We start from the raw sequence: 119,352 nt of genomic DNA, 5'->3' as shown, positions 1-119,352 counted from the left end.
TTATTTTTTTCCCCCCCCTACCCAAGTTAAGTTTGTGTTCTGGCCTACTTATTATTATAGAGAGCTTCAGCTCACATGAAGAGTTGTAACCAATGTGTTGATCAGGTAAATTTGTTTTGCTCTTACTTTGATAAGAGTTAGTGTCTTTCTGTTGGGCCCTACCAGACGTGTAGGGTTATCTTGGTAGACCAAGCTCTGAGCAACCCTCAACACATAATGTAGCTGGGCACAAAATTTGGCTGGTCTCATTTTATCGTTTCATGGCCAGATAGCATTTCAAGTTCATTTATGGAATAAAGTTTATATGCAGTTTCACACCCTGTTTGAGGTGGGAATGTCTGCTTTACCTATTTTTTTTTTTTAATTTTCTATATTGTCTTTATTTCTTGCTGTAGTTGATTATTATTATTATTATTTTTTCTTTGCACTGCTGGCTTGGAACAAACCGTGGTGTGCACCTGCAGTCTGTGGCCAGGGGAGGGCGCCACTGTATGCTCTCCTGGCCCAATCGTTCATGTGCTGGTTTCTAAGATCTGCAATAATTTACTGCATCAGGTTCATGTTTTTACCTGAACATAAATAAAGTAACTGTTTGACTCATCTTTGTTAGTTTTATTTATCCATCCATCCATTGCTTTCCCACATCGCTCAGATGAATCCCCATACACCACGCTGATCATTTAGATACAAGTGAAGCTGATTCTTAGTCAGTGGAAGTTAATTTTTCAGGACAAGTCTTGACACACAGGTTTAGGCGAGTTGCCATAGAGATGGAGACACGAGTAATTATATTTGACTCACCTGGAATGTCGCTCTGAAGATCACAGCAGGGTTTACCGACACTATTGTCCTCTTTAATCATTACCCACTGCTGTGCGACCAAACTTTTAAAACCAAGAGAAGGCTTAACAGTGGATTTCATATTACACATTATTAACATCAAAGTGTGTGACGGTGTTGAAATAGCAATTTCTGATCAGTGATTATAAACCCGTTTACCCTGAGCGGTGACATGTTCAGTAAAAACTTCTGAAGACCTCTAGCTTTTCTCTCACTCAGAATGATTCTGTTTCTTTTTATTGTAAACACCTGTTTGCAGACATTTCCAATCTGTTATCATGTCAATGGTCTACATACTGTTTGCTTCCCGTCAGCACAAGCAGCCACAGGCTCTGTGGCACTTAATGTTCCAGCAGATGAGTTTGCTGTCTGCTGCAGTACCTGAGTTCAGTGAGCGGACTGGAGCGATGTGAGGTGACAGATTTACTGCACCGCAGCAGGATTCATCATGGAGATTGGAAAAGTTAAGGGCAGAGAGTGTAAAGGCTGGCATTTCATTAACAACCACAGGGTTTTGATCATACCGAGCACGCCGTGACGACAACATCACCCCTCTGTGAGACATGCAGCTACTTCATTTAAATACACTGAGGCTGTGAATCTAAGAGAAGGAGGACAAGGTCAAGGATAGAAGCTTCTTCATATTGAATGCAGTGTTAAGTAGCTTGACAGCAAGCCCAACTCAAGGTCCACTTACACTTTTTTTCTCGAGCTTTCAACTGTATAACATGGGCTTCATCAGCATGTGTTGACCTGTGAGCTCAGTGGCTGTTACAATTGAATTTATAGCACTGCTAGGACTTATTTAAAGTAGGTTTGTTTTGTCAGTCTTCACTTTCTTTGATAAATAATTAAACTACACATATTAATTAAAAGGTGTACTATACAGGATTTTCCTAAAAAATAATGCAAAGACTCAAAAAAAAACTAATCCTTCTCAATCATCACTTATGACCCTATGGAAGTGTGTGGCGGTGTATTTATCTACGGAGACTCTGCCCTCTGCCTGTATTTTCTGATTTTGCTGTGTTTAGGACAAATCTCAGCGTCAACCTTTGGACAAGTGGGTGTGTAGCCCCCAATAACAACGTGCAGGGTGTGAGGTTGGGACTTGTAGCGTAGCGACCAGGGTACATCACTCTCTCCATCTCTCTGTGTCATGGATGTATAAAGAGCTGCAGGTCTGTGTGTCTGCTTGACCGAGGGCGGGGATGAGCTACACACATGCAGAGCAGAGAGGCCACCGTGGACAGGATGAAGCTCTGCGTTACATGGTTGTGCAAAGGTGTGGGGGTGTTTATTTATGTAACAGCCTTGTTCTCACCAGCACCACTCACTCTCCTCATTCACTCTCTAGCTTGCTCGACCACCACTGCTCTCTCTCTCTCCCTCTCTCTAGTTGAGTTGGGGAGGAGGGGCCAACTTTGAAAGTTGTGTGTTTTTAAAAACACCAACTGACAAATCTTGCATAGTATACCTTTAAGGTGTATTCCAGCATTTCAGAATTGTATTTACATATAGTTGGGCTCCCGTCAGAAGTGTATTGAAATAAGAAGGAAGAGGAAAGAGGCTGAGAGTACCTTAAGAGCATGTTTTGTTCGACCCTCGCTCCTTGCGTTTTTAACACTGTCATAAATTTACCAGTTCCAAGCTCAAACTGAGATGACTCAGGTGTCAAGTCAGTTTTATTTATATAGCGACAAATCACAACAGAAGTTATCTCAGGGCACTTTTCACATAGAGCAGGTCTAGACTGTACTCTTTAATTTACAGAGAGCCAACAATTCCCCCATGAGAAAGCACTTGGCAACAGCAGCGAGGAAAAACTCCCCTTTAACGGGAAGAAACCTCGAACAGAACCAGGCTCTAGGTGGGCGGCCATCTGCCTCGACTGGTTGGGTTGAGAGAGACAGAAGGAGGGAGGGAGAGAGAGACAGAGAAGCATAATAACAATAACAATGATAATAATAATCGCGATATGTCTAATGATAATAATAGCAGGTGTGGGTGTCAAGCAGGACCACAGCAGCCATGGTCCATGGAAGCCCGAAATCCATAACCAGGCAATGATCCATTGAAACCTACAGGACAAGAAAGCACAAAAACTCTGGGGAAAAAGCCAAGTTAGTAACATGCATTCATGGTACATGAATACAGATGGAGAGGAGGAGGAGAGATGAGCTCAGTGCATTATGGGAAGTCCCTGGCAGTCTAGACCTATAGCAACATAACTAGGTCCAACTGGACCAAGGCAAGCTTGGCCGGCCCTAACTATAAGTTTCATCAAAAAGGAAAGTTTTAAGCCTATTCTTAAACGTAGAGAGGGTGTCTGCCCCCCGGACCCAAACTGGAAGATGGTTCCACAGGAGAGGAGCCTGATAGTAAAGCAAGCCTGCATTCTGACAGCGCAGTGTTCTAGTGGGATAATAAGGTACTATGAGCTCTTTAAGATACGATGGTGCCTGACCATTAAGGGCTTGTAGGTGAGGAGAAGGATTTTAAATTCTATTCTGGATTTTACAGGGAGCCAGTGCAGAGAAGCTAAAATGGGAGAAATGGAATCTCTTTTTTCTAGTTTTAGTCAGTACACATGCAGCTGCATTTTGGACCAGCTGGAGAGTCTTTAGAGACTTGTTAGGGCAGCCTGATAATAAGGAACTGCAATAGTTCAGCCTAGAAGAAACAAATGCATAGACTAGTTTTTCTGCATCTTCTTGAGACAGGATGTCATGTGACTTATTTTTTCAGACTTGACAAAGCTCCTCTAGAACCACAGAAAGCATAATACAACTCTTGTAAACTGACTTTGGCGTGTAAAAATCAGTGGTTTGGACTAGCCCCCCAAACCAAACCAATCTGTAATTGGTTAATCGGTTAAACAGAAAACTCTGCGAGCACCCTCTGCAGGATTTTCAACAGAGGGCATCAGATTAGGGACTTTGTGTTCTTAAGGGAAAATCCACCCCAAAACAGAATTCATGATAATGTTTTGCATATTGCAGTATAAGACTACAGAATAAGTAGCAAAGACATGTTGTAGTTGTATGTCGCCCTAAACATTAAAAACAAAGGTATTTTCCAACTAACAGCCCAAAACATGTCTGTTGTCTTTTGTGGATTCATGTTCATAAAAATGTTCATAAAAACTTCCTTACTTACTTTGGGATTTAGGAGACCTGACTGCTCTTATTTTGACTCAGATCACTCTCCACCTTGGTTGGATGATCTCTAACCTTTGTGACAGCACCATCCATCTGCTTTTTGGAACTGTTTTAAGAATAATTTTGTTCGAGCCTGTAAACCACCTTCAGCGTCCAAGCTGACCTTGGCCGGTCGGACTCTGTCAGCGAGATGCTTCTGGTGTCTGAAAGCATCATCTCCCTTATGGTAACACTGCCTGTTATCACTGGAAAGCAGCTATTCTTAACGCCAAGCTGATGAGGATTTTCTCCAACACAACCCCATCTCTTCCTCTTCCTCCTCCTCCTCCTGTCTTCCCTGACTGCAGCTTCCTCCTTCCTTTCCCTTCCTTCCTTGGAAGCCCGGCTCCAAGGAGAGGTTATGGATGATGAGACTCTAAATGAGGAGGGTGCACAGCTCCTTTGTTACTCTGCACAGTGTGTGTGTGAGAGAGAGAGACGTTTCGGAGAGGGAGTGTGTATGAAGGGGGTGGAGTGTGTGTGAGTGTCGTCAGCTATCATCGTCATAGTGACAGCAAAGAGCCCTCCCTTTCTCTGTTCTCCTCCCACATCCCTACCTTCTCTCCCTCAGCCTCCAGAGCATCAGCCAGTCGCCTCTCAGTCATTCTGCCTGCGCACAGCTGAGGCTCAACATCCTAACAGCCTGCCTCCTCCTCCTCCTCTCTCTCTCTCTCTCTCTCTTTCTTACACACACACACTCACACGCACACAGTCGATCACACACCTCTCAGTTGCTGCTGAGCCCAGCCAGCACCAACAGCAGCTGTGTGAGCTCTGAGGAAAGACAAGAAAGAAAGAATAGAAACCAGAGTGAATCAGGATGAGTGTGTGCAGTGTTGTACAAAGCTTCACATCCCCGCTGCTTCTCCTCCTCCTGCTCCTGAGCAGCAGCAGCGTCGGGGCCGTCCCTTCCCCGTTCCAGCTGGCCCCGGACACCCCGGCTCCGGCCGAGCCCACCCCGACCCAGGCCACACCTCGTCCGGACCCCTGCGAAGGCCGACCCTGCCTCAACGGCGGGCTCTGCCTGGCCCTCCCCTCCGCTGGCAGGCCAGAGGACACCTGGGAGTACACCTGCACGTGCAGCCAGGGCTTCACCGGACGCAACTGCGAGGTGAGAGCACTGTTTCTTTCATCCTCACCAACCTGTATGAACACTGGATCAATAATGAGCAGTCTGTGTGTGTGTGATGTTATTCCTCAGCTTTTGCTTGAGAGGATTGCACCCTCCAAACACAGAAACAGATACTGCATGGAGTATGGGCTTAAAAGTAGCCGATGTTCCAAAACAAGTCTGTTAATAGCTGTATTATATATATGTGGGAGTTCGTGTGTTTGTGTGTTAATTTTGTTCTTTGGGTTCATCAGACAGAACTGCATCATGTAGAGAACACAGGCTTCTGTTATCTGAGTTTATTTATAAAGCAGAGAATAATGAGTTGAGTTTTCTTTTATTTTGATAGGAATCATAGGAAGCTTGGCGTCACCGGAATCCATTATCATTTTTTAATTTGTATGAAATACTGCTGCTGCTCCCCATCATGCTAGAACAATGTTTCTGCTCAAAGCACCCACCTTGGATAATGTGTGTAATAAACAGGCACTGTGTGTGTGTGTGTGTGTGTGTGTGTGTGTGTGTATTGTGATTTGCATGTGTGCTGTAGATGACGGTTCTCGCTCTTTGCTGTTCAGGGATGTCTTTTTTTAATGGGAGCATGTGCTGTCACAGAGACACGGAGACAAGTGCTGCGTTGCTGTGGCAACAGGAGGGAAGAGTGGCGGTGCTGAGATGCGAGCGAAAACTGTCGGTGTGTGTGTGCGTGTGTGTCAGTGTGAGTTCCTGGGTATTTTGGACCCTTTTTTTTACCCAACGACTCCCAAATTTAGTTTCATGTGTGTAACCTGGAAATAGTGCAAAGCTGCATTGGATTCTGTAAAATGTTAAATGTATTCCTGTGCTGTGCTCTGATTTGTATGCACACTGAGAGAAAAACTCAAGTACGGGAGAATGTATTAACATCTGGGATACTGACGATCAGGCCAAAGGACCTGCAGTCTCCACACTGCATTTATTAACTAGAACATCTGGACAGTCATGAATAACATAAGTACTGTTCTGCTGAAGGATCAACAACATCAATGTCTCATATTCTCAAAGTTATTTATGTCCATCTGGGTGCAGCTAATGCTTTAGCAATGCTACCTGTCTGTGAATTTAAAAGATAACATGATCGAAGTATTAGTTTTTCCTCTAATATTATGCATCCAATTTCTAAATCATCACCTATGCAATGATACAAAAGAATCTCAGCTCTTAAGGTCCACTTACTAGCTTTTTCTGAGCTCTCAGCTACTTCTCACGGCCTTCTTTGTATCTAGATTTGGTTCACCAATAATGTTTTCATGTGATGGAAGTTTTCAAGCAGATTTCTTTATACTGTACTGAAAAAAGGACAACGAGGGTCAAGTCTGATAGAGCTAATCCACCTACACACATTGTCACATTCTTTTAAATGTCCCTGTCCCTGATGTTGACCTACACTGTAACTACTCCCCTTCTCCTTCCAACTGAATTGTTTTTAAGCTTCTTTATAGTCAAGGACACTGAAAGTCTGTGAAACAGCCCTCTTTTATTTTAATTTAGCAGTTTATTGATCTCTGTGTAAACCTGCTCTTTTTCTGGACTGCATGAGATTCGTCTGAGCTTATTATTAATGGACTGTGGCTGAGCTTCAGTAGCGGTAAGCCAGGCCTCTGAGTCATGCTGGGGTGAAAGAGAGCATCCGCCAGCAGTGGAGAGGATAAATGAGTCTGCTGCAGCATCACGGAGGGAAGCGACAAGGTGACTGGGTGAACTTTAGCAGAATCGCCAACAGGTGGCAGCCATATCTCTGCCCCCCCCTTAGTGTTTACACATGCATATGCATGCAGTACATGTTTCCTTATCTGTGTGTGTGCTTGTGTGAGTGTATGTGAGGCTGGAAGGTGCAGACAGGTGAGCCTGCTGGTAGTCTGCCATCAGGGCTGAAACTATTTAATGAAGCATTTTAGCCAAGGAGCTGATCACCGTCTCCTTGACTGTCCTGGTTTCATCTCTCAGAATAGAAAGCAGCAGGGGAAGCTGCAGTTTGTTACCTCTGCAGCCTGCTTCACTGCGCTCTGCTCCACAGAAACCACAGAGGACAGTGTTGTCACACAGCCTGAGCTGAGGATGGACAACACATTCATAGGTGGAAATTTTCCAGTTATCTTTTTTATGTTCCATCACTTCTTGAGCATGTGAAATCCTGGAACAACAGCATCCACTCAAGCTTTATTCCTCTTATGCGCCAGAGCTCAGGTCCGGCACGGCCCCCGAGCCGAGCCAGAGAGGAATTATTGATTTTTTTTGCCTCGCTCCCCTCTCGCTGGTTGTTTCTTCTCCATGGAAACTGGAGCAGTAGTCAATTGAGATTTGGTAAATGACCTGATTGGATGAGCACAGTGCTGGTTTGCATCCCCTGTCCTCTGCATGCGTCACAACACAGATGGTCCAGCGAGGGAGAAAGAGAGGAGATCGAAGAAAGAGATAGGGGAGGAGGAGAAAAAGGATGGAGTGCTCTGATCATCCATGGATGTCTTCTTATAGAGAGTAAAGTCCTGGTTTTGTGCAGCTTAGTGAAGAAATGCTGTTGTAAATTAATTCTCTCTCCTTCACTGTTCTTTTATCTTGAATTCTGTGACAGATATGAAGTGCTGCTTGCCATAATCATCCCCCCTGTTCATACTGGCCATTAGAGGATCCCTTCATAATACACTTACAATGTAAGTGATGGGGGCCAAAATCCACAAGCCTCTTTCTGAGCAAAAATGTATTTAAAAGTTTATCTGAATCTAATATGAAGCTTCAGTCGCCCAAATTAGTCAAATCAAGTAGATATCTTCCAGCATTACAGTTTTTTTGAATAGTAGGATTAAAACTCAGTAATGCCTGTTGATTTCAGAGGATATTTCACAACTTTGTTTTTTTTAATAATCCAGCTAAATTGCTAATCCTGGCTGCGTTTTATACTGTAGGACTCAAAGCAGCCAAATGCAAACCGCAGCACCAGGCAGCAGGGGAAAACCAATCCACTCCACTCCACTTGTTAAACTCGGCAAGTTTTAATATCGGCCTGCACCTTTTCTGGGTCACAGCCTGTAAGCTGTCCTGTTGGAATTCTCTGCCGCTGGCCTTTCTGTAAGTTATTAGTTCCTCAGCTTCTAGCTTATTCATTATTGAAAGGCCTGTTGTGTGCCCTGATGGATTTGGTAACTTGCTCTACAACACAATAGGGCTGTGGCAGCGCAAAACAGCCATCCGTCACGAAACAAGTCTGGGGAGCTGTTGCTGGGTTACTCAGCCATTCTGCAATATGAAAGCAGTGGATCATGCCAGAATTTGCAGACTTCGCCTAAATTTTTTATTCTGCTTTTATTTGGAGAGGGGACATGGGACTGGAGGTGGTTAAAGAGGTGATATCTCTGAGGTGGAGCAGCAGTCATTTTCGATAGTTCTGCCACATTATAATAAGCTCGCACGAAGCATGTGAGAGCTGTGACGGACCTTTTTGATCCTTATGATGAAGGTTTTTAGATCTCAGCTGAGAGAGTTCACCCTCCTTCTTCTCTCAATGCCTCCAGGGCTGCTTTCTCACTCACAAGTTCCCCAGTTTCACTGTTTGATAAGCATCACTTTAAGTCTTCTTCATCAGGTTTCTTACTGTGATTTTTTCATTTTTCCCCTTTCTGACTCTGAGCAAGAACATATTAAAGGAATAGTTTTGGAAATACACATATTCATACTCTCTTGCCGAGACTTAGATCAGGATTGATACCACATGTATGTTTGTACAGTAAATGTGTAGTTGAAACCAGTAGCCACTTAGCTTAGCTTAGCATAAAGACTGGGAACAGGGGTAAACAGCTAGCCTGGCTCTTACCTTGTGAGGCAGCTGGATTCGTGGGATCACGACATCACAAGAACACGTGAGAATCCATCTTGTCAGGCTTTAAGTTATGCGCTTGTGTCAGAACCATCAGTGTTTCAGACCAATCAGCATTTTAGGAGGATTCTCACGTGATCTCACGAATCCAGCTGCCTCGCAAGGTAAGACGGTTATGGACAGATGGTTCATCCAATCACCTGTGAAGTATTTTTGTTTTCAGTGCCTGCCCTTTTCTAAACAGTTTCCAACTATGACTTCTATGATGGTTCTGTGTAACAAACCATCTGGCATGTCAGGCACTTCTAAACCTCTCTAATTAGCACATTATATCTCATTTGTTTGTGTAGCTAAGCTGACAGCCTGTTGGTTGTAGCTTCATATTTACCGTACATGCAGTGGTGGTTGAGCCTCTCATCTAACACTCGCCAGGAAAGTGAATAACTGTATTTCCCAAAATGCCAAACTATTTCTTTATATGTGTTGCCATATTTGTGATATGTATCTGTGCCAACCATAGACTGTATATAAAGATGGACGTAACAAGGTGTGACATCACCTGTTGGTTTGCATTGAAGCTGGTTTGAAGGCAGAGTTACAGCTTATGGTCGGCACCAGGGATTTTTAGGAGCCAGTATCTAGCGGCCGTTGGTGGCATTGCACTTTACTTTTGAACTGGTTTCGGCCTCAAACTGTGATAGTTGCCGCTTGGTGTCACCATCTGCAGGATTATTGTGTACGTGAGAAGACAGATGTTGACTCTGAAATCCAATTTAATTTCAAGCAAGTTGAAAAAACTATTAGTGGATGAAGAGATCTGCGTCTGTTGCGGTTTCATATGTTTTATAAATTTGGCTAAAGTAACAGTATGTTGACATAAGATGCACCACTCCAGCAGTCTCAAGGAAAGCTGCACTTCAATCTAACACTTGAAATAACTTGACTTGCATCAGAAACAAGTTAAATGATCTCACACTTGGCAGATTTGTATATTCACAAGACTCAGCAGCAGACTGAAGATGTTAATTAGATATTAAGATGAGAATGCAGCGTGAGACTCGCTATACACACCCGACAGCCTTTCACTTGCAATCCAGCCAGTTTGAATAAGTGTCGAGTAGAAACTGACATTTGTTTGGTAATGACAGAAAATGTATTTTCTTTTCCTGTTAGGCTGAATGTGACAACCTTCCCACGCACAAGTTGTTGCATTCCTGACAGGACTCAGTGAAAGCAAACAAAGCCGAGTCCTGAAGCTGTTTCATCGTTATTGCGAGAAAGAGTTTGTGTGTGTGTGTGTGTGTGTGTGTGTGTGTGTGTGTGTGTGGTGGTCAGCTCTTGTCTCCCAGGGCCATTCACTCTGCTGCTACAGATACAGCCTGAGCTGCATCCAATTAAGCAGAGTTCAAAGCTCATCACCAGCCTTTGGTCTCTTTGATATCCCTGGCTTGTTAGTCAGAGGAGAGATAGAAGCTATGAGGAATGTGCTTCTATTAAAAATTATATATATATATATATATATATATATATATATATATATATATATATATATATATGGAGTCTGGCCCTCTTTATATTGCTCTATTTGCTGAAGCACTTCAGTTGAAGGCAGCGGTCAGTTGTGTCGTTTGTTCAGAAGATCATCCATATGTCCTGGGCTGGTGCTCCCCAAAAGCCAATTTCAGCTCTTTAGGTTGCTAGTAGTTATCAGGGAGGGCTGCAAGCAATGCTTACTCTCATTACTGATTAATTTATTGATCGTTTTTCTGATTCATAATTTTATATGTCAGAAAACTGTGATCGCAGAGCCCACGTTGACGTCTTCGTATGTCTTGTTTTGTCTGACCAACAGTGCAACACTCAAAGATATTCAAATTCAAAAAGATATAAAACAGAGAAAAGCAGCAAACCCTCACATTTGACACACGGGAACCAGAGAAAGTTTGAGATTTTTGTTTGACTAATGGCTCGAATTTAAAGTTTCTTGCAGATTAACATTCTGTCGAAGGACTAATTGATTAATCGATTAATTGTTTCATCTTTAAAAAGAAGACGGCATTGCTGTTAAAATGACACTTCTGTGCATTACATAATTTATAGTATGCTTTGTTGAAATGCTGATTATTGTAGCAGGGATTGATTGTGAATGAAGGTAAAACGTACCTTTGTTAATTGTAATGTGTACAAGAAAAACACAAACACTGTAAATAAGGCTTCTGGTTGACCAGAGATCATTAATAACCTTCTTCTAATTTGCCATTTCACTGTGTCATCACAGATAGTTTTGACCAGTTTCAGCATGTACAGCAGAAAATCATTATCTTTATAGAGTTGATTATAAAAAACACAAGTCATCTGATCTTTGTTGTAACTGTCAAACCCTCTGCAGGATTCCCATAATTCCTCTGAGAGATGACCAGTTCAAGGCCAGTTTTACGAGGATTAAGCATGGTCTTAAAAATCGCTTATTCAACAAACTGTGAATCAGATTTTGCAATCAAGAAAAGAGTCAAGAGATAAGAGTAAATTGAGTACAACACTAGACGACGAACCACATTGTGTCAAGATATCACATTGTGTCTGACACCACAGATTCTACCTCAGAAAGGATCTGTAATTAATTTTTAAGAGTTATTCTCTTTTTTTGTGTTCTTACTTTGTTTTTAATGCTTCCTTTTCTCGGTCTCATTCTTCTGTTTCTGAATATAAATGCATTTCAGACTGTACAGACTTTTTGTATGAGTGTGGAGATGAAGGGAAGGATGTGGGGGCATTAAAATCAAAACTGTTCATCTGCTCTGGAGCATGAATGTGCTCAGCAAATTTCATGGAAAATCTGCCTTTTAGATTAAAAAAGATATCTTGTGAGCAAAACTGAGATTTTAGCCTGAGGGTGGAGCAAGAAAAAGCTCATGAAGTGTCAAAAGTAGAAAGACGTCAAACTTTTTACAAAAATTTTAAAGTGAATTGTTGCAGTTTTTACCGTAAACTTGTAAAATAGAGGGTAACCTGTAGCAAACCAAGCATAATTTGCAAATAGAAACATGCATTCTCATGTAATCAATTACAGATGGTGTGATGAAAGCAGCTGATGTTACTTTGGTAACAGGCTGCTTATAACCCTGATGATACCTGTGATATCGCCGCTACCCATCAGCCAAAAAAAAAAAAAAAGAGACAGCTTTGAGCTATTATCACTGAGCTATCACTGCTACTCATGTTGAAGTCCTTAGATGTTACGATGCGGATTGTGCTGCCTTTGAACAGGAGGGCTCATGGCCAATCACTTTGGTCATTTCCATATCACACATCACCTGGCCTTTTGATCTGTGGGGAGTGCATGAGGAGGTGGCGGCATGATGGTTTAGTGAGGCCTTATACATATGGATGATAGAGGAGATGGTGTGCAGTGGACACCACTCAGCACCAGTACTTAACGCTCTAAATATCGATTTCTACAGGCAGTTATGGGTCATTTATTGGATTTATTTTCATTTGATTTATTTGTGCTAGCGGCGTGGCTTCAGGGGTGGCCAACTGGTTGGTCCACCACTTTGGTCCAGACTGAAATATCTCAACAAATATCGGGATGCATCTCAATTCCCTTAATTGCATCCAGTTTTCCCTCACTTGCCTCTTTATCTTCCTTGCATCTTAGTTCCTCCCACTAAAGATGCAAAGAGAGGCGCAAGGGAAAGATGCAGGAGAGAGGAAACGAGGAAATATGTTTTTAGAGAAATGAGACGTCCTTTCCTCTGAAGCGTCACGTGAAGCAACGTCTGTTTGACAAACACCTGCACATGAATAAAAACCAGCATTCTGTATTTATACTGTGTACTGTGTTCTGCTCAGAGCCACATGAACCATTTCTACTGGCAGAATGAATGCGTTTATGTTATTTATTAATTATTTGTGTCTCTATTTATTGATATTCTGATTGTGAATTCATTATTTAATAACCTGGAATATGACCAAGGTGTCTTTTCAACACTGGAAATGATCTATTGAGCTAAATGTTTCAGGGAAAATGGAAATTATGTAACTCATATCAAACCCGACACTCAGGAATTTTTCAGCATCACATGGGACTGAATGGAAATGACGATAAATGATGTAAGATATAAATGTGTTTAAAATGTGTTTCTTGCTGACAGACAGACTCTCCCTGACTTTAATTTGATCCATAATAAAAGTTCATGGGGGAAATAACAGATCATGAAAAGAAAAATCTTTCTAATAAATGAAGAAAGTTGTTTATAGTTCTTTTGTTGATCAGACCGTCAACTGACACAGATTTACTATTTTTAAATAGATGATGAATCAGAAAACACGTAAATATAAGACTTGAGAGTGATACACTTGAGTTTAATCTGTTATCTGTCTCCACTCCAGTATGAAACTGCAGTGATATTGTGATGTATCAGATCAGTCCGATCAATAACTGCTTTCCAATAAGAGGGCGTGTTGGTAAAAGACTTCCACAAAGTCTGCTCTTATGTATCCTCGCTTATGGCTCCTTAGAGATCTCTCCTTGCTCCTCAGAGCAGAAATAAGCGCTTTGGGACGGCCTTCGTGATGGAGGACCAGAACAACTTCTGGGTCAAGCGAGGATTGAGGTGCGAGCAAAGATCAAATAAGGGAATTGAGATGTAACCCGTGGATAGATTGATGTGAAAAATTTGTACAGACAATCACGGTCCCCAGACAATTCCTTGTATGTAGTATGTTAACTTCTTAGCTGACGGTGAAAGTGATGAACATTATACAGGCTTCACATCAGCATGGCTGTGTTCAGAATCTCATACTAACGGACTGTACAAAGTATGACATCAAATTGAGTATATTGCGTGTTCCAACTGCATAGTATGTGAATTTTGTGTATGCCCAAATGTATATTAGATTAGCAAGAACTTCTGAGTACGCAGCATGAGCTTACCGGACATACTGGACCGTCCCAAAATGAATTGCATCTCTTCAGACTATGCAATGGTGGAGATTTGGAGCCAGATTAAAAGCTATTAATATGTCACTTTATTCAGTTTTAATATTTTTTCAGATGAGAAAGTAACCATGTAGATTCTGAATATGTGGTCAGATTATCCAAATAACACCTGTTTGGAAATTTGCTGCAACGTTTTCAGAGATGTGAGGAACTGCTGGCCAGATGAGACCGGCTGGTCATCTCAGCCGCTAGCAGCTCGACTCCTGAGATAATCTGCCGGTCAACATGTCGTCATAATGTGGAGAAAATGATCTGATGAACTGATCTGTGATCAGCTCTTGTCTCTCATGTCTCTGTAGTATTCCACGTTGAGTGGAAGAGGTTTTTAATTTGTGATAAACAATTTTCATTCAACGGTAGCTTTGACCGGTAATGTTGTGATTGATGTGGTTCAGTCACTTGACTGTCTTGCTTGAGTATACTTCAGTGTGAACAGTAGTAGGCAGTATGTTAGTATGTGATTTCAAACACAGCCCGTGTTAGTGTGGCCTTATTTTTTTTACCACCCGCATTCTGCAAAGACCCGCCTTACTCTGCTAACTTAGTACTTTTGTGTACTGTACATTTCACTTCAGAGTTTCTTTTCTAGCAAATTCCATTTACAGTTTCACAGTAACATGACAGTGACCGGATGCAAAGGTCACTTTATTCCTTTTGGTAAGACATCAGTAAGGCTGCTATGTTGTGTTTTAACCACACACTGACTGACAATTTACCGATATTACAACCCAGAAAAAAGAAAAATGGGGATAATACTGCATTTTAGGGGGGCCACAGGGGGGTCCACGCTAGTTGCTACAGGGGTACTGGTCCCTGCCTAGAACCGCTACAACACAAGCAAACTGGTTGCAGAAAAGTTCAGGATTCTTTTTCAACTTTACTCTTTTTTACCTTTCTACCTCCCAGCAACAATATAAAAAAGAGAAAATCTGTCTGACTACAGTCATGTTTGATTGATTGATTGATTTAATTTATGAATTAAACAGACACATAAAAAACAAAAATCCACAGGATGGCATGTTAAAGTGAAAACACTTGTTTCCAACATGGTCCCAAGATGTTAAAAGACAAAAACATAAAGAAACTCAAGACATTCAACATAAAAATTAAACAATACAATCCTGGAATCCAAAAACACATCATAACAATTTAAGAAATTAAAAAAAAAACCTCCCATGTCACAAAACAAGAACAGGTAAAGCAATAGTGTCTTTGCAGATTTCATTATAAATCTGTTACCCTGTTCCATACAAAAGTCCTAACCTGACTTGTATAAGCTCTCATATTTAAATACTGGATGTGTAGTGGAGGGCTGTTTCATCCCTGCTTCTTTGATTTTTTATTTTCTTTTTAATTCCTGTTTCTTTGAATACAGTCTAATCAGTCGCTGCTGTTGAGCATTTCTCAAGCACTCCTGACGGCTCACATATCTCCAGCCCATATTTCTTTTCTCATCGCCGCCACTCATCATGAACAGAGGCTCTTATCTCCGTGTCATTGGCTCTTTTATTTTCCTTGAGTCTGCTGGTGAAACTTCCCTCCTCTGTCCTGGATAGAAAAGAAGTCATTACATTTCTCCCTGTGGTTTGGTTTAGGTGTTTTTTTATTGCTTTTTGTCTGCCCTCATTGCTATTTATATCTTTAATGGAACTGAATGGAAGTGAGTTGTGTCACCATTCACAGCATAAAGTAAAAAAGGGCAGAGCAGCTCTTACTCAGCAGTAATTCACCTCTGTAATAACCCTCTGCTCTGACACCATCATTGCACTGTCGCTTTTAATGATTAGTCTTGGTGTTGTTGTTGCCGGCATAATGAGCGTACAGTATGTGGCAGGAAGGAGGTGTGTGTGTGTTTAGTAAATTATGATGGGTGTTTTGTGTGTATATGTGTCTAAACGCTATATAACTGTGTGTATGAGTACACGCTGGCACTGTTATGTGTGTGTGTTCATATGCTGCAGATACACATGTACATGTCGGGGCTGCCTTCAGCATTTTCGATGCCTTTTGTGATATTTTGCTGTGGGGCCCCCTTTCCTAATTAACCTCCTCTGATAACTCACACATCTCTGATTTGTTCTGCGATTTAAATAGGTCTCGTTGTGCTCATTAACAGCTTTTACCCCCAGTAAGATGTCACCTTCCCACATGACTAGCTACTGGCTGCCTAGCTACATTACTGAAAAACTGCAACAACAAAAAATGGCCACAAACAGTTAATGCGACATTAGATTGAATACACCTGTCATGACAAACATTAACTTCTCCCAGTAACTACCTGTGTTACTTGAAAGATGTAATCACTTGGGAAATATAAACACATTACATATTAATTACATTACTTTATTACTCATCATCATACTTTAGTTACTCAGCCATCAGCTCCATCTTCTCTTCTCCCTCCACCTGCAAACTAAACCAGCTGATTCCTGCATGTAGCCTAACCAGCAGGTAACGTTAGCAAGTCAGGTATGAAGACACAATCTGTAAATTAGAGTCACATTCCTCCTCTTTGGGTGGTGGTAGTTGTAGTTTCAGATGAAATAATGTGTGATGTTTGTGAAGACAGATTTTTTATAGATCCATGTACTGTTGCCAAGCTTCTTAAAACTATACATACTAACAAAGCGACGGGGCCGGATGGCATGTCTGCATTTCTTTTAAAGACATTCGCTGAGAAACTTACACCGGCCTGGTGGCGACTCTTTCAGCTCTCCATATATACACACACATTCCAGTTCCCAAAAAAGTCTTGTCCCAGGAAAATAATGATTATAGGTCAGTGGCTTTAACTTCCAATGTCATGAAATCCTTAGTAAGGATCACGACAGGTGAACTACGCAGGGAGGTGGAGCCATTCCTAGATCAGTACCAATTTGCTTACAGAAGAAATCGCAGCAAAAATGAAGTCATTTCTACAATAATGCATCTTGTTTTGTAGCACTTGGAGAGTCCTGTTGCATATGCCAGACTGCTTTTTATTGACTTTAGTTCTGCTTTTAACACTATTCATCCACACATTTTGCTTAGTTCAGTTGAAGGTGAAGTGAAAATTAATTCAACACTCTCCGATACAGCAGGAACCAACACGGGGTCTCCTCAAGGACGCATCAGTTCACCCTTTTGTTTTACTCCGTATATGAATGATTGTGTCAGCTCCCAACCTAATCACTTTGTTGTTGTGAAATTTTTAGATGACACTGTTATTCTCAGCTTACTCACAAGCAACTCTAACATTAGCAGCTATAAGGCTGAAGTGGACAGGTTTGTGAACTGGTGTGCTGAGCATAATTAACACATCAATGCACGGAGAACTGAATAAATTTTATTAGATCCTAGATTGATTAGAGATCACGGCTCTGTTGCCATACGCAGTCATGACAACATCAAACAGGTCACTAGGTCATGTCGCACGTGTCTGTGCGAGAATTCATCAGCGCCTTCATTTCCTTCTAGACTCAGAGGTTATGGTGTCAGCAGGAATATTATACTAATCTTCTATAGAGCTATCATAGAGTCCATTTTAAATGATGGTTTTACCTGCTGGTTTGGAAACCTAACGGTGAAGTTTAAGGCCCAAGTTTTTGGTCTGGTTGAGACAGCAGGGAACACCCACACCCCTCACTCCTCAAGATATTTTTGAGCAGTCGACTACCATCAGAATTTTATCTGACCCCTCTCATGTGTTGGTGCTAATGAACTCTGGAAGGAGGTACAGGGTCGCCTTTTGTAAGCACAATTGTTATAAATATTCAATTGTCCCTTTATCGGTTAAACTTACTAACGCACATTTCATGGAGGACAGAGGGGCTCTCAGATAACTGCTGCTCTCCATCGTTTCTTGTGCTTGTTTATAAGCATTTAAAGTGAGATGTGTCTGTAATTTATTTACTAAAGTGTTAATCTCTATGTCTGCATATGAATGCAGAATCTGTAGGCAAGGGACAAGATTTTGGTATCGGAAGTGTTCTGGTTTCCATTTGTAATCCGAGTAGTATTGACCAATCACGTTTGAGCAGAAGATGGAGCCTGACATGTAGGCGATGATTTCTACAGGAACATGCTTTGATTGCAAGCAGGTTAACAGTCCGTGTGGGGAACGAAAGAGGTGGAACACATTGGCTGAAATGTCGTCTTGACCTAAAACACCTACAAAAAGTATCGTTGTTTATGTATTGTGTGGAGAAACGTTCAACTTGTGTAATGAAAGAAACAAATTGGTTTCAAAGTCAGATTACACAATTGCCTTTGAAAAAATGACAGGAGTTGGCGATTCTCCCGGGGCCACATGTAACTCTTGTAAAGCGCTTCGAATACAATCACAGCAATGAAGAAGCCAAAACCAAAACTGATCTCGTTTGAGACAAGGCAGCAAATAAAAATATCACACAAAAACGCTGTGCACCATCAATGTCTTCACAAGACAGCAAAAGATGGGAAAGTACTGTGACACAGAACACATGTCCAGGACCAAGAAAAGCCTTGTTCACCTGGAATCTGACTGACAGATGTAGACGTCGTCTCTCAACTCCAAATCCATTCTCGTGGCTCAAGTTGCTAATCAGACTCTAAACAATGACCGGTGCATGGAAGAGGAAGTCTTGGATCAGATATCTGAAACATTGGCCGTTGCCCCCAGAGGCTAAATCGTTGTCAAATTGTTAAGGTGTGTATACTGCAAATGGAAATAGTATAACTTACTAAAAATAACTGAACAAGTTTAATAGATTTTAACAAAAATGTTGTGCTCACTAGTGTTTATGTTGCCTTCAAATGGACCTTGTGAGCTTGTGGTTATGACATGGGAAGTCGTGTACACGATATGCTTGGCTTCATCGTGTACACCGCTGCTAGGCCAAAAGACTCCTTGTTCTTTTGTCAGTCTTTGCTTCTTTATATACATATACTATACTATTATACTACACACACACACACACACATATATATATATATATATATATATAAGCTACAACTAGACTATATATATATATATATAAGCTACAACTAGCTTGAAACTCTAGTTGTATGGGGCAAGGAAAACGATGAGGCCGTTGGGAATGTCAACATTTTTCTCAGACATATAAAATAACTAAGAAAAACTCTATACGACTAAAATTACAATATATTAACTTAACATCTACTGAAAAATTAACTTCCATGGCCTCTCCTGTTTCTGAAAACATCAACAACACGTCGCAGCTCGTGGACTCGGTGCTCAAATTTCAATGACTCTGTAAGTGTAGCCTGAAACTGGAGCATGCGCAGTTGTGTGCGCCCACCCCTGCTCTGCACCTGTGCCAGCCAGACAGGTGTGAAGGTTTGTCAAAGCTGCTGCAGCGTGAAGTGAGGTGGAAGAAAGAGGATACTCTTCTTGATCACTGAGGTAAACTAATTTTTATGTTCAACTTTCGCGTTGCTCATTTAGTTGATGCTGAATTAATTTTGCTTTGTTTTGCCCTGTTAACTGAAGTTAATGTAATTTAGCTAACACGTTTTAAACATAGCCTCAAGGAAACTAATTTAACCAGTCAGTTCCGTCTGGGAACGTTTTCTCTCTTTCTCTGCTCTTTAATCAAACCCGCCACTTTCGTCTGGCCATTTTGGTTTGCATTAACTTACTGCCATGAGACGAACAAGCTAATGAGCTAACGCTAATTAGCAATCGTTAGCGATGCGGCTAATGAACAAGGTCGTTTTCCCCAATTGAATAATAATGCCAGTTACCACGTTGAAACTTACTAGAGAAGTAAATTATTATTCTGTGATTATTCCACTGACAGGCACAGTAGGCATGCTATCCTCAGTAATGTGGAATAATAATGCTAACGGCGCTAATGCTAATGTTGCTAATGATAAGATGGACTTTTGTTAATTAACGGTCAGCATAACTTATTTGAATTAACTAAACAAGCCCAACTTGTTGATGTCTGGTTGAAGTGTCTCTGCAGCCGGTGTGTTAACTCAGCCAACATCTTCTGTGCAAGAATTTCCCTTGGAAATTATAGACTGCCATCCAACAGTTTAGTTTTAGTGTTTGCCTTCTCAACCAACAGATTTCAACTAAATATTTGTGTTTTGTTTTATTCATAACGAAAGTTACTTTAAAAAGCAGAAAGCAAAATGAAAATAGATTCAATAAGATATTTAAATGGATTCAGATTCAATTAGGTCCTGAGTACATCTATTGATCCAGAATTCTTTACTAATCTTTTAATTAGGTAAGATTGCACCTGTGTCTTGTGCATACTGTATGTTTAATTTTAACAAGGTGAGAGACCTGCTGAAAAAAAACATTTTTAATTGTCAACTCCACAACCAGCAAATGAAAATGGATATTTAAAAATCAGACAACCAAAAATTAAGTGACAGACATAATGAATAAAAACAATTACAAGAATGATAAGACATCAGATAGTAGAGATGATCTGAGCCAATCCTAAACATTTAAATCTTAACAGTAAAGCTAGTTTGATTTTTGGGGTAAGTGTTGAATATAAACTAAACTCCATAGTATTTATATGAGTTAGCATGAGTGTTATGTATGTCGTTTAAAGTTTTAGCTACAGATGTAGAGAATAACATATCATCACTGATAATTATGTTGATTATTAATAACAATTGGAAAGCAACAAAGGCAGACTGAGGAATATATGGATGGGACATCAGAAGACTTTTACATTTTAGTGTTAAAATCTGAATGGTTGTGCATATAAATATAATGATATATTGTGCTATTTGTTGCAGATTTGCCTGGATGTTGTGATGCCATGCAGTGGAAATGTAAGTTCTGCATATTTTATTCTGCAAAGAGGGCACAACTTTTCAAGCATTATCGTCTAACATACTCCCACATTGTGCCTGTACCATGCCTTCATTCAGACTGTCTGTGAACTTTTAAATCTTTTAATGCCTTGAAAGTGCATTTGTCTAAAAAACGCACACAGCTAAATATTGGTGAATCAAGTAGACTGGAACAAACTCACATATCTTAGCAGTGCCACCTTTTGATATTTGTGAGCCATGCACAGAAGATTATTTTTAACATTTGTTTAAACTCTTGAAGGCTAACCAGAAAGTTCAATGTCCCTTCCAAGACTGCTCTTTTGAGACTAATGTCTACTCAACTTTTAACACACATAAAAGTAAGATGCATCACATTGACCATTTTAAACAAGGGATTGTTTCAGACGATCAGACAAAGTCTATGTACAAGATATAACATGTCAATCATTGAGCTTGAAATGTGCTTGTAGGTGGATTTTGTTACTTTTGGCTGTAGCTTCATATTTCGCAGATCTATCAATCTTCTCATCTAATCGTCAGAATTAGCAGGTTTTCCACAATGTCAAACTATTCCTGTAAGTCTGTGGGTTGCATTATGTTGAAAGGTGTTTCTCACACTGTGTTCACCTCTATTTACCTACACAGGAGAACACATGCCAGTGACTGGTCTAATTTTGTATAGTAATAACCTTTTATTGTTTGTGTTTAGATTTGGCAGAGTTCAGCCGAATTTCTGCTAAAAATCTGAGGCAAGAATTGTACACAGCTCTTCATAGCCACACAACACGCTTCATTCAAATCTTTAAGTCCAAAGGCGGGTCACAGGGAAAAACTGCCCGAAATCTTGCAACACATCAACTTAAAGGTATGTTTCTCCACATATAACTTGAAATGTATGTCTTTACAAGATTGTCTTAGAATGTTTCCATTTTTGTGTACTTTACATTATATAAAGTCTTCAATCCAAAATGCATGCATCTTGTTTTCTGTCCGTTCATCTCTGTCTCTACCTCTTAGACATCTGATGTAACGGCAGTACGTACAGCAGTGCTCTGTGGTCTTCCAGTCCTCCTTGGTGATGACCCTGAAGAATTTTTCAAGACGTGCTTTGTAAGTATCTTGATACTGATACTGCTTTGGTATCATAATACTACAATACACAATTTTGTATTCTGTTTTTGGAGTTCAAGAATAGGACATCTGTGTGTATGACAGGATTAGTGGTGATAAACCTGTTTTACAATAGTTACCTTCTTTTGAAGTCTTGAAATTTCTTTTTTTCCCACATATGGTCTTATTTTTTCAGTTTGGACATTATTCTTATCAGTTATGGTAACATTTTACTCCCCATCCTCATTTCATAGATCTAGGGACACAACAAATGTGTGAGAACAAAATCTAGTACACAAGCATCTAAACCCCCTATGTTAACGCAGCTATATAAACCAAATTACCCAGAAGTAAAAAGATGTAAGCATATAATTTAAAACTGAGTGCACAGCTACAGTAAGTAGAGTATGTTAAACTTTCACCATGACGAAGCTGTGAATGTGGGTCATGATTTTAACACACACCCTCTGCTTGTTTTAACTGGGTGAAATTGGACTTATTTCAAACCTGTCTGGTTGTCAGACCACTTGGTTTACTTGCCCGACTGGGCTCCACTTTGGTAATGTTGCCACATCCTCAAATATTAAGGGAAGATTTTTAGAAAATTGTTATCATAATGATGGCCTAGACTATGAAAAGAATAATCAGGTTTTAAAAAATGTAATAACTGCTTTAAGGTCGCTGCAAGGACAGTTTTCACAGCAAGGAAAATCACAGAAAATGTCAGAAGAAAAAAACAACATCTGCACAGAAGTTGTCGCACAGGCATAGTTATTAGGTGTGATAGTAGGGACATGTTCCCTCTTGGAGTGGTTAGCCATGGTTTACTTCAGGTACAGACAACTCATTGTGTTTTGGAGGGACACCGCATTACTCGTTAGGAGGCAGGTTCTGCAGAAGGTAGAGAGGACTGAGAGGCAACCACAGGAGAAGCTACAGGACACAGGGTTGCCTCCTGGTTGATGGGTAGCAGGGATGTAAGCATCCTATTGCATATAATCCTGATTGTTTTCCCTTTTTCTTTTCCTCAGATTTGTGATGTTGATACCAACTTCAGCCAAGTTACAGGTTCTGTGCTCACGGTGATCCCTGAAGATACACCACCCCGGAGTCCAATAGTCCCTGCACTTCAATTCTGTAAGAGCAATCATTCTGGAGGGGCAGATTGTGGTTGAAGAAGTTCCAGAGGGGTGTACTACGAAGCAAGTTCAACATACCCAGGCTTTCTTTGTGTGAGCTGGATCAACAAACCCTAAACTCGCGATCAGAGATAAGTGGTATCACAACGGTGGATATGAACTTTCTGTTGTTAACCCAGGCTTTCTGCTTCAGGCTCTGTGCACGTCCCCATGAAAGGGGGCATTTGGCGCGTCATTTGACTCTTTTCCCGCACAAAATGGATTGATCGCGTGCCGCCTGCTTCAGTCAGGAGGAACAGATCATTATAACGGAGAGCCATGAAGAATATAAATACATTATCACAGGAAATAGCAACGCTGTTGCTGCAAATAAGGTGAGAGAGGAATGCTGGCAGAAAATTGCTGATGTAAATTCGTTAATTAAAAAAACGAATGTATTAATTACGTAATTAGTTTATATACATATTTTACCACTCAATGCACTCTCCGTGCCTCCCTCATCCAAAGCTCTTAAACTTTAAACTTGATGCTGCTGATTCAAACATTATACTCAAGAAGTGCATTCAGGTCTGACACTGTCCCATAATGAAGGATAAGTGGAAATCACTTTAGATTCTGGCCAAATCAAAGTGAAATTAATATTATAGATTGAATATTACCTGTGATAAATACCAATAGATTAATCTTTTTTTGTTCAAAGTAAGTTTTTTTTCATTAGTTTTTTGTTTTTTGTTTCTTTTTACAATTTGAAATACAGTTTGATATATTGTAACAAAATCCCATCCCACAAGTAACCCTAACCTCTTGCACCATTACAAATTTACAACATGACATATCAAATCAATGGCAAGTATGGTAAAAGACTAATCAGTTTTCTAATCAGCATTCTAATAGCTGGAGTAGCAGCAGTATTAAACGGACTTTGCAGGAAATCAGGTGGTTAGTGAAAGGGCAGCGCTTTTTATTGCCGATTTAAGCCGAAACTCAGAACATAACTTGCTCCAGACCAGGTTAAGTTTGCAGTATAAGTTACCATGGTGATGTAGCCAGGTTAAAAGAGAGCCACCTTCGTGACATTGAAAACCCTGGCTTTATGCTCAACCTCGCTAACCCACTAATCTCGCTTCGTAGTGCACCCCTCAGATCTGGCGCACACAGTCTGTGTGTGTGTGTACACTCTGAATTTGGACCAATGAAAAACACCTTTGATTTTATTCAGCGGTAGTTCCTTTGGGTGCTGGGATGCATGTCTCTCTGACCAAAATTGCAGACACTGAAATACCAGCTGTTGTCTTAGATAGGTTGGCTTATTTCATACATTTTACAGTGTGATAGAAAGCAGTTTTCAGAAGAAAACAGCTCCTGTGTTGAGGTATCTTATTGCAAACACACTGAATATAATGATTTCAGTTTGTAGATGAGTTTCAGTTCAAGATGAATAAGTGACAAGTATTTAGTGTCTCTAGAGCCTCCACTATACCTCTAACTCTCTATATCTCAACTAATACCTTAAATTAATAAGGTATTGCCGTTGGACAGTAGGTGCCAATACTTGGAGCCATTTGACACTGATGTCACTTACTGTCCACTTGGCATAACGGCTGGCCTGCTGTAAGGTATGAGAAATGTGGACAGTCAGTGACAGTGACCTAGCATTCATAATAACACTATATACACTGTTACTTTTTGTAATAACACATTTATACTATGATAATATGAGTTAGCATTGATATTGTTTTGATTTAATAAGTACTTGACATTTTTTCACAATCACTTTTTAATGTGGCAGTAATAATAGTTAAAAAGTGTGCAGTTAGTAATACACAACAAAAGTATTCACAATTAAACCTTTTATTTTGCACAACATTAACAATATAAAAATATTAATACCATGAATAATATTTACAATATCGCACAATGAATAATAACAGTATGAGACTATGAATACTATGAATAATATTTACAATATTACACTATGAATAATGAATAATATTGACTAAATGAAAACATTAATATTTACAATATTACACTATGAATAATGATATGAACTATATGAATAATATTAATTATATTTACATTATGACACTTAAAAATATCAACAATATTAACAACAAGAACTTGCAGAGCACGAATATTTACCCAAACAGGGCAGAAATTGTTTTGGGTTTTATTTATTTATTTATATATATTTTTTAATTAAACCTCAGCCTCTTGCGGGCAACTGTCTGTCTGACCTTCTCTGAAACCTTTTTAAGCTTTTCATCTTTCTTGTAAGATGAAAAGCAACATTAGAGCTTCTAATGTTGACTCTCCCTGCAGCCATGTTGAGGAGTATCCTACGAGTCATTTGTGACAAGGTGTATGGCCTTCAAGTGCTTGCTCAGAGCATTACACCTCTTCAAACACAAAGGGCAGGAATGCATTCTGGCTTGAAAGGAGAATTTTACAGTTTACATTTTAAAAATAACTGAAACTTTTTTTAAAGAAATACATCAAAGTAATTCTGTCGTAAGGCACATTAGCGTCAGAGATCCCATCTCTCGACCATGCCGATCTAGGGAAAATCTAGTTTTAGGGCCCTCTACCCAGTTTTTAAGATCCCAGAAGGAAAGGGTTTTGTTTGTCCAATTGGAGTACCTGGACCCCCATGTTAGGGTATTTGAAGTTGACGCCAGGTCCCTTACAGTATGTAAGAGAAGGCTGAAGAGAATTCATATTTGATAACAGTGTATCAATAACACTGTTTGGTAGCGTGAAATCCTTGTGTAGTCCATCGTAATCAATGTGGGCAAAACAGTAGCTGCTTTGGCACCACAATTATGTGGTCTTGACTACCTGTCCTCTTATTTCTCACCCAGTTCTTTCTCTCTCTCTCTGAACCACAAGGCAATACATACTAACCAAACTTCTCAAACTACCGGCAGTTAACATCATGGCTCGTTCAGAAACGTCAAGTGTCTGATAACTTGTTCACTTCTAAGCCTTACGTTAAATTACTTTGATACATCACCAAATACTACATGGAATCAACTGCACAGTAATAACGACCAATTTCCTCCAAAAATAAGTGGGCTGATACCGTAGTTCAGCAGTGATTATGACTATGACATGTATGACTGGTTTAATTTAATTTATATAAATATTTTAAGTAATTTTCACCTACAGCCTCATAAGTGAAACAAACTGCTGAGCTTATTGAGGAGCGTTTTTAGCCTACCTGTCAGTTTCGGCCCAGATCACAGGCGTGTGGTAAAAAACAGTAATAAAACACAAAAAATATCACACCAACCCACGCAAGGCGTTTACACATTAAGAGAGACAGAGAGAGAGACAACTACTAAAATGAAAGCAATATTTGAGTCTAGCGGTGGAGCTCATATTAACTTTTTACTACTGGGAGTTTGCAAGCCGAATATGCTTCCTCCGAGTGGAGCAATAAAGAAAAACTGTTCTCATGAACCGCTTGTAGTGGACCGTTCCTTCTGCCGCTGCTGCTTCTTCTACTTGTTCTCTGCCTCCTCCTCCCCCTCCCCTTTCTCAAATTGACCCATCTGTGTGTGTGTGTCGATCCTAGAGACCGCTGGTCAGGCGCTCTGTCCACTTAGAAACAGAGCCACAAAGTCTGTCCACAAAGTTATTTAAATCTGGGTCATTTATTTACAGGAAGTCATTCATATAATGAGATTCAAGAGTGAATTTACTTTTGTTCAGTAATCTTACTTAGAATTTGTCCTGTAGTTTACTCTTAATCAATGGGTTAAATGATTTTTTAATGCATTACTGACTTAGCTTAAATTTGGTTTTCAAGTTTGCTTGGTAAAAGTCGGTTTCCCTCCTTTTTTTTGAAGTAAACTGAACATGTTAGGATTTACAGTGTATGCTTGAGATGTTTTGCCCTAGACTGCAGTATTTTTTATAGAGTGAATGGTTTTTGTACTAATTTGCTGATAATTTTTTATCTTAGGCCACTGCCTGCATATGTGTTCTTATTTATTGTGTTTTTGCTTAATTGTTTTATTGTAATGTTGTTGCAGCAATTCCCTTTGTCCAAGATGAATTTCTCCTGAGGGAGACAATAAAAGTGACCTTGACCTTGGCTAACCATGTCCCCTCACCTTCAGCCCCTGCACCAAGCTAGGATTTACCAGACCAGCCTGACCACTGAACGCACTGAACTGATATCAACCCTCAAACTACCAGATAGAAAACAAGCCCACCCCAAAATTGTCAAAGTAACAGAACATTACTGGGATTAATAACCATAATATAGTTACTTAATTTCAAATTGTAATCACGTACGCTACTCGTTACTGGAAAAAAAGCAACTGGCAACCATTTCCACAGTTTCTATGATGACTTACAATAACATTCGTGGGAGGAATAGTCGCACACTGATAGATAAGAGGGAAAAAAACTAAACTAAATAACTCCTGAAACAGAAATAAACATATCATCAGGCTAAATAATGAAGTGAAATGAAATGGCAGTTCCATCTAATTACTGGCTACCCCCTTTGATTTCTAACCTCTCCTCCTCTGCAAAACCACAGAAGATTAAAAAAAAAGAAAATCTGTAAAACGATGAATACATTTTTCTGAGCGCCACAAACATATTCTGACAAGTCTTGAATCTGAGTCATTATATCCACTAGGACTCTCAAAGTGCCGTATCATTAAATTGTTTTCATGCCATTCAAGTGTGCAGGGAGCCAGCGGGAAGCCTGTCAGCTCAACCAGAGTAGCTTAATGTGCAGACTGTGGGCTTTAAACATAGAAAAACTTTTTTGGCTTATGCAACAGGTGGGCAACTTTTATTGAGATGAGTGGATGACCTTTTGGAACACAGTATCCGGTTTTCTGGATCTGCCTTCTTAGACCTGAACATGGATGTCTTATCAGAATAACACACAAATAAGCTATGAGTAAAAACTTTTGGGTGGGGTCCTAGGTCGCCGCAGCAAGCTCTGAACTGGACAAGAGTTTTTTAGTGTGCAGAGGAGGGAGTGACAGCAGAGTTAGTGTGTGTATCATCCTCTGCTTTGTTGCCCTCGTTGTACCGAAAGATATTCATTAACAGATGCAGAATTGCCTCTTGCTGTCTCCTTCTCAGACACAGACAAGTTAAGTTGATCTGACAATATGTTATTTAATGAAGCCAACTGGGAGAAAAGCCAGCACTCTGTGGCGTGTGTGTACTGGTGTGTGTCGTGAACATCTTCTCTTAGCTCTAGACAATAAATGCCAGTTTAATCCCAAAAATCCCTCCAGGACCGGTAGAGCACCTCCGACAGAGAGAGGAGCGAGGCGCAGTCACCAGCCTCTGCGTCAGACACACAGATTAGCTCGTATTAACAGCTGGGCCTGTCTGCCAGTTGATAGGAGAGACGCTGTGGAAAATTTGGCTGTCTGTTGGGGATTGTGCTGCAAATTTATTCATCAGAAAGTAAACACAGACACTACAATTTAAAGAAAGTTCACAGAAAATTAGGATTTGTTGAAAGCAGTTTAAGTGGGAGGAGGGAATAGTACGGAAGCCTTGAGAGGCAAGTGAGGAAAAAAAAATTCTATTGATCCATTTTTTTAAAGTCTGATCTAAATAGTTTTCTTTTGTGTGTTTATGAATTAAGAACAGATGAAAAAAAAAAGGTTTTGCCAGGATAATTTTTCTAAGTTCCTTATTTTTTTTTCGGACAAGTAATTTTTGAAATGTATTTATTTATTTGTTAGGATTTTAAGTGTTTGTTGTTGTAATACTCATTTCAGCCACAGGGAGCTGAAGTGCACCACTAGCCCACTAAACTGACTAAAAGCATGTTTTCCTCCAGGTGAGTTTTAATTTCTCCATGCACTCTAAACACTAGGTACATATATTGTGTGTTAGCAAGTTATGTAACATTACTGTCATGTGTCATGTGGCTAGAAATGTATTTTCATTGGTGCTAATCTGATCTGGATATCAATAGAATCAAACCCTTTCAGATATCCAATCTGCTTCCTTGAAGAGGTTGCATAATCTACTCGGGTTACCCTGATTGGCCCATCAGTCCGTGGTCAGTAGTTGTAAAGGATATCAGCTAGTTTGTGCACAATTACATGACAATTACACAGTTAGCTACAATTAAGTTAATTTTAGTGGTTCAAAAACATTTCACAGCAACTGTGATAATTTATTCATCACCTGCTAGCACAGATTAGCTATTGTTAATCTCCCATAGCAACAGGTCACACTGGTCCCGTGAATTTGTTAACATTTGATAGCTTCATGTATTATGATACTAACTTGAAGTCTCTTTCAATGAACAGAAGGCAACGCCCCTCAACATACTGAGAGTTGGCTGTGCTCAAAGAGGGAGCACTAATGCATTTATCACAAATCAAATGATACATCTAACACTGAAAAAAATGACACTCCTGATGTTTAACCCTCTATTATACTAAGTCTGTAAGGACTGTATATTTGAATATTATTTACAATGAAACAGTCTTAAAAAAAAAAAAAGCACATTTTCAGTGTCTCAGTCTGAAAGCATCCAATAGCATCTTTATTGGTAGCATAAGACAACCTTCCTCTGGGTGAATCAGTTGTTAGAAAGCCTCATTTACAAAAGTATAGACCTGCTGGCAAACAGTTGTGGCAAAAGCCTCTGGTGTTGCAGAAAACTCCTTTTTTCACATGCAAATTACTTTTGTTGCAAAGTTCTGGCATACGGCATTCTGGCAAACAGCTGTAGCAACGTGTGGCACCTGTGGTTTTTGCTGCCAGTTTGTAAAATCACATCTGTTTGTGGCATTTTTTTTTTTTACATTTCCCTGGCAAACACTAGTTGCAACATTCAGGTTAACAAAAAACATAAATACATTCTAATGTCAAATATCTTCATATGACTAATTATTTGACCATGAAAATTAGGTTTAGCAACAGACATTTCAGATAAAAATGAACTCTTGTATAGTGAAAACATCCCTGTGTTAAGTCATGGGATGTTCGGATTGTGACGCACCAACAACCTACAGTGTTTTCAAAATCAAAGGCACTCTTGCTCAGGATTAAGTGAAGAGGCCTGAAAGATGGATCAAGTAATGGATTGTGGTTTATGCTAAAATGATTGGTAAAGTGGTATTATAAAGCATACTTGATTGATATTTTACTTGACATGGGTGCCATTAATTCTGGAGCAGTGGATAGGTAATGTATTTAGTATATCTCAATCATCTCTAAAATCAATTGATGATGCATGGTAGCCAGAGACCTTGTGGCAGGGTGGTGCATGCGTAAAAGCTTAACTGAGAGGAAACCTTTTCTATTTTATAAATGTCTTTGTAAAAAAAATACTTAGATACTGATGATAGGGGTCTTTTAAGTGCGCAGCTTACTGCCTGGCTGGCATTACCAATATGGAACTGACTTGTCATTAAACAGACTTTGGTTTAATTATTTAATATGTTGTCTACCACAGATTACATGCAGTGAAATTAATCAGGCTGTGTAGTTGTCTGATTATGTCCTCCAAAACTATAGGTACAACTCTGACTACTGAAAAGCTGGAAACTTGTCATGTCCTCATCTGATCAGGTTCAGGTAGTTGGCCAACAGTGGAACCCTCAGGTGTGCTTAGACCTTTGAGTTGTGTACACTATATTTTTCCTATAGATTTTATTAAGAGAAAGTATGATTCATTCACATGAAATGACTCTACTCCAATCAGCAATAATCTTATATTTTATATCATAGCAAACAAATGGAACAGTCTAAAAATAAAAAACGAAAGGGAAGGGGAACGAAGGGGAAAATCCACCACTGAAAGTGAGCATAATTATAATATACTGAGTGAGTGAGATAAAACTGTCTTTTTAATGTGCTGCATGTTTTACAATCATTACTGTGTTTTGCATAAAAGTATTCATGAGGTTAGGCTAACAACATGTTCTTATTTTCTCTCTGAGCACTTTCATCTGCCAACAAAATCAAGTTCAGCTCCCTGCTCCAATATGCTTGAATAGCTTGGGTCATACTTTATAACACCTTACCTACGCACAGCTGATCAGGTTTGAATATCTACCCAACAGTGAGTAGGTCTCATTCTGGCCTCTGTGAAACAAGACAGCATCATTCAGAGTCATAGTTGCTGTTACTGAAGCATGTCCATTAAATAAACAAAGCTTATTAACCTTACATGGCCTCCTCCCTCACTGACGTGGCTTACACCTCTAGGATGAAATTGTTGGACCCACGAGACAAATTTTGGACTTTCCCCTGGAATATTAAACAAACAAAAATAAAATGACTGCTTTCAAGGGTGATTTAGATTGGTCTAAGTCATTGGTTCTCAATGTGGGGTCCGAGGACCCCCAGAGATCCTTGAGGGGGTTCCAGCGGGGAGTAGTTCAATTTTACTAATATTCTATTCATTAGAAGTTAACACAATGTGAAAGAATGACTATTCTGATCAGAGGGTTCACTCGCCACAGTTATCTTCCCACCTACATTATAGACAGTTTCTCTGCTAAATCATATCTAACAACTCTCCTCTCATAGGGGTCCCAGGTACAAAAATCTTATCAAATGGGGGTCCACAGCTTCTTACTTATCAATTTGAAAAGGTTTGAGAACCAATTGTCTAAGTACCAATAGTTCAACTATCAACTGAAGGACTGACTAAAAATAAGCATCACATTATAATTGAAATATTCAATAAACAGCATCAAATTCTATATCATAAATATGAATAATAACATTAATTTAAAATGCCAAAATCAAAATGTATCCAAAGTGCTTAATCTGTTGTGTATAGCTATCATTAAATGTACAAAATTATCCTGTTCCAAGTGTCCAAATGTCCACTCAAAAGGTTTTGATTTTTTTAAAAATCTTTTTGGTAAAACATCCCACTCATAGCGGTGAAGTGTCTCTACAGTAAACTAACGTTAGCTATGCATTCGACTTAACCTAGGTTGTAGCTTTTGGTTAGCCATTTCATTCGCTAGCTAGCAGGCTAACAGCTAATGTCAGTAAAGCTAATGCTAACAGAAAATTAGCGCTGATTAAAATACATTTCTAGCTAAAAGAAAGACATGACAGTAATGTTGCATAACTTGTCAACACACAATATGTGTACCCTGTGTTTAGAGTGCATGGAGAAATTAAAACTCATATGGGATAGCGGTGCTCATCAGCCTCTTGTGGCTGAAATGAGTATCACAACAACAAACACAAAAAATAATCCTGACAAAATAAAAAAATTCACCTGCCAAAACTTTTTTTCACCTGTTTCCACAGATGAAAAAAAATTAAGTAACTTAGAAAGTTCATCTTGGCAAAACCTTATTTTCACCTGTTCTTAAGTCATAAACACAGGAGAGAAAAACAATTTAGATTAGAATAGATCACCAGATTATTTTTCTCACTTTCATCTAAGGTTTCTGTAGAGTAAACAGGAACAAAGACACAGAATGTTAAGTTTATCTGATAATAAAACAGAATTATTAGCGTATATTGGTATTTGCTCATTACATTTAATGAAGCTACACCACACATTGTATTTTATTTTATTTTTTATAATGTACTGTAAGCTGCTTTGGAAATTTGGTTTCAATTACATAAATATATTTTACATAAATCCACTTAAGTGTCTCCAAAAGTCCATTTAAAGTCTGTTGAAATTATAGTGAAAACTGTATGTATAAGGATTTTGTGCTGGCATTGAAGTGAACAAGAAACTGGTCTTTACACAATATCTGTAGCATTATGTCACATGTTTTGTAATAATACAAGTTACATAACTGCAACACTAAAACAGAAGGCTGCGCAGATGCTCCATGTTGTAAAAGGAGACATTTTTTCTTTCAAGGAATTATTTGAACCCAACTGGTCTTTTAGCTTCTGCATAAAAGGGTTTTTTATCAGAGCAGTAAGCCTATATGATGGGATTTTAAACAATATATTCGCTGTTGGGTAACTGGTAAGCAGTGATGTGTTAGACTTGAGTTACAGCTGCGGGGGACAGGCAAGCTCTCTGCCGGGAGGAATTGATCCTGTCTGGAGCTTCAACTCCTGCTGATTCATCCGCCTCTCGCAGCTCTGCTATGATCACATCAAACCTCATTGATCAGCAGTCCATCACTGTTTATCAGCAGGGTTTTGACACATTTATGAGGTTGCACTTCTGTTCACAACATCTCACAAAATTGAGACTTTTCAAAAGTAATTTGTACCATTCAGTACCACTTTAGTGTTTTTGACAATATTGAACTCAATTTAGCGGACTGAACAATCAACATATTGAACCAGGCATAGAGATGCTGCATCTTAAATGGCTTTTAACAACACTGAGTCTCTGTCGTGGAGTAAAATAAGAAAATAAGTGTTTGGAGAGAGAAGGCAGGGATAAAGCTTTAATATACACCAAGATATTCAAGAAAAGCAAAAATGTTCATCTTTTATATGTGTTATATGAATAGCTGATTATTTTAAGGTAAAACCACGACTCCACTGTTCTCATCAAAAAAAAATAGTGTATCCTGGTGGCTGAATGGTTAAGACATGCCACAAAACCAGAACATCCATGGCTACAATATGGCTGGGGATGTTTGTTGCATGTTACACTCCCTCTCTCTCTCCTCGTTTCCTGTCTACCCCTGTATGGCCTTTAGTCTGCTATCAATGAAGGCAAAAATCACAAAACATATCCTTGCCTTTGCCAACTTATGTCCTGCTGGTTTACTGGTAGTTTGAGATTTGGGAGCATTTTTGGCAGCTTGGAAAGATTGCACAACACTCCAGATTTGTTATTTTAGTCATAAAAATGTTTAGAAAGTTGTAATATGCATCTGGGTCTGTATTACAATACATATAGTGATAAAAAATCATGAGACAATAAAACGTTCTCACCCATCTGTCTGAAATCCTTAGTTCATCCCTCTGACCCACATCGTTGTCCAAAAAATTATTAAAAACACACTTTCCCACTGGATGACATGTTCCTTCATGACCATGAGCTCATGCACTCTATAGTTTATTTCATTCAATCCCACACACACACCGTCCTGCTGCTGTAAATACTCCATAGCATTACAAATGTGTTTTAATCTGCCACTACTAATAGTCCTCAACAAATTTACAATTTACTGCTGTTTAAGTAACATTTGGTTGAATCATCTCTGTCCAGCTGTTTTAGGAAATTATTTCACTTTAAGAAAAAATAAAGCATGTATTTGTTTTTAAAGATTTACATCTTAAGAAGAGACGAATGGGCTTCCACAGACAGGATAGTATTGAGAGATGGACAAACACACTGTTGGTTTTGGTCTTGTCATGGGATTTGTTGAAAATGAACATTATTAACATTTATTTCTATGGTCTATTTCAGTTCTAGTTAACCACACAAAACTGTGTTCAGGGGAAAAAAAATCCCCTGAATCATATTTGGTATTGTCAGTTCAGATCATGCTTCCTGTCGTCTTTCTCCCTGCCTCTCTCCTTGTTGGAGCATGTTCTGTAGGCGGTTTTGCAAATCACAGTCAGATGCTCAAACAGGATGAAAAGCTGCATCTTCGCTGTTGTGGCTTCTAAAAAACATGTTTTCCTTCCTCTTCGGGGACAAAGCCGGTGGGTGGAGAGCGATGATACATGTCCAGTGTCACCTCCTACTATGAGGCCCAGTTTTAATTTTCATGCCCCCATTCCTCCTCTAAGATCTCCATGGCAACAGAATAATGTAATGACAAGCAGAGCCAAAAGATCAACAGGTGGAAAGTACATAACACCGAGCAGAAAATGTCAGCTACTTCCTGTGCTCGCTATTGATTACTTTTTTTTTAAATTCAGAAAGGAAACATGACAAATCACGTGTCCCACATTAAACAGACAGAGCTGTCGGCAGGAGGCATGACATGTTTTCAAAATTGCTCTTTTGTACAATCCGTTTTTTTTTTTTATATAGAATTATTCCTGTGCACAATAGCCATCCCGCTGTTACCTCACTTCCTGAGAAGCAGGTCCAATGAATGGTGATAATTTACATCAGATTTTTGGTGACAATGGGAACAGGATGTTCTACTTGCAGCGTTACAGTGACTACTTGCCTGTGGCAGCAGGACCAGCTCTAGACTTATTTTTAGCCTGATGTGAAGCAAAAGGGATTTTTGTGATTCTAACATCCGCCTCATACCTATTAAAAACAATAAGATGTGACTTGGAAATCATCTGCTCAGTATTTGAAAAGCATTCAAAACACCTCATGTCTTTGATTTAACACCAGCAACTGTTTTGCCTTCATGCCAGCGCGCTTTTAATCATGTCAGCAGTAGGTGTCACCATTTTTTTCATACGGTGGATATCTTGTTTTGCAAGGAGCCTTCTGCGTATGTAGGTCAGAGAGAACAGCGAGCTCGTAGATCGCCGCACAGAAGGACATCCGTCTCTACCAGCTGTGGCCTGAGAGAGAGACACACAATTAATGTTGCAGTATGGTGTTTTGCTCCTGATGAAAACCATTTATTTATACTTTAATTCCCCTCTCTCTGGATACACCAACTATCTACATCTAAACCTGTTACCTTAAATTTACCGTAACGTATAATAACTAACAGTCATGCTCCTCAGGAAGCCAGATCACAGTGGGGTAGTAACTTTTTATGCAGAAAGTAATGATGAAACAGCATGTCATACAGAGAGACAGCTTAAAAGCCAGGAGGAGGGCGTCCATCCAAATCATTAAGTCTTCTGTGTCGCACAGCGGAGCCTGCATCTGATTTAATGCTTTGGAGAAGGCAGCAGTGAGAAAATACAGAAAAACAGCCGTCGGGCCCTGTGGTGTTATTGCTATAACATCATTGTAACATGACATATGTGTGATATATACTGCACATAAATACATACACACATCCAGTGTTGCACCGTAACTGTCTGAGACTCTGATTTTGGATTTTGGAGCTGTCAGTAAGTCGGATCACTTTTACTTTAATGAAGAGACACACTGCTCATTTTTCATGCTGCGGAAACACTACCGCTGGTGATATGCCATCACTCATGACTCTGATTAATGCACACACACACACACACACACAATCATTCATGGATGGTAATTTATGGTGTACTGATCTTCTCTCCTTACTCTAATGTTAAACCTAAAGCTATCATTCCTCAACAAGAGTTACCATTCCTCATGAGATAATGTAGCGTGTCACTCAAAAGTCTGCAAAAGTTACAGGGCTCAAACATTACAGGGTGTGACTATGCAGGATCCTTTTTTGGAAGTATTGAGTTTGGTGTTTGTGCTGCAGCGTTGCAAACAAATGTGCGTTAACTATGACTGGAGGTGTCTGTTGCTGTCTGTGCCTGGTGGAGGGTCTTGAGTGAGGAGAAGAAACATGATGAGAAAACCATACACATGTCCCACATCCATACCACACATACGTGGCCACTTGTATGAAATGAATGAACTGTTGTAGACCGGATGACATATTAAGAGTTAATGTTATGTTATGAGTGTCACTGTGTTCACAGATGTTAAAGAAAGATAGTTTAAGTGAGATTTCCAGGGTGTCATTAACATGTTTTCAGTTGAGATGCTGTGAAGCCCCTTAGTCATGTTAGCTCTGTTGGAGATCTGTGTGAGATAGTGTGTGTGTGTGTGTGTGTGTGTGTGTGTGTGTGTGTGTGAGATAGCTAGAGGGAGCTGAGGGAACATATTTTGTCTTTCCTCCTCTCGATTAGACTAAAGTTTACACTAAGCAAGTTTTTTGCCGTTACAGTCCTCAGTAGCCTGTGTTTGCTAATAATTTGTAAGCAAAGCTAGGTGACATCTTCTTCCTCAGGGATGCTACAGTTCTTTACTGTCCTGTACTAACAGGAAATGAACACAAAGAAAAAGCTATATGTTTCGCCAATGGTTTATTACTTAATTTTAGTTTCCTAGAAGTCCTCAGGCTGTCGCCACCATCCACAATTTGTTTTGATATTTTGCAGCTGTAAGAGCAGTGCCTCCATTTTCTATGTGCCGTGTATTGTTGGGCAATAATGTACATTAATAGCACAAATCAAGTATTTTTAGCATTTTGAGTATATTTAAAGATCCCCTTCAGACATGTTTTAAGACATATAAATATACTCTGCTTTAAATCATAATTTGTGTGTTTGATGATGATAATTTGTCCACTGAAGGCTTCAAGTGTCTACATCACACTTGTGGAAGTTGCGTACGGGACCAGGATTGGCTTCCAAACTAGTTGTGATGTCACAAATCATGCTCATAGGTCCACCCCTTAAAATCTGATTTTCAGTGAGCACAGAGAAACTTTCCACTTTCAGCAAATGAGTATGAAAACATCCTTCCAGTGTCAAACTCTGCACGTACATCATTCTGCACAGTGAAACTCGAACATCCAACTGCAGGAACAAGAAGAAAAACATTTTTGAGTGAAGGGAGACTTGTCACTTTTCCAGTGTGAACACTCTACATACTCAAAACATGTTATGATTAGCATGTAGTATGAAACTGGGACACAGCTATGAACAAAAAATGAAGCCAACCACTTCACATTGTTCATTTTATTTAAATGTGTCATTTTGCCATTGCAGACTTAGTCATTTGAACCTCCGGTTCTCAGATTTAGTAGCTGCACATGAAGACAACGCTACATACTTTTCCCCGACAGATGCCCATGACAAAATGTGTCCAAGGCTAGAGGCTTTTAGATCACTGATCCAAACCAAAATATAATTTTATGATTCAGTTAGCTCACTCATATGTTTAAATGATGAACTACAGCGTATTTACTTATAAATAAGCAAGCAGACAGACTTGCTGTCATTGTAATGTGAAAAAGCTGCGTATGGGAGATGTAGTACCAAACAAAAGACACTCTATCTCTTTTTCTGTCAAAGTATCTACTGCAAGAGCAGCTTCTGATGGATTGAGAGAGAGCCTGAGAGGTCCTCATCCATTTTAGTCCCTGTCTGATAGAATAAGAAGACAGACAAGTGTGTCCCAGCCCTGGAGAAGAAGACGCCCGAGTCCCCTGCAGCCCTGGCTTGACTTGGATAGGTATAAATAGAGCCTTGCAGCACCTCCTCTCTTAAATCATTCTCCACTCACTTAGTATTCTCCTTACTCCTCTCCTCCTCCTCCTCCTACTCTTGATCTCATTTTCTTGCATCAATCCCTCTATCGCTCTATCTATTTCAGCATTTGGAAGAGTAGAGAGGTAATTGTCTTTTGAGGGATGATGTCGGGCAATCATGGCAGGTTATTTAATGTCATGTGTTTGATGACAGCATTGGGACTCTGGCGGAGCGAAGTAAGCGTCCTCCTGCTGTGTGCTGGCTTGTGAGTGACAGATCCTGTGCAAAAAAAAAACACCCAAAGCTTTTCTAAAATATTAGGAACAAACCAAGATTGATTAAAAAAAGATCTAAAATATTTTATTTGGATGACAATTATGAGTACGACGGGCAGTTTCACCTCATTAGCATGTTCCTTCCACTGCTCCTCCATTTACATCTATTTATGCATCAAGGCGAGATTGAAATTTATCAGGGAGCTCGACCATGTTTGTGTAGGCTTCATGGGTCCAAATTGTTAAAGAGGAGTTGCTCTTTGAAGCCACTGGGCCAGGAAGTGATGGGGAAGTTTGCTAGAGAGAGGGAGGGATGACAGACGCTTTGATGTGCAGAAATAGATAACATTAAAGGCTCGCTGACAAAAACACACTTTCTGGCCACAACACAGGCATCGTCCTGTGTTACTGGATGGTACAACAACTTGGATGAATATAAAGCAGATGGTTGCAGATTGAGGACGAAAATGTAGGCCTACTGTTTTTGGGTTTTTTTTGAGGATTATCTGTGTTTTCATACATTTCTGGGAGCCACATTTTTAAAGAACAGTTATTAATATTTTCTAGATTATTTTTTATATTTTAAAAAGATGATTATGAACATATTGTGTCGTTGTGGTCAGAGAGATGGCACCTCATCAATGCCATGGATGTATAAAGAGAACTGGATACAGTGTTGGAGGCGGGGCCCCGTTCATTCTTATGAAAGTTGCTCAGTGGCGCATGAAGCCAAAAAAAATCGACTTCCCAGTATGAAAGTACCCGGATCTTCGGCATTGTGCGGCCCATAGAGCATGCACACTAGTGACTTTCGCTGGCTGAGTTGGCTACTTCCGGTTTAGCCCTCCGGCTAACTTGAATGGGAATAAAACAACTCAATCATGCGACTCTTCTAGACTTTATAAATGTGATCGGACCAAACAGATTTAATTCTGATAGAGAGACAAGTCATTTCGCGGGGGTTGTGATGCTCAAAAAAATTTATCCGCTGATTTAAAGACGTCTCTTTCACAATGTAAGTCTATGGGAAAAAGTCTTTTTGGGCCAGTGTGCATCAGGTGACGTTTTAATTACACGGTTTGGCCGCTATGTCAAATTGGCTTCAAAGCCTGGCGCTCTTCCTGTATCCAGTTCTCTTTATACATCCATGCTTTAAGCTGGTTCACATGGCTCAGTCTGATAATGTGGACAGCAGCAGCCTGAATATGAAAAAACTTGCCAGAAAATCCAGTCACAGGACGTAAATTCCTCTGAAAGCAGTTAAAGTGTGCTTTAAGTACCCTTGAGCAAGGCTGTTTAGCAGTGCCAGCAGGAAGCCCCGAGCAGTAACTGAATGAGAGTAATCCATCTTTTTCCTGCTGTACTCCCGCAGGCTTTGCTGTAATTTGTTTTTATGAGGCTGCATGAAGGGCTGCACAAACTGTATGGTCTGTATGACTTTCGTTTGTTGGTCATATTGAATTTTGTGCAAGTAGAGCATTTGTACCACCTTTGTATATCTGGTAAATAGCTCTATCTTCATATGAGGCTGAATGGTTAATACAAAGAATGACTGGTGTTTAAAGCCACTATAATCAATGTTTTTACAATAACAATGGATCACATGACTTGTATTAAAAGGTGTGGCTGGTGGTGAGAAATCACAAGGAATTATTATTTCACTCTTCAGTTCTCATCAGAGCGTTTGATTGTCTTTCAGTTCATTGTTTTGGTTTTCTGGCCTCAACTTTACTGATTCGATTCAGATTCACCGCTCTCATCAGTACTGTTTCCAGTAAACTGCGGACTATTTTCAGCAAAGCTACTCTAAACAACCACTGTATGCTACCTAACCAGCACAAGATGGTAGACATACAAAGTTAGCGACTAGCGTACTGGAGCATTTGGTAACTATAGAGATCAGCAGATATTTCCCTCAGGAGTTGATAGAGAACAAACCAGAGCTTAAAACAAGAGTGAATATTGAACCTGCATTCAACAGGTGGCCAGAAACATAAATGAATACTAATGTCACTCTGCATCTGCTTGATGTTTAAATTAGCAATTACTAATTTGCTAATTTATGCTAATGCTAATTTACACAATAATGTAATGCAGGTTTAAAGCTGCATTGATTAATTTTTGGACACTTTAAAACACTCTTTTTGAAAACACATCTTTGACATATTATCACCTTTTAGGGTGTTATGATGAACATCTTAGCAAACAACTGCCTTATTACATTCAGCTGACAGAAAAATGTGTATTTGGAGTCATAAAAACCAAAATGTTTTATAGAGCTGAGAGACAGTGGGTGATATTTCTTTGTGGGTTCATCACTAACAGCGACGTTTCTCATGCTACAAACATAATTTGATCTATTGTCAAAATGAAAATATTCGTGCAGCTTTAACTTCTACATGCATTCCTCTATATATAACTCAGTTGTTTGTGATGTCAGTGAGATCACCACCTCTTCTTGCTTTAGCCGTGTCTGAGACTTGTCAATCACCTCACAGATAGCAGAGCTGACAGCTGACACTCTTCATTCCAGTTTAACTTCATACCCAAAATGGCTCGTAGGATTAAAAAGAAAAAAAAAAAAAAGTTGTTGAGGACCGCAGCCTCTTGAGAAGAAACTAACTCTCCACTCCTATTGAAGAGGAGGAAAACACAGTGTTTACTTAAGCAGATCAATGCAGTGGAGTAATTGTATTGGCTGTTCATGGTGTTGAAACTGAAGTGCTGGATTTTCACAGGAACTGCTGCGGTTGCTCCTGCTGGGAAACGGGGCCAAGATATTTCAGTATACTTGCTTCACTGGCTGTTCCCAAACTCTACAAGCAAACATCTGGGCATGTGATGCATGAACATCGCTTCTCTTTTCATTGTCTCTTTTTATTCTTTGTCACTGATTTAGAGACAGCATGAGCTCATTGGTGTTTTCGTTGCTGTTTGCTGTGACAATACATTCTGTGTTGACAAAACAACTTTTTCTATTTCTATTTCCATTCCCAGTTTCCCAGCGGGGATCATTAAAGTTTCTACTGATCTCATTTTTAAGCATATAAAAGGGTCACTAGAAAAATCTATTTCTGTTTTGTGCTCTTAGTAAAGCATTTAAAGTTTTTTTTATTCCAATATTTATTTATTAAAATATTGCAGTTGTCTTGAAGTAGGTGGAACGTTTTTATCTGAACAGCCTTGTTGTCTCCTCGGCTCTTTTATCACTCGACAGCTGTCACTCCCTTCTCGGTGGATGATTTGATTCATGTCTTCTGTCTTCTTCGCACCAAACAGACAAAAGCCTGAGGACTGTTTTTACACTGATGTGTGTCTTCAGCTAAAGCACGAGCCCTAAAATGGGTCGTTGGCCTGTTTCTGTTGGGTCTCCATATGACAAGAGCGTTAATGTATTTTAATGAGCTTGAGTCCCAAGACAACAACACAATTATTCACTTTCACTCGTAGGCTTAAAAGATTAAAATGTTGTTTTGTTTTCATGATATTGGAGGACGACGATGTCTGAGCTCTTCTTATTTGTCCAATAATAATAATTTAGGTTCAACGACTGTGACAGAAAAAGGCTTAGAGGACACTGCGTTTCATAAAGGAACATGAAAGTGACAACAAAGGTGCAAGGAAAGAAATGCACTTTTAGTTATTAGCTAGTTTCCTACCATGAGTAGATCCAAGCAAGCACCTGCTCCTTCATTCAGGACCGTGATAGAAATGGGAGAAAGTGTCAGACTGAGTATCTAAAATGGTGTCTTTAAGCTGCGTCTGTGCTGACAGCAGAAGTGATGAGGCTGGATCATGAGGGGTTTTACGCTGGGTGGTTTTCTGACTGACGGGTGTAATAAATCATAACAACAACAATGTCTGTCTGGAATACTGACGGGATATCGCTTAAATGCTTAACCTCCAGCTCAAAACACTGCATTACCCCGTCTTTGGATATCACTGAGATGATAATGTTGACAGGGTGGCAGGTGATTACCTTTTTACTTGAAAATGTTATTAAAAAAAAAAAAAAAGCTAAATCTCACCTGTCTACTTTCTTTATCCACTTTTAATGTTCAGGGATGAAGGGCAGAGATTATTACAGCATGTGTTGAGCAAAAGTACATCTTTGGCAGGTTGCCAGTGCTTCCTGAACAGCATCATTAACTCCTACAGGATATTTAGAGGTTTCAGTCCACTTGACCTGTCTGTCTTTGGACTGTTGGAATAAAAGACTACAACATCCAGAGGAGAAACCCAGCATGTTCACTGAGCCACCGAGGCCACTATATAATCTGTACCATGCTAACACTACCAACAGCATCGTCCACTGTTCAGATTATATGCTCACATTAAGTTTTGTGAAACGTTCCTCCACAATGAACTGCATTACACATACAGCATGTGTCCCTGTGTCCCTTTATATGATAGTAGCACAAACTGAAGATACTTTCTCAAATGCACATTAATAAATTTTGGCCATTTCAGCACAGAAAAACATCAAAACATGCAGAAAAACAAACAGCTACCACTTATCCTGAGAGTTGTTTTGGTTAATGAGTTGTCCTTCTTGTTGCCTGACAAGTGTAAGTCCAACATTCATTCTTTTTTTTTTTTTTTTTTAGCTCTACTTTGTTCTCCGCCAGCTCCTGATAATAATCTCTGGATCTTAAGCTCACTAGACCTTTTTCACCAGCTAACTCTAGTTGCTAATTTTGTCTGTCTGCTGTTTGGTGCTGAGCAGGTAGCATATAGTCAGTTTATCAGAGGTTGTTTGCTGTTGCAACACCATTTAAAACATATGGTTTGTATGCTGGTATTTCAGATTACCAAAAACCTAGAAAATATACTGCATGTTACCGAGTCCAATGTTCCCATTTTCTTTCTGAATAGATGCTCAGTAAATCCAATTTTTTGCCTCATAAGAATTTTTGTGTTTTATCTATTTACAAGGCATATTAGCCCTTTTCTATTTAACTCACTTCATGCATGGAGCATTCATTTGCATTTTAAGACACTTTGCTTGCTTCATGAAATTTCAGGAAGCTCCTGGAGACACATCCTCTGAGTTTTTGTGAAAAGAGGCTTTGTAGTGCAGGTACAAAATGCACAGTAGCTGTGACTCATCAAGTCTTTCAATTTTATTTGACACTTAGGCAGTTACTCAGCTGGTTTTCCATAAGTCTATTGTATTGTAAGAAGGAGCAGAGATTAGACTCGCTGGCAAAAATGTTGATCCTCTTGTGAACAAAACTGCCACTTTTCTGCCAAGGATGGAAATGTTTGACACAGTCTTGCATCATGATGTGAACATTATATAAAACACTTGAAACTCAGCTTGTTCTTGTGACAAGCTTGTATTCACTTCACAGTATGATGCATTTTAACTAGGGGTGGGAATCTTTGAAAATCTCTGAGTGATGACGTAGAAGCTTCACAATATCCTTCATGTTTGTCTCACAAACTGTAATTATTTAGTCATTAAATCAATGCTTGCAGCCGCTGCCTGTTTTGAAGATGAACTACATGATAACTCTAGCGTGTGCTAGATGGTAGATGGTCTGGCTGCTGCACTGCCCTCACAGCCGAGTTCCACCTTTTTTGTTCTGTCAACATCACGTTATTAACTAACATTCAGACATTTTTGACATTTGTGAATCAATGCAGAATCGTCCGCATCACGATGCGTCTAAGAATCATTTTTTCCTCCCACCCCTAATTTGAACTCTCCACTTATTATGTAAGGAGTACATATTGCAGTTTATTGTCATATTTTGTCATATGGACAGGTTATAAAGGTCTAAATACAGTTCTATGACGGAGGAAATCTCTCACTTTGACCAGCAGTTTTCATAAAGCTCTATTAAACTATCTTTGGTTTATATCTGGAAATGCTCTTAGATCTTCATCGTCTTCCGCCTGGACCACTTCTCTGCTTTGTTGATTCCTTAATCGTCGGTTTATTTGTTTCTTCATGCTTCATTCGGTCGTCTTCGCCTGCTCGACTCCAATTCCATGGTCACTCCTCACCTAAAACAGGGATGCAGCTCAAAAAGCCTGCATGCACTGCACACACACACATTCCTGGGGCTGTATGAAAGCTGACGTTTCCAACATAGTGCATTTTTAACTTGATTAATACAGTTAATTATGTACCAGCAGCGATTTTTCATGCTTTTCTGAAAGTATTTACTTCATTTCTAGATTTTTGTGGCTCTTCCTTATACAACCAGATCACATCCCAGGGCTCAAACCTCAGGAGAGCAGATTGGAGAGAATACTGAGGGGGAAAATTACACCATTGAAGGATGATTTTCAAGCAGGCCTATTATTTTGTCACTATCATGAATTAAATATTTTGTTTTAGCTGGTGCTCATTATGCACTGCTCATTCGAGATAAAAATTACTGCTGGCTATATGAAAGTTTAAATTAGTTCATCTAGCTAATTGCTGTATGATTGATTATATAATTACAGAGTATTTGTTCCCTGGCTGTTATAGTCATAGTTCTGCTAGTAATTCCCTAACTGTGGTGATGCAGTTTCACAGATGTCGATCTTTGGAGGCTAATGTGTGTATATGTATGTATAAGTGTGTGTGTGTGTGTGTGTGTGTGTGTGTGTGTGTGTGTGTGTGTGTGTGTGTGTGTTGTAGGGTGCATGGCCTGTGTGTTGCAGGGTTGTATTTTCTCTCCAGCCTTTATATTTCCTGATGTTTGTTCTGCTCCTGTGAGATTACGCAATGCAGAGAGATGCTCCAGTTTCTCTCTGTGGCCTCGAATTCAGCAAACAGCCAACGCTTGACAAATACTTGCCCGCTCACTCTAAAAAAAAAAAAAAAAGACAAGAAAAAAAGATGGATCTAGATCAGACGCATCAATTTTTAAGCACCCTCTCATTAGTAAAACATGAAAAATAAGACCATTGTAGATACGTCACATGAAGTTTCTACTGATATTCCTTGTAGTCGGGGCTGCAGTTTGAGAGAAGCACGTTATCATAACCATAGATCCTGCTGAAAGTGATGTTTGCACCACAGATTTTCATTTGAATTCCTACTATTTAAATCATAATATGAAATAGGCCCCAGAATAATTGACAAAAATCCAGCTTCCTGTCTCTGACTAATCCTAAAGCATATTTATAGTTTAACTACTGACTTTAAGTGCTTTGATAAACCTCTAGATGTTTTTAGCATGTGAAATACTTCTTCTTAATTCAGAATGACAGCCAGAAATGCATCAGGTGAAGTGTTCCAGTACTCGTATACAGCATGTTACACACCCTGCTCATTGCTCAGACAAAAATGAAAGAGTTGTGTTTTTGTCTGAGCAGACATTTGTGGCTGAAACACAACACAGACTGCAAGTCAAAGCACTTAACCATCACTGAATTTTATTAAAATTTCAAAAACAGCAAAGAAAGAAGCAAATAAGACATGGCTCTATATTTAACAGCTGCAAAAATCTGTGTAAGGTGCCAACTATGCATGTTTTGATTTTTTTTTTTTTTTGGTAACACTAACAGGTACACAAAATATTGAATATTTACCAAGAAATGATTAAGGAACAAATCTGGAAGTTGTTCCTGAATAACTCAGAAATATGGAATTTAACAATGATGAGAACAGACTGTGAGATGAGACATTATGTAAGGAAGTGAATCCACATTTAGACCATTTTTTCTTCATTTCAAAAGTGAATCAGTGATGGTTGATGCACTTGTGATCTTTTGTTCGTTGATCATGTTTTTCAGCTGCATATGTCGGCATGTAAGGTCAAGTACATACAGTCAATCTCATTAAATCTCAGACTCTCCACATTGAAAACTTACATAACACTTTACTTTAAGTCTCCCTATTTAGCATTTATAAGCGATATATAAAAAGTTAATAAACGGTTTACATCACACCAATGTAGTGTGAGAATTTATTGTTGTATTTGTCAACTATAACTCCTCCTGTGGGCATTTATATTTGGATGCTGCTGTAAACAGATAATGACGATATATTAAAACACAGTTGTAATATTATAATATACACTTAAAATGTCCTTATATCTGCTACATTATAGTGTGTTATAAACCTTTATTTAATGTTTATATACCATTTATAAATGATAAATAAGACATAAAGTAAAGTGTTACCAAAACTTCTTCTCATGTCTGTTGGTGATGCATCCTTCTGCCAAATGACAGTAGTATTTGCTTCCCTATTACACTTTGGAGTCAGTTTCATAAAGAAAGAAGCTGTTTTTTACAAGAATGATGTGGGTTTATCATATAGACATGTGGTCCTTCCCTCATCTACAGTATGTATGTGTGTGTTATTTAGAAGGTTAGTGGATTGTTTGGGGTTTAGCTTCTGTATGTGTTAAAAAGCAGATAGCCCAAATGGCCTGAGATGTTCTCAGTTAGTTTTGTTGTTGGTGATGGTCAGATGAAAAAAAAATATGATCTGGAGATAGTTGAAGCAACAGTTCTCAAAGTGATGTTGGGAAATCTAGAGTTACTTTAAACTACAGTTAAAAATGCAGCCTGCCGCTCAACCTAACAGCTCTGCTTCACTTTGAACATGTCACCCTATTCTTTGAAATATTTCTGGCTGTGTCTGGAAATGCACTTGTCAGTGTTCAAACTTCACCATCAGACACTGCAGATGCTCTGTGGCATCACTGCATCACAGCGACTGCAGTCGTCCACATATGAACATCCTGACGTTCCGTATAGCCGCTGGAGCAACTTTTATGAGACAAATTAATCCTCTCTGAGATCCTGCAGAGATATTTTTTCCTTATTTGTGTGAAAGTGTTTTCATGAGAGAGTGATTAAGCAAACGCTATCTGTATCTAGTTTGCCTCTGCAGCAGGATGGGGGGTGGGGGTGGGGTCTCTGACTGAAGGAGACAAAATGGTGATGAACAGCCCAGATGAGCAAGTAAGTGGATTATAAGATGGATCACCTCTCTGCAGCATGATGGGACTCTTTGAGCAAATATTGAGACTGTGTGTAAGGCACAGGTGGGGGGCGTGAAAACACACACACACACACACACTCCCTGTGTATAGTACAGTGTGCTAATTGCTCTCATCTTACCTATCTACTGTAGCTATGGCAACACATCTTGATCGTTATAAAGGGGCTGTAGAACCATTTCATGAAACCTGCTGAGTGACCATATCAGTTTTTCAGAGTGTCACACACTCATCTTTTTGTGTTCTTTGCTGGTGTCTCTGTATGTTTGTCCTCGTCTCTATGACGACATACCTTGCATGTACAATACATATACATACCCTGCATATGTATTATATTAAAAATGCTGAAAAACCTACTTTGCAGACAGATAATTTATGCTTGATCAAATCTACGCTATAATACACTTTTTATTGTGTATATTTGCACCATTTTCGTGCTTAGTGCAAAACTTTGTTGACGTTTCCTCAAATGCATTGTGAGTCATTTCTGCCCTTCTAACTAATTTTGTGTGTGATTAGCTGAACGATCTGGCCATTCAAGTGAACCCCTGCAGTATAATCGCCTATCGCTCAAATGAGTCACCTATAAACAGTAAGTGGCTGATAAAGTGGTGAAATGAAGCGCTCAGTTAACTACTGCTATGAAACAGCAGATTGATCAAGCTCCACCAGGGCTGTAGCTTCTCAGACAGAAGATGCCACTAATCTAAGTACTTGAACCTAAAGTCTTAAAAGCAATGATTCAAACATTCTTTCCACAAGATTTGCTAATAAAAAATGAGAGATAGTCCACACACTGAATACTGAAAACTCCCAAAACATTTAATGATGCAACATGGTGACCTTCAAAGTCTTTTCTGCACACCGTCCACCTTCTGTTCTTGATTTTCTTCCTTTGAGCATCAGTGAGGTCGGGCACTGAATTTGGGTGATGACGCCTGGCTCGCAGCCAACGTTCCTGTTTGTCCCAAAGGTGTTGGATGAGGTGGAGGTCAGGGCTCTGTGCAGGCCAGTCAAGATCTTCCACACAAAACACTTTCTTTATGGAGTTCACTTTGTGCATGTGGGTCGTATCATGATGAAACAGGAAAGCGTCTTCCTGTTGCCTCAGAGTTGAAGCACACCACTGTCTAAAATATAATCGTGTAAAAGATTTTCCTGTTGCCCAAACCTTAAAAAACAATGAAAAAAGGACCTTAAAGTTGACATATGCACATTCCCAGGTCTATATTTACATTCTGGGGCTCTACTGGAATATCTTTGCATGATTTACTGTTCTCCTTATTTATCTTATAACGGTCTTTTACGCAGCCGCTCAGTTTAAGGCCCCTCCCGGTGAACCCACTCTGTTCTGATTGGCCAGCAGACTTCGAGGAGAGGCTACGTCAAGAAACATCAGATTTTACTTCTTTTTCTCGGTCTTTACTCATAATGGAAACCTCTCAAATACAACCAAGCCCGAATCCAATCTGAAATATGGGTGTGGACAATGCTAACAACCTTAGCAACAAAGGCTATGGAACGGACTGCCCTTTGTGGGCATGTGCAAACAATCTGACGTGATCACGAGGTGGATATAGAGGTACCTGTGTTAAGAGCATTTTTACATACATTTCCTTTGAGTTTTGGAATTCTGACCATTTTTAACACGGACATCCGACATTACAGTATGAAAACCACCTTTAACATTCACCACTCACTGCTGTGATTTAAATAACTGAACAGCAAAACACAACTTTTGCACATAAAGCATTTCAGCCACTTGCTGAGTTACTTCAGGCAATCCGCACTGGGAAAACCTCATAACTCTGGCTATTGATCTTTCTTAAGCTGTACTTGAAGGATTACATACTGCTCAGTCACGGTCAGGCTAAAAACAAGGCCATTTTTCTGAGTTCTTGAGAAGTTGGCAGCACATGTTTTCACCCGACAACAACAGTTTGTCGAAAAATCAGTTGTTGAGGTTCTTTTCATAACATTAGAAGTGGAGGATAAATCATCACACGGCTGCCTTTTTTTTCCTCAGAGAACCACTTTCCTCAATAATGTTCACTGTTTATGATCACCACCCACTTATTTTGTAATATCAGGCTGATTTAAGCCCTCTGCAGGCTGCAATACAACTCAACTACTGTATAACCCCCTGGACAGAGCTGATATAACACAGATAGCGGGCAGTTTTATAATAACAATTATTAATCTGCATAGAGAAATTCTCTTTTTACTCTCTCAGAGGTCAGAGGGCAGCTTCAGATCTTTTGCACTGGTTTGGATTTACAGTAATTACTTGCTCAAGGGCACTTCTGCCAGTTTTCCTGCCTGAGCTTTTTTTTTTCTCTTTTTTTAAAGGGCTCCTTTCATCACTAATTCTGCAGCCAAACTGACTTCAGTTCACTTTTTTAAACAATTAGGACAAATTCACCCACATCATGACAATATTAAGAGATTTTAAAGATAATATTCTTATGCAGATAAAATGTTAATTTATGGAGAATGTTTTACATGCCCTTAAGACAGAAAGGAGCAGAAATTCAGCTGAGTTTTTGAGCAGGGCTTAATTATTTTTATAACATGAGTGTATGAATTTTCTTGTTTTTTCTCATTACAGAAGCTTCAGCTCAGTGACACAACATGTCACATCTGTTGGATGCGTCATCAGAGTGTAAACCTTTCCTTTCCTTTCCTTTCCTTTCCTTTCCTTTCCTTTCCTGTTAATGTGTCTCACCGTCAACATCTTTGTTAATTGTCAGACATGTCAGGTTGTCAGGCGTACAGTTAAACAGCTTGAAAAGACACCATTCAGTTTGTTTGGTTGATGTCAAGGTGCAGTGCACGCACAGCATTTTTCAGTGCTTCACAACTCAACATGTTTGGCTGCAATAACTTCAAAAAGGGAACGTTATACTGTAACCATATGTTTCTTACCAGGCTTAGTCAGCCACTTCTTTCACTTACATTATTGATGTGCGGAGACCAGGATGTAATATAGTGGTCACGTGTTGTGTTTACACTGCTAAATTACATTATCCATTTGCTGGGGTTCATATTTAATTTACGATTCTCCAAATGAATAAACCTACACCCGAAGTTCTGCTCACTTTCTACATAATGGCTTTCTTTTGTGTCGTACGTTCACCAGTCCAGTCCAATTAAAACACACTGTGCAGAAATGCATATGAATGTGTTCACTTGCATAAATGTGTCTCCCTACCAGAGTTTGAAGAACACATCTGTGTGTGTGTGTGTGTGTGTGTGTGTGTGTGTGTGATATGGCAGGAGTAACAGACTCATCCCAGCCCCTCCACCAGGTTAAATTGATGATGCCAATAGTTTAAGTAGCGTTGCTGTTTCCCTCCATTCGGCTGTATTGATCCTCTCTCCTCAGGGCGCCCATCCCAAATTAGCAAATAGATCACAGCACCTTGTGAAGCAATTAATTTGGCCTCAGAGAATCTCTTTGTTCTGTTTGTTGGTCTATGTGGCAATATACTGTAGATAAAGAGACTAATATGGGTTATTATCAGCTGCTTAGAAGAAATTGATTCACATGCTTTGCCAGAGCCCAGGGCGTATAAGCTGTTTGGTGCTGGAGAGTAACGAGCAAAATCATGCAGGCCCAAATGCATGAATACTAATGATACCAAGCAACATAGCGAGCGCCATATACACTGAGTAGTAATGTCACCAACAAGTTAGAGATGAATGATGAACAAAATTAGTGAAATTACTAATGTTGTGAATCTCTTACCAACCAAAATAGCAGTTTTTACTAAATAGTCTGAATCTGATATAATTGAAATGAGAGTTTAACCTGATGTTCAACCAATCAGCAGTGCAGATGTTCAGCTACAAGGGCTGCAACAAATGATTATTTGCATTATTTCCATTCCTTTAGATTCATCATTTAGTCTAAAGAATTTCAGAAAGTTGTACAAATTTCCATCAAAATCTTCCAAATTCAGGTGCTGGAACCAACTAATGTTTGGCATTTTTGCTTGAAAAATGACTGAAATGATTATCAGATCTGATAATACATTGGCTATTTCTGTTAGTATTACTGGAATCTTTAAAGGATCACAGTGGTATTAATTCAGACAAACATATAAAAACTACAAGAAAGAAAGCACAGAAAATAAATATTATTTACTGCTGCATAAAAGAAATGGTTACATTTATAGTTATTGAGATAAATGTGACATTTTATTCCGATAGACTTTAGATTATATCACCAGCCGTCTATAAATCCTGATGTACCTGCTTTATTAGAGGACAATCTGTGCAGCATGGATGGAGGCTGTGAGGATGGAGGAGAAATCAAGAGTGACACATGAAAAAGGTCATGAGCTGGACTTAAATGTTTCCTGTAACCCAGACAAGCCAAACGTTGCTGTCTCCTAAAGGTTTAAGGTTAAAGTCAATCCCTGGTGCTGTTTGGGTGGAGATAAGAACAAGGGACTGACTGTGTGAGGACATCCGAGTGGCCTGCTGGGACTGCTGCGCTTCGGAGCAGAAAGAGAAAGTTTGATAGAAGCATCGCAAGTAAGAACCTGAGAGAGATTAGCACTAATGAGCTGTGACTCAGTCGTGGAGAGAACGGACTGTTAATGACGCTCTGTTATTCTGCTTCTCGCTCTTTCTCTATCACTTTCACACACACACACACACACACATACATATGTACATTCACATGCTCATATACACATCCATATGCACCGGAGGATTAGGTATGAGCATCATTACCATCCCTCTGTTCACCCTCGCTCCAGCATGGCTTTTTGTTTTTCTCATGGTGTCATTAAAACTGTTATCTGAAAACATTTAAATCGGACAGCTGGAGCCACAGATACCTGAAGCTGTTTCAGTGAATTTGCCAAAAGAAAAAAAGAAACAGCCGGATTAGAGACGTTCTTAAGCCTAAGAAGGCTCTGAAAGCCATGCAAAAGTACAACACGGTGTTAGGCGGAAAGCTACGTAAAGCTTGGCTTTGTCCTCTTTCACCTTCAACATCCATAATGTTTTTCTCCAAATATGATCAATTATTGATGAGGGAAAACAGCATGAAGGAGACTGTCAGGGTGCATTTTTATCATTGCTGCATGATGGGGGGAAATCTTGTTTTGAAATGAAATGCGAGTGTGTGTGTGTGTGTGTGTGTGTACCGTCAAATTGCAGTATATGTGTGTATGAGAGAGAGGGAGAAACGCAGCCCTGCAACTAGAGCCGGCCCTGACCAATGTGGTGCCATAGGCGAGGTTTTAGCTGGTGCTCCTTGCATCGTAGCCAGTTCCAACACCAATGTTCATACACTCACACAGAAACTGCACAGCTTTATGTCTTTGAGATTTTCTTTATTTTTAGAAACAAAAACCCCTCCCACAAAATAAAAACAGTATTAAAGAACCTGATGCTGCATTGCTGGAAGATGCTGAGGTGGAGAAGGTGTCTGCAGGTGGCCCAGGATTTGCAGTGGTGGGATTAAAATATTTCAAAAGTGCATCTGAAGAGAGAAGAGGAGTATATGTGACCATTGGGTGTTACATTATATTCATAAAAAAGCTGCTGATGGTGAAATCCAGCCAATAACAGCACCCAATCCCCATTATAGCCGTATAACAGTAACAGTATAAACACAAACAGCAAGAGTAGACCGGGGGCAACTGTAACATCTCAAATTGCACCAATCAGAAACAAGACAGAACCATGAAACTCATGATGTACATGATCCCTCTCTGCCTGCCAAAGGACAAACTGATGTCTCGAACTATATCTAAATATTGATAAAAGGAAACCCATTTTTTTGTGTGTGATGCTGTTTCTGTTGCTTAGTCATTAATTGTTTTTATATTAGTATAATTATGATTAATTATACTGTTTTAGTTTAACTGGAATGAATTGTTCAATGGATATTAAATTGTTTTAACTATATCTATATTCTCGAGAGTTTATTGTGGTACTTGGTATTTATATGAAGGTATTATGTGTGTTGTTACAATCGCCCCTGCATGTGGGGGCAGATGTAACATTTGACTTCCAGTGTTTCAATCAATACTGTGGCTCTAACGTTGCTTGTAAAAACATTTGATGATTGTTAACAAGTAGAACACAGATACAAGTTTTCTACATACAAACTGCATCCAAATAGTTCAAAAGGTTTTTGAGTTATGACAGAAAACCCAAAAATTGTTACAATTGCCTCCAGTCTCTCCTACACCCAGGGGACACCAGGCAACTCAGAAAATAGGGTCTATTTAATAGACTATTCTATGTAGTTATGTTGTTGTGGGCTTTTTTTGCAATATTTCCCTCATTTGGGGCGCCCCTATGGATGGACGGCACCTCTAGCATTCGCCTATACCGCCTATGCCATAGACCAGATCTGCCTGCAGCAATTTATTAGAAACACAGAGTCACAATGTAATAAAAGGAAAGAGCAAAGCGCTGAGTCAGAGAGCAATAAAAGAAGGAGTTTTGACTAACAGTATGCGCTTTCTTGTTATTCACAGTATTTTAAGGACCACTCCTTGAGCCTGTATAAAATGACGCTCCCAGGTTGATACTTGGAAAAACTGACCGAAGGTGACAAAAAAAAATGTAGATGATCAGACGGTTTAGACTACAGGAGGACAGCAGTGCAGACAGGAGCTGAAAAAAACACACTTAGATAATAATGTTTTTGTTCTATCTCTCTCTCTCTGGCTCTTCCTGTTTTTATTTATGTTTCTCCTTATTTCAGTTTTTCACAGACCCTTGTGCCAGCAGCCCCTGTCTCCATGGAAACTGCAGCCGGAGCAACGGCGGGGAGGAGGGGGAGCCGGCTTACACCTGCGAGTGTAGTGAAGGCTACGAGGGGGAGAGGTGCGATCAAATCCTATTGGACCTGCCGGCCGCAGACTGGGACCTCGCCACCCCCTCCGCTCCTGAGCTGGCTACTCCCGTCGCCTCCACAACCGTAGCCGCCACTCAGCCGCCGCAGCCAACCACCGTACCCTCCACCACAACACCAGCACCTCCCACCCTGCAGCCATGGAAACCCAAACCTGGGCAGAGGCTGCTGGTGGTGCCGTGGGAGGCAGACAGGGTGAGACGAACTTCCGCGTTGAACTCACGCTACTGCGGACTGACTTCATCTTCAGAATCTATAAACAAATATATATATTATGTGCGTTTGTGTCCTCTTTCAGGTGACTGAGGGTCTGCACTGTGTGAGCAGTGAGCTGTGTGAGCTGACATCAGGAACTCTGACTCTGTCTCTAGATGTGCCCGAAGAGACGGCTGTAAAGTAAGAGCACCATTAAAGTACCTTTTTATGACTGACATCTGTCTCCTTAAAGGAATACTCCATTAAAACTGTATCTTTCAAGCCTGCAAGCAGTGGATATTTCATACTCGGTCCACTCACACAGATGTTTTGCCTGGTTAGACCTCTTCTCAGGACTGTGTGAACATGTACAGACTGTTCTATGTATATATCTCTGTTGGAGCAGGACAGATTACACCTTTATCATGTTTATGACTTCATAGATTTTGGTGACCTCACATACAGTTTTAGTCGCATTGTCCTAGTAGGAAAATTGCAGGTGTTACTAATATCATTAACAATGGCTCTGTTTTATTAAAGTGTCCCCATAAACCATGACAGTGAGCCGGTAATTGGAATTCAGCCATCGTTAATTTTATTATTAACACCTGTGCTTTTCCTCGCTGTGACAAAACTAAGGCTGCGGTCCAACTGTCTTTTTTGCTCAGGAAGGTTCCTAACTGAGTGAAATGACCTGGAAGTATTTAAGTGGCAGCATTGATAAGAGCTGGTCGAATTCTCTAAATGCTGAGAAAAGGTACTTCAGTGCTTCCTTTCTAATCTCCTTTAACATAGGATACACTTGACCATCCTTTACGAAAGGAAAGGAGATCATTCTGTGCCACAGTTCCTTGCAGCAGCAATATTTAAAGTGACCAAGCGACGCACCATTCAGACAAAATAAAGTTTCAATAGTATAAAGTGTAAATAAATAACTAGTGTGCTGTTTTTTCCTCTTTTTTTTTAAACCTAATGATGTATTATTGTTGTGTAAGGCAAAACAACAGCAATATTCTGTGTGGAAACACATTAGATATGCAGGAACAATTTCAGTTATGCTTTGATGTTATGTTCAATTGAAGCATTCCCTGTGATCTATGTCCAAAACACACATCAGCATCCTCTTGCCATTTGTGAACACAATGCTATGAGCCTTCATAACCCTCCTCTTATCAATGTTTCTTTGGTTTCGCTGTGAGGTGAGCCACACAGCAGCAGCAAGCCCAATGTCTCCCATTTTGCTGTACAACTCTGATACTCCCCAGCTGCCCTTTTATAGGCCAGTAATTGAAGATGGGCTCATTGGGATATATATGATTCAGCTGGCTAGATGGTTATTGGCCAATCGTTGAGTGCAGTAGCGTTGGGTCCTTGATTATCTGATAGTAATATCTTTGGGGAATCAACGATTTTGTCACATTGCACATCCACAGCCTGTATCAACCATAACAACTTCAAAGCACATTCAAGTCAACATTTCAAGGTGTTTACTGAGTTGTGTGGTGGTTCTTAAGCTATTATAACAGATCATAATCGGCATATTAATCATAACAGAAGCCTGTCATTCAAGAAAAAGGGATGTGAGACATTTTTAGACCTCATGACGTTTTTCATCGAGGTCAAGGAAAAGTAGTTTGGAAAAAAGGATAGGACGTACTTATTGACCGCAGCCAAAATGTGTTCACTGATAAAAAAGCCTAATCTCAGCAGAGTTCTGCCCAAATCTAATCAGCCAGAATAAATGCAGGTCCCTTAAAAGATAAAGTCTTCCTTTAAAAAGTAACAACAAGTGAAAATTTTGTTTTTGTTCGCATCCAGGGGATCAGGTCCTCACCGTACTGCAGTGTACACAGCATGTGGTTAGTACACTCTGACAGGTGCGGTACAGGTGCAATAGGGTTTCAATTTTCAAAAAAGCTCAGAGAAACAGTGTGTTTCAGCTTGCATGTTATTCAGTTACACTTCAGAATTAAGCCTAAAAATGGCCTTAATTGCCTGTTGTAATATTTGCCTGTTTTTTTGGACACTAATCAACAAGAATAACAACAAAAAATACTGTTTACTGTATTCATAATCACCATAAAGAATACATAGAAATGTTAAAATAGAAGCTGCTTTGCACAGCATTTTATCTGCATACTTACCATGCAGCAACTTTTGTAATTGTCCGCAACACTACGACTTGAATCTACGCATGACTAGCATGGCTCCTGAAACTCTGTATTACACGACTCCAGGTGTTTTCCATCTTTTCAGAACATATTTGCTCATCAACAATATTACATTAATTCTGTGAAGAAGGTCAATGAATTATGCAGAAGCAACGGTCAAGGTGAATATTGAACGTCCTTCATGTTGCCCCTCATTATAGATGGCAGACACGACTCAGGGTTCATGTTCACGATGGCAGACTGGGAGCTACGAGCTGCAAGTTAATCAACTGCTGCTGCTTTGTTTTCATACTGTATAATTACACACGACACCTGATTGCAGACCCAGATGCAGGCAGTGAAGGACACTTACATACAAACACACCCGCACCACTTAGAAATGAAGCACTGATCCAAAAGTGACATCGATTTAGAGATGCTGATAATTATGTAATAAAACTCTTGTATCCCAAAGAGGCTGCAGAGTGAGTGAGAGAGTGGCTGTCACTCTGCCACTTTGTGTTTGCAAAGAATTACAGATAGACTACAATGTTATGTAATAATATTAACAACACTGATGCTGAGTATTACTCAATAGAGTATCAACTCTTGTCTAATTAACTTAATTGCTTTGAAATTAATTTAGTAAATAACAACCGTTCACTAAGCCCCACCCCCACTTTGTATAGCCTGTGGAGCTTTCAGTCTTTGCACAGCACGTATGCTGTTTAGAAAGATAATGGTGACAGATTTACCACTCAGCTTCTTTGTTAATTTTGAAACAAAGTGCACTTGGTTTCAGACAGATGTAAACAACAGCAGGCTTCTCATTTCGAGCTAACAGCTGTCGATTTAACATGAACGTAGGTCATAGTTAGCTAGTTAATTAAGTTCATGTTACCTCTATGAGTTGGTTTAAAATGCTTTCTGCAGCTGAGTTTTTAGCTAATGTTTCCAGCTGACTGGTTTTAAAATAAGAATCCTGTACAGGTGTCCTAAATGTGCACTTGATAGCTGCATTAATGGTATTGTACCAAAAAAGTCAACATCCTCACCAGTTGAGGACCCTGTAGCGTCCATGAAAATAAAGAACCAGCATTGTTCTGAGCTCGTTTGTCCTAATAGCATAAGGAAAAATCTAAGATTAGACTGTTATTCCGCTCTAACATAACCCTTTTTTGCTGCTTAGTGTACATGCTTGTTTGCATTTTTAAAAGTATGGTCACACTTTGAATGTTAAAAGAGACTTTAGAATGAGGACTCACAGATGTATTCCTTTGGCAAACTGAGTAACTTTAGCTGGGTTGTTGACAGAGCTGCTAACGTTAGGTGCTACGGAGGGTAATTCTGTACAAGGCCGGCTTCTACAAAGTTATGAAATACATCATAGTTGATGTGTTAATTGTGAAGAGGCTTTCATAATATAATCTGTAACCCCACATACTAATGTAGAAAGTTAACAATGTGCTTGGTTATTACTGTAGGTAGGTAATGACTGCAGTTTATGTTGGAGCAGCAAAACACAGTTTAATTCATTCATTATACTTAAGTTCTTGTGCTCTTATGATAGCCCCATGCACAATGCGTCAGAGTCTGGAGAAATCCAAAGCTTGACATATCTGTTGTGCCTATTTATAGCAGCTATGACTGGATAATTGGGTTTAGCAAATGGTTAACTGATTGGCCGCTATAAAAACTTGAAAATGGAAAAAAACAAAATGAAAATTAGATGAAAATACCAACGAAATTAACTTACATGAAGTTTTACTACATTGAAAATATGTCTTAATCTGCAGGGAACGTAGCTATAAAATATAGGGCATAATTTACAACTATCCCAAATCTCAAATTACTCATTTCAGCTAGAGAGGAACAGCAGCTCCCCAGATATATGAGCTCCTTACGTTGTCCTGCAGGCTGAGCCCAGACACCCTGCAAAGGAAAACTCATTTCAGCTGCTAGTAGCCTGTCCACCATCTTATTATTTCAGTCACTGCTCACAGCTTCACCTTCAGACCAATGCAGCTTCCTTTTTTCACCAAGATTTTGGGACAGCCATCGTGCCAATCCACCTGTGACGCTCCGACTTGCCCTGACTAATGAACATGACCCAAAATATGTTCCGTTTATATCCTGAACTATGCTCTGCTGTTTTCCTCTGATGGTATTTTATCTCTCCTAAAAGTGGGTTGCATATTTTTTGTAATGTGGGAATGATTATTTCAAGTGTGGGTGTGAGGTTAGAGGGATACTTAGAAGCATTTAGCTAGTGAGAGGCTTCATTCAAGCTGTTCAGTATCCGGCTAACAGTTCTGGTTGACAGATGTCACTCTGCTGCTATTTCTATCTTTCATGAGGACTCGTAGTGTAGTGACTCAGCTTGGCTCGGCTCTGGTCTTTGCTCTCTCCGTAGCAGGCTGGCAGCTATTGGAGCTCAGTGTCACATGTAGGAAACATGTCATGAGTTTGGCTGATCTGCTCAGATGTTTACAGATGCAGTTATGAGCCTCCTCAATATCCTCCTATGGGCAGCCTCAACCACAACAGGCCTGCAGACAGACAATTGATCCTCTTGGTTCATGTTGTCCATGGTTTTTCTTGAGGTGAGAGGTGAAGTGAACTCTGTCTCTCCTCAGTCTCACCAAAATACCATTTGCATTATCGGGAATGTTGACTGGAATAATATACCTGAGTCAATCATGTATGCTGAAGATTTTGATGTTATTAGGCTCAGCCTTACCAAAGATTTCTTGGTAATAGGTCTGGTTTCTTCACATATGTGTCCAGTATTAGAGGTACAGTACTGTGCAAAAGTTTTAGGCACTTTAGATGTTTAGATTCTTATCCATAATAGAAAACCATCAGTGAGACATCTGATCAGCCCCAAATTTATTCTGCAGCATGACAACGACCCCAAACATGCAGCCAGAGTCATAAAGAACTATTTTCAGCCACATGAAGAACAAGGAGTCCTGCAGCAGATGGTTTGGCCCCCACAGAGCCCTGATCTTAACATCATGGAGTCAGTCTGAGATTACATGAAGAGACAGAAGCAACTGAGACGCCTAAATCCACAGGAGAACTGTGGCATCTTCTCCAAGATTTAGGAACAACCTTGAAAAACTGTGCAGGTGTACTGAGGAGAACTGCCACATCAAATATTGATTAGATTTGGGTTTCTTCTGTTTACTGAACTTTGTATGAAGTTAACGGATAAATAAAAAACATTCATGGCATTTTTTTTGAAAGTATCCTTACCTGACTTTTAGTGCCTAAAACTTTTGCACAGCACTGTATTTACCACCATAAATACTCTCAAATATTCCTTTGACGACACAAGTCATACAGTGTCCAAACTTTAAAGGGTTCATCCTTTGGGGACCATAAATGTCAGTAGATTCCTTCTCATTAAATTTTGATTCTGTATGTCTGATCTCTTCCTCATGGCAGGATGTGGTGCTCCAGGGATCGTTTTGTCACCAGGGTCTGTTCATGTCTGCATGAAACCTTCCAACAGCAATAAAAATGAAGACAATTCAATTTTAATAAGGAAATTTTAATAGATATCAGCACTAAATGCGTCACATTTGAGTATCAAAGTATCAAGTGTGGTATTGAGGTGACTACACACTCTTCTCTTCTCTTTTCAGTTGGTCCGTCTTGATCTTTCTCTCTTTAGTACAAACTGTCCAAGATCCTGATGAATGATAGCGCCTGACCACACTGGCTGTATTTCACAACTGTGTTCATGAGGGTTTCAGTGTTTCCACAGGAAACAACATAACTCCCACAGAGTTAGATCACTGGCAGCTATTACTCACCAGACCTGACCATGATGCCAGGGTGCAGTAACAAACACAAAGACTGTCCTCCAGTCACCAGTCTTGGGTTCAAACATGGGACAAAGTGTCCTGACTGTCAGCATCACTACTGCTGTACTGCTGCCAAGGACCATGTGTGACACAGTGGAGAGTCATGTCTTATTAAACTCCTTATTTTGAATACATAAAGATTAGAAGAAGCAGGGAAGTTCACATAGAGTATTAGTTCATTCATCTTATCTTGCATGCTGATTTTGCTGACATTTTTATGCTGTTTAAGATGTCCAGCAAGGTGAATCAAGTGCTCAAGGGCAAAGTACAATATACAATATGTGGATTGTGTTCCTAATATTTTGTGGATTCAATGTATTTCTTGGTAACGTCTGGTACAATCCATTATCTACACTGTAAATATGCAAAACAAGCTGAAAAAGCAGATGAGAATGACTTATTATAACTTATTGTTTGGGACAAACTATAATATGAGTCCAGAGGAATCGGATTTCCCTTTACTGTGGGACCTTGTATCCCTCCCTCACTGACTTTTCTCTCTCCTCCAACCAGAGTGGTTGTAAACGCCAGTGGAGCCCCAGTGCTGTGGCGTGTGAATGAAGAGGGTTTCCTCCGCTCCTCCATTTTGAATGGAACTACAATGTGGTTCCTGCAGGCCCCTGATGGGCTGGTGGTGCCAGACTACTCGCTGCCCCTGGGACAGAACTACTTCCTCAGTAAGTCACCTCAGTTCTTAATAAAGCATGAAACATGAAATATTATTTTCACATCACCTCTGTTTTATCATACAGCCACAAAATGGACATCAAAGCTCATTAGCTAAAACTCAAACATACACTCATAGAGTAGTAGTGTTGGCATGGAAACCCCTATCAATTATAAAGTTACTATTGCTGCTATAGAGGAAAATACAGTATGAAAGCAGCATGAAGGTGATTCATTCTGAGGCAAAACTCACAAAAAATAAGTGACAAAGACGAACTGAAATAACTGAACTGATACATTTGGTTTTAACTTTTAGTTTGTTTTGGAGACACAAATGATTTGATGAAAACAAGCTTAATAGGATGACTCAATGTCAGTACCAAACCATCTCCAGAACAAAGATGGCTGTTTCTATTTGTCTTACACTTTAGTTTTTGATCAAATTCCTGCTAAACTAATGACATTCCCACCAGACTCAACTGTACTTTGTGTGTAGTGCTAATTGGAAAATGTTGGCATGCTAACAAGCTAAATTAAGATGGTGAACATGCTAAACATCAGCACTGTAAGCTCTTCTAGTTAATTGATACATGTGGTCCGTCCATATGATAGCATATCGTAACTCATTGATTATGCAACTAAAGCTTTGCAAAAGGAGTTTTTGCAAGTTTTTACTGGATTAATGTGTTTTTTCTTGTCATGACTTGGCAGCAACATGTAGCTATTGAAACTTAATATAACAACTTAGCATGCTGAAAAACTGTGTAGTTTATTGAAAACATCACTGACCACCATAACTAACATATCAACCACCAGACAGGTAAAATGATAAATATTCACCTAAGTGCACAGAAACACAGAATGCTGAATTATTTATCATAGGAAGCATGTTTTAATCAAATCAGATGAGTTACAGTTTAGCAGAAAATGCATCATTTTAATTATACTATGATTGATGACTGTTTTTATCATTTAATTTGTGTTAAGTTCCACCTCTCACGGTTCATCGAACAATTATGGAGAAGCTAAATAGGAAACATTTTAAAATACCTCCAAATAGCTCATTTACAACCGAGCCAAAAGCATTTGAGGATTAATAAATTTGAATAAATTGTATTTACAGTATTTATTCCTGACATATAATTGGGGAGAATCGCATAATATTTGCATTTATATATGAGTCAGAATATTATATTTGCATATTGAAAGAAAAAATAACATATTTATGCTGATATTCCATCTGTACTTTACTGCCGCACACACACTCATCAGTAGATTTTGTGAAAGAGTACTCACACGATTGTGCCAAAATTGTGTAGTGAACTGCAGCTGGTCCTGGAGGGGGTTAACTGTTTGACTGAAGGGCTGGCTGACCTCTGCGTGTGCTCTACATGTATGATGCTGTTTCACTGCTGACCTTGGCATGTCTGGATGCTGCCTGTCTGCGTACCTGACATGTCTGCTAACTCTATGGCAGCACAGCCTGAGAGAGGAAGAGAGAGAGAGAGAGAGAGAGAGGGGGTGGGGGGTGGGGGGGGTGGGGGGTGGGGGGGGGGGGGGGGGGGGTGGGGGGGGGGGGGGAATGACATTGGGGAGTTGAATCAGGGGGGAGGAAGGATAATGGAGGGTGGGAGAGAGTCAGATAAGAAGAGAGAAAGACGGGAAATACGGCAGGGTAAGACAGAAAGGGATTAGAGAAAAAGACAGAGGGACAGAAGATGCAGAAGGAGGGGAAGACTGAAGGTCAAATTGTTAAAGATGAAATCGGATGGTGGTTTTTCTGCTAGCAGCCAAGCTAGATACTAAATGAGTAATGTTCACACTGACTGACTTGTATTTTTACACGTTAATACAAGTGTGCGGCGTGTACTGTAGGCCTGAAGGTGTGTGACCTTGCACAGGCTCATGTGTGGTGTGAAAACCCGTGTAAGGAGGGAGGGAGGAGCAGTGACATTGCATTTCCTTCTTCTACACGTCATCGTGTCTGAATGTTGCATGCTTTCACGACTGAGCATTTGAAAGGAACGGTGACTGTGCAGGTCCGACGTTCGATGTGATTGGGTTGACAATCATTCGGTCATTTGCTTGACAGGGAAGCCTCTGATTGGCCAAGGAGTGTGCACTGTCTGTGTCTCGTCAGCGGGTGTGCTCGCAGCTCATTGGCTCGCATCAGGCTCTAAAAAATGGCCGTTAATATTCACTATGAGGCTATTTTTATCCAAGTGCCTGTGTGGCTGTCAGCTTTGATTGAAGATAATAAGAAATGTTCTGAACTTAGAGAGAGACAAGACGGAGGGGGACATAGGCTATTTTAGTCATGATGAAGAGCTGCCTACATCAGTTCTTCTCTTAACATGTTTTGTTAGATTATTGTTTGTAGTTAATAGTGGCAGCAAACTGTAGTTTTCAGAAATTTACAATTTGACAACCATAGTACATTTTAAAAATGCTGTTTTAACAAATGATTCTAATAAAAGTTGTTTATTTCTCCTCCCTTTTACATTTTCAGACATTAGATGATGTATTTAAATATCTGCCAATGTGGTGAATATATTTAGAATAAAACTCAGCTGCATTAATAAAAATGCTACATGAATAGTTCATAAGCACCTCAACTCTTCTGTGCTAGGTGTGATACGCGTGGGCGCCCCCACAGCCCCGGAGGTGACCCTGCGTCTCAACCTGACGGTGAAGGCCAGCAGCTGTGTGGAGCCTGGCAGCAGCTTCAGTGACCCTCAGTGCTCCGGCAAAGGCAAATGTATAACACAGCCATCTGAGGTAAGAAATCCACGATATAAGACCCTCAAAACTCAAGATGTTTCTTTTTTTCTTTTTTTTTTTATCAAGATGACATTTCAGCTTTATTAGAAGCTGAAGCTGAGAGGTTCAGGAGTAAAATGCTGCAGTATCAGTTTATACTAGAATAGGAAATCTTATAAGATTAACAGTCCTTAAAGGGAAATTTGTAGACTGAACTGCATCTCACCCAGATGTCTGTAGGAATGAAAGTTATTCAGTCAGGTGTGTTACTAGTTTATTAGTATTAGTATTAGATAAGTTTGAATAAGTATTTTAGCAATCTCTCACTCGACACCCTTTCAACACAATAATGCAACAGCAAAATAAGCAAAAGCAAGGTTTGTATATTGCTATAACCTATCATTCTCACTGGAGCTGCATCAGTGCATGCAGTGGTGCAAACATCCTTTGATAATAAGCAGAAACATTTCTCTATGAGCTTCACTTAGCAGAGAACAGAGCAGAACAGCACATACAACAACATAACAAAAGCTACAATAGAACAGAAAAACACAACACAGTGCTGCACAATGCAGCAGTGCAACATGATCAAACAGGCCTTATTGTAATGCTCATCATCTGCTGCTGATTGTCAAAAATGCATGTGGGTCAGCTTGAAAATAAGATGGTGTCTAATTTAGCACTCAAAGAGACAGACAACACTGCAGAGGAAGAAGATGGAAGCACTTGAGACCCATTGGTTGCATCTGTACTTTGAACTGGAGGAGATGTAGCGGTGGTGACTCACCGGGTGAGCGGGCAAAGAGGGAGGTGTTGCAAACCTTTTCATGCTTTTTCTGTCTTTTCTTCGCAGTTTCTCATTATCATTCCCCTCACTATATCAGAAAGTCACGCTGTGTAACTGCTGCGGCTGTTACTGAATAATTTTACAATCTCATTATTTCTGTTTCACAAGTTTTTCCTGTCATATCTATTTCCCAATGTTTCACCTTTCAGGTTCATTGATTTTGAAAATTACACGTGTGCATGTGTGTGTGTTTTTTTTTTTTTTTGTAGAGCACTTTCTTTTGCGAGTGTGAGGACGGCTACACTGGAATCTTTTGTGAGGAATTCGACGCCTGCCACCACCGACCTTGTCGCAACAATGGCACCTGCACTGATGTTAGACAGGGGGGTGAAGGACGCAACTTCACATGCACCTGCCCACCAGGTGTGTTCATGTGGGCTCATGTGTGCATTATGCCTTTCTTCATGGTGTCTCAAGCCTGCGTGTGTGTTTATTTCAGGGCTGTTTCTGTGCACATTTATGTAAGACTTCATGGAGACACACTGGCCTAGAGCTGTGTAAAAGAAGACAAAGACCCCCTTGACAAAATCACTGAATTATAACAAAAGAACAAAGTGTGTTGAACCTGTGATCTTGTCAGATGTACTTGGGGACAGGGACTTGAAGTGAGGGCCTCTGTTATGAAAGTAAATGTCAGAGGTGACCACTGGTTTCCCATCACTTCTCATTAGGGAATTGTGCTAACAAGACCTGTGTAAGTGGCTAATGAGAAAAAACGTACAAAGGTGGCAACAGATAACAGACAGCACTGTCAAATGTAACTAACTCGGTGGCTTAAATGTGTGCATTTTGCATACAATAATAACTCATTTATATGCTGTATCTCTGTATTTCTTTATTAGTATCACAATTAGCTCACCATGGTTGCTGCTACTCTTCCTAGAGTTCACAGAAATTATATATTGTAGACAACTGACAACCAATTACATACAATAATAAGCCATAGTTTTTCGTAACCAACACAATCAATCAAACATGTTAAATGCAAGAAAACACAATATTTTATACTACACAATACTACACACCTGAGTAATGTTGCCTGGAAGACTATTCCATAGTTTTACAGCTCTATAATTAATATTCTGTGTGTTGGATTTGTTCTGGATTGCAAGAATACAATAAAATACATTAGTTTGTAAGCTGCCATAACATAAATACTGCATGGACCTTGTCCCTGGACAATTAAATGAGAAATCAGGACACTATTTTTTAGCTTAAACAGCTAGCTTTTAGCTGCATTTGACTGAATGTAATAAATGTAAGAACTCAGGTAGCTTAGTTTGTCTGTGTGTTTCTCAGGTTATGAAGGGGAACGCTGCCAGTTGCTGGTTGACCACTGCCTGTCCCAGCCCTGCAAGAACGGAGCCACCTGCTTCAGCAGCCTGGCTGGGCCCAGGTGCTACTGTCCCGAAGGTAAGAAACCAGTCACTGCATGCTGGAACTAATCTGAATGTGTGTCTGAAATACATGGCTTCATATTGAATAGTGTCCACAGTATGTCAGGTATTTGTTTTGATGCACAAAGTCAATTTCTATTCACCATTCACAAGGAAATAAAAACAGATACAAACACCTGGGTTGCACTCGCACGTCTGCCAAAAAACCCTTCAACAGTTCATGAAGTTTGTGTGTCTTTGTCAAAAGGAAAAAGAGGAACATGTAGACTGAAATGAGTCTGTGCAATAGTAAGTGTGTTTTCCAGCTGTCTGATTCCAGTTATTATGCACTGTCTGCTGCGTGTTTAACAGTATCTGTGCCACTCAGATGCTTAATTTAAACCTTCCTCTTCTATTCTAATTAGTCTTCATAGCCTCAGCGACCTGCATCAGCCTCTCTGGGGAAATCTGTGACTGCAAAATCTCTGCCGAAACAGTGATTCTCAACAAGAGCACGCTAGTTCGCCATTTATGTACATGTGTATCAACAGTAGTGTGAACAGTGTGTATGAGCTCACAGACACATGTACACACCTACAAAATACAGGGAAAGCATTGAGTGACAATAGATCTCACTACATAAAGAAACCTGGTGGGAAGGCTGTTCCATTGTTCCAGGTACAACTCCCAGCAGTCAGTATATTGTCGACATGTAGGAGGCCACACTCGCACCGCAACACCTGACTGTATTGTTAATCTGCAGCTGCCAAAAAAAAACAAGGTCTCCACAGAGGAAAGGAATTCATAATCCACAGCTTGTGTGTATGTGTCTGTTTTCATAGAAACAGGGGTGAGAGCGGCTGCGAGAACTGTGGCAGCACCTCTTAATTAGTGCGAGGAGATTTTGTCTTAGGAGCGCTTTTGAAATTTTCATGAGCTTATTAGTTAATTCTGTGTCTGACAGAACTTCGACTTTTGGACAAATTACCTCTCGATTTGTTTATCTAGTAACTGCAGGGTAAATCAATGTGTAACACTCCCATCAGTTTTTCTGTTTAATGAATAATTAGTCAGTTTATTAAAAAGTGACTATAAGAACATTTAAGAACAAACTTTGCAACAAGACAACCCAGAAGTACCATATACTATTAAGCCATTTAACATACTGTATACCAATCAACATTAATACCAGTTATAGTTCATGAAAATAATGAATTTATTGAACTTATTGTCAATTGATTAAGTAAACGCCTAGAAAGTAATTTCATTCCATATTGCAGCAGCCATTGTGGTTTGTTTGAATGATTTTGCTTGTTAGGAATAAAAACAGTTAGCATGAGCAGGGATATCTGCAGTAACTGAGCAGCAAAAAGAAGAGCTCCACTCTGCCTTGTTGTCTGTTTGTGTGATTGGTTTCGCTTCCTTACCTGGATGAGCCTCCATTTGTAACAAATTGGCTCAGTGTCAGTGACAAGAAAAGGAAATCACACATGAATAAATATCTAAAATGACATTTATTGTCAACTTAAGGTGAAATAATGTAGTAAAATAATGTTAGTCAGTTAGGTTAGTCATGAATTCAGTGTGTGGATGAGTGTGGTGTGTGATGCACGCAAACCCAATTGGCTGGTGGAGACCTAGGAGGTTAAAGAGGAAGCCACTTAAATGGACTCAGGGCTAAACTATTGAAGTGTAGGTAGTTTCCTGATGTCCCCTCCAACTCTGCCTATTGGTTCCTGAGCCAGGAAGCGAAACCAGTCACACAAGCAGAAGGAAGAGAGAGAGAGAGAGAGGGAGGGATGTCACAATATATATACGTTGGCTTTTATCTCTCTGTGTGTTATGTATAAATCACATTGTGGAGAAATGTAATAATTCTGCTCACACAGTCACATTATGGGGTCTCACCTCCCATCTGGGAAAGAAGCTGGTTAACCATTACATGTTTTGTTTAAGGTTAGACATTATGGGGATGACAAATGATTTCCTGTTCTAAAATGAACATCTGCAATAAAACATCCAAAACAAAAAAGATGAAGATAAGCTTGAGTGCTTCAAGTTGAGGGTTGGATAATTCTCCAGGGAATAAATTTAAGATGTTTTTGTGTTAGAGAGAGAGAGAAACACAGAGATGAAGCAAGAAGTGCATCCTTACTGATAGTGGTGAACTTATCAGAGGAGGATGTTTTAGATGCTTCTTTGGATACACAGCCTCTGGGTAGGTAATTACAAGGAGAGGAGATATTTTTTCATGCAGAATTATGTTTTTAACTTGGACACTGTGATACTCTCTATTTTCCTCATGTATCAAACAAGAGGTTTCATTAATCCTCCAGGTCCAAGAAGTCTTTGCTGTGTAAAACCTTTCAGCATGTAGAACAGGGAGAGATAACAAGAGGAGGAGAAGAAGAAAAGAGAATTGAGAGTGCGTTAGAAATGAGACCCGGTGTTCTTCTGCCTGCATCCATTTCCCTCAGGAACGAGTCCCTGTCGCTTTGATTAGAGCAGAAGTGACAAGTTCTTTTCAGTCTTTTTGTTTCCTCAAGGAGAGAATAGAATAAAAATGCGATACAGTAAGTGATGATTGGGACTTAATTTATACAGTAGTGTCCTCCGTAGGCAAATACATTTCAGCACACTCAAACGGCCAAATGAGTACACACAGAGGACAGATAAGCACTTTTTCACGCTGCGTAGTGCTTTACCAGCATTCGGCTCACACCTGCATACATCATGTCCAATCTTCTCTTCCACAGTTCTTTCACAGGCACTTGCAATAAATAAAATGATGGATGGCATGACAACTGTAGCAGCTGTCATCAGAGACGTATCAACTCTGTGATCACTGGGCCAACTTTGAGAACAAAAGCTGCATTTTTATTTACTGCATTTCAAAGCAGGGATATTCAAATAGATTCACCCTGCAGGGAAGGTGGTGATGTTTTCATTCCCGTTTATTTCTCTCTCAGCAGCACATTTCAAAAACTGACAGATCTTCAGATAGAACTTGGACTGGTGAGATAGAGACTTGAATCTAAGTCGCAACAGTTCATTCATACAAACATCAACTTGGCCTGTGTGGTTAACATCCTACCAAAAAAACAATTTAAAGGGGACATATCATGCACATATATAGGTCTATATTTATATTCTGGGGCTCTACTGGAATATCTTAGCATTATTTACAGTTAGAAAATCTCTTTATTTATCTTATACCGGCTCTTTATGCAGCCCCTCAGTTCAGCCTCTGTCTGAAACAGGCCGTTTTACCTCCTGTCTCTTTAAGGCCTCCCTCCCAATGAACCCACTCTGTTCTAATTGGTTGGCCTCAGGAAGCTGCGTCTCGGCAGGCAGGCTTCTGGCGGCTCGGGAGGCCACGTAAACAAACAGTAGTAGTAGCATTTCACTTCCTTTTCTCGTTCTTTACATGAAATGGAAACTTCATAAATACATATGTATATGTTTGAGTCCGAATCTGATCTGAAATATGCAAACAACCTGTAGAACAACCTTAGCATCAAAGGCTGCAGAACAGACGACCATTTGTGGGCATGCATGAACAACCTGATGTCATCACGAGGAGGTAGTAAAGGTAACGTTACAAACAAAGAATTCAGAGTAGGCTGAAGCCCTGGATTTTGACTTTCAGGGAGCATTTTTACATATGTTCAACTCAAGTTTTGGAACTTTGACCATGTTTAACAGACATGACCAACTCAACTGTATTCAAGCCATCAACAAGAAAGGTTTGATCATTTGATAATCCTCAATAATATAACAATACTAATACAAATAATCAAGAGTTGATTATAATCCAGGGCTATTTTGTTCTGGATATTTATTACATAAAAGAGTACAAGAATAAAATACATAATAACCTGCATCGATTATACTAATGGCAAATTCTTATGTACCATTTAAGGCACTTGATAGATTGTTTCTCTTATTTCAATCAGAACTTATATCTGTTCATGTTTACAGGGTAGATTTACCATAACAGATCATTTAAAGTATACAAACGATATCTCCGGGCAGCCAGCTGTAGAATCAAGTATTTATGGAGGTCTCCACTCTCTGACTAACGTCTAGTTTTCACCTTCACACTCTCAGTTCAAGATAGAGCAATGAAGAAGTCAAACCTGTATGAATACCATTAATAATATGAATTTTATGGATGTGCTCAAGTAAATTTTGCTCCCTGACTCTTCAACAGAGACTCACATTAACTTCCTTTCACTTATTTTCACCTCTCCCTCTATCTATCTCACACACATACGCACTGACAGGAGAGAAAGTGTGAGTGTCAGTACTGTGACTGCCTCCAGTCACAACTAGCAAGGCGGGGGAGTGAGCGGGCCAGCTATATTTAAACTGTGAACTCCTTTTAGTGTTGGCAGGTTCAAATGCCAGCAGCAGGAATGAACAGACTCCTCTGTCAGCCATGTCACAATGTGTGCATCTTTAGTTAGAAAGACAAATAAACCAAAATTTGAGAAAGGTAGAGAGGGAAATTGAGCTCAAGATGTAGAGATTCTGTAAAAACAAACAAAAAAAAAGTTCTTACACCGAGCAAAGAAGCTAAACAGCAGGAGATTAAACCACAAGAGAACAAATAAAATTAAAATATTAAATTTATGCAAGAGCTTGTGTGTGTAAGTGTGTGTGCGTGGGCTAGCATATGTCTGTGTGTGTGCAAGCTTATAAGAATAAGAGAGAAAAAAGGCAAAAAGGGAGCAGATATGGGGGAGGCGGAGGAGCGAAAAAGGGAAAGGATGAAGCAGAACGAGGCAGTGGACAGAGAGAAAGGGAGAGAGAGAGAGAGAGCTTTGGGTGAAAATTTCCCCTGACTGCTGCAGATTACTCCTGTCTCTCCACTGCTGAATGACAAACGTCCTCCTCACACAGTGAAATAAAGTCTTGCAGATCAATGGATGCTTGGGAGAGATCTCTTCATTAGTTCAATGGAGTGTGCAGTCAGCGCAGGGATTTACTACGGTGTTGCTGTAAATCAGAGAACCCCCCCCCCCACACACACACACACTAATGTATATCACACCACCATACTGCATGTGCATGTACACATTGAACACAACAGAGTCTTCCTCCACTGGCAGTTCTCATGGGAGGTGAAGATAGAGGAGGAGGAGAAGGGGTGAAGAAAAGCGGGAGGAAGTTATTTTTAGAGGAGGATAGGTGAAAGTAGCAGAGGCTCACAAGCTAATGAGAAGAGGTGGAGAAGAAACAGTGGCTTCAACGCACGAGTCACCCACAAAGAAAATGGAGTGTGTGAAAAACAGACACACATGAACAGACTTCATAGAAAGAATAACAGACACACGAGCACAAGGCTTCACTCGGTTTGTCTTTCCCTCTAACAACAAAGAGGAAGGGATAACAGAGAGAACATTAAAATTTCTCTACGTGGTAATTTTGGGTGGTAGATGATGACAGTATATATTATCTTTAAATAGTTGGTGTCACTCTACCAACAGCTGCCACTACAAAACTTGTTAGTGATGAGCCTTAAAGGAATTGTTTGACTCACAGGAAGGGTTACGGTTATTTGCTTTTTTGCTGAAAGTCAGATGAGAAGATCTATCTCTCTGATGTCTGTGTGTGTGTGTTTGTTTGTTAGTGGGGCTAAAGTGAGGAGGCAATTAGCTAAGCATCAAGACTGAAAGCAGGGAGAAACAGCTAGCCAGGGTCTGTCCACCAACAACATGTTATGTTGTGGTTTAATGGGGAGTTACGTGCCGTATTTCTTGGCAACCAGGGATGCTACACAGAAGTGCTGGACTGACGGCTAAATCGGTGTTCATCAAGTATTTACAGATGTTCTTCCTAAAACCACAAATTGTCATTTGTATGGTTCTTTCTGAATATTAATTAAACAGATGAAATATGTGCAATTTATTTTGTGAGCTTTAAAGGTGCATATTTTTAAACTTTGGAGAGATTCAGGCTAGTGTGAATTCAGTGTTAATCGCTAAGCTAAGCTAAGCTAATCTTAGCTCCATAGTTAACAGTACAGACATGATCTTCTCGTTTATCTCTCAGCAAGAATGCGAAACAGTGAGCCCAAAATGTCAAAGTAGTTGTCTTTATAAACAATAATCTTAAACTGTGTCTGAGGACGGAAACCAAGTCAGATTGTGTCAAATTACTCTGACAAGTAGAACTTTAAAAGTTGAAATAATTGCATTAGAAAGGCATTGAGTTAAAAGTTTAAAATATTACAGGCTAGTTTTGTGACCGGGGTGAAAGCTTGTTTAATGCAATTATAATTACCTTGTTTACATTACATAAGATATTTTGCTTTTTTATGTTTTTGCTTCAAGAGAAACATCCAATGTCATCCTGCAGATGCTTGCTACACTTCTAATGACCTGCGCTGCACAGCTTGGAATCTATGTGGAATAAATTACTGTTGTGCATGCTGGAAATTTAGTTTCAGATGTTGGTGGAGGCTGCATATTTTTAGTCCTTGGTGCTGTGTCATGAGATTAAATTAAGATACTCACATTGAATGAGGCATGCGTAATTGTGGTAACAAATTCAAAATGCTCAGCACATCCCTCACGTTAGAGACTGCAGATAAAACGAACACATGATTTTGGCTGCCCTCGGATAACTGTACAGATTTAATCCTCTGTGAGGGAAGGCACTCAAAGATGCTAAAAGCAGCTGTGGGTGACATCATTGGTAAGAGTCATGTAATGACGTAGAGACAGTACCTTAAAGACATTATAAATTGCATCTTGATTTGTACTTAAATGTTTATAATAGATATATTATTAAAGTGACAGACAAAACCTACCATACATTTCAGTGTAGAGGTCTCTAAACCCATGAGCTTATTTGCATTAAGAGGTGATCTTAGTGGGCAGGAAAGTAAATGCTGTCTCTTTTCTAAATAGATGTCATATCTTGCACTGCACCACTTGATTTGCATAACCACCCCCGCCCCAAAACTTGAGCAAAAGTTTAGCTGATTTGTGTCTGACAGAACTGGCAATCTGCCTGTAACTCTACCAGCTTTGTGCTTCTGGTGTTAGGAGTAGATAAGAACACTTGTACATTTTAAATTGCAGTTTTGTGATTAAATTATGAAGTTAATGATAAATTTACAATGTCTTAAAAACAACAGAGTGAGAGTCTTTCTAGTATTAGGCACACACGGTCTCAAAGTTATGGATTAAAGATCAGAAAACTGGTTGAAGCCATATGACATTTTCATCATTTCCTGTCTCTTTCTCTCGCTGTCCTGCCATCTCTCACTTACCTTCTCTCTCTAACCCCTCCTGCAGGATACCAGGGTGCTACATGTGAGCAGAAGGTGGACCCGTGTGCCTCCAGCCCCTGTCACAATAATGGGACGTGCTACGCACAGGGCCCAGGCCCTTTGGGGTTCGGCTGTAGCTGCACAGCAGGTTTCACCGGCCCTACATGCGCCCAGCTGGTGGACTTCTGTGCCCTGAACCCCTGTGCCCACGGGGTGTGCCGCAGCGTGGGCAACAGCTACAGGTGTCTGTGTGTCCCAGGTGAGCTGCGCTGTCAGACATCTCAGTGACTGACACGTTTAGTAAAGGCTCACGGTGCTGCTGCCTGCTAACATCATGACGCTGTGGGCCAAATTTATCCAAAGTCAGATAGAGGAGAGACAGCTCACGTCATTGTTTATTGAACATTAGCTAAATGATGAAAAGAGCATTTGTTAGATGACTTTCCAAATTTAAATCTATGAATCAACGGAAATAACTGCTATTTTTTATACAAGTCCTCTTACTCTTTTTCCAAAATACAGTTTGTGCTGCAGGTACATGTTCTTCCTCTTTGTTCCATTTTCCTCTTTGCCCCTTATCTCCGCTCTAAATCTGGCTTTACAACCAACACATAAAGGTTTGCAATAAGTAAAAGGATGGTGACATGTAGCACTGTCTCAGACTCGGTACTCAGAATGGCAGTAAATATGATGAGTTGTTTTTAGATGGGATGATTGTAGCACTGGTGCTGAGGCTTCAGTGATGAAATCAACTGAGTAGAATGATGAGTTATCATTATCCATTGTCTTGCAATTACCTTGCTGGGATGGTGAGACAGATGACTTTCCCAGTGGCCCATAAACATAATTTGACACACTCCTGCCCCTCCTGTTCTCTGTTTATGCCATCTGTCAGTCGAATGTGCGAGCCAGTCACCATCTTGATCTCTTATTTCATATTCTCATTCATCCTCTTGTAACAGCGGCCTCTACAGCTGCTTCTTAATGTGACAATATAGATTTAACCACAAAACATTAAGACCTTCAAATCATTTTTAGTTGCTTATGGTATAAATATATCTTGACTGTTTGGAGATCTTGTAAATGTCTTTTAGATAAAGATGTGCTGTCTATGCAGGACACAGATGAATTGCTACACAGCTGTTCTTTCACTCATGGATTTAGATTTTGTAAGATGTCTGAGCTTTGAAATGTAGTTGTAAGATTTTGGGGAAACCGTTTTATAAATATTTGAACTTGGAGAGCTATTTCTTGAGTTTACAATCCCACTACACATTATATTCTTCATGTTTGTCCAAATATTTGAATGATTTTCAGTCTCACAGTGTCCTGGCGCTTTCCAATTCTTTCCAATGTCAAACATTTTCTTAACCACAACCTTTGTGTTTCTTTCATATTTTTTTCATCTTCATACTTGTCCTTTTGTCCTTGCTTGTCTTTATCTTCCTGCCATTTACCTCACCTCATTTCCCTGGCATCCTTTGTTGTCTAGTTGCCATGGTGAAACAGTTACTTTACAGGTGTGTGTGTGTGTGTGTGTCTATTGTCTGTGTCTGTGACTGTATGCTGGTTGAGCAGATGCTACCATCCAATAAAATGTCTCTACTCAGACAGCCCTGTCTAATGGGATTGGTGAAACTGGTGATTTGTAATTAGCATCCCAGACATTACAGCGAACACACACATGCAAAACACACACACACACACATACAAACACACACACACATTGTTTTGGACCAAAACTGACCTTTTCACCACCTCATCAAAACACCAGCTGGTGTCTGAGGTACGAGTGTGTGTGTGTCTGATGTGTACAAACGTTTGTATCTCTGTGTCTGCGTGTGCACGCCCAGGAATACAGTGGTTTGTGTGCTTGTCAGTCTGTGGTATAAGTGTGTTGATGTGTGTAGGGGTTGTGTAAATGCCTGCTGGCTGTCTGAAAGAAGGCTGCTGAGGAGCTGATAGGTAGAAGGAGCTGTCCTCCAGCTTCTTGTAATCCAGCTCACACAAGAGGCTGCCAGCCCACCAACCAGCCCACAGAAAGCAGACAGAGTCTTGGAAAGGCAATTGACATTTCACTGGCATTTCACAGAGAGGACCCACAAGGCTCTAACTAGGCTCCTCATTAATTCCCCCTCTTTCCTTCCCCAAACACACGTTAGCTGTGGCGCAGGGAGGGTTTCCTTGAAATTTAGCAAGCACTGGGACCTGATCGAGGAATTTAGTCAAACTGGGAGCTGAGCTAATGAAAACAGATTGTACACACGAGTCATGTGGAGACTCAAGAGACACTGGTCCTCTGGTGATTTTGGTTCCTCTGTCATAGATGGTGGAATATTTCTATGAAGTAGCGGTTCATTTGAGAGTGTCACCAGTGTTACCATACATTATAGCTATTTGTCAGCCTAATTACTGCTGATTTAAATACACGGTGGGACCAAAATTAATCATAGTGTGTTAATACACATCCAGACAAACATGCACTTCTAGTCTTTACCTGTGTTTTTTAAGCTGTGTCTGCGTATCCATGCACTGTGGCAGTTAAACAGACACAATTAGCTATGCCATATATTCTTTTACATACTGGACTGTAGATTACACTTTGCATTTGTCTTTTGAGCGGCCATTTATTGAACAAACACAGGAGAGGGCACTGATTTTTTTCTGTCATGCACTGACCATGTTTTCAGATGTTACAGGCTCATTCTGCCTCAGTACACAGCTGCCATCCTATGGAAAATACTGTGCACTGCATGTCATTTGACCTTATGCCTAATGGCACTAAAAAATACTGGGCTTACAATATATTCATACACTTATTGGACAATTTAATGTTTAATTGATTGATATCTGTAATTTAGTGTTGTTGCATTTGTATCAAAGCAGCAACGGATCCAAAGATGTGCTGTTGTCTTGTACATCTGGGTCTAATTTTTCAACAATTCTTTGAAATGGATCAGCGGTGGGTGCAACATGAGTGCGAGAAATGCGAAAAAATTGGACTTCTACAGTACAGTTGCAATGGCAGTGAATGAGGAAAGCACTTAACACTACACGCTCTTCTCATTAGTGCCCTGCAGACAAATGTTATAGTTGCACTGGGACGTTCTCTGGGGTGATTTGTGAATAACAGAACTGATTGGACAAGTCTGTAATTTGTGTTAAGCTCTGAGAGCTTTATGAGTGGCCAGCCAGGATGTTTGGAGGAGAAATCTAAATCAGGTGGCGGCTGAAGTGCTTATACAAAGAACTTCTCTTTGCCAAGCTTACTACATACTGCTGCAATAGTAATAGTGCTTACCAGTAGTATGCTACATCCATATATATGCAGACTTTCCCTCTCTTTCTTACACATTAACAGAGACACAAATATATACAGAAAGAGTTCAGAGTATTGTGTCAGCACATCAAATGACATACGAGATGTAAATCTGAGAATTGTCCAAGTCAGTGTGCATGAAAATAATTATGATGTTACACTGACTCACTTAGAATTAGAGGGTTGAAGTTCAGTTATGACAAACTAATTACTAATCTAATACCAGCTGAGCTAAACTACAAAGTGTTTAGAGCTTTATCCTCCACTGCCACATCTACAGTGAATGGCTTATCACAGCTAAAAAGCATACATTTTCAGTAAAACTCTTTCCTAGATAAATACAGGTGAAAACATCCTTTGGGGTAACTTTTTTTTTATTCTTTAATGCCTCTAACATTTATATATACCATGTGTATTTGTGTCCCATTAAGGCTACCATGGCTTATACTGTGAAGAGGAGTACAATGAATGTCTGTCTGCACCCTGCCAGAACTACGCCACCTGTAGGGATCTCATCAATGCCTATGAGTGTGTGTGCACACCACAGTTTGAAGGTATGTATGGATGTCTATTAATAGATGTGGGCTCCCATTTTTAAATAAACTTCGCTTCCTCATAGACTGTCTGCATTTTATGGTTTCACAGGACAAAATGTCCAATGAGACATATTAATACGAGGTGTGTGTGTGTGTGCAGGCAGACACTGTGAAATCTACAAGGACCCATGTCTGAAGATGCGCTGCCAAAATGGAGGCCGCTGTGAGAGTGCAGGACTCAATGCTTCCTGTGCCTGCCCACCTGGATACCTGGGTGAGCACTGGTACTTTGTATTAGCCTGAATATTAGCAGGCAAGCTACCATTTAGTACGATTTTCATGGCTGGTGATAAGCCTGAATACCAAGGACTAACAACTGCATTAAGCTTAGGTTTTCCACTAAGATACAAAGAATATGATCAGAGCTACCCTTCCCATACAGAGTCTACTGTGATAATATTTGTGACACAGGACAATTCTGCATTTTGATTGGTGTTAAACCCTAAAGTGTCCCCGGGTTTGAAAACCGTTGCGTCAAGAATCAGACTACTGTGAATACTTTCTGCTCTTGGCTTTGTTGTTCTAGTTGTTATTGAACACAACCTTACCTGTCCACTCAGGGGAGAAGTGTGAGGTCGACATCAATGAGTGTGAGAGCAACCCCTGTCACCACGGAGGCACCTGTATTGACCAATCAAATGGCTTCACCTGTCATTGTCCACCTGGGTGGGTGGGGCCAAGCTGTGAGATCCGTAAGTCAACCTGTCAGAAAACGTCTGTTCAGATATTAATCTAAAATCAGACACGTGAAAAGCTGTATGCCTCTATGTGTGTGTGTCAGACCTGCAGTGGAAGCCAGCACATTCTGAGGACACTCTGACCAACATGCCTCGCCACTCCCTCTATATCATCATCGGAGCGCTGTGTGTGGCCTTTGTCCTCATGCTCATCATCCTCATCGTGGGCATCTGTCGCATCAGCCGTATTGAGTACCAGGGGTCGTCTCGCCACGCCTACCAGGAGTTCTACAACTGCCGCAGCATCGACAGTGAGTTCAGCAACGCCATCGCCTCCATCCGCCACGCCAGGTCAGTTTTTCAACTGTGTTGATTAACGACAAAGTGTAACAAAGACTTGTAGGTTACTTATAGTATTCTTTACCACTAAACAGAGTAATTTATGCAGTTGTGAGTTGGTGCTTTTTCTGTATTTAATGAGGTGATTTAATTTACTCATTGAGTTTCCTTTATATTCACTTGCCATTTTACAAATAAAGGTCTATTTAGTTGTCATGGAGGGTACAACTCGCCCTGAAAAATGTCTTCTGTGGCTCTCAAGGAGCTTTGTCAAGTCTTCCAAAATAACCCTGATGATGTCATAGTGATGTCATCAGGGTTATCACTCGCTGGGGTCGGACAGACTTGGAAACAGAAAGCCTGCATTACAAACTGGGGAGATTAAAAGAGGTGAGCATTTACCAGGCAGGGAAGGTCTACCAGAAAGATGCTAATAATTGCACTGTGGAAAGTGTAAGATCCAGTTTTTATCTGTCCCTTGTGATCCCCCTAAATTTATGAAGGTTCAGTACTTAAAAGAGTATGATTTAGTGTTGCATAGTGCAATTCAACCGCCAACCATAGGCTATAAAAAAATAATGGACGTAGCCACTGGACGTCACCCATTGGTTTGTGGACTCCCGCTTTGAGGCCTCGAATTTGGCATTTTTGACTGTTGCCATCTTGGATTTTTGGCCAGAATGAACCATATTTGGACGAGAGTGGAAATGACCCCAACACTAGCTGCTAGCTTAGTTAGCATGGTGCATTTACAGTCTATGGTTAACTGTGATAATGCTGATGCTAATGCTAATTTTGGCTAGTTAAAAACAGGTTCAAACAAAATGTACTTACCAGAAAAACTGAACAGCTGACCCCTTAGAGAGTCTTTTAGTACATCCAAACGCTGAACAAGACTTTTTTAGGTGACCTAAATGTTACAATTAACTTTCATGAACTGAAAACACACTAAAATAGAGACAACTACATCTATACTCCTGTTCTAATCTGGGGTTAAAATGGGGATACATAACCCCAGATTAGAATCAGTCAGTCACAAGGTAGCCACACCCTAAAGCATACCCTGCTTTATCACCTGTTTTACTCTAAATGGGACCATAATTTACAAAATGAACATCATGCTGTATTTGAGAAGACTTGAAACTATTGATGGGGACCATAAACTCATTAGGAAAGTGTTTACTGAGGTAATAAATCAAGTGAGGTGTAGAGTCATTTTTCTTGTAGACTTCTATACAACCAGACTTCTTTTTGGAGCCAGTGGATTCGCCCCCTGATGGCCATTAGAAAGAATGCAGGTTTAAGGCACTTCCACATTGGCTTCACTTTTCAGACCTGGAGCTTGCTGCTAGCACTTTGGTTCAGAGATTTGGGTGTGCTATGCTAGTAGCGGCTAATATAACCTCGGGCCTCTAGCCTCAAGTGACATCACTGTAAACAGTCTTTGAAGTGTAAAATTGCTGAACTTCCCATTTAATCACTGGAGTGCCCCTATAATAAAAGTTCTCAGCTCTCATGTTTTGACCATATAACTTCTAAGGCAAACAAAGGATAAGCTGCTTTGAAAAACTGTTACCTGATTATGCAATATTGATGCACATTTGATGTTTATGTTTTCCTATTAGATTTGGCAAGAAGTCCAGGCCTGCCATGTACGATGCCACTCCCATCGCCTATGAAGACTACAGTCCTGATGACAAGCCTTTGGTTACTCTCATCAAAACAAAGGATTTGTAAAACACAACCGTCCCAGCACATCACAAGCTGTACACATATAACTGCACATGTACATATGTGCATGAAGACACACACATATATCAGATCATGGTCAATTTTGGGGACATTACACAGACTAACATTAATTTCCTGGAGATTTACCCTAATCCTAACCATAACCTCTACTTGCCTAACCCTAACCCTTACCCTAACCTTGACCAATGACTCTAAAACCAGCTTTTTCCCAACTGGGGACACGGCTTTTGTCCCCAATTAGACAAACCATCCCCAATTAACTGGTCTTTAGTCTGAAATTTGTCCCCAAAAGTAGCCTATGACAGACACAAACACACACACACAGACACAGACACACACACAGACACACACAGACACACACACAGACACACACACACACACACACACACACAGAAAGTCAGTATAAATCTTGAAGTATTTCTTAAGAAAAAAAACAAACAAACAGTAAAACAAAATTGAATGTAAAATGGAGAAAAAACAAAACATACTCATAGTTTAAAAAGAACAAATCTGGAATTTGATACATCTATTTTCCTGTCAAAGTCCATGATAAGGCTTTATTGTAGCATAAGAGCATACTTTGCATTACTTAAGTAACTGATGATGGGCAACACTACCAGTAACCTCTGCTGTACAATAGAGTGATGACTTTAGTCTGCACCAGACTGTCTGTCTGCAGGTGGGGCCTGCAACCCAGGAGCCCAATTTCTAAATGTAAACTCAGCAGACAGTGCTGACAGTCCTTACAGGTGTTGTAGAAATAGGTGCACCCATCATGGTGCATACACTGTATCTTTTTCTATATTTAAAAAAAAAAATCTGCAGTAGGTTGCCTTACTTCGTGCATGGTTAGATTTAATGTTCTCTCTGCATTATTTTGAAATCCTTTGTACTTGGTTGTTGGTTGTTATTTTTTCATTGCAGTTGTATTTTTCTCTGTCAAGATTGTGCCAAATATTTCTTTGGGTAATTTGTGGTTGGTAGATCAAATACACACATGTATAAAAATACTACTCGCACAGGAGCAGAGGGAGACTTTTTTTTTCTTTTAAAAATACATATCGTCCTGTTCTTTACATGCAAGTTTCTCAGTGGTGTATGAATAGTAAAGAAAGTGGGTTCGCTGGAGTACTGTGACCCTACCATCCTACTGTATGTATTTCAGTGATATTTAGGATAATAGGTAGGTATATTTCTAAATGCACAGAAACATAGTTGGTTTTACTCGGTGTACCTGTTAATGCCAGTGTACAAATTCACCTCTAGTATTGACAATGTTGAATAGTTTCTCTGCTGGAATGGCCTTGACACTGACGGGTGAAGGAGGAAGAGGAGGAGAGCGAGAGGTAGAGGGGGAAATAAGGGGAAAAGTTGTTGATATTGACTGCTCCAGCATATATGTGCTTCTGTGTCCTGCCAATGGAAAACTCTCTGTCTGTGCAGCTGTGTTGTTCCTCTTAAGGTCAAGCAATGTTTTACCAATAGGCTCAGCTAATCCTCAAATTTGTTTTCTCTCATTTTAAACACAGCAACCACATGATTACCTATTATCTATGTTGAATGATGTAAACAATAAAGATTAAAGTGAACATAATCACTGGGTGTCTTGTGTGAATTCTGGCTAAATTGTTATAAACTAAACTCAAGTAGGTTTTGTGTTTTATTCCCAACAGCAAGAGTTGGCGTTTTCCTAGATGATGCTAAAAGTATGTGTGATATGTTGTTTTTTTTTGTTTGTTTGTTTTTTTTCAGGTATGTGTGTAGAACACTTACAGCTGAAATCAAACGAAAAGATTTTTTTGCCTGGGGTCTTACTCAGATTAAACATACTTCCAGGAGCATCTGGCCAATAAGAACAGGGTGGAATCATCGGGGGGGAGCCTTAAAAAGACAGGAGCTAAAACAGCCTGTTGCAGACAGGCTGAACTGAGGGGCTGTGTAAAGGGTCGGTATAAGATAAATAAATATTTTTTTAACTGTAAATCATGCGAAGATGAAAAATATAAATCTATAAAAAAAAATATAAAAATACATGATGAAAGATTACGAATCTGCCCAGACATTCGCTGCCAGCTTTTGGTACTTGTCCGTTTTCAATAATCTGTATTGCAGACACATTTCAGTCTGTAACAAAAAACTATTGAGTTTTGATAAATTACCCTCATCAGATTAGTTTGAAACTCCATTTAAATAGATGAATGAGAAGGCAATGTTAGAAAATAAACTCACTGTTTATTGAGTGGTACTGTTGATTGTTTTTAAACATTAGTATGATGGAGAAGGATATACAGCAGTTCTATAAATTTAAATAGATGACTATAAAGCTGTCTAGATGACACAATAGCACGCCGCAATACATTTTTGGACTGAAATTATAAAAAATATTTTGAAAACATGGAAACGAGCATCTGTTTTCCTACGATGTCCCAAGGTCAAACCCACCAGACCGAGCCGTCAGTCGTGTGAACGACCTTTTATGGAGTGTTGGTAATGTGAACACCCTCAGTGACCTCAGGCTTCATCCAGATGTTCCCCATGTAAACATCTCTAAATACAGACTAGGACTGGGGAGTCATGTCGCTCAACGTACCTACATACATTATGTGTGTACACAAACACACACACAACGCAGGAGCACCAGATGGTATAGATAGCTCTCACTTTTGCTTATGGTTGGAGTCAGAGGCCTTGTGCTTGACCTTTTCCCTCTTTAAGCCCTAGAGGTTCAGGACACGGGTCACGCTACACGTCGTCTATTGCAGAGATCCTCAGTCTCTTTCAAGGCCTCTGTGAGATTCTGTCACTGGGCTAGAAGCAGCTATATGGTTTCATTATAAGGTCACTTTTCAGAAAAATACACAATTATTACCCAATAGCTAAAATATGTACAATATTTTAGCTGCAGTAAAAATGAATTAATTCATAATTTTTCCACAGAATAATGTATAACGCTCCAGTGGATTTCCAGACGTCACTTTTAGAATAACAAGGTCATACTGAACCAATCTCAGTTCAAAACAGTCTAGGGGATTGAATGTTTTTGTTACAACTTGTTTCTGAGAAGCTTAAGAAGATCAAAATGTGTGGGCATGACTGCAACCATTCACCATAGACTTTGTCCTTAGCTGCCTTTGCAAAACTTCAGAAGTATGGGAATGGAAGATTTAAACTAACCACATATTTATTGCCACTCACCACTGAAATAATGCCATGCCATTTATGTTAGGTTTTTATATGATCATTACCATTTTACCAGCATTCCTGCACTAGCTGGCTAGTCTGGTCCGGATGACTAATTGTCTGTCCTTGAAGTCCTCTTTAATATGGTGTTAAACATCATTATTGGTGCCTTTTGATGTCTAGCTGAAAAATCATTCATTGTTCATGTTGAAAATGTTCAAAATGTCAGTAAGAGACTTAGCTACTCACTTGTTTTAGCAGCTAATTTTCTGCCGTTGTAGCCAGAGTTGTGGTCCTTATCTTACGCAGACAAATATGAGAAGGTGGACATCCATACAAGGGACATACACCAGGTATTCAGTTTTATTACAGATAATGTGCTTTATTTTAGTAATTAATGTTCTTGGCCACCTGATGAATGTTAGTCCACTATTTCCTCTGTTTTTAGCTTTGGTCTGGTTATCCACACAATCCAGGGAGAAATTTGGCTCCCCAGCTGCTAAACGTTCCAATATTTTCACCAGGTGGTTGCTGACCTTGTCTGTCTGGGGTTTAGTGCTAGATAGCGTATAGTGGGTTTATCAAAATGTTGGAAACAGCTGCTAGATGTGGTTTAAAATGATGCTGATGAGAGTGAGTAAGACTGATCCAAAACTTTAAAGTTGCGGGCCATAAAAACCAAAACAATAAACTGAAAGAGGCTAAAACGCTTGATATAAAGTCCCATTCCACTTCAAAATGCATTTTGCTTATTGTCACTTCAGTTGGATGTTTGAGCATCACTGTGCAGAATGATGTATGTACAAAGTTTGTTTTCACATTCATCTGCATCTTGTCGCATTGCAACCAGTTTGGAGCCAATCGTGGTCCAGTATTCAACTTACACAAGTGTGATGTGAAAACTTGAAGCCTCCAGTGCACATAAACTGAGAATGGACTTTACAGTGAAGTAGGAGACATCTTGTGTCCAGAGGTTAAACCTCTGAAATGAAAAATATTTGCATATTTATTAATTCTCAATTTTTTCATGAGGGAGAAAGAGCTGATGTCATTTTAAGGATTTTTAGGGGATAATTTAACTTTTTTTGTGGAAAAACTATGTTAGACTGAAATGAGTATTCACAGGCAATGGAGGTTGTGTCGCTTGTGGTGGAAAAATCTATCAGATAGGCGAGTGAATCTTCAGATCCTCCAAAACATATAATTATTCAAAAATAGTCAAAATACCCAAAAAGTCAAAAACCAATTCAAACAATCAAGAAATACATTGAAACAGGCTGAGTTAAATGTATTTAAGAGTTAAATGTAATTATAGATTTACTGTGTATTCAGCAAGATACAAGCAAATTGGAGGCTGGTTCATGAGGCAGACACTCAGTGACCAACTCATCAACACTTACTTATATACTAATACTTATACCCTCTGTTCAACTCCTCCTATTGTGGAGCCTTTCCCGTAACTCCTCCCCCAATGTTATCACTCATGACCTTGCAATACATTACAAAAATTTGGTACAGACAGCTGTGGTCAGTCATGTAGGCAACAGGTACTGCAACATTCAAGGACAAATTTGCCTCATTGGTTACAATAAAGCTACAGTGGTTACCAGTATGTGCTGTTCTCATGTGCCCAGAGTGGACTGATTTTCTTTTTAATCAAAGTTATGTGCATGTGCTATATGCTATCTATGACCTTTTGAAAAAACAAACTGTTGCCCACAAAATTTCTTTTCTATTGGGTACATACTGTCATCCACGGTCAAGGCCTATACACACAGCTAAACTCAGTCCTCACACATAGGTTAAACACACAGTTTATATGATTACACATATGTAGGTGATTGCACAGTCACACAACCAATTACCTTTAGTGATTCATCATCATATGATTTTCAACTGATCAACAGTACAAGAAAATACAGAAAATCCATCACATGCTCATCTGTTTTTGGCAACTTCTGGTAGTTGCTTGACGTCCTCCTGATCTGATTCTTCATATATGTTATAAATCTATCTATGGTTTTGTCCTCCTGTTTTTCCATGCTGTATTACTGTAATTCAGGTTTCTTTTAGTCTGTCTATTCTGTGTGTACACATAACATCTACTGCATATCTATCTGTCCCGGGAGAGGTTTCCCTCCTCTGTGGCTCTTCCTGAGGTTTATTCCATTTTTTACCCATTAAAGGGTTTTTTTTAAGGAAGCTTTTCCTTATTTGACTCGAGGGTCTAAGGACAGAGGATGTTGTATTGCTGTACAGACTGCAAAGCCCCCCTGAGGCAAATTTGTGATTTGTGATATTAGGCTATATAAATTTCATAATAATCTTAACACATTTGGAGGGGATCTGTAAGAAAATCATAATACGAGAAAGTTTTTGGAAAATTGTATAAATTGACCACAATCCACGTGAAGTTTTGATAATGTGTATCTGGGATTTAGCAAACAGCATACATACTGTGAAAATGTAATATCATGAAGCCCAAATTATTTGCTCAATATGGTCAGACTTACATGTCTACCCTGTCATGGTAAAATGCATGTACAATAAAGGCTAATGAATGCATAAGTACAAAAACAATTTAAAAATGTTGCTCCTTGAGGCTAAAACACCCCTGTCCCAACCTGTCACACTGTACTCTCTAGCGCGAAGCTTCGATTTCTGATAGCCCCTGAAAGCAGCATCCGGCGCCAGACCGGACACAGGGAGCCGCTGTTACCTCCACCTGCTGGCCGCGGAGGTAACTGCAGCCAGGCGGAGCAACACATCCTTCATTACCGACCAGTCCAGATTGAAGGAGGACAAGAGAGGCAAGCCGTGAAAGCGAACAGATGTGAGCCGGACTACGAAAAGAGAACAAGCTGTAGTAAAGACGGAGATCCTTTGAGTCTGCTAATATGTGGCAACCCGCGTCGGAGCGACTGCAGGTAGGAGACGGCTGTGTGTGAAGAGACGCTTATTATCGACCGGGCAGCAGTAAATAAACGGTGTTAACAGTTGCTGAAACCCGCCGTGCTGTGCAACGGTTTGCGAGCAGCCACAGATGTTTTGTGAGCGCAGTTAAATATTGTCAGCCGTATTTTAAACGCTTAAAATCAGCTCAACATATTCATTTTCTGCTCCTTTCTCCCTCTCTCTCTGTCTCTGTCTGTCTTTGTATGATTTTGGTGCTACGTTTAAATGCTACCTATTCACGTTACGCAAGCCGGGGGTACCGTGCAACAACATTTTGTACCTCCGCTGCATTCCTGTGCTAAATCCACCGCTGGATATTTTCTTAAAATGTCAAAGACAAACACACGCAGCTGTGTATAACAACATGGGCCTATTTCACCAAAATCTCTACCTTTAACACCACCAACCTACTGAGTGCAACTGCAGGCCGCCCTCCTCCTGTTGTCACTCTTTTTTTTTTTTTTTTTTTTACCACGTCAGGATGCTTAATCTCTGCTTTCCCTCCTCATTCCTGTGTGAAATCCCTGGAAAAAGCAAGCTCCGGCCAGTAACCTGCCGTCTGCGACCTGTTTAGAAATGGAAAAAAAACAGCCCATCGTTAATGACACGTAGTTTGATATCCAGGGGCAAAGCCGCGCACCGAGCCTGGCTTCACGTCTCCTGCAGACGTAATGCTCTCCAGATGTCGGCCTGTGGACTGCCTGCCAAGTCAACTTGCACAATCTCCTCTTCTGCCCAGGCGTCAAGAAGATGGAATCGCGAATTATTAAAAAAAAAAACCGAGAGTTCCGGGTGTTTGTCCTGCAGTCAGATGTGGAGTTAGGAGCTGTAAATTATACCACAAACACACACGCACACACACACACACACACCTAAATTATAAATCTGAGCTGCAAACTAACCGGTTACGACCACCAGTGGTACTTGTGTGTCGCCTAGCAACCGCGTTCCAGAATAGTTGATAACGTTCTGTTATCGATTATGGTCTGTTGAACTTTTTTTTTGGATAAATTGTGTTTTGTTCACCAGGCTTCAGTGACATGCTTAACAAGTGTCACAAAGTTTTATATATATATATGTCATATTTTCCGTGGCTGGTTCCGTTAGCGCATGTGTGCAAGTGAATCATGCGTTCAGCTGACTATACTGAAAAAAACAGTCATTTGTATATAAGTTGAAATCATTTGAGGCAAAGTTTTATTGAATTTCACAACAGCTCATACTTCTCGGAAAGTATAACTCGTTTAGGTTCATATACCTGTTGTTATTTGGTTAGATGTCAATGTCTTAAATATTTATGACCATGTGATGACCAATGATATCTCATCCAGTTTCCACTTCCTTCAAAGTGAAGAAATCGGCACTTTTACGATCATCTTCAGCCTACCACTGGTTGGTGGTCCTAACAGAGTGATCGATGCATGTGGCACAAGACCACCTGAGGTGCGTGTTACAGTGAATTCTGCTCTTGGGGTCTGCCAGGCCTCGGAGACCCTATTTAATGTGTAGCCTTACTACAACTCTGCTCCCAATTCCAAATAACATTTCAGCTCTGGGAGGTTGTGATAGAGTCTGTCAACGCGCCCAACCCTGCATATCATGTGTCAGCTCTATATTGACTTTTTAACAGTCTCTTATGGTTGTCATGTCGTTGGGTTCTCCCACATTGTCATGCTTCCTTCCTGTGTGATTAAACAGATATGATTTTATTGCTGGTACATCTGTGTAACCTTTAGATTTGGCTTAGATTTAGACTTGGCTTGGTGACTACTAATTTTTAACAGAAAGCCTGCTTTACAAAGTTGGAGCATGTAGCGCAAAAGACATGTGCATTAACCAGGAAGGTATGGGCTAAAGAAAGACACTGTCAAGTGGCGTTATGGGAGGTTTAAGATCCAGCTTTTTTTGGAGCATTACCCGAACAAGGAACTGAAAGTCAGAATATTCCGACTTCTGCTTCAATAATGCTCATATTAAACTGTCTTTCACAAGTCTTCCAATCTAATGGAGAGGAAGTACTGACATATTGCGTCTTTAAGGGAAAACATAGGTTTGTGTGTTTTGGTCACCACCATTTAGTCCACACTAGCTTTCTTTCTGGATATCAGCTGTGGTAGCCCAAATTTCATGATTCAGAAACAATTTATGGATGTCCTTGGATCAACAAAATCTGCTCAGGTTGTTCCCCTCTCAGGATAAACAGCAGGATACCTAAATTGCCCATGATCCACACAGAAAGCCCAAGTGACTCAGGAGGATATTGAGACAGGAATTGTGGGGGTTTTTCTGTAGCCGAAGCTATCAGGTAGCTGATCTCGAATGTGCTTGTGCTTTATTATCTTGTGTTTGGTTGTTTTCATTCACTGTGGCATCCGTCCATATTATTCTCACTCGCGCTGTCCTACGTTGCCATAGCAACACCTGATGTCTTGCTGCATTTTTGTCTCACGCTCAGGCAGGGAGAGGAGGGGAAGAAGAGATAGATGGAGGTGGTTGGGGGCGAGGAGAAGCAGGTCGTGGTGGGAGATACACAGCTTTTTACAGTATGTTGAGGATCAGGAGTGTTGTGGTGGTGTTGCTGCTGCTTCGTCTGCCTCTGCCTCTCTGTTTTCTCTCCCTCTGTCCGTTTTTCCCTCTATGTTTCTATTTCCCCATCCCTCCTACCTCTCGCTGACCACATCCTTCAATCAGTTTCAGGCGCCCTTCCTCCCAAGCACAGGCCATGTTAGTTCAACGACACATTGCACAATATGCAGCGGTCTGGGCACGAATGAGCACATAAATACAAGTTGGCACGCAGGTTAAGCGTACGCACACAACACAACGACATGCTTCCTTTTTGAATCCCCCTGTGGCTACCAAACATGTTTTTTTTTTTCCCTCTGTCAGCGGCTCTTTCTTTAGCTGTGGTTTCCACTTTTGATGCTTTTTAACGTGTGTGACACTGACAAACGGGGCCGAGCGGATGACAAGACGTGGAACTGACGGTGCAGAAATAGCTGACTGAGGTCAAATTCGGTCAGAACTGTCCGTGCATCTTCACTCGTTACTGTTGCCATGCCCACCTGTATTTATTTGTTTGCACATCTGTCTGTCTGTCTCTTTGTCTGTCTGAGGTTGCTTTGTGGTAATTGCTATGTAGTTGAGACTGTGGCCTTTGGTGGCAAAAGGAATCTATGAGCAGACTGGCACAAAATAACCATGGTTTTTTTTTCAGCCAGCAGACATTTGCCCCTTGTGAACACACAGCTTTTGGCTCGCTGGGGTGCCTCTAATCTGTTTGTGGAGGTTATTATTTTTCAAGGGTTTACATTTGACAGAGTTCAATCCTTCCCATTGATCAAACAGAACGGTCTCACCTGTGTTAATTTGTTAATAACTTGTTCTTACTTTCTGTGTTCTGTTGTGTCCAGAACCCCATTTTCCTAGATTAAACCTGAGGGTGGAATTATTGTTCTCTGTGGATCAGAAGGGTGTTAGGTGCTTTTCTAGTTAGCAGAGGCTCACATAGGAGTTGACATGCTGATCCCCCAAATTCTCAACAACGCATTGTGTGGACTCAGAGTCAAACAAGCTGATTGATTGATCCAAGTCCCAGTAGGAGGCAAGGCAAGGTAGCTTTATATCTACAGACAGGTTTGCAAAAAATCTGGTGTTTCAGTGGAAGCTTTGGTCCAGTTTTACACATCAGTCATGGAAAATATGCAAAATTTCTCCATCGTGGTTTGGTTTGGTAGACGACTGCTGTTACTAATGCACTGAGAAAATTGTTGAAATTTATCTAAAATGACTGTTTGAATATTGTTAGATAATTCTCACCCAGCAGCTTCCCTCTGCGAGGAGGGATACTTAGTCTGTTTTAAAGCTTAACACTTTAAAAGAAGAACAGTCCTTAGCACTTTAAGATACTTAAGATACACTCCTTGTGTGTATTTTCCTCCAAAATCTATCCAAGTGTCAAAAGAAACAGTCGTGAGAACGTCTCTGTACAGCAGGCTGGAGATGTTCCAGCCTTTATGAGACACAAATGTAGAGCTGCAATGATTAGTTGCCAACTATTAAATCAATTGCCACCTGTTTTGATAATCGATTAATCAGTGTCAGAGTCAGAGTCATTTTTTAAGAAAAAAATGTCCAAATTCTCCAGTTTCAGCTTCTCATATTTGAATATTTTCTGGTTTCTGGTATGATAGTAAACTGAATTTTTGGGTTGTGGACAAAATAAGACATTTGAATCTGTCACGTTAGGCTCTGGGAAACAGTGATCAACATTTTTCACCGTTTTCTGACATTTTATGGACCAAACAACTAATCGATTAATCAAGAAAATAACTGACAGATTAATAGATAATGAAAATAATTGTTAGTTGCAGCCCTACACGAATCCAACACAAAGTTCCTAGTTTTCACTAATAAACTAGGAAATCAGTGATTTAACAAAAACTTATCACCTAAAAGTCTGATCAGTGGTGTCTTACAAACCATATCACATGTGACATGAATGAACCAAAGACTGAGCCCTCAGTGCAATTTCAAAATCGTCCAAGTACCTTCGAGACCAGTCAACACCCATTTAGTGCTGCCTAAGATTGCTGTGATAACTGAACACATAAATGAACCAATGAAGATCTTGAAGCGCTCAATGAAAATTTAGGAGATGAAAAGTAGGTTTCTTTTCCAAATTAATAGTGTTTTTGGACTTTTGCATTTCCTACCAGACAGTAGGTGAATAATGGAAAATGGACCTTGTTCTCGACTGTATTCCGTGTTTTTTATCTTTAGCAGGTCTTGCCCATGTGCCCGTCTTCTCCGCAGACTATTTAAGACGTTGCGGTGGGTTCATTGTTTACGTCAAAGAGTTGTTGATGTTTTTACTGCCTGCCAGAGATTGCCACCTCCGGGCTCTGAGGTTCGGGTGCTTTAATACGCACTTCCTTCCTGCAGAAGGAACCCACCAATCGCAACATCCAATCATTGACTTGCTCCAACCTACGAGCCTAGCCCTCCAATCACGGTTGAGAAAAACAGGTTTTCGTCTGCGTAGGGGCCGGATGCAGACCTCCCACAGTACTCTCTGGGTTGAGCCCGTTAAGACATATTTCTTCTCGTAAACTGTTCCCGGATCAGAGGGGGAGGCTGTAAACACATGGAAGGACAGCTTTAGAAAGTTACACTTCCTGGTCCTCCTATGACTGTTGGTGGTGCATCCCACTTTAGGAAGTAACTGCCACCCTATGCTTGAGTAGCCCTCCTCCTTCTGCTCTACTGTACCTGTGAGCATCAGTGTATTCCTTCAGGACGGTTACAGAAGCAAGGTTAGGTAAAGATGAGATGCAGAACAGATGACCTTATAACAAACAGTGATGTCCTACTGTCTTGCACCAGACAGACTTACAACATCTGGTAGAGCTCAGTGAGCTCTTTCATCTTCATGCCCCTACATATGTGTCTGGGTTGGTGTATGCAGATGTGTCTCAGACAGGCTAATGTTGTTGACAAACTGTTTTGGTCTTGAGGTCTGTGTTAAAGCTGGAAACCATCCTCTACATCACAGACCAGATTTGAGGAAGAACCAGTAGCCATTTCAGGGCCATTTGTGTATCCAAAGGGTGTATTATCCTAGATTATCATGCCTTTTAGACACGGAACATCTCTCCTTTTTGCTTCTGCTGGTTTCTTAACATTATTTCCAGCTGTTTTTGTCAGGATCACATCCCTATAACCCCTATTTTGTGTGTCTCGGTGGGTGTGGCAGAGGCCTGTTGTTGCCCTGTTATGCAGCGCCTTACCATGAGATTGACCTGAGAACCTCTTTCCTGTAAGAATGCTCCCTCAGGGGGCCGAAAGTTTAACTTACCATCTGTGACCTGTTAAGCTCATCACTGCAGGAGGCAAACTGCACAAGACACCGACTCTCCAAAGACTGTCTGCTTGATTTCTCATGGACGTGATTGTTCAAGTACTCTCCCAGATTAACATATTTTTACATGCGCATTTTCCAATTATTTAAAAGTAAGGGCTCTTTGGAAAATTAGCACACGTACTTGTCTTGATGACACTTGATTTCCAACTGTAATCAGAGACGTACTTGCAGAGCAGTCAGTCAGAATTAGCTGGCAGCAGGGAGTCTGTTTGGAGCTAAGATCCAGTTTTGACCTTGGTCGCCTGTCCAAACTTAAATATTAGTAGTTCCCTTAGAAGAAAAGTTAGCCTATGCCAAATATTGCAGGATAAAATTTATTGTCAGTACTGATATGAAGCAAAATCATATTATATGGGCATGGAGATTCATAAAATATAAATGACTGGATTGTTATAAAAGTCACACTGTAAGATTTTTGGCACTGTGAGGCTTAGTTCTTTTTTTTATTGTAACTTTGCTCTATAAATACACATTAATCACATGGATACAGGCAGCAATGAGTCAGTGTTGATGCTTTTAGTGTTACAGTTATGCTGCTGAATAAGTAGAACATTAATGTTATGACAGTGGGTGTCATAACTGGTTACGTCCAAATAGTTTTCTTAGATTAACAGCAAGTCTAAATGTATAAAGAGTTTAAGTAACAAAACTTTTAAGTCTCCCTCTAGTCAAAAATGTGTTTTTCTTCTTGTTCCTTCAGTTGGATGTTTGAGCTTCACTGCGCAGAATGATGTATGTGCAGAGTTTGACGCTAGAAGGCTGTTTTCACATTAATCTGCTGAAGTGGGGAAAGTTTCTCTGAGCTCACCTTAAATCTCAGTTTAAGGTGTGTACGTACGAGCAGGATTTATGACATCACAACTAATTTGGAGCCGGTCGTGGTCCATTATGCAATTTGCACAAGTGTGATGTGGAAGCTTGAAGCCTCCAGTGCATACATACTGATAATGGATTTAACAGTGAAGTGGGAGACATCTTGTGTCCAGCAGTTGAACTTTTAAAATTTAAAAATATTTACATATTCATAGATTCTGTATTTTTCAGTGAGGGAGGAGGAGATGTAATTTTAAGGATAACTTTTTTTTGTTTGTTTTTAAAAAAACTTATGTTCACAATACATTTGTCAACTTTTTAATTCACATGCAATGAGAAAATATCCCATATTTTCTCATTAATAATGTGAACTAATGGAAATCTGCCAGCTAGGAGTGAATGTGTATACTGCTAACAGGTTTTGTACTGTATGGCCTAACCTCATCAGTATATTAAGTGTATCAGTATATCTTGGCTCTACCACTTCAGATGAATGAATGAATGAATGAATGAATAATGAATAAATGTTTCCTCTTCTAAAATAGAAACATAAGCAGCTGTAAAACTAGCTGTGTCACATCGCATTAATTGTTTTTAAATGGTCCAACAGAATACATCAAATCAGGGAACCAGTTTTTGAGAAGAGGCCAAGTGCTTCATTGTTTCAGGTATAAAATGCAGATCAAGAATGACCAGGGATTTCTGGGCAGTTCCTGTACACTAAATGTGGGCGACCTTTCAGAAACACGTCACAATCAAGCCATGAAACTCATCTGAGGAAGTTGGTGAATGTACGTTTACAGAGTTTATACGGAGACACTTTGATAAGGTCTGACCAGGCACCTGAAAGTAATTCACATTCCTCTGACTCATTGCGTAAGTGTCGATATCAAGACAAGGCTGTTTTTCGCAATCCTGACAGAGGGCCACTATTTGGACATTTGACTTTTCTAGTGATAGCAGCCATTGTTTAGCATGTAGATTGAAAGCATAGACAAGACCCTTGACTTGTAACTGGCTCAAAACCAACCAAACCCACACCGGCCTGATGTTGGAGATGGAAAACTCCCCGGGTCCACGTAAAAGTCAGAAATAGAGTCAATTAACATCAGTAACTTGATGAGGAGACTTTTGGGGTTTGAGAAATATAAAAAACATTTAAATGCAGTGAAAATATTATGAATAGAATTCCAGCGGTACTCCATAAGCAGCCCTCCGCTCAGACCTTTTGCTCCTGGTGGGGGGTGGAGGACTCAGGGAGCCCACCACACACCCCCAGCACACCCCTCCTCTCTCCGTACCAGGGCCAACCGCAGGAATGCGAGCCGCTGTCAGGAAGCTGTAAAGTGCTGACGCAGAGGTCAGCAAGCGTTTACACACATGTGGCTTTACTTTCACAACTCCATCTTGCTTTTTTTCCTTTTCTCCTTCATCTGCTCCTTGTTTTTTTTTCTTGCCTTATCTTCCTCTTTCCTGACAGCCCCCCCACCCCTCCTTTCCTTTATTATTCTTCTCTCAACATGAAGGTCCACTATAATGAGTGTGCCTGTGACCCCAGCGGTCCTGTTTCTGCACCAACGAGATGGAAGTTGGAGTGTTGTAGGGCATCATCATAGGATTAAGCCTATTAGTCGGAGGGCACTGAATTGGCCTGTACATTTTTTTACCCATATAGTATGTAATATGTTATTCTACAGACATCATTTAACACATTATGAACACAATTGCAAACAGGACCCCAGAATCCCATTTAGACACAAAGACCATTAGGACACAATGTGAAAATGATGTTAGAATTTAGGAGGATCACTCATTGTATTAATATTGTACTACTGTCATTATAGTATTAATATATTTTAGCCAACTGATAATTAATTGTTGACCGATCAATATGACTGGACCTGTCACAGACCTGACGAGGTTGAGTTACAATGCACCTATGTTAGGAAATACACCAGAATACTCTGGACACCAAACCTATATCTACTTCTTGAAGTTTATTGAGGATGTTCTTCTTGGCTTTTCCCAACAAACCAATAGAGAAGATTGATGCTAGCGTGTATTGGCAGGATTGACCACTTTCATCGCCTGAAAATGTTGACCATCTGTTATATAAAAAATAGACCTTGTGTGCAGCTCCAACACGGAAAACGGTATTGAAGTGCCAAAGAGAAAAGGAGGAAAGTGAATGCGTCCACATTAAATCCACATTAAATCATTTTTTTTTCATGTCAGAGTTGAAATTCTGTGGCCCCTCCTCAACCGCAACCAAATAGCCAAGAATGAGGTACATTTTGTTCATTGACTCCCCCCAAATGTGGTAGCAGAAACGCACAAGTATAGTAAGTGTGAGTAAGTATAAAAAGCGGAACACAGGCTGACCTCGTAGTGTAGCTAATACCAAAATATTTTTCAAGTTAGTTGAAGTACTCAGTATTTAAATCTGCATTAACTGATTTTTTTTAACTTGTAGGCAGCAGAAACAAGTTGTGAACGCCTCATGACGCATCATCTTTCAAGCTAATATGTTGTACTTGTTAGCAAACAGTCGCATATTTACTCATCCAGCCGTTGTGGAGCAACATTATCATTCATTTGGAGTCATGTTTCTGTCCATTTAGTGAATGTTAATCCAATATTCACTCTTTTTCAGCTCTGTTTTTTATCTCTATCAACTCCTGAGGAAACATCTGGCTCTTTAGCTGCTAAATGCTCCACTATGTTCACCAGCTAGTCAACAATTGTGTCTGTTTGCTGTTTGGTGCTGAGTGTGTAGTGTGCAGTAGGTTTGCAGCCAAAAACGTCACTATGAGAGCCGTGAGAATGGATCCAAAATGGTGTAGTTGTGGGTTAGAGGGCTAAACGGTGAGCTGAAACTCGCTATGAAGCTCCGTAAAGCCGAGGGGAGCAGCAGAGTCTCCAATAACTCAGTTTAGTTTCATCGCTATGAGCGACGCCTTTGACAATACACACTGTCATTTGATACATTATTATTATGGTGATGATTACAGCCGCTTCAAGTATCCTGTCATCACCAAAGCTAACAAGAGCTATTCACACCATTCCCTGACAGCTCCTGTCGTCTCGTAACCCTCCATGGATTCTCATTATTATTAGGGGGGTTTGAGAGGGTCAGGTGGACATGGGCTCTCCACCCTCTATCACCCTGAGTGCCCTGAGAGTCTTTGCCAACCTTGCTAGTTAAAAGTAGCTAACGCAAAAGTCTTTCCCTAGTTTTAAAGCTGTATCTAGCAGAAAGTGAGCAATAATGAAGTTATGAAACAAAGAGAGTGACATACAGTAACCTTGCAAGTCAGAATCAAAGCAGCTTCTTGATGTGGTGTCTCTGCCAGTTCCCTGAGGCAAGCATGCCTAGTTAAATTCATTTCACCGTCATATTATACAAAACCTGTTAAAGCTGCGCCGGCGGCTCAAGAAAGGTCATCCAGAGGAGCTGCAAAGAAACCGATAAATAACAAATTGCCGTTAAGAATATTAGATTCCAAACATCCGCAGGTGCAACAGGCCTCTCAAATGTTATTTCTCATGTACAAGAATTTATTTTCTTTCTGATATATTGCCAGACCAATACAGTCTTAAATAAATAAGGTTAGGCTGCAGACACACAACCCAGCTGACATGCCACAGGTCTGCCTTTTCTTTCTCGACCTGATTTCATTAGCTGCTCCATTTTGTCTCGACTGTTTCGAGGAAGCCCAGAAATTCCACAGGGTGCACACAACGCACGGGGCCAGATCGACCATGTGGTTCTGCTCGGCTTCAGGAAACACTGGCCGTGGACTGTAACGTAGTGTGAGAGCAGACGGCTTGCTTGTCTTGTTTTGACGGAGGCAGTGAGGGCAGAGCTCCCTTTATCTGCACCTCACATTCCACTTTCTGCTGCAATAAGGCCTCCCTCACCATCTCACGTCCAGTCATCATCTCCAGTTTTCACCACCGCGATGTGTTCTCTGTGGGAGTGTGTGTGTAAGGGGAAATCTGGAATACTTGCACCTTGAGTATCATACATGGTATCTTTTTTTTTTAATACGTGTCAAACAAAAGTTTACAACATAATATCCTGTTGTCCTTGGTATCAGTATTTTATCACCTTGGAGTACCACAACAGTTGTATTGAGCAAAAAGCAGCATTTTTTTTCTATCTTCACTGTTGTGTAAATCTCACATATTTGTGAGGCTAGTTCTGTATTACACACACAAAAAATGACAAAAACCACTAAAATGCTGATGTGTGGGGGTTGCAGTTTTTTTGGCCTCCAGCAGTGTTGACTTGGAAATTAAAAATGTTGAACTACATGCTTACAGTTGTCTGATACGGATTGGATGTTTGGCTAAAGCACAGTCTCAATTTCTGTCTTTTCTCCATCAGCACTTTCAGAGCATGCTGAAGACCAAGCTAAATGTGCTGACGCTGAGGAAGGAGCCGTTGCCCACGGTGATCTTTCACGAGCCCGAGGCCATTGAGCTCTGCTCCACCACACCGCTCACAAAGTCCAGGACCCATGCTGGATACAAGGTAAAATCACATGAACCTAATAATCCCTAAATCCATTCCTGTCCGTGAATAGTAAATCTATAATAGCATTAATAGACCCATAATCCAACTGTTTTTCCTTTTTTCTTCTGGACACACACGTTTTATTGTACACCCCCAAGTAACACAGTTTTTACATCTGAATCACAGTCTCGATTTATTTGTGTTAAATGTGCGTGTTTGTGCGTGTGTTCTGCCATGAGTGTGTTTGTTTTCCTCCTCTCTGGCTCTGCTAAGTGTCAGATGTAGAGTTCGATCCAATGAGCTGTTTGACTCGCAGCCTATTCTCCTTTCTCTGTCCTCGAAACAGAAAACAAACGGGGCTGCAGATTAAAATAGCCAACAGCCACGCTCTGTTATTACACACAACACTTCCAACCACGTAACCGAGTCTGTGTGTGTGTGTGTGTGTGTGTGTGTGTGTGTGTGTGTGTGTGTGTGTGTGTGTATATGTATTTGCCTATCCATGCCACAGCATTGTAAGCATAACAACATAAACAGAGACATGGGTGCATGTGAGACAGCTTCAAGTGGCTGTGATTTTGTTTTGCAAGTTAAACGTTGTTTCAGTCATTAATACTGTACCATTAACAAACATGTCTGAAAAGTAATTGAGCTTTTCCAACTTAACCTCGCTATATGAAGCAAACTAAAACAAGAATAAACATTTCAAAGCTGGCAGCTGCCTTGAAATTTTGAGGAGAAATATTGCCTCTTGAAATTATTGCCAACAAACACAGAAGTGGAACACACAGTCCCAATGCTTGCTGTTGGTATTGGTCTGTGTTTGTTGGATCACCGAGGAGTGTACAGAGACACACACAGACACACTATCACATACATGCAGTCACACACGTGTGTGTGTATATATGTATGTATGTGTGTGTGTGTGTGTATATGTGTACATATATATGTACATATGTACATAAACTGTACTGAAACTTCATTAGCATTTGTCAAAAGTTCAAATGTGAACATGAAGTGAAAGTCAGTATAAGTCAGTTTTTACTGGCAGAGCAGACAGATTTTGGTCTGGCTGGGAGAGATACACACACATACATACACACACACACACACACACACACACACACACACAAACACACCGAAACAAGTTAATTAGCAGGGTTTTCTCTTAAATCTTAATGTGATTTATAAATACAATCTGGTGTTCAAAATCATCTTTAATCCATTGAATTAAAAACAGAACACAAAACTAAAAGCTGACAGATGACAGCTTTGCTAAATTATTAAAAAAATATGATGATGTAACATTGTTAAGCCCACTGTATTATTTACAACAAATCCTTTCACCTGTTACACTCGTCACTCCTCTTGCTCGTCACCCTCTTGTCTCCTAACAACAGCTGTTAGCCTGCCAGGCCCGATTAAAATCAGGCAAGATTTTCACCTCTTGTGAGTACTGCAGGGAAGTATAACTGTTTCCATTTCTTCATTAGCTCAAAACATACAAGCAGACGAGTAAGATAACACTAGAACACTGCTGCATTCTCATCAGCTTTGCATATTAAACATGACACAGATGGAAACGATCCCTTGGCTATTTCAGTTGGCAGAAAACTTAGCAAAGAATCAGCATTCTTCTATTGTGTTTCAGTACCAGAGTTGCTTCAGGGTACTCTAATTTGGGTTCTTGAAAATTCCCAGAATATGTGTAAACCAATGAGTATCTACTCAAAATGTCATGACTGGAAATAAAGTCACTGCACTTCCTTTTTTATGATACTTCTCCATAATAAACTATAAAGCTACCAAACTGACCAAACTGAATTTACAAATTAAGTTTTAGCACAGCCACATGCAGTTTGTACACTTAATTGTTTTTGAAGGCCCAATGAAATGGCCTTTAGAGTATCTTTAGCTTCAGTAATGTGACAATTAGATTTGATCAAATCTATTGAGGATGAAATTGGATCTGTCTAAAGTTGACATAGTTTAGCAAGCATAAGTCTCTGGAGAATTACAGTAATTGAAAAGTTATAGTTTGTGTTGTTAGATAGGAGAAATAAATAAATTATATTTTGGAAATGTAAACAAAGTTTTTCCCAAAATCATATCTAAACACACTCATCCAAATTCACTTTTCATGCTCTGCTAGCTAGCAGTCGGGTATGGCTTTATATGATCAGAGTTAGCAGGTCACCCTAAATCAGATTTGATTGGGTAATTATGTTTAAACCCAAGTGCAGGGGCAGTCATAAAAATATTAAATCTTATGCAGGAATATGAAGGAGAAAGAATGTGATGTATACATACTCAAAAAGGATTTAAAAACATGTATATTTGGCATGTACCAAGAGATAACATGATAACGAATGCACAGATAAAAACTTGGATAATTTATCTTTTATTTCACTGGATCTTTATGACTTTTTACTTCATACTTAAGCTACAATATGCAAGTTCTGGAAATCAAGCTAGTGCTAGCATGAGACTCAAAAGCAAATGACTGCACTCCTCCTCCTCCCTGCCCTTCACCTCTGCATTCTCATGACTGTGGGCCCCTGGTGTATTGATTTCTCCCCAGGAACTGGACGTAAAGGTGCTTTCCCATTCTTGCATGTGAGCTTGGAGCCTCACTAAAAGAGGAAGACGTGCGTTCATCTATTGATTGACATCTGTGAGCTCCTATCTACCTATACTTTGGCCTTCTCTTATTGGTTAGAAGGACGAGGCTTGCTTAAAAACTTGAGAAGGAAGTATCTCTATGCTGCTGCCAGGCTGTTCAATGAGCCCGAGTCACAGAATCCTTTAACAACTCTCCACATTAAGATGTTCTTTAGAGCATACCAACTAAAAAAATGTTTAAAAACTCACATACTACAGCTGTAACTCCATGATGTAGTGTTGTCACACGTTATTGACTCATCTCTCTCCCGGTGTTAAGTGCGTCATACTTAATTTCCGAACTCGCATGACTGGTAACTTTTAATTACCAGTCATGCACTGGCAAAGTTTTGTGGCTTAACATACAACCCAACAACTTGGACAATATTTTAATTTTCAGTGTGATGATGCATAGATTTCACTGCACATTAGTGAATCCAGGCTGCATCAACACACAGCCGCTTCTTGTATCATCCTATCGGCAATCACTGCTGTGATAGATAAATATTGATGTAACGCCTAGGTGAACGGTGCCCATAGTTGGACTTGATATCCCTCTCTGTCTAGTGTGAATCCCAACATCCACTCGCTGCCTTCTCCTCTGTACTCTCTGCTCTTTCCAGCTTTACCGAGGATGCCAAGCCATGTTGCCATGGATACCACTACAGCTATTCAGCAGAATACCAGCCACAAAAAAAAAAAAAAAAAAAAAATCTGTCTGCTACCTCCTTACAGTATGCAAGTCCGTCTGCCTCACCGCCTGCATCTGTTAGCTTGTGTAACTTCCTGTCTGAGTCACTACCTGCCTGTCTGCATATCTGTCTGCCCACCTGCTTTAGCACCTCTGCTCCCAGACATTATTTTCCTCTGCGTTGAAATGGGAGAAAGGGAGAAAACTGAGGAAACAATGGTCTTTTTTGCTACTCCTTGCCATCCTTCCTGCTTGGGTTTTATGTGCTACAACACAATATGATACCATTTATTAACCACATGGACTGTTTTACATTCCCTTTTTTCCATTCTTCATCCCCCTCCTGCTTCACTCAGTCCTCTCCCAGCCCCCAGTTGTGCTCCCAGTTTGCAGGCAGGCAGGAAGGCTGGCTGAGGGCCGCTGTCCCGCTGCCAAAGCTAACAGCTAGCATGGATGAAAGGCCACCTCTCATCTTTGCCTGCCTGGCCTGCTGCTGTCAATGTCGCCCACTTCACATCCATTGAGAAAATGTGTTCATTGCACTCTGCAGCTATGCCAGCTTCTCAGTCATACTCCAAGATAAACGTTAAATTACTTTTGGAGTCTGCTCAAAATACAATTCACGTGTTTACGCGTGATTTTGTTGTGTTTGAATTCAGTCTATTGAGAGTAAAGCTGAAACTATTATTCGAAATTCGCTTATTCATTTTCTTGCTGAGAGTTAAATGAGAAGATCTTGTTTGTTTGGTAAACATAAGGCTGCACCTTGCAGCTGGTTAGCTTAGTTTAGTATAAAGACTGGACACAGGGGAAATTAGCAAGCCTGGCTCTGTCCAAAGCTAACAAAATCTGCCTGCTAGCACCTCTAAAGCTCACTAATTAAGACATTATATCTTGTTTGTTTAATCAGTACAAAAGTTTAAAAAACAACATCTTTCATTTTAATTGGAGATTTTGTGCCAGACTATTTCTTGACAGGAAGCGGTTTCTTATTGCTAAGCTAAGCTAACCGGCCGCTGACAGTAGCTGTAGCATTAACAGACAAACGTGAAAGTTTTATCATTCCTCTCATTTAAATTTTGTCAAGAAAATGAATCAGATTTCCCAAAATGTCAAACTATTCCTTTTAAAGGCATAGAAAGCTCAAAACTGTGAATTTGTTGCTTAATAGGTGTTAATTAAGTTATTATTTCAATTATTTGGAGCCCTTTTATCAATATTCTTGCATTTTTTATTTGTGTGTGATTAAGACATGATAGAATTATTGGCTATTATTATATATGCTATTTTGCTATGCAGATGTTTTTCTGTATGGCAACTGGAGCAGAGAGATGACTAAAACGGTTCGACAGTGCGTTGTCACACTGAAAAAAGTTATAAAGGTAGAAAGAAACACCGCTCTCACCTGGGCGTTGCCATAAAGGTGTGATTGACAGTCATCAGGCAGAGTGTGACTAATATACCTTTGACACAGTAGGAAAAAGGCACAGGTGTAAATAAGAAAATTAATGGCTGAATTCCACTTAGCTGCTTCAGTTTCAGACTCCTGGTATTGTGCATACTGGCTGGCTGTTACACTGTCATGACTTACTAGGACACTCGAATACAACAGAGCCATTGTTAAAGTCATTAGCAACACCTGTCTTTTTACTAGTACGACATTACAAAATGTCTGCTGTGAAACAAGGCCTATTGTCAGTTGCAACACTAGTTAGGAGCACAGGTTGTACACTGTTTAGTGAAACCCAAACGACTGATAGTGTATGTTTCTCTCAACTTGACGCCATTCAAGCCAACAGCCCAGGGCCACACTGGTCCTATCATGTCTTTATCTAATCTGTTAGCCAGAGAGGCTTTTTGTCTTGCTGTACTTGGTATTCTGATGTCAGTCAGTGTGCTGGGCGTACCATCACTTATTCTCCAGCGAACAGAGAACAGAACACACAGTGATGACATTTAGATGATTAGCAACCTCTCAGCTGAGATGACCGGTGCTCCCAGTTCCCTGGTGAATGTGTGTGTGTGTCTGTGACGCTGTCTGTTGGAGCCCTTGTATCAATATTCTTGCATTTTTGCGTGTGTGTTTATAGATTAAGACATGATTTACTGAATTATTGACTTGAGAATTATTGGCTTGCTATTTTGTTATTCAAATGCTTGTATGACAACTGGAGCGGAAAGGTGTTAAAGATAGTCTGGATTCAGGTTGAGTGGTGTGTTGTCTCTGCTGGCACTGCTGCTCATCAGTGGAGCAGCCAGACTGGGCTGCAGTTCAGGGTTGTAATGTAATGAAATTAACAGATATGATCTCAGTTTAGTCATCATATTCACATTATCAATGATTTTCTATCAGAAAAAAGAAATATTGTGTTTAAATATTTTGAATGCACTAGCAGTCATATATTTATATCCATATTTAGGTATTTAGTTAAATACATATTGTGATATTTGATTCTGTAAGGGCTGGTTAGGATCTTCAACTGAAATCAGATAAATCAACCTGATTAACGGGCGGTGACACAAGAAGGCTGTGACCTTCACCACAGGATCATTTCCATTAGAGCTGCAACAATTAGTTGATGAGAAAATTAATTAGCAACTATTTTGATGATTGAATAAGTCAAGTCAAGTCAAATTTATTAATATAGCATATTTCATACGACAGGCGTAAACTCAATGTGCTTAAGTGTTTTAGTTTCTTTCTAAAGCAAAGATCCCAAATATTTGCTGGTTCCAGCTTCTCAAATGTGACAATTTGATGCTTTTCTTTGTTGTACTATACATTATAGTAAACTGAATATGTTTGGGTTTAAGACTGTTGGTCGGACCAAAAAAAGACACGTGAAGACGTCAACTTGGGATGCGGGAAATTATAACAGACGTTTTTCAGTATTTGCTGACATTTCACAGCCAAAATGATTTAATCGAGTGAGAAAATGATTGTCAGATTAATTGATAATGAAAATAATTGTTAGTTGTTATTTAGCTGAACCATCCAAGATGGATCAAAGGGATCTTCACATAGACAGAGAACAACAATTTTACTTACATATTCAAGTAAAAATTCCAATGCCAATTAACATTTTACTGGTTTCTCCAGTGTGACAAGAATCAGGATGGTCTGATGTGAGTGGATCTGCTCTCCCCCCATTAACATATTTTATATTTATGCACAGAACAATGTCTCTGCAAAAATCTGTAGTAGTCCTTCTCCTGATGGAGCCAGTTAAATTATTTGCATGTGATGGTAAGGAAAACACAGGAATACACTTTGGCACTGCAGCAAATTTGTGGTTGAGACCAAATTTTGTGGTCAGTATTTGAAAATGCTCCTGGCACCAGTGTCACCAGACTAAAAAGTTAATGTGGAGTCTTCAACAAATTTTATTGCCATCATATGGAGATTTCTTATGCTATAGTAGGTTGTACACAAGGGGTCATGGATGTGAAAGCTTCTTTCATATACACTGAGGTGCTCCTGTCTTGACTTACATTGAAACACTCAGACTCTGTGTCGCACTGACACACACACACACACACACACGCACACACACACACATATACACACACATATACACAGCACCTTCTTCTCACCGCGCAACCCTAACACAAACAAGCAAGTACACACAGCACTTTTAAAAAAAACCTCATCCATCTTTGCATGCCGTGGCAAGCGGAGCCAGCTGTGCTGTGCTGATTCAATAAGTTTAGAGGAATGTTAACAACCTCCTCAAGAATGCTGCATTCCCAAGCAGTGGATTCCCAGTCATGTAGGGGGATCCAGACACAGGGGCCTACTGAGGGAGGACGCCAGGGTAACCTCCCTCTCTGACAGTGTGACGTTTGTGTTTTACCTTTAGTACACAGTGTTTCGTTTTTACACTGGGCTCAGTAAATGTCTTTATTCCAGTGCAATACTGACTACAGCCAAAGGGCTACTGGATTTTTGATATTGATATTAATTTGATATTAATATTTTTACATAAACACATAAAATACACACACAGTTTCCATGAATTTTATTTTCTTGTTACTACTTGCTACTCATCGGACATATGCCAATGCAATATATCTGCAATAAGCTAATATTGGCTGATAGGCTCTAGTACTGAGTAGGCTGCTTAATCTATGAATTTTCATTTATGTGTAGAATAATTGAAAATATAGCTTGTGCATCTGCTTTCAACTCCATTTGAATAATGTAACTTAAAAAGTTTTTCTTTTGCTTTTTATTTAATAATTGAAAGGGCAGAGAGTCAGGAAAAAAGGGTAGAGAGAGGGGTATCACATGCAATAAAGGTCCACAGCTAGAAGTGAACCACATACATAGCGAGTTATGTGGTCTGCATCTTAACCACAAGGCTACAGGGGTGCTGGTACTTTTGAATAAAGGAATAAGAAGGAATAGTATGAGAAATCTGGTAAATCTTAATGTAAACCCATAACTTTCTTGAGTTTCTACTTGTGGCAATAGGCCTGGCAATTGGTAACATGACCACCTGTAAAATAGCAAATTTTAATTTTTACACTTCACTAAATATATTTTGCTGAGCTTCAAAGGTGCTGGCAGGTGGAGTTTATTACCTTTGGACAGAGCCAGGCTCGATGTTGAGGCCAATTGCCAGCCATTGTATTGAGCTAAGCTAACAGTCTGATGGCTGTAGCTCCATATTCACAGTACAGACATTAAAGTAGTATCAATCTTCTCACCTAACTCTGCAAGAAAGCAAATAAACAATTTCCCAAAATGGTAAACTGTTCCTTTTAAAATTAGCTTGTATAGCATAGCATAGCATAGCCAAGTTGTGTTGTGTGTAGCCGCGGTGTTCCCGGCTATTAAAAAGGAAACACTGCAGCTACACACAACCGTAACACAAGAAGAAGAGTTAAATTGAATGGTTGTTGTGAGAAATAAAAATACTATGTGTCATTCAGTTGTCCGCTATACTCTAATTCACGGGCTCCCAGTATGTTCCATTCAGGAACAGCTGAGTCATGTGCGACACCTAGTGGTGGTCCAGTATTTGGCTTAATATGAAACCAGTTTGAAAATTTTTACATCGGCCCAACCATAGTCACCACTGCCAGATACTGGTCTGATGGGTTTCCAAATAGTCAACTGCTAAAGTATGAACAAAAACAACACATTCTTATTTCAGGCCATTTGGAAAAGACCACAAACTTACAACTGGATGGCACAGTGGAGGCGGGGAAGAAAACAGGCCCAGAATGACAGATAGACTGTGTGTTTTGTCTGCACCACCTGTTTGTCCTTGGACCAGTGTCTGGGAAAGAGCTTGATGCTAAAACGACAAGTTCCAGAAGTGTTGCTGACTGTTTGTACCTTCACATTACAGTCTGTTCCCAGATCTGATCCAACAGGACCCAACTGCTTTCCTCAACAACTACCTCCTTGTTCTGCGCTCAGCCCCTCTTCCTGTCATCCCATCCCCTTTCTTCTTCTTTCTCCATGTTCCCAAAGCCTTTCCGTAGGGACAGGTATGTCCTCGCTGATTCCTCCAAGTCTCTCTTCCTCCTCCTCCTTTTCCCATACCTCCTCCTCTTTTCTTCTCATCTCCTCTGTTCCTTTCTCTGCTGATAGCTGAACCAGCTGTGGCTCCAGCAGCAGCAGCAGCAGCAGCAGCTGCCCTAGCTCTACACCTCTCATACGCACATGCATGCCTGTGTGCTTACACACAAATATACACACACGCTAACACAGACAGACACATAGACAGTGTGTGTTGTGCGTGAGTGGACCAGGATGTTCCTGTCTCTCTTCCCACCGGCTCGCTTGCAGGGCTGCGGATGTTTTTTCTGTCTCCCTCTGTGGATCTCTCACTTTCTTCTGTCGTTCTTTGCATTCACTTTCTTTCTATCAGCTTTTCTCCCCATCTGTTTACAACAATACATTTCTCTCTCGCTCCCTGACTCTGTGTCTGTCTGCTTCTCCCTTGTCATTCCATAAATGTGGTTTTTCAGGCATTGTTGGGTTTGCATCACGTGATTCATCAAATAAAAGTTAAATGCTAAAATCTGTTTGACTCATTTATCATTTAACACAGAAAGTGTTGCGCTTATAAACAGCGGTGACAGAGTGACAGTGTTGGCATGTATGTGCTTCATTATATGTTTTTAATAAGTAATAGTGTTTGTTGTAAACATGTGGAGACATAGCTGAAGCCAGCATGCACATATTTGCACAACATGGCTAATAATTGCTATATGTGTCCTTAAGCACAGATAAACCAAGACGTTGGGAAGCAGAGCAGTGATTTGCAACTGTTTTAGTTTTTGACCGCTCAGAATGAGACAGTATGTTCTTGTGACACCAAATCACATCATGGCCTCAGTGAGGATATAAGTTATGAGCACTTGAACCAAAAAGTGATTTTTCCTTGTCACATCATGTCATCAGAATGAATTTGGAGGCCCGAAAGAGGTAGAAATAGCTAGACAAGAAAAAAAAGCAAAAATTAGAGCAACAGAAATACTAGTGGCTAGGGCTGGGTAATATATATCAATATTTTATCGATACTGTGATATGACTAGATATCATCTTAGATTTTGGATATTGTTATATCATGATATGGCATAAGCGTTGTCTTTTCCTGGGTTTAAAGGCTGCATTACAGTAAAGTGATATAATTTTCTGAACTTACAAGACTGTTCTAGCTGTTATACTATTTCCCTTTACCCACTTACTCGTTGTATCCACATTACTGGTAATCAGTTATCAAAAATCTCATTGTGTAAATATTTTGTGAAAGCACCAATAGTCATCCCTACAATATTGTCATAATATCAAAATTGAGGTATTTGGTCAAAAATATTGTGATATTTGATTTTGTCCATATCGCTCAGCCCAACTAGTGGCGTGGCTCTCGAAATGGCAACGCGGTCGGTCGGTCAAAGATGAATTGTAATAACTTTGATGATCCCTTAACTTTTAATCTAGCGTTAACCATCCAAGGGTTGTCAGCCGCTAACATGGCTGTAAGCCATCTGTCTTAATTATCCCTTTAAACATTTTGTGACCCCTCAGATTTATCTTAAGACCCCCTGGAGTGTCCCAACCCCCATGTTGGGAACCACTGAGCTAAAAGTTTGAGATATCTGAATGCTAATCTTTCCAAGTGTGTGTTTTCCCATGCGTACGTGAAAGAAAGAGAGAGAGAGAATAGGAAAGGACAATGTCTTCCATAAACCAAGAGTCAGTAATGGTGGCCACATGTCTCACCACACATGCAAATGTTTAACCATGCTCCTCCCCTCTCTCTGTCATACTCACAAACACTCTCACATGCCTTTCTTTGATTTTTGTCTCTCCCACAAAGCAGGTACAGTACAAATGTAATGCGTCCTATAGCTGCAGTATCTACTTGCATTAAAAATACACAAATGCGCACACACATATATTTAGTCTCTTGTCTGAAGAAGTCCAGTGGATAGTTTACATTTCAACCTTTACTTTTTTCCCTTGTTCCTCATAGTTTTCTTCAGCCTCTGTCTGTTTTTTCTGTCAATGTTTGCTCCATTTCTCTCTGTGCTGTAGCATTCCTTCTTTGCAGCCCCCAAGGCCTTCGCTCCTCTCACGGATCTTTATTTCTGTCTGTGTATCACTTCACATGGAATCAATATCTTCAGTTTGACGGTATGGAACAATTAACAATTAGCCATAGAAGGGAGCACTGAACAGAACAGTAGAGGGGATGTGAGGATAGACGAGAGGTGAAAGTGGGGGCGGGGGGGACTGATGATGTGTGCAGGGAAGTAAAAAAGAGAGGAGAAAGTGAAGTTAAGCGAAAAGTAGACAACAGGGTTTCAGAGTGGAGGAGAAACACATGGAAAGTTGAAACAAAGGGGAGGACTCTGTAGATCTCTGGAATGATTTAAGATGCCTGCCTGACATGCCAGCACTTAGACGACTGGTGAGCAGGCAGCCAGAGCACAGGACAGCAGATGTGTTCTGGTCTGGGATGGACGGATTGATGTATCAATTTTATACAGGGCTTGATGATGTGTAGAAAGTCTAGTGACACGCACATACCGCAAGTGGTTTTCTTCATACAGAGCAGCCCCACAAGTCTCAAAAGTTTGGCTTGGAGAGTCAGAAAGCGTCTAATTTCTGCACTGTCAGTGAGTCCAACCTGCATCAGGTCTCTTCTCCATCTGCAGAATTTACGATCATTGAGTCAGTGTGTCTCTTCGTTGTTCCAGTCATAACCCATGATATGTATCTTTGGAGACGGTCCTGATAAACTCACACTCTCTCAGAAAGAGACACAGATAAACACACACACATATTGCAGCTGTTAAAGTCACCCGGTAACTTGTCTCGAGTCCACCTCTGCAAGCTGCCTGCTTCCAGACCACGCTGTTTTAATGCACTTGCTTACCAGGGCTCCAGCCTTGGGGCCTGACGACGCGAAAGAGCCCATGAGGCTCAGGAAAAAAATAAATAAAATAAAATTCACTAGGGAGAAGAGAGGTTGATACCCTGAAAAATAAATTAAAGCCCCTGTGATCGGTAAATGTATGACCTGCCTGTCTTGATCGTCCATTGAATGAGTTGCTGTTCTTCAACTGTTTATACGTATGGCAGTTTCCTGGCTTGAGTAGAAGTTTACTTCAAAAGCCACGTTTGCAAAAATGTCTGGAAAAAAAATGTGAAAGCGTAGCTCAAAAACCCAGATATCAAAGACAGAAAGGGCAGCGGGAGTCACAGCTGTTAAGACAAATCACCAAGCTAACTGGATATTTCAAAGCTGCAAGCCCTGAGGTCGAGACGACTGAAAAAACCCCTCCAGCAGCAGGACTAGTAGCAGAGCCGGCAGGTGAAACAACAAGGACACCAGCAGAATTACCACCTGCTTCCACAGGTTAGGTATCTAGCAGGCTAGGTCTTAGGGAGTTAGCTAACTAACTAACTAGCTCAACACAATTAGTGAATTTAGCTAACAAATAACTGTCAGTCAGGAGAGGCCGAAACCAATTATGATGCGCAATTCCAGATTGTTATGAGTTTGAGTTTTAACATTACCTAAGCTAGTTAACATTAGCTAGTGCTAGGCTAACAAATGTTATGTATAACCGCTGGCTAGCATTAGATGATGTAGAGCTTTAATTTAGCCTGTCTGATATACCACTAGAGCCCCAGTATATAAATATAGACCTGGAAATGTGCATGATATGTCCCCTTTTTAAAATTTCTGTTTTACGCTATATATTGTGTGAATTATTTGTGACTCCATTCAAACACACATGGTCCTCAGATGCATCCCTCATATGTGACACAATGAATAATTTGCCTTCAGTGTCTTGGACTGGAAAAAATGGTTTTGATATTCCAACATGCAACTATGATTAGTTACCGCAAAGCGAGCCTGATGGGGAGGATCGTGCAGTTGATCACTGTCATTTACTGAGTTCAGTCTAACAGCGTCTCATGTTTTGTGATGTGTTTATATCGAAATACTAGCATCCTCTGAAGGTTTTATTCATTTTTTTATGACATTGCTATTAGCAGCCTTGCCTGCTAGGACTTATGTGGCATAAAATCCACATTTAGTTTTGCATTCAGTGTGACTGCGTGTTCATGAATGCACAAACATTCAGCGTTCCTTATACAGATGCTATATTCACCTAGACCACATTTTAATACCAAGTGTAAATGGGGTCAGTGTTGTCTAAGCCCAGGAGGAAAAATGTTGCATTTGAAACGGGTTATTCAACTACTGCAGATAAAAAAAAAACATCCAAGTTTTAGTGGTGTATCTGTTTTTTTATGAACAAGGCCCTATAAACAGTTTTTATTTGTCATCTTTCCTGCTCAAGAAATTCAACAATTTCCTCTTCAGCTAAAGAAACAAACTCAAATGTTTGGTCAGACATACAGACACACACACACACACACACACACACACACCTGTTGTCACATACTTGTTGGTCTGGTCTGTGTTCACTCCACTTGTCTGGCTCACAACAGAGAAAAGTTCCAGATCTTCAGTTCCAGTCAGTGAGTGATGAAGCATTGCAGTTGGAAAGAAGTTCAAACTCAGAGAGAAATTTAACAATCAGCCCAAATAGTTCAAAGACATGCATGGCCAGACATGCAAACTCTGACGACGTGCCAACAGTTTACTCAGTAAATCCTGTGTTTTGTATTATACCAATTATAGCAATTTAATTTTGTTTACCTCAAATGAAGATGATTGCTTTTCTACCTGCCCTTTCTTGTTCTTTCTACAATACTTCTCTCTTTCCCCTTTCCCTCTCTTTAACACCTCTTCCATGTAAACAGAGGAAGCTTTTTAACTTTGTGTGACTATTGTCAAGTTTAAAATCAATTAACGTTGGCAGTAACTATTGATTAGTTGGGGCAAAATGAAATCCTCTCCTCCTGAGTTGTGAACTATTTGCAGGCACATTAATTACATCACTTTCTGAGCAGAAACGAACAAAGCATCAACAAAGATGAAGAGTAATGCCGACATGTAGCCTATAGATAGAGAGAAGACATTAGCTGCCTCTCAGTGTTTTGGCCAACACCCAGATGCTCCAAGAAAATTAAACCTGGCAAAGCAGTTTGACCTCATTCAACTAGGAAGCCGGCCATTTAGAAGAAACGATCAAAGTTTAAACAAGTAATTCGATATCAAAATAGGAGAGACAAAGAAAAGAAGTCTATAACGACTCTTTATTGCTGTTCAACATAGAAATAGCACACTTTGGATGGTTGATGTATTTTGGCGCGGTCTTTGGATTTGTTGGCTGGCTGAGTGACTGACCGCCTTTTGGCTGCGATAGGGTGTCAGTGTGGTCGACTAGCAAACCACCCTGCCTCCAGGCTGCTCCTGCAGATCTGTGGTACTCAGCTGAATGATGGATCCGGTCAAAGGCTGCATGTCCCACCCAGCGGTCGCCGCTTATGAAAACCAGGCATGAGGAGGCAGCTGCTTTCCCTGACTGGATCTGTTACTGTTGCATACAGGAAACTGGGAATCAATGTCATGTCACGCTGCAGTCGCGGTATTTCAGGGGCCACCACCATCCACCATAGTGGTAGGATACTGGTGTTTTATATTTGGAGCAGATACCACGGATAATACTTTTGAGTAAGCTTCAATACGGATCTTTCTGATAGTTTTTTTTAATAGTATCATTCACCAGTCGGCTTGACTGCCACATGCAATATTTTTATATATCTTTCTACATTGTTTTGCCTTCTAGAAAACTAGGAGAGTGTTATTGCCCACATTGGAGACGTATCTCTGATTTTATCATTAAATTTGTAGCATGAGTTGCTCACTTTTTGTTTGCAGGATATTTATGTTGCCGTCTTATATTTCATAAATGTGTCTTGTTTATAAAAGGGAGCTATATCGGAAACATCCTTCAATTGATTCAAAGGAATACTTCAGCAAGTTTGGGGAATTTATTAGTTTTCTTTATGAGAGTGAGATGAGAACATTGATACCCCTCTCAAACATGATATTGATATCTCCCTTCTCATCTCACTGTTATAAAGAGAACAAATAAGTGCGTTTTCCAAAATGTTGAATTTTAATATGATTTTCTACTTCTAACATGCATGTGTTTGTGTGTAATTAAGGATGGAAAGAACTCTTTTGGGCTCCACAACTGTTGGATTACGTACAATACATGATTTGACAAAAGAATTTGGCACGTTACAACGTTTTACCCTAACTAAAGGGTAGCTTCATCTGTAGCTTTTTGGTAAATGCTACTCCTATCCTACGCAAGTCTAACTGCCCATCTAACCGAGAGGCTGGCGGACTCAGAGAGCCAGTGACTGGCTGATTGTTCTACATGCGCACTCTGAAAGATCCCATTCAGTCAGAATCACGGCAGAGAAAGGTAGACATGATGGTTGCAGACTAAACAAAACTTGTGAAAGAAGAGAAGCAGTCAGATCATATGATAAATAAAATAGGACACTGGTGTCTGCTTTCTGTCATGTTTCTGGTGTTCTGTGTCAGTCTGACATTGGTATGTGTTGATTTGCTGTTATCAGAATGATAAAATGTAAGAATTGGAAATACTTGAAGATAAAATATTAATGAAATCTCTTTAGGGGAAAGTGTGATTGACCACAGACTGGCTTGATATTAAATCCACAATTGCAGGTCACATCTATATACTTATATAATACACGTCTTTGCTTGATGTTCAGTTATCTATTCACACTTATCATTGCACCTATCTGCAGCCATGTGTCAAATGTGTGCTGCAAATAAGCCAGCTGTAATGAACTCTTGAGAGAGGAGTATTCCCCTGCCCCAGTATAAACACAGACAGGAGTGAAAACTCTTTTGAGTGTTTGACTCGTAGCAGGCTCCTCCTCTGTGTATTTTTATAAAGCCATAAAGAACACCATGTAGAGAAAGCACACAAGTCAGCCATTATTCCTGGACCGCTCTGCAATTGGCCACGTTCCCCCTGAAAACTCCAGCTTTGTTCACGTCTTAGCTCTCTCTCTCCCCTTATCCCTCTCCATCTCCTCAGTCTATCGCTCTGCTGGTATGCGGTGTCATTACTATGGTATTCTATGGTCCTTGTTGCAGCCACAGCTCAACATAGTGTTTTCTCTCTTTGGGAAAGAACACACAACCGTCAGCATGTCAGCACGGTTACCACAGAAAATTAGTAGAGCCTTTTATCACCACCACTAGCTCTTAAAACACATCTTCCTCTATGCAGAGAGACTTAAGGCACCCCAGTTTTTGGGGTTAATTAACCTAAAGAGGTATACTGAACATTAAATTCATTAACTGACAGTGGAATGTTATTATTACACTTTTGCCCCACATTGATGACCTTTCAGTACCTTTTACAAAGAATGTTTTTGATATTGAAAACGTCTGGAGGTGATTTCAAAATAAAAAATTTGGCCCAACTTTGCTTTTTAAAAATAATGTTTTGGCTCTGTTTTACCTCTGCTAGACACTTTGTGTACACTCCACTAGAAAGAGATAAAGACCCATTAAGTAGTGAGTTGGACCATCTTTTACCCTGATAACAATGTTCTTACATCATGACAGTGACTCAGCAAGGGACCTGTAGTATCCTGGTGTTAAAGCTGAACACAAACACATAAGTTCTTTGTAGAACCGTCCAATGTTCTGCGGATGCTCCTTTTTCAGGTCACAAATGTTTCACGTGAATCTTCTTGACACTTTCCTGGAGGAATCTCTCAGTATGAAAGGGAACGTTTCATCCGAGGAGCAGGGTTTTTTTACAAGATATATGATCTTTTGACATTTTTATGGTGTTTTTGAATCCCTTTCCTGTTGTTTTTTCCATTTACAGCTGTGACTCTGTTGAAAGGGTAGTGGTGTATCAGTGGCCAATTGCGTATTTATGGTCGTTATAGGTTGTCCTAGTGGAAAAAGAAACCTTTTTTATGCGAGTCTAATAGTATCTGTGTGTGTGTCTCATTTCCTGCAGGTGACCTACCTGGGCAAGGTGACCATCTTTGGGACCCAGTTCCTGTCTGGCTGCACAGAGTCGGCGGTGGTCGGTCTGGTAGAGCGCCGTGCCCTGACCCAGCAGCATGGCACCTGCCCCGCGGGCAACTCTCTGCTGGAGATTCGGCCATTCCAGGTGCGTCTTCACCACCTGGATGAGCACGGCGAGGCCTCAGTAACCATGGACACCTACCAAGTGGCGCGCATCGCCTATTGCACAGCCGACCACAGCGTCAGACCCAACGTGTTTGCCTGGATCTACCGGGAGATCAACGACGACCTGTCCTTCCAGATGGACTGCCACGCCGTGGAGTGCGAGAGCAAGCTGGAGGCTAAGAAGCTGGCGCACTCGATGATGGAGGCTTTCCGCAAGACTTTCCACAGCATGCGCAGCGACGGCCGCATCCACAAGAGAGGCTCGTCGGACGACTTCGCCGAGGACTCATCCACCCCTGAAGACTCGACCCCAGACGACGGTTGAACTGACACTCGCCTAAACCCCTGAACACCCATCCTAACAAAGCGAGGGGTGACTGGAAGGATGGACAGATTACCTGCTCTCTCTCATTCTCCCTACTGTCCCTCTTTCTGTTATCAATTTGGAACAAAATTAACTTACCCCGTTAACCAACACGCCCAGGATGATGACATAGCTTTTAAATAAAGGGAAAGTAAAAGACAAAAGACATATATTAAATACAGGGATAGAAAAGTGCTGCCACTTTTAATGAATGGCCCTCAAAGACCCACAGGGGGCCTCTCAAGCACCTCTGTAAACGCCCTCAAGAGATTGACTAGACATATCCATTTCCCACCACTGTCACTCCTGCACCCAGAGGAGACACTGTTTGTGGTTCTTAAGCTTTTCTCATCAAGGGAACAACAAAATGCAGTCCCTTTTCTTCAGACCCCAACTCATGAAAAATCTGTTGCTACTCTTGCCATTTAGGGACCCAGCAGAAATAGGCCTGTGACTTATTTTGGGTCCCAACCCAGAGTTTATGAGACTGTTGGAGCACATAAATTCTTTAAATGTTTAATTATGTGGATCTCTGTTACAATGCCTTTGACCTTGGTAATAGCAAATGAGGATGTGAAAGAAAAGCTAAGCCTTTGAAGCACTACTCATGTCATCACGATGGTACCTTAGTCCAAGTTGAACCCCAAAACGATTTGCCAATATGGCTTTTACTCATGTGGACAATGGAGCCAGAGTTTCTACCTCTGTCTCTGTTTAATAGGTACTTAAAGATTCAGATTAAGGCACCTGGAAGGGTATAGGTGCTAAGTAGATGTTACATTTTAGAAGTTCTCGCGAAAGGCTGAAAGCCTGCAACACCTTAATCATCCACATCTGACTTCTGTTTTGAGTATACCAAAATTCAGGCTGTATTTTGCCTGTCAGATTATGTGCCTCACTTTCCTCTCACATTAGTTTGGTCTCTTACCCAGGTCCCAATGTGTACGTGTGGCCATATGTGTGTGCAAACCTTTTTTTTTTTGTTGTTGTTTTTCTGTGTGTGTATGTAGGTGTAATTGCTTCTGTACTTTTTGTGTATATGAATGTACACGAGTGCTTGCATCTCTATGTGTGAAAGAGAAAAGGTGTGGATTAGTAGGAGGAGGAAGGGGGATATCGTATGACTAGCTGGAAGTGAAGACTTCTCGCCCTGGAAGCATCCGTTTTTGATGCTTATGGAGGCGTTTTAAAATCAGACACGGTATTATGCCCATTTGCCACGTTTTCTTACTTTTAATCTCGTAAAAAATGAAAAAAAGTCTACATGAGTGTGAGAGTCTGAATGTGCCAGTCACTCAGCGCGAGGTTGTAGTAGGACCCTAAATCACAGCCGTCCAAGATAACAACTGACGCCTCCTGGCCTCTGCTGAATGTATGATGAGTCCAACGTGCCGCGCACCATCTCCGGTCACTTCTGTCTCCCGTACTCTCCTCGTGCTATCACAGATAGCTGTAAGGGAGCTTCCCCTTGCTTCCCTGCATCGTCTCTCTCAGCGACTGAGGGGCAGAAAACACATCAGAGCTCCACGCCACTCTCTTCTTTTCTAACTGGACTGTGTTGAACAGCTATCGGCGGAAATCGACCATTGACTCAAACACACACACACACCTGCATACGATTATACATATGTACACACACATTGTATTTGAATCCCGCTCAATAAGCTTATGTAAATACAAATGTATCACTTTCCAAATATTACAGCATAAATGTTGATAGCTATTTTAAATAATAAAAAATATGTTGATTGAGAACCATCATACGATACAGAAACAGTGTTATAAAGCCTACTGTGAATAATAAGTGGAGAGCCTGATAGCGATGCGCGCGTGTGTGTGTGGAAGGGATTGTATGTGGCGGGAAGTGTGGTGAGGTGTGTGTGTGTGTGTGTGTGTGTGTGTGTGTGTGTGTATGTGAATGGACAGGCCAGAGGGAGAGAATGTTTATAAAGCTGTAGATTACTGTGTCATGTCTGTCTGAAAGCTCAGGCGCGCTTTAAATGTTTGAAAAAATGTTACCTTAAGTGTTTTCTATACAGTGTTTGCAAAGATCAAGAAACAATTGCATATAAAGTATTTACCAAGACCAGTCATGTGACGGTGTGGTCTGTTTTGTCTCAAAATACATTCATCAGTCTCTCTCTCTATCTCTCCTTCTCCACCGCATGTCAGCAGATCCTGGCTAAAAGAGGTTTTTACTCGTTAAACTCTGCTTGATTTTAACTTATTGGATTCCCTGCTGTGGTCGTGTGTGGGAGGATAAATACAAAGCATGTTCAGTTTCAGAACAAACAGAATTGGTAACCAGATGATGCTCTTGACAGGCTGCCAAGACAGATGTAAAGCATAACCACCAAACACACACATTGCTGCATACTGGAGTGTGATTCTCAAAGTATTTGAGGTAGTTTTGTAAAACCCTCAGTGTGTCGTGTGTGCTTTAAGAAATGTTTGGATGTATAACACACAAGCTATTCATTCTTTTTTTTTTTCATAGGATTATAGTAGATGCCAAGTGTAGGTGGGGTTGAAATATTTGAAATAATTTTCAGGCTGAATTGTGACCAGGTTTGAACATCCATTGTAGTTGATAACTGCTTCACCGCGTGTGGTCAAAACCCCCTGAACAGCTCAACTTTATGGTATTTCCAAACATGCTCCAGGTTTTAAGTGTGACACAGCCACAGCTTTGTCTGTTCTCTGAGGGAGGTTTTACTCTCCCATTCCTGGCATTCCATCTTTCTTTTATTGTGTTGTTGTGCTCCGGCCTCTCGCCCACCAGAACGTGGCAGTCCTTTCTCCTCACAGTGCCCACATCAATAACAAGATAACTAGCAGCTCGCTGCTTCTATGGCTGGCGATCATTTTACAGTTTAAGAGCTGCAGAGAATTGGAGGCAAAATGGATGCTGTGAAGAATGTTTATGTGCGCTGAATGAGAACACTGCCTCCCTCTGGAAACTACAGCAACAGCCTCTGCTTTGAACATTTTTTTTCAAAGAGGCCTTATCATGTTGTCATTCAAATTGAGATGAAATGAAAAATGGCTTTTTAATCCTTTTAGATCACATCATTGGTCATATTGTGCACCTGTTTAACAAGATAAGCCAAAAAAATCAATTTCTTATATCAAAATCCAACCAAAATCCAACCATCTTCCTGTAAAACAAAACATAACATGATTACGTAGGCTTGAACCAATTTCAGCCAATAATATCATGACATCCACCAATCAATCAGTCTTCAACTTTTAGTGGCACAGAGCTAAGATTCATTATGACATGCTCACTTTTCAACATTCAAATAAAATTCCTCCCAATGTTATGTCCTGCCAGTCTATCCTGTTTTGCTCGGAAATCTGTCATGATCCGGAAGTTTAATCTGGACTTTAACAGTCTAACTCCTCATGATGATAATCATCATTTTGTATATGGCAGGAGGGAAACAGATTGTTCTGCTATTACATCCAGGGGACAAAAAACAGGTGACATTTAAGCACCTTGATGAAATTTTTACACCAAGTGAACATGTATGTGTACATAGCAGATTTCATTTTTTATCTTTATCCACCAGGTTGGCAATGGTTTATATTAAAACACAAGCAACATTGTTCTGTTGTTGAACAGAATTTGGAGTCTTGTACAGTCAACCACAACCATAATTTGACCACAATACTGATAATCATCTCTGCTCTGGAGGTTTTATAACACAACGTCAACAAAACCTTCTGCCCCTGTCTCTTCCAGCTCACTGTACACAAGCTCCCCTGTTTAGATGCCTCTTTGTCTTGGAGCTCTGCTGAGCGTACACCCCTCTGATTGCTCTCCACTGTGCTCTTGTGTCTGTCTGACCCACTTCAAGCAGCGCATCAGCACAGAGGGGCCCCAGAAAGAGGCCACCCCGGCAGCCTGCGTCTCTGTTCCGCTGAGGCGTCAGTCAGTCAGTCAGCTCACAATACCACTCTGTTACTGCTCCAGCTGGCTGCTCTTCCTCCTCCAAGTCCCAGAACCGGCTGTCTATCTGCCCGCCAAGGGCCCACACGCTTGAGGTCCGGCTGGGGAGGGGAGCAGTGCCAATACTGGCTTCTGATCAGACCCCTCTTACTTGCTCAATATCTGTGCCTTTACCCTCTTTTTCTCCAGGCTGCCGCTCCCCAAGCAGGGGGCCTGGGCCTCTTGGAGATAGAGTGTGGTGGAGTTACTGTAAACATATGTGTGTAACATATGTGTGAACTAGACTGGGAATTGTATACATTCTTTCTCCCTCTGGCTTTAAATTGCAGAAGATGCAAATAGTTGATTAACATGGCGATTATTTAAGGTTTTAAAAATTCAGTATTTGGAGCAGAGAGCAAGTGGAAGTTTTACATAGTAGCCAGGAAAGTGTAGTCAGAAATAAAATATATTCAGTATTGCACAAGATGCATATTTTTTTGTCCTTCCCTGTTTTAAGATGGCTTAAATTAGTTTGGCAGGTTCCCTTTGACGTTCTTTTTTACAAATTTATCAAAACTTTCTTCCGCTATCAAAAAGGCATTGTAAGTTTGAAAGTGAGCCTACTGCA

At 40.2% G+C, this 119,352-nt stretch overlaps 2 protein-coding genes and 3 long non-coding RNA genes across 6 annotated transcripts; 4 read left to right on the top strand and 1 right to left on the bottom strand.

Moving 5' to 3' along the window:
* The first annotated feature begins 4,639 nt into the window (after positions 1-4,639).
* Positions 4,640-80,335, top strand: dner (delta/notch-like EGF repeat containing). Its single transcript, XM_042413561.1, has 13 exons — positions 4,640-5,151; positions 54,058-54,402; positions 54,506-54,603; positions 60,938-61,101; positions 63,720-63,868; positions 64,907-65,060; positions 65,997-66,110; positions 73,381-73,614; positions 77,106-77,228; positions 77,371-77,484; positions 77,831-77,962; positions 78,052-78,298; positions 79,912-80,335. The coding sequence occupies exons 1-13, from the start codon at positions 4,861-4,863 to the stop codon at positions 80,021-80,023; spliced, it is 2,277 nt and encodes a 758-aa protein (XP_042269495.1). The 5' UTR covers positions 4,640-4,860; the 3' UTR covers positions 80,024-80,335.
* LOC121898472 lies at positions 19,076-21,645 on the top strand. The gene is made up of 3 exons (XR_006096469.1): positions 19,076-19,386; positions 20,748-20,783; positions 21,496-21,645. It is a non-coding gene; the product is annotated as an uncharacterized LOC121898472 (long non-coding RNA).
* Positions 30,561-31,207, top strand: LOC121898474. The gene is made up of 2 exons (XR_006096472.1): positions 30,561-30,640; positions 30,767-31,207. It is a non-coding gene; the product is annotated as an uncharacterized LOC121898474 (long non-coding RNA).
* LOC121898473 lies at positions 30,589-32,125 on the bottom strand. 2 transcript variants are annotated; one of them, XR_006096470.1, is made up of 3 exons: positions 31,204-32,125; positions 31,063-31,123; positions 30,589-30,679 (listed from the first exon to the last, which is right to left on the bottom strand). It is a non-coding gene; the product is annotated as an uncharacterized LOC121898473 (long non-coding RNA). The 2 variants fall into 2 exon arrangements; XR_006096471.1 differs by having other exon boundaries at positions 31,209-32,123.
* A 5,577-nt stretch (positions 80,336-85,912) lies between the features above and the next one.
* pid1 (phosphotyrosine interaction domain containing 1) lies at positions 85,913-116,879 on the top strand. The gene is made up of 3 exons (XM_042414093.1): positions 85,913-86,145; positions 97,300-97,446; positions 114,251-116,879. Exons 1-3 carry the CDS (start codon positions 86,116-86,118, stop codon positions 114,749-114,751), a joined length of 678 nt encoding a protein of 225 aa, XP_042270027.1. The 5' UTR covers positions 85,913-86,115; the 3' UTR covers positions 114,752-116,879.
* Positions 116,880-119,352: the final 2,473 nt, after the last annotated feature.

This window comes from Thunnus maccoyii, chromosome 6 (assembly GCF_910596095.1).
Source record: "Thunnus maccoyii chromosome 6, fThuMac1.1, whole genome shotgun sequence".
NCBI classification, from domain to species: Eukaryota; Metazoa; Chordata; class Actinopteri; order Scombriformes; family Scombridae; genus Thunnus; species Thunnus maccoyii.
This window is presented reverse-complemented; position numbering and strand designations above follow the sequence as displayed.

Excerpts from the sequence above, each read along its gene's own strand:
- dner (XM_042413561.1), top strand. The coding sequence starts at position 4,861 with ATGAGTGTGTGCAGTGTTGTACAAAGCTTCACATCCCCGCTGCTTCTC. Across the intron at positions 73,615-77,105 it reads CAGGTGTCTGTGTGTCCCAG|GCTACCATGGCTTATACTGT; the intron begins GTGAGCTGCGCT and ends TGTCCCATTAAG. Across the intron at positions 77,963-78,051 it reads GGGGCCAAGCTGTGAGATCC|ACCTGCAGTGGAAGCCAGCA; the intron begins GTAAGTCAACCT and ends TGTGTGTGTCAG.
- pid1 (XM_042414093.1), top strand. The coding sequence starts at position 86,116 with ATGTGGCAACCCGCGTCGGAGCGACTGCAG. Across the intron at positions 86,146-97,299 it reads CCGCGTCGGAGCGACTGCAG|CACTTTCAGAGCATGCTGAA; the intron begins GTAGGAGACGGC and ends TTTCTCCATCAG. Across the intron at positions 97,447-114,250 it reads GGACCCATGCTGGATACAAG|GTGACCTACCTGGGCAAGGT; the intron begins GTAAAATCACAT and ends CATTTCCTGCAG.